At 37.9% G+C, this 121,896-nt stretch overlaps 4 protein-coding genes across 12 annotated transcripts in view; 2 read left to right on the top strand and 2 right to left on the bottom strand.

Annotated features, from left to right (window-relative positions):
- The first annotated feature begins 341 nt into the window (after positions 1 to 341).
- Positions 342 to 6,079, top strand: ATOH7 (atonal bHLH transcription factor 7). The gene is made up of 2 exons (XM_015866275.2): positions 342 to 825; positions 4,199 to 6,079. The coding sequence occupies exon 2, from the start codon at positions 4,829 to 4,831 to the stop codon at positions 5,282 to 5,284; it is 456 nt and encodes a 151-aa protein (XP_015721761.1). The 5' UTR covers positions 342 to 825; positions 4,199 to 4,828; the 3' UTR covers positions 5,285 to 6,079.
- Positions 6,080 to 10,201: 4,122 nt separating this feature from the next.
- MYPN (myopalladin) lies at positions 10,202 to 75,279 on the bottom strand. 4 transcript variants are annotated; one of them, XM_015866466.2, is made up of 21 exons: positions 75,063 to 75,279; positions 52,094 to 53,008; positions 43,398 to 43,573; positions 42,786 to 42,812; positions 41,729 to 41,780; positions 39,968 to 40,115; positions 38,502 to 38,573; positions 37,847 to 37,988; positions 36,915 to 36,938; positions 34,691 to 34,807; positions 33,570 to 33,939; positions 30,964 to 31,548; positions 28,898 to 29,045; positions 23,649 to 23,870; positions 23,010 to 23,159; positions 21,737 to 21,816; positions 20,817 to 20,946; positions 19,165 to 19,372; positions 18,315 to 18,480; positions 16,325 to 16,458; positions 10,202 to 14,814 (listed from the first exon to the last, which is right to left on the bottom strand). In XM_015866466.2, the coding sequence occupies exons 2-21, from the start codon at positions 53,005 to 53,007 to the stop codon at positions 14,645 to 14,647; spliced, it is 4,035 nt and encodes a 1,344-aa protein (XP_015721952.1). In that variant the 5' UTR covers position 53,008; positions 75,063 to 75,279; the 3' UTR covers positions 10,202 to 14,644. The 4 variants fall into 4 exon arrangements, with proteins under 4 accessions (XP_015721952.1, XP_015721951.1, XP_015721953.1 ...); XM_015866465.2 differs by lacking the exon at positions 75,063 to 75,279 and adding an exon at positions 63,205 to 63,447; XM_015866467.2 differs by lacking the exon at positions 75,063 to 75,279 and adding an exon at positions 62,221 to 62,506.
- Positions 75,280 to 79,016: 3,737 nt separating this feature from the next.
- On the top strand, positions 79,017 to 107,621 carry HERC4 (HECT and RLD domain containing E3 ubiquitin protein ligase 4). Of its 5 annotated transcripts, none has more exons than XM_015866403.2 (26): positions 79,017 to 79,129; positions 79,913 to 80,018; positions 81,187 to 81,473; positions 83,828 to 83,987; positions 84,998 to 85,074; positions 86,842 to 87,063; positions 88,386 to 88,477; positions 90,806 to 90,936; positions 91,855 to 92,015; positions 92,423 to 92,499; positions 93,965 to 94,089; positions 94,619 to 94,678; positions 95,195 to 95,306; positions 95,639 to 95,828; positions 96,386 to 96,558; positions 97,935 to 98,051; positions 100,458 to 100,481; positions 100,952 to 101,050; positions 101,609 to 101,776; positions 101,901 to 102,044; positions 102,845 to 103,011; positions 103,804 to 103,870; positions 104,107 to 104,189; positions 105,277 to 105,460; positions 106,055 to 106,157; positions 106,974 to 107,621. In XM_015866403.2, the coding sequence occupies exons 3-26, from the start codon at positions 81,248 to 81,250 to the stop codon at positions 107,180 to 107,182; spliced, it is 3,171 nt and encodes a 1,056-aa protein (XP_015721889.1). In that variant the 5' UTR covers positions 79,017 to 79,129; positions 79,913 to 80,018; positions 81,187 to 81,247; the 3' UTR covers positions 107,183 to 107,621. The 5 variants fall into 5 exon arrangements, with proteins under 5 accessions (XP_015721889.1, XP_015721887.1, XP_015721891.1 ...); XM_015866401.2 differs by having other exon boundaries at positions 79,913 to 80,068; XM_015866402.2 differs by lacking the exon at positions 79,017 to 79,129 and adding an exon at positions 79,455 to 79,846 and having other exon boundaries at positions 79,913 to 80,068.
- A 5,432-nt stretch (positions 107,622 to 113,053) lies between these two features.
- SIRT1 (sirtuin 1) overlaps positions 113,054 to 121,896 on the bottom strand; it is a 19,459-nt gene continuing 10,616 nt past the window's right edge. For both annotated transcript variants that reach the window (XM_015866377.2, XM_015866378.2), the window contains exons 7-9: positions 118,171 to 118,357; positions 116,397 to 116,957; positions 113,054 to 115,144 (exon numbers count right to left, since the gene is read on the bottom strand). In XM_015866377.2, coding sequence (XP_015721863.1) covers positions 114,825 to 115,144; positions 116,397 to 116,957; positions 118,171 to 118,357 — 1,068 coding nt within the window. In that variant the 3' untranslated portion in view covers positions 113,054 to 114,824. The remainder of the gene's footprint in view (positions 115,145 to 116,396; positions 116,958 to 118,170; positions 118,358 to 121,896) is intronic.

Below are 121,896 nucleotides of genomic sequence, written 5' to 3'. Positions count from 1 at the left end.
CTTTTTTGATGTTTGATTATTTTTAGTCTGTTTTAGTCCCCCTGCTCTAGAAGCATGCTTTAAAACAAAGTTACACTGAAAGGCTTCTCTATAGGTTCCCTAGGAAAGTTGGGCTTTTTAAGTCCCACATCTCACCTGAGGGGAAGCTGCTCAGAAAGCGTGGCATCGAAAAGGACTAATGGCAAAGAGAAACAAATAAACTGTCAAGAAACAGTAGTGCTGGGGTAGTATGGCAATTGACCTTTAAATGTTGCTGGAAGATTTTCTTATTGAACTATTGAAGGAAATGATCACCTCAGAGAGTGGTTAGAATAAAATGAACTGTTGTAAGAACATACTGCAAAGCGTGCAGTATGGCACTGGGAAGTGCTAGGGAAAATTACTGCAAATCCATCTCACTGCTGTATTTATGAACAGCAGATGGCTATTCAACTTCCCAATCAGAATAGGTGTCTAAATTTCTCTTGCAGACACAGCATTCGCTTGAGAGTTGGTTTTTTTACTGATAGACCTATAGGGAAGTATTCCTATTGGAGTGATAGGGAAAACAGAGTAAATAACCAGGGAAGGAAAGTATATTATTCCTTGGCCCATGGATTGCTGGTCTGTCTTGAGAGCAAGCACTGTGAAAGACTGCACCCTTAACGATGGTCACATTTAGGTAGTTACTCACCTGCTATTAATTAAGCAGCATACTGCACTCTGTTTTTTTGGCTTGCTCAGTATAAACTACCTTTGAAGCTCCTATGGGATAAGAAGTCCTGATGTGGTTTTCAGAGGGGTTCTACCAGAAATGAAATAGTGCTTTCTGGCTAGAAGGGAAAGGTAAGGTTCTTGTTTTGACAAATCGCTTATATCTGTTATTTTTGGTGTATTTCGAGGAGTGGAGGAATTGTGGAAATACTTCTAACACAAAGTGTTACTCTTGCTTCCTTTTAAAATTAGTGCTCTAAAACAGAAATCAGATTATGTTCTCCATAGTAATGCACATGGAAGATACGATGTTCTTTTTAAAGGTTCCTGTGATGATTATCTGAGTTACTATGTTGGGTAATTAGCAGAAAATTTTTAATGTATTTCTGTATTCAGTCGTAAATCCTGAACCTAGTTCGTTTTGCAGTGGACTGAAAGTATCTGTTGCTTTGCTAATATCACAGGTGACTTGTAGTTGGTAAAATAATTTGTTTTATGAGTGAAAAAAGTGTGCTTAACCATTGGGGTTTGTTTGTTTGTTTTTTCCTTCTCTGAGTAGGACACAATATTTTGAACAAAAACACCATTTTAGAATTAAAATGCAAGTCAGGAATAATGCTCCTGGGGCTATGGAGTAGCACTGAATGTGTACCTGCTTATAGATTCAAAGACTGAAATGTGAGCAAATAGGCACAGAACATTCCAGCGTTTCTTCTGGCTGCAAATTATATTCTGACACAGAAAATAAGAGCAGAAGGGAAATTCTTGAGAAATCACTGAGATAAAATGAAGATGAAACTCATAGTAGCTGGAATCTAGATCTGTTTTTAGCAGAACAGCAGTATATTGTGCTGGGATACGTGATCAGTTTTTTGAAAGCTTCTATCATAAATATTCCGAGAACCGTTGGATGAATAATTTCAACGAATAATGTCTCTGAGCAGTAAGTTAAAATAAATGGAGGAGAGAGAAGAGTTACATAGGCTGTGCTTAGGGAAAGCTGGAAAAATGAGAAAATCATGCCCAGGTGAAGGAAACTTGGGAAAATGTCACTGATATCCTTTTTGTTATTATCTGAGCAATAAAGCAGTTTGTTTTCTAGCCTGAGGTGGCATGTTTTCCATATGGCTAATGGGCTATGCAAATAATTAATTTGTGTGGATAAGGCACTGATACTCATTTTTCTGTGGGTAAAAAAATAGCCTTTTTAGATGAGCAGACGTGGTTTTGTTATCATTGAAGACAAACATTGTGATCAAATAATATATTTTTTCTCTATCAAAAAGCAGAAACTAAGAAAAAAAAAGTGACATGGAAAGCAAGCATTTTGACTTTGCAAGGCACAGTTTTTAACCTTACCTGTAAGCCCAAAGGTTCATCAACCAGATGGACTGATGCCCTGATTCTGTGCTTTTGTAGTAAATCATACAAAATGAAGTTAGTTGTTCATTAAGAGAGAGAAAACTCAGCTCCTCTCCTGAGATGGTATCAGTGTGCTACTCATAGAATGGAATCAATTAGAAAGGAGGAAAATTAATGGTACTGTCATTTGCTGTCTTACTGTTCATTAGTGGAGAATAATATAAGGTTTTCCTGAATTGTGATTTTTGTATTTGAAGTCTCTGTAATTCATGTTTGCAGGACGTGAAGTTAGAAATGCTTTTCATACTTAAGGCATGAAGTTAGCAGCACTATTTTCATAGTAAGAGTGATTAATAATTTGAACTGAGTAGCGAATGTCTCATGAGAATGCACAATACTTACTAACATACAAAATGCCTTAATATTATTGTTTTCTTATACATCCTCGAGATTCATTTTAAGTGACAAAGGATTCAGCTAAAATCATTTGAGCATACTGAGTTGCAGCACTACAGTATGCTATAGAAATGGAATGAAGATTTAAAGGCACGGGTTGTTTTTTTTATTGCTGCCCATGAAATGTCTTCAAAAAAAGAAGTATCTCAGATGTTCTAATTGCTGATCCTTCTGTGGAAGACATATGGTGATGCGGTTTTTGGAAATGTGCTGTGTTCAGCTCTCTCACACTCCCAAGTATTCAGGAATTGTCATTCAGAAAGGAGCACATTAATGTGAAGTAGTGCGCTTTTTTTTAATGTATTTGGGAGATCAGGTCAGCGCACACAAATAGGAATGTTGAACATTATAATGAAATGTGAAGAAGTTGTACTTCTTTAAATATTGAAGATGCATCGTACATTTTGATAATGGAATAATGGAGACTCCCTACCCCAACCATCATCTCTGTTCAAGACCATTAGGATTCAGAATATTAAGAGCAGACCAACTGGGCGTAACAGCCTACGTTCAACATCTGTCATGCTCGAGTCCATTAGTGTTCAATTGCATCCTATTGTTTTTGGATTATTCAACCTCATTTCATTGTCATTGCTTCTGCTAGAGATTAATCAGCTGTTTACAACTACTTCAAGTTTTAGAGTCATAATGAAAACAATTGAGTCATAGTTCTAAATAAATATACAGTATTCATTCTCTAATGAAAAAACTTAGTAATTTATGAATGCTGGTAACAGTTTAATTAAGTCTGAAATCAATACAGATAATAAATCATTGTGCAGCAGTTTTTTTTCCCCTAATCTTTTGTTAACGTGTTCATATGATTTTTCCTTGTACTTTATGTAGATAGTGGTTTTAATAAGTTCTGTAAAACCAAGATAATATTCTGTGTGTCCGAATGGTGACTTCTCTGTCACTAGAGTTAGTAGCACAAACGAGCTCTTACAGTCAGAAAGCAGATTCATCTTTTCCACACCTTCTTTTATTCTCCTTATCTATTTGGGGATATTCCAGAGAGAGCACATTCTATATTTACATTCTCATAAATATGCATATAAACATTATGCAGAGCATATTAAAAAGGATATTTTTTGGACTGTTTGTACTGGTATCACAACCTCTCCAAATATTTTAAAAATTATTAGATAAGTCCATAGCTACATTTTAACTGTTTAAACCTGTTCTGAATTGTTTTCGTAACACTTCTGACATGCAGATATATAATCTCAGTTTTTCTCGAGATACTGTTCTCTTCTCAGTGTTCTGTACTTGAGTCCTACAAGATTCCCGATAATTTGAGTCTGTTTGCTTCAAGACTGTATAGTGAAGCACAGTACTATTCTCTGCCACACACCACCAAGCTATTTCTCCTCTGTTTTGTTGGAACAATTATTTCTTACCCCAAATACTACCTACCAGATAGTTTAGATATTTTGAAGTGCAAATGCTAAAATGCACAGTGAGAGTTATATAATTTTTTTTCCTCCTGAGTTGCAACAGATTATCAATTGAAAGGATCTTTTGCTTAACTGCCCAGGGTCTTGTGGGGCCAGCCAGACACGGCTCCAGATGGCAAGTTGTTAGGGCTGGACAGAATGGCTTTGGAAGACTTCTCAACAGATGAAGGCTGTAATGTTCGGGTTTTACTGTTGCTTTTTTTTTTTTTTTTTCCCCCTGTGGTTCCCAGGCTGGGAAGGTACTGGGATGGAAGCTGAGTGCCGCCCGCCCACCTGCTACCACCTGTTTAGCTTTAGCAATTTCTATAAAGCCTCCCCGAGTCTGTAGGGCACAATCATTGCTTACCGGCGGCGGTCAAGAAGGGAGAGATTTCTGTTGTGAAGTTATGTCTTCAGATCGCAACAGTTCATTGTATCAAGGCGTCCTCCTAAACTGAATCAGAACTCCTTCCAAGTGAAATGGCCATTGGAATGGATGTCATCTTAATCCATTAATATTCTTTCTGGCTTAAAAGGACCATTTTCTTCACTAACTTATGTTTTGAGAATGGAGATTTCGTTGTTTTCTTTCTATATCATTGTGTTTACAGAAATGAGAAGAATGAAAGCATAAGGCACTGAGAACTCTTTATTCTTTCATTATACAATAAGAAACTTTCAGACACCTCCAGAAGAGCCAGAAGTATTTTTTATTTTTTTTATTTTTATGTCAAGATAAATATCTCATCAACAATATCTGGGAAAAGATTCAAGAGATACACAGGCTACTTATAGGAGTGCTTTCTCTACGACTGTTTAGACACTTCATTTTTAAAGTGTAATTTTTTCTGTATGCGTGTGAAGCTGCAGCTGCAATAAATATGAAAACCTGCAAATCCAGTCATTTGGATTCAGGAGTAGAATCGGAGATCCAGTGCAGAAGTGGACCAGGCTGCATCGTGAAGTGCAGCACGGAAAGAATGGAGAGCGCTGCCAAGAGAAGACTGGCTGCCAATGCCAGGGAGAGAAGACGGATGCAAGGACTGAACACAGCCTTTGATCGTTTGAGGAAGGTGGTTCCACAGTGGGGTCAGGATAAGAAGCTCTCCAAATATGAGACCCTTCAGATGGCTTTGAGTTATATCATGGCTCTAACACGAATACTTGCTGAAGCAGAGAGATACAGTTCTGAAAGAGAATGGATTAACCTTCACTGTGAACACTTTCATCCAGAGAGCTACCACCATTATACGGGACAAAAAGTGGCAACAGACAGTGATCCTTATGCACAGCGAATATTCAGCTATCACCCTGAACACTTTCAAATAGCTAATTAGAACTTATTACGAGCTAAAAATATGCAGCAGGCCAGATGTGTAATTTAATAATTAGCAAGAGTTAATCTGCTTGAATAAGGTAATATTGACATTACAATAGCTTTATTTGTGTTTGTGTCTTACACTAATTAGACAAAATAAATTTGCCTTTAGAACTTAAATCAATATACATTTAAGAAGTATGCATTTCTTTACTGTTGATAGAAAGTTCTTTGAAATTGTACAGACTATTACTTCCTAGTTAATTTGGCTCCTTTAATTAAATAAGTCTTTTTATTTAATTATCATTCATTACAGTATTTCCTACTAGTATTGGGCCAAACTGACCCTTGCTATAACTGAATGGAGTAGCACTACTGATGAATTTCATTCTATGTTTTTATTTTCATTTCAGCTTTAAAGTATTTCTTTGTCTTGTTTTCCCTTGAATGACTCCTCTGGAAGAAGTTTTATATTGTATTGGAGTTCTAGTCCTTGGAGAACTAACTGTCTTAAACTTTGTAAGTTTGATATATGGGTTCCAAAACGGTGTAGGTTTGCTTTAATCCAACTTACGGTGTCTCTTGTATGCTCGAAAAAGAGCTGGCTTCAAGTTATGAAAATGTTTTTATTTTTAGTGGCTGTAAAAGCACGTGTGGTTACATACTGTGAATGAGATGCTTGTGTGAAAACAATCTGAACATCTGGGTTCTTGTAGTTTGTTTGCATTTTATTTTTTAATTTTATGTTATCTAGAGACAGTAACAGATTTTGTAAATCAAAAATAAAGTGTTTTCTATGATATGTCCTCATATACTACCTTAAATTCCAACTCTAGAATTGCTTACTAGTAACTTTGTTTTCCTTAGTATTTCACTGCTTCCTCAGCCCTGACAGCTTAATGTGCAGGAAAACTGGCAAATGATGTTTGGCACTCAGTAACAGGAGGAAGTGTGTTTAGTGAACCCTACAAGAAGCAGCAGTTTTGTTGTAAGATTTGCTTCATTTCAGCCCTGCTGATGCCCTGAATTGTCTTTTATTTATTGTCTGCTTGTGCTTGTGGGAGGTAGAGAGATCTTGTTGGAAAAGGCAGAAGAGTTAAGGAAAGGAGACTGAGAAGGTAAAAAACAAACAAACAAAGAGTAGGAGCAGAACAGCAGATGTGTCCATAAAGGTCTGACTGCAGATGCCTGTAATGCTGGCAGCAGTCTGTGAAGATGAAGGATACTTCTGCTGGTGCTGCTGCTGGGAGTTTCCAGAAACAAGCCCTTTGCTTGTGTTAGCCATCTGGGTGAAGGAGAAAAGGAGCTGCTGTCCCAAAACAACTGGTGGTAGATTTCCAGCAGGGAAGGTTCCCTGCTGTCATATCTTGTCATTCTGAAAGAGTCTTAAAATAAAAATGGAAGTTTTGATAGGAGCTGTTTGCAACAATTAAGTAGCTTTCAATGGGGGAAATAGAAGAAGCAATTGGAACAAAGTTCTGGTTTGGGGGGAAGGGACTCCACTATAGGAACTGTTATATAGAGAGACCTGACATTATCTGACATCTCCCTTTGTTGATATTTTGCCTTTGATCAGTGTCTTGTGGAACAGTGCACTTCCAAAGCCACAAGTTAGACTGTGGAGTAAAAGTTGCTGGGACAGACTTTCAGGTCTGAGGTTAAATGAATATAGAATAGAAAACAAATATATTCTGAGCAAATTTCTCCCTTTATCACTGGTATTCAGGAATGTTTTTTAATGTATACTTCAGCTTCCTTAAGTTCAGTAGTGATTAGGTTTACTATTAAAATATGGGCTTTGCTTATGAATTACAGTATATCTTTATGTAGTTTCAGCCTTTTGGGAATACAGCATCATGTTATCTGCTGATTTCTTTACAGAAGTTTATATGGAGAAGGCAGAAAAAGCTGTTGTTTATCACACACTTGAATTAATACTGTTGGAAAATTTGTTACTGTTAAGTGACCAATTTCTCTGTATCATGGAATTGTAGAGGTTAGAAGAGACCTTTGGAGACTGCAGAGCTAAAGCAGATTCCCAACAGTAGATTACACAAGTAGGCATCCAGGCAGGTTTTGAATAACTCCAGAGGAGAAGACTCCACAGCCTCTGTGGGCAGACTGTTCCAGTGCTTTGTTACCCTCACATCAAATAAATTCTTTCTCGTGTTCAGGTATACACAATCCTCAAACAATTAAATGATGTGCCATCCTACACTAATTTATTAGTGTAAACTTTGGGCAGAAATTGTGTTAACTGCACTGCTTGCTCAGCAATTGATTTCCCATCCTGAAACAGGAAAATAATGCAAATAGACTGCAATTCTGTGACATAGATATCTTGGCTTAGTGAGAGCTTGATGTGTTCTTATATGCAGATTTTTTTTCTCTGTCCCACTGAGAAGTGCAAGCAAGAGATATTTCTTTTTACAGTATTAGTACATAGTAGCTGTAGAGACACATTGTGATTGCACAGAGGATAAATTTTTTCTTCATTAAACACTTGTTGCTTGCTAAACACATGCATTTCACTATTGAAATTCAGTAATGAACTATCTGTGGGAAATTAACCCCTATTCTTCTAAGAGGTTCAAACTGCATCCTGGTGTTTTCTCTGTGAACTAGCACAGATGGTCTTATTCTTATGATTCTTTGAATCATTTCACCTTTTTTTTTGGGTAGTGTGTTCCATAAAAGTATGTTAGCAGCTAAAAGGCAGTGATTTCTTCCTGTCTGCCTATGGCAGCTCCCAGTGGATATGTATTAGTATGTCTTACCACTTCAGTTAATTCCAGCATTTTAGGTTTATCTTTTCTACTGCATCATTTCTAAGGCACAGACCATTTGGTACCATACACACATAAAGAACAAAGCTCAGTTCTTGAGTGGAATACCTAAATGGTGCTGCAGTACATGCATTATGAAAAATAAAAATGTTGCTAGCTTTTGTTATAGCCTTGTAAGGTGAGTGACATTGCAATATTTTTGCATGGGGAAGCATGGATATCACTAGGGTGTTTTTTTTTTAAAGTTATTTTTTAGCTGTACCCTGTTAAGTAGAATTTCTGTAGTGAAATCCTCAGTGAAGTCACTGTTGTGATGTGATTTGCTAGGCTGAAATTAAAAAGAATGTGATTTCCTGCCATATTCTTAATGTTCCAAAATACACTTTTGCCTTAAGATAATAAGTACCATTGCACTTTGGTTTCAGTCTATTTTGGCTGGACAATACAGCTGCAATTCTCAGTTCTATTTTAGGAATGGCTTTATCTAGACTTCTAAAAACTCACCAAGAATTTGCAAAACAGCTTCTTTTTGCTGAGTTGTTGTGTCTCTATAAAATACCCAGGAAATGAAGCAAGTGCACTGAGAACAAAAACACATTTATTTACTGAAGAACCAGTCCAATGCTTCCTCTACGTAGATATTAAAGACATTTGATTTCACTTAAAAAAAGAAAGCTTAATGTTTGTAACTTTAAGTTTCAAGAAAACATAGTTTTAAAAAACCCAAAGCAAAACCCACATGTATAATATTTAAATATTTTCTACCAAATAATACCTTTTAGTACTATGTATACTAGTAGTATTTTTCTTCCAATTTGTTGTTCACTTTTCATTTGTACAGAAATTAACATGCAAAGTAAATCTTAACTTACAGAGAATTTGCTTAAGGTGTCTGCATATGTAGCTCCAAATAATAAAAAGAAGTCTGTGTTAGAATGGCTTCCTGCAGTCTGAAATCCACAGTCAGTTTTTCAGAATTTCAAAATATCTTTATCTATTTCTTTATTTAAAAAAGAAAAAAATGGTAATCACTTTCTGTTAGAAGATGATGTATCACCATAGTGTCTGAACTGTATAATCTTAGTGAATGGTCTGTTTCTGAACGGAATTTCACATTGAAATAAATGGAGACCTCCTCTTAAATCTGTAGCATGTATGGCCCAAGGATTATTTGTATGATGTTAGTTCTTCACAACTATAATGGACTTAAAGTATAAGGGTATTATTAAAAGCAGCTTTTACTGCTCAGAGTAAGTGAAATTACATGCTTTTGCTCGTGGAGCCATAGCAGGGCTAAAATGTTCTTATGAACATTGTCTCTGACCTAGCATTTATCAGTCTGTGCAGGAATGGAGAAATGTGGTTAAATGGGACAGTAAATGAAGACTAGCAAATGTAATAGAATATGGTTTTTTTGTTTGTTTGTTTGTTTTCCACCTGTTGTCTTCTATATCAAGACTATAAAATCCATTTTCTTTGTAGTATTAGTGTTGCTTCTGCAGCTTGAGTTCTCGCTTATTGAAGAAGTGGACACAGAGCTAAGGGCTGAAAAAATAAGCCTTCTGTAACACTCTCCAGTTCACTACTTACTGCACAAATGAGCTTTGGTCCTAGATCCAATAACTAGGGATTTCTGTGGGTGTTGTGTGGGTGCTGGCAGAACATGATGCAACATGGTACAAGAATTTATGAGACACAATAGAGTTCATCTCTGCCTGTCTGTATAATAGAAGGATGTGCCCAAACACAGGTGGAGGGGATGAATTCTACAAGATGCTGATAATCTGACAGCTACAGATCTTTTGAACATTCAGAGTGTCCTAAAGACTCCTTACCTTCTGCTCTGGTTCCCCTGAGAAAATTGCTCTTTTGAAATTTGATTGAGGAGAGTGGTTATTGGATGAAAAAAAGTATAATTTAAAACAAGAGCAAACTGATATTTAGAGAAAAATAATAGCAACTGTATGTCACAGCTTTATGCTAGCATCATGTCTGCTATACCCTCGCCTTGACAGTACTTTATTATTTTCTTTTAAATAATGTAAAGTCTAAATGCATTAATTTCATTAGCTGTCACAGCTGAGTTCTGTAGAAACATCTGGTTTTGCTCCGTGGTTTCACCATTACTTAAACACATCAAGGACACACTCTTGTATGCAACTCCGAAGCATTTATTTGAGGTGAGATAAAAGGAGATACATTCCTGAACTTCTAGGCATTTGTTTCTTCCTTTTATGTGCACTTGTAGTACTTAAAAACTGCTGATAGCACTGTTTTTTCATAGAGAATGACTTTGGATCAAAACATAAAAAAATATCTACTTTAACCAAGAAAAAAATATAAAATAGAATTTTAAGGCTCAAAGCGAACATATTTGTACTGGAAATAGTAAGGTAACTAACAGTGAATTGCTCATTCAATATTTAACAATTAAAATTTTTCATTAGGTCTCACTAATCATTTTATATGAAGACATTGTCTTGAAAGTAATGTTTTTTAACCTTGTAGCAGTAAGAGCACCGTTCTTTCAGAAACTCTTATTTCAGATTTGTTTCCTTGCAATATCTGCTGTTACTGTAAACAGCTGGCAACTGCTTTGATATTATGAAAGAGGCTGTAGACTAAATTATTATAATTTAGATTTTGTGCTCTCCTCTTCACTCCAGCGTGTGGGAATCATTCAGAAGGTATGTTCCACTGTCTGCATGCAAGCAAATGATCTCAATCCAGCTGTTTTAAGGCAAGAAATCTATTGTTATTAATGCAAACTGTTATATCATGCTGCTGAGGACTGTGCCTGTATTAAGATGAGCAAAAAATTTTAAAGCAAAGATAATACTTTTGCTTTCTAGAATTGCAGAATAGAAGTTATTTCTGCCATTCTTTGAAATATATTGTGCATCTGGTCACACGCGGAAACAGGACTGGGAGGGAACAAGAAACTAAGTAAACCTACAAGAATCTGAATCAGAAAAATGATCTGTTACTGAGAGTTTACAAAAATGAGTATTTCTGTATCTCATTGATACAATGTTATGTTTCGTGCAGTGGTTATTTAATGGACTTTGTGAAGATAATAGCTAACACCGATTCCAGTAAATGTTCTAACATTGATTTTTATTGTTGCAAAAGCCTGACCTAAATAAGAGAATGAAATATCATGTTAGTGTGAAATCAAATCAGCTATTCAATTGAACAAAAACAATGAAAAGTCAAGCTGTTCAGGAAGAGAGCACAATTGCATAGTGCGTAGTGTATCTTGACAAAGTATGATATCCTCATGGCACATGAACTCAAACAACATCAAGTTTTGTGACAGCTCAGTGTTGTCTCTACTGTTTACGCAAGAGCTTTTTCCCATTGGCTTTTCCATCAGTCAACAACATAACCATCATTTTTGCATCTTCTTTATGATGAACACATTAGTTCTGCTAATTAACAGCATTTACATCCATTCACTAAGCTCTGTTTACACACTCATTGTCTGGGCTCAGCATATGCAAAGAACAAATGTTCTGCAGCAATTATTAAGCAAAAGTTAATGACTACAGACTATTTGTTCGGGATCAGATTCTAATTTTGTTTATGTCGGATGCACTGAATGTAATTTTTCTGGCTTATGCATTTTGTAGTGAAGTGTGATGGATAAAAATTTGATCCTTCTGCAAATAAATACTGTCAAAGAGAGAATATTTACAGTTCAGGTGACAGATTTTGGTGGTGCACTCTGTAGCCTAGTTTGCTGTGAATCCTCAGGGGGCTCTTGTTTAATGACTTAAAATTAATCCTTCTTATGCATATTTTTGGGAGAAGCAGTGGCTTTTGTCTGCCTCAACAACAAGAACAAAAAGTACATTTAAAAGAAAAATGTACCACTTATCCTTCAGCTTGTCTGCTCAAATTATAATTATGTAAGTCAAGACAGATTTCACTGAAAAACATGATCGAGAGATGTGGTTTACATCTTTTATCTGAGCTCCTTGTCTTTTTGTTTGTGCCAAGTTATTGGACATGATGTCTGATGTTATCAAATATGAGAAACAGTAATATTCACAGGTATCGTTCTAGAACTGGCAACCAAGTATTTGCAAGTAATAGGTACTATTTTTCTTTTAAATGATTAAAAAAAAAAATTAAAAAAATCAGATACCATGCTTACTCTTGCTAGAATTGTGTAGTGGGATATATCACAGCTAAAAGGAGAAGCTTGTGCCTGCTTGATTTCTTAGTTCCTACTCAGTCAGTAGGAAACTTCATTCACATAGGATATTCAGCCAGGCAGAGGAAAGTAAAATAATGTAGAACATATAGGATGATTCAGGTTGGAAGGAACCTCAGGAAATCATCTGTTCCAATCCCTAAAACCTAGGCAAGGGGCCCACCACTGTGTTCCACAGGGGAAAAGAACTTGACTAACCCTTTGCTAGGTACAAAGCCTGATGAATGATATCCAGTTTTGAATAGCTTGGATCCAAATCCACTTTTCACTTCTGGCATGAAGTAATGAGAAGACTGGAATTAGGTCTTCTGTGTTTTAATACTTTCTCATCCTTCTTCCCACAGCACTGAGTTAAATAAAATCCAATAACTTTATTTGGAGTATTTTCTCAAGACTAGTTACAAATATGAGAATCTTTTAATTTAATTTATTATTTATTTGTTTTACCAGCTTAGACTCACTAAGCCATCCTAAAAATAAGTGAAGATCAGAGGAACAAGGGCTGCACTATTTTGGGGGCTCACGCTTTGCCTTAAACTGAGCATTTCATAATTGAAGTCATTTGAATTAATGTATTGTTCTTCATAGTGATTAGTTTTATCTTATTTGCTGGAGAGGAGATACAAAATGAACATCAACTGGCATTTCTGCTTTCTCACTGAAGTGACTGAATCTTGTATTGCCTGTCAGGGTATGAATATATTTTAGCTTCCTGATCTGCTCAGTCTGGGGTGAATCATACATGAGATTTCTAACAAAAGCAGGGAAGTTGTAATGGTGAGTTTATGTTACAGTGTTTTTGTGAGATGTGTTATAGTACTCAATAGGAAATGGAACGATACAATACATTCACTTCCCATGAATCTTTAAGGAACCAACAGTTAGTGAAATCATAAGTTGCTTTTGTAGGAAATCCAGGGATGAAAGGCTTTCTTTTTCTCAAGTCTCTGTCATATCCAGTACCCTTCTGCTCTTAAGGTAATTCCTCATTGTTTTATTTGCATTTGTAATTTTTTAAGTAAGTTACACTTTTAACTTTGAAAAAAATCTAATTACAATCTAAACCAATAGCATCTGTTAATTTTTCTTTTAATTTTTCTTGTCTGAAGAGGGATAGCAATAACTTAAAGAGGCAAGAAATAACCAGATAGTCACAGATTTTAAATGCTGTACAACTGTGCAGATGCTAAATGTATTTAAATCAGTTAAGTTTTCTTAACACCTTCTGTTGCATCTTCATTAGGTTCTTATTTCTATAATAGTCCTATTAGTTATAGTAGAATTTTTTAGCTCCTTGCACATTCCTGTTGTTTAAGTGTATAGATTTCTGTGTATTAATGGAATTTGCTGTCTTAATATTAGACACCATACTGGTCATTGTTTCCTAAATGATGATGAAATCATTGATTTCCAGCAGATCATAATTTCTTTTCAGTTAGAGGGAAAAATGAGGTATACGGTAAAGACTTTTCTTTTAGTCACATTGAAAACAGGAAGAAAGACATTGATATTTGAAAGCCCTGAAGTTACAACCTTGGTATGAATTTATGTTTAAAAGCAGAGAATCACTACCAATGCAAGGAAAAAAAAATATAAAGCATATCTGGAAAATAGTTTCAGCTATGAGTTCTACAGAACATGCTTCGGACTACAGGAAGATTAGTCTCCTATGTTAGAGCCCTGGGCATATATCCTGTACCTTACTTTATGAATCATTATGCCATGAGTACACAGTTCATGGAGTATACACACGCACACAAATAGAAATATATAAGGTATACAGCTGTACCTACATGGAATTCTACACTTATCTAGACTTGAGTTCAACAATTATAAGATTATCTGGCTTAAATGTATATAAAAATGAGATACATCTTTGTCCTTGTACTTGTGCTTTGTGATTATCTGGCTTTTTTTTTTTTTTAATTTTAATTTTTATTTTTAGAATTACATTCAAAGTCATGTTGTTTACCCTCATTCAGGATTGTTGTCGTTGTAATATCAGTGTTTTCACTGGGCAGTGTTCCAGCAAAACATCATCAATCCTTAGGGTGGCTTGCTACAGGAGAGTAGCTTTAATTCTAGCAGTAGAAGTGGTATTGACTTTTAAGTGCTGAAAACTATGTTCACTATGTAATTCTTAGCAAACTACACAGTATTGAATTTATTGCACAACACTCCATACCACAATTATCCTGCAGAAAAATACTATGCAAGAGTCTTGTATATGTTACTTGCAAAATTTGCAGCAGCAGTACACTGAATTACAAACAAGTTGCTTGTAAACCTTGAGCATCTTGACTTGTACCTCTTTATTTTTTTCAGTTCTAGTATTTCTGCAAGTGTAACTGGAACCATTGTTCATTTGCGTGCTTCAAAGTTCATCACTTTCCACCATCCTTTGAGTTGGGGACGAAAACAACACAGGGCTTTCAGTAGTTGGGAAGCCAGAATAAATGTCGAGTCCTTGGCCAGTAAGGTTTGCATACCGGCTACTCCCAGGTCGAAGCTTTATTTGTTGTGGAATTTGGTGATGCCACTGAGCTGAAGTAACAAAAACAGAATAGGCTTCATGAACCTCTGAATAAGTTAGCAATGAAACAACAGAAGTCAATGCGCACAACTGCTAATTAGTTACCTGTCTTAGAGAATGCTCTTTCAGATATTACCATCTGCATAATTTACATAGATTATTTTTATTACAATACTAATGGACAAATTTCCACGCCTTTTCAGTTCAATAGGAATATTTACATGAATTTCAGTAAGTCCAAAAATGAATCATTTAATCTGTGAAGCTTTCTCCAAGAACTTGGAAGCAAAACAAAAGACATATTACAGCATGAGCAAAGATAAGCAAACAGGACATAACTCTCAGTTTGTACTATTCTATCCCTTGGAGGACTTTTTTTTTCTGGCTTTTCTTTTGATGGTATTTATTTTTGAAATCAATATGTTCCCTGTTTCTTTGCAAATAGGACTTAAATACTAGACCAGATCTTCACTGGCAATAGCATGAGGAAAAGTGATTTCTGTCACTCTGGCACACAAGACATGTAGACTCTTTAGAAAATACAGCTGTTATCAGGACACATTTCTTAGTTCCCCTCTTATTTATTTATTTATATTTTCTACTTTTAGTGTCCATTCTTCATATAAAAACTTCATTTCTGCCTGCCTGCAGAACAGACAGCTGAGGAATTACTTTTCATTTTGGGAGTTTGTTTTTCAATCAATCTCTGCTCAGCCCTCTCTTGAATTACTGTTGTTTGTATCACCACAAGATGGCAGAAAACTTACAGAGATGCACTGATGACCTACAGTTATCCCTGATAAAGTTTTCTTCTTCTTCTATTTTTTTTTTTTTTAAATAAGAAAACAAGATTGAAAAGCATTTTTGAGGATGCGGATATAACCCCATGCTTTGTGGCACGTGTCTTATTTTTATTGCCAAGTAATCAAAGCTGGTTTTTTGTTCATTTTGGTTTTTTTTTTGTTTCACTGATGCGTACAAATAACCTTAACTATGCATTGCGCATAGATACCAAGAAGTTAAATGTTGTACAATAGTTCTTGAACTAGGCTTGCACCTTTGAGTCTTGGATCAGCACATTATTATCTTAGCTAGCTTTCAGTACTTAGGCATAGTTTGTAGCATACATGCTCCCAGGTCTACTTTTAAATGTGCAATTTATTATTCTTTCTTAGGTCAGTGCAATAGCACTGCTATGTGTCTCTAAAGGAACAGAGGTAAGGTTTAAGCAGAATATGCATTTATTGTACTTTTATGTGTGTGTGGAAGGTGGAAAGCAGAAGTAAAAAATACTGTACAACATTTCTCCTTGTCTCCCCGCATCAGTTTAATGGCAAGTAATCTCATAATTTAACTGCATTGTTCTATCTCCTCCTGGTGGCCATGTTAAAATGGAGTCTGCAGTGATACCATAATTTTCTAATCCATGGCAAAACTGGCAATGTAAGAACAAAGAATTAGATAAGAGATAGGATTGTCAAAGAAAATAAATTCTGATTTTATTTACTAGCCATTACTTACCGTATATGTCAAGTCTAGCAGTACAAGAGACAATACCAGCTTCGTTTTTTGCAGACAAGGTATACCAGCCAGCATCTGCTTTCCTGGCAGGCTGAATCAGAAGGCAGACATACCCTGTTGTATCTTGGTGCATGCTGGGAAAATGAGTTTTTTAGGGTTAGAATTTGTCAAGAGCATGTTGTGTCTGAGATTTTGCAATACGTATGTCAGCTATGAAATAAAACAATCACAACTTCTGTTTCCAAAGAAGTATCAGACTATGACCTTTGCACTTGATAGACTTACTATCAGGATAGCCACAGACAATAATCTGAGCAGCTGAAATCTATTCTTGTTCCTTTCAGCTGTGAAAAGCCATGGTGTTTTTATTCTGTATGTGCTAATATTGGAATTGCTTATTGAATTCCAATGAAATAAGGCCCTGAAAAGCTGCTGGTGAGTCATACTATATATATTTTTTTCAAGCATCAAAGCTAAAAGAAACACATTTGTACAAAGTTGTGGTATTTTCGCAACAGTAATCAGAGCTAGGCAAACTTTCTCATGGCGTCCTTTTCCACAGAGAAATGCCTGAATGGCAAAATCTTGAACATTAATTTGGATGACATTCAGAGTGAAATTTGTTTCATTATTTTCTCCTTTGCATTTACTCTTTAGCAGTCTGTGACTTTTTGGCCACAGTTCTCAGGAAAAAAATTATTTGGTAGTATATCAGAGAAATGAGGTCTCTTGAATCCATACATTCATTAAGGCTGGAAAACTCCTCTGAAATATCTAGTCCATGTCCCAAAGCATTACATCTATGAGTTTTTGAACACCTCCAGGGATAGTGACTCTACCACTTCCCTGGGCAGCTTGTTCCAGTACTTGACCACTCTTGTGAAGAATTTTTTTCTAATATCCAACCTAAACCTCCCCTGCTGTGATTTGAAGCCATTTCCTCTCATCCTATTGCTGTTACCTGGGAGAAGAAACCAACTTCCACCTTGTCGCGACCTCCTTTCAGGGAGATGTATAGAGTGATAAGGTCTCGCCTGAGCCTTCTCCTCTCCAGACTGAACAATCCCAGTTCCTTTAGCCATTCCCTATAAGACATATGCTCCACATCCTTCATCACCCTTCTCTGGACACACTCCAGCATCTCAATGTCTTTCTTGTAGTGAGGGGCCCCAAACCCACTGAAAGATTGTATCAAGTAAACTTTCCTGCCACAATAAATGCTGCTGCCGAGTCAGTTTTCTTTGCAGAGAGACTGCAGGCTACACATGTGAAAATGTAGCGCTTTTTGCAGTTGATAGTAAAGGGCCAATGTTTGCATAAAATCAGTAGCTGGAGCCGACTAAAATCACATTTATGCTGTGACATCAGCCTTTTTAAACCAACAAACAATTATTTTAATTACAGCTACAAACAGCAATAAGGTTTTTTTTGTTTTTTTTTTTTAAAGTTAAAAAATAGCAATATATTTGAATGGAAGAGCTAAACCTGGTCCCTGCTGCATTTTTTTAAGAGAGGATCAAAGTCGTTGTCTGTGTTTGTGACCAAGCTTTGTTATCAGCTTCCATATCTGATGTGCTAAGCTCTCTGTTATTCCATGCTGTGTAGCATTCATGACCACATTCTAACTGTTCTGAGTTTGAATTCATTTATATTTAGAGCTTAACTGGGGAAAAATAGTTTAGAGAGCAAAGAAGCTGCTAAAACCCATGAAAAATACCATGATGTATTCAATAGCTAGATATTTATCATGCCTGTGGCCCGAAAGGCTTATCGCTACCCTCTGAGGCATTGGCACATTATGCTTCATGCCTTTTTCTGTACCAAGGACATAGCTCTTCATGTCACACAGTGAAGCCACCATTTTAAAACTTTATGTGGGAGAAAGACATAGTTTTAAGAAGAGCACCACCTGTTACAGAGAAAAGCTGTGTGATAAAAACAGTTGATCTGGCTACAAGAAACTCTAATCTTAAGTATGATGTTACAGTACCTCATTCTCTCTCTGTTTGATGGGATGCTTTCATTATCCTTCTTCCAGTAAAACACAGGAGGCGGCATTCCCACAACCCTGCACTCTAATCTGACTGGGCACCCTTCAGGAACACCACAGTTCTGAAGCTTCTCCAAAAACATGGGAGCTTTTTTTACTTCCTTTGCTGAAAAAAGAAACAGAACTAGTGAACAATGGATACTGTATTCCTTGATTGTCACTGAACAGTGTAGAAGAATACAACAAAAACTGTGATACTGATATAGGCTGCAAGTTTTTAATGGGATAGTGGAAAGTGAAAAGCCGTGATTGTAGCTTCTGTAAAAGAACATAAAACAGGTAACATGCAGAGCTGTTGCTCATTAAAGGATACGTGCATGTATGTAGTCATGGGTCTAAACCTACTACCATAGCAGGAAATTAATGCCTGATCCATGGATTTCAGTAGCTCACACCTTGCAAGGCTTTATTATAGAAAAACATTCAAATTTGAATTTCTTTTATTCAAATGTACTTTTAAAATCAGTGAAACCAGGATAGGCATCTAGAAAACCTCTACATATTTTATGAATTCAGACCTCTAGGAATTTCCTGGAGAGAAAATTAAGAATGTCATTTTTCCAAGACAAGAGAAGTAAAGTAATGAAGATTGAGAATTCTTACAGCCCTCTGCTAGTAATAGAAACGCACCTACCAGGTCCATTTGTCTCCTGCAGCTGTAATACTGCTGTTCAACAGCTCTACTATCAGTTAATTAACTATTTTTTTTATAGTTGTCTGTAAGAAGATTAGGTAGGGGGTTATCTGAAAATAACAGCCGTACCATGAGTAGTTTTCCAGTGATTCTTACCTACAACAGTCAGCTCCAGACTAAATGAATTTTGTCCTGTTTTATTAGTGGCAAGGCAAGTATAAGTTCCAGCATCGTTTTGTGAGAGAGGATCAATAAGCAAAGAGTGAACTCCAGTCTCTCTGACCAGCATCTTGTGGGTACCATCTGGTAACACAGGTTTGCCATTCAGAAGCCATGTCAGGTCCGGTGTTGGTAATCCACTCACCTATCAGACAATGAAATAGTTAGAGGTAAATGTCAAACTGACAAACATATTTTATTAAGTTAATGGGTGAGCTTTAATTCAGATACAATCTGAATAATCTCAGCTTCTGCTTTTTGCTGATTAGTTCCAAAAAGGATAAAAGCAAAAAAGAGATAAAACCCAGGAAGAAACATATACGTTGAAATGGCCATACTTTTCTTAGTCAGAAGGGACAAAACTTGATTATAGATCAGGTTCCCTCTTAAGTATGTGCTACTTCATTTGTTGTAGTTGATGATGACTATAAATTGAACCCACTAGATTTAACAGACATTAAAATGTATTTTATACAAGTGTCTTTGCATTTCATATTTTTTTGGTGAAGAATATATGTTCTTTGTAGCTGTTGAGCTGCATGTTCTGTTAGAAGACAAATGGAGCATTTCAGAAAGAAGTCTGAATTATACTTTTTAAGATCTTTCCAACAGATAAAAGTACTTACATCTAAAGCATTCCTTTCCATACAATATTCTACAAACTAGGAAAAGAAGGAAGTGGAACTGCCTGAATGAGGACTGCTTTCTTCCAGGTCTGTGCAATACCAGACATGCTTTAAGGCTTCACAATCTCTGCCTGGATAGCAGAGCTAAGAATAGCCAAATTCTTTGGCATGTTCCCTAGCAAACTTTACATTATAAATTAAGTAGTAATTGACCTTATTCATCTTCAGGGAAGCATTAACATCTGTTCCATAGCTTCTACTCTCTTCAGAGTAGGAGACATTTTGGAGAATCAAAGCGGCAGGGTCAGCTCTACCACCTTTCTGTTTGTGCTACTGGGATACAGAGGAACTACCAATCTCTGTTGGAGCAGACAAATTTCTTAATACTGTTGAATAACTGGATGCTCATTATGTGTACTGTAATTTGTGACAACTCTATTATGTGGGGATTTCAATATGTAAATTGGGATGTTTCAAGCTAGGGAAGCAAAAAATGAACTGGGTTTTGTTCCCTCTTTTTCAGGAGTGTTAATCTTCAGTCTAATACAATGGGAGCACTATTTTGAACAGAAAACAACATGCTGAATACTCTTTTCTTGTGACTTTATGCTATTATGGATTAAGTTCAAGAATCTGTAAATACAGTCAAAAGGCCCAGCATTTCTAATTGAACTTCTGCTGTTTAGACTGTTAAAGGACATGGTGAACGAATCTAGCAGGTTGAACAACCCCGTAACTGAACCTTTGTTTTTTGGGATTGTGTTCTTTGCATTCTTCATACCATATAGCATGTGCTGAAAAGAAATGGCCTGAATCAGTTCAGAGAGAATGACAATAAGCAATAATTTTAAAAACGGAAGTATTAAAACCTTAACAGAAAGCGTTTGTGCTAGCAATATAAACACCTACTAATACATATATAGAAGCAGGGATAATAAAAAAGAAGAACAGGGGAAAGAGTACCTTACAATCCAGCCTGCAAAGTCGCCCTTCATGTGCCACCATGTCACCTGGTGCCTGTAGAAAGTACGGCCTGAAAAAGCGTTCTTGAACTGCTTCTTTTTCCCCTCCTTCTGGAACCCGGGAGCGTACTCTACAAGACAAAAACTGTATGTATATGTTTGGAAGCGAAATCCTTTTTTAGAGCTGAATAAAGAAGAAAATTGTAGAAAAGTATGAAAATAGCTCAAGCTAAATTAAAGGGGAGAAAGAAATTCATCGATTGTAACTCAAAATTACATTATGATTTAATACTGTATATTTTCTATTTAGAGTGATTATCAAATGAACTATATCATACAGTATCATTGGGTTTTCAAGCTGCCCTTTGTTTCTTTTTGCCTTTTTTTGGCTGAATTTCATTTTACTAATCCAATCCTATCCTCTAAATCCAGTGCAACAAGTGAAATAATAATTTGCTTAAGCATTTGAAGGTGACCTAGTGTATGGGAAATTGGTAATCACAGCCTGAACCTCTGATTAATCAGCTGAGGCAAATGTTGGGTCAGCTGTGGGAGCACAGGTGAGAGTAATTTAGCTTTGCTTCTGGAAGGGGTGAAGCTTGATTCCACCTCCTCTAGACCTCATTTAAGGGCTGACCACCACTAAGGCAGCATCTCTTGAAGGTCGCTCCTTGGTGGAGTCTGCCTCAGTGTTTCTCAGCAGACCAACAGCTTCCATAAGGGTGTGTTTTTCCTGTAAATAACCTTTTGGATGTTTACTACTATCTTTTCATTATTGTCACTGTACGCCTTCAAAAACGTTACATTCTAGAAGCAAGATATTGGGAGGGAAATACTACCATTATTTCCCTTTTTTTTTTTTTTTTAAACTGAAATAAGATGTGTTGAGATATAGCTGCCACTCATTTTGTATGCTTTTACCTGTGAGGTTGAAGTGTTGATACTCGGCCCCGAACAGGGATACTCTGAACCATCAAGTGGCCTGAACAACTTACTCTACCCTGTAAGTTGCAATAGAAAAAGAATTAATAGCTTGTTAATAGCTCATTCAGTTGTAAAGTATAAATATTTAATATTTACAGTGCATTAGAATTCATTTGTATTATATAAGTGAATCAAGTATCATTGCTTTTTAAAAGCAAGTGCTATCAGTGTGTGGTGGACTGCACTAGGCAGGGGCATCTTTGCCTGCTTAGAGTGATGCATTCCTCCAACTCTTCAAGGATGTGACGATACATTTAGCAACAACTCTATGTAAACCAGCTGTAGTGGAAATGCTAAGTCATGGCTTGAACCAGTGATTGACCACCTGGTGGGAAGGTAGGGTCAACTCAGGGGAGCTGAGGTGCATGCTGCGCACCTTACTAGCCAGAAGAGATGGAGCCAGGACCCACCCCTTCCCAGACCTCATTTAAGGGTTGGCAGTGGAGGTGAGGGTATCTTGATAGAGATCCCTATGTACCTGAGGTCTTCCAAGGGTAAGCAGCTTCTTTATTTCTGTACCTACAGCTGCTGCATTTGAGCATATACTTACTTGCTGTAGCTTGGGACCTTGCTACTGTGCTCTCAGTGCTGTGCTTTCCATTGCATTATGGCATTTCACCAGCTTAAGTAGCATCAGTCCCTACTCCGTCTTTCTTTCTGCTTTATCTCCACAGGTACTGTATGCTATTGACTTCATGCTAGCATAATTTTTATCCGTGCAGCTACATGGAAGCTGAGGAATAGTTGGGTGGAAATATAATTCAGAATTGAGGGGAAAACTTCAACTGGAAGTTGTCTGATGTAGTTGTCTGTACTACCAAATAACAAGCTGAATTAGCACAGAGTGAAAGCATAGAGTCAGAGCACAAGACTATTTGCAGATCCGTATTTTTGCAGCCTAGGTAAAGGATAATTGTTTAGTAATGATTTCAGATCTGATGTACCTATTTATTTTCCTTTGCACTGCTTTTTCTGCCTGAAACATCTGCCTTGTGACCATATCTCAAAAGATATCTGACCCCAATGGCAAGGGGAGGGTGACAGAAGTAGGATTGGAGTTACTAACATGAGAAAATGTCCATAGCGATTGATGAATCTGAATTTTGATATGACCATGACTGAAACTCAAACTAGATGGCCTGATCTATGTTCGTAACGTATATATTAGAAAAAGCAAGTGTTTTTAATGGAGGAAAATAAAATGCGTTACTTGTGGGTTTGCAGCCATAATAGTATAGTTGCCGTCATCATCATTAGTAGAAGCTTCAATATGTAAAGAACATGTTCCATCTTCTTCTCTGCTCATCTTGAAATGCGTGTTTTTCTTTGAAATCTGCTTGCCGTCCTTGAACCAGTATATCTGATGAAGGGAAAAAACAGCGGCTTAAACTTGCTCTGAAGTCACATGGTGACTGTAGCAGTGTAGATTAAAAGCATGATGGGATCTGGCCAGTTGCTTGTACAAATTTTACAATCTTAAAAAACTTACAGAAGGGTAACAATGTGAAATAGAATGATTCCAGGCTGAACTGCGGAAGTTGAATGGCTCCTTTATACAGATGGGATTGTCAGGTTCTTTTGGTTACCTCAGATCAGCTCTCGTCTTTCTGAGAAGTTATATTTTTGTTTTTATGGCATTTTCTTGAAGCCAAGTGGTTGTGATGCAGCCCATACAGTGCATCCAGGCTCAGGAGCGGGTATTGCTACTTCAGCAGTTTGGGGGAAATAGTTTGTATTGGAGCTCTCTCCAACGAAATAAGTTCTTCTGAATGCAACTATCCAGAAATGTGCAGGAAACGGCAGGTAGTTGATTTTTATTTCTTTATTGCTAACGTTGAGAATGACTTACCTTGGGAACAGGTATCCCGACAATTTTGCAAGTGAATGTGACTGGAGATCCTTCCATGACCCGGAAATGCTTGAGTCTCTTGTCAAAGATGGGTGCTATGTATTTGCCTGTAGGGATTTCCTCATGTTGAATTTCATCGTCCGATTCATCCACAGGGGTACGTTCAAGGCGAAATTCTATTTCATTCATCAGCCTCTGCTCAAAGCTTGAAATCCTGTATTCCTGCAGAGTGAGAGAGACATAGCATCTGAACAAGATGAGTTATGTTATGTGATATTTTCAGTCACTTTTGGATTAATGATAAATGAGTGAAAGTGAAAAAAGCCTATACAAACTAAGACTTCTGAAACAGTCTGAATTTAGTCTGCAGACATGGACCTGAAGTTTGAGAAATTTAACTAATGAAACTAAGTATTTTCAAAGGCAGTAAAAAAAAAAAAAAAAATCAGTTCTCAAAATTCCCAGTGAAAGTCTATATAGTTTTATATCATTGACCCCAAAAAGAGAACTTTGGAACATAGAATTTTTAAGGAACTCAAAGATTAGTCACCTGCTACTTATTTAGATGAATACTGCTAAATATTTCAATTGAGAACTAAATAGGGAGTAGTATACCTACTGAAAGAGAAAGCTGGCAAAAAAAGTTAAATGTTTTCAGAGTACTTTACCTTCAGGATATAACCTGACCAGGTTTCTAACTGCTGTAGCGGTGAAAGAGGATGTAAGCACATAAACCCTTAAAGCACTGAATAGATAGGAAACTAATATACTTCTGTTTGAATGACCACTTCCAGATAGTTTTTTGTAATTATGAGCATCTTCCATAATCCCTTGATGTCAACTAGTCATCTCTCACCCTTATCAGCACTGTTCTGCATGAGGTCTCACGTCAAGACCAAGAAACATTTGATTAAATGCATTGCTATGACATGAATCTTCACATGAACTTCCAGGTTCAGTTTTTAATACCATGCCTGTATTTATCCAGGGCATTGTGTGGCAAAACATGTGAATGGACTTATGTGGGAGCAGATGCTTCCTAGCTACACTAATACATACAGCTGCAAGAATATCTAACTTAAGTCATAAAGAAACCCATTCAGCCTGACCTGAGGTGTCTGCAGGGATCCACTACCTCTCTGGGCAACCTGTCCCAGGGCCTCACCGTCCTTATAGCAAAAATAAATAAATAAATAAAATATTCCTTATATCCAAATAACCTTTTCAAATATACCACTGCCAGTACAGCTTTGGTAAACAGGAATTTTTGAGCTTGCAGACCTATCTAACTGTGTGAGACGTTCACCACAGAGAGGAAGTCAGCCACTAGGTGGTACCATCTACTTTCTTGGTAGGCTGTTTGCTCTGTGGGCAGGTCAGCTGCTGGTGGTCAGCAAACAGTCTTATGAAGTTTCAAATTGTTGAGCTTTTTAAGTTATTATTCCATTTTGTTTCACACAGCATGTCTCAACAAACCACTTCAATAGATCAAATTTTAATTCCACTTAAGACTGCAAAAATAAGAGATGCTCTGATTTCTGATCAACCAATACTATAATTTTTCCCTTTAGATGAAAAGAGCCAGTTACAGTTTTCCAAGGGGAATGTTACGTGATTGGCCCTTTAGCCTAAGAAAAGGTCCGCATGTTTTCAGAAAGGAAAAATCAAGTAAGAATCTGGGAGTGCCTACTATGTTTTATGAAATGGCTGTCATCAAAAGGTACTGCAGTCATATTTAGATCCTAGTCTCCCATAAACTAAGTAACTTAGATGTAAATTCTGTGGTGGCCAGCATACAGAAAAATAAATTTGGAGGTTTTTCTTTCCCTTCCACTACTTTGAGAACTTTTTAATACAACCCTTCACATTGCTCATGCCTTAACAGCAGAGAGCAAAATCCGTGGTAAAAAAAAATTTCTACTGAGAAAGGATTTCTTTGCCTGGGTCAGCCAATAGGACCTATTGACTCTATGCATCATTTTAAGAATGAAATTATTTTTGGTGCGTTCAGGTACCGTGTGGCCTTTGGAAATGTGTATGCTAATTAGGGACTAATGAAGCTAGATGTAATCTCTCTCTCTTTCCCTTCAACTAGTGATCTGTCACATGATTAAAATATAGCAGATGTGGTAGTTTACCCATTTAAATGTGTTAATTCTTTTTATGTGAAGAATCTTTAAAAGTTGTATAACTATTTCTGGATATTGCTGATACAATAAGATAATTATAAAGTTAAATACAGCATTTTTGTTATGTTCCTCACTAGTTGTGGCTAGAACTTTGGTACTGTTAAGTACTTTTCAAGGTCAGTAGGGCTGATGAACAGAGGAGGTGAGGTAACCCATTAATTTGTTACCTCAGAAACTAGACATGGTATACCAATGGTGACTTTATACTCTTGGAAGGCAACTCCGAGCTCAGATTAGAAAAAAATGCGTGAGGATGATGAATATTTGACATGAAGAAGAAATTATTTACTAAGAGTATGATGAGGTATTGGAACAGGTCATCTCCATCAACACTGGGCTCTTATAACTGGCTCCTGTTTTTCTGTCTATGGAAGCCACAAGAGTGATTTTCTTTTCATGCTGATGAACCTGCCTCTTAGGCCAGAAACTGTATGAGTTGATTGCATGTATCTGGATTGCCTGTTTTAAGGAGTTATAGTCAAGGAAATGTATTTTAAACTAAAAAAAAAAAAATAATATTAGGATTCTTACAGTGTGTTGTGTTTATATTTGAAATGCTAAGACTGAAGTGTGCTGATATTGCCTGTATATACATTTGTATGCTTACACAGAAACCAACAAGGCTAAATTAACATTGATGTTAACACCAGAGTATGTAGGTCAAAGTTACATGAAACTTCTTTTAAAGAACAGAAATCCCTGAAATAAGGAGAAATACATAATCACAAAGCGAATATAATCTTTGCTATTTTTTGCTTAGTTGATAGATTTCCTCCTAAGATTATCAAGGACAGGAAATGGCTGTTAGTATGGCTGTTTTCGTCACATAAGCCGTAAAACTATTTCTGAATATGATTACGTAAGTGTAGTAGGGCAAAGTGTTTGTTGATTTGGTTCACACAAGTATTCTGTCAAATGAACAAGAACAAAGAACAAATCAATTTGGTCATTGTTAAGACTGGGCTGGAGTTCAGCATACTGGAGAGACCAAGGGGATGAGTACAAAGGTTCCAGCTCTTCTTCTGGGTCAAAAATCATTTATCATTATCACTAAAGCAATTTATTACTTGCAAATGAATTATTTTGGCCCTTTCACATGGCACAAATGTCACAGCATCCATGTGTAAATATGAACACTAGAAGAATCTAGCTATTCTGTGGTACACAGACAGCTGTCAACATACAGATCAACTCAAAGTGATTGAACAAGATGAAAAAAGAAGTGTCTGTTTCTTTTTCCTTTAGTTTGTGCTGGAGAAGTATTCCAGCAGCTTCCTCAGACAACCCTAACTGTAAAGCTGAAATGTCCCTCTGAATGAGGGCCTGTTCCACACTGTCTGAAACTCTTATTTTTTTGTTTTTTTTTGGTTTACTATGCTGGAAAGGGTGAGAGAGGAACTTAGGTGTCATTGTCGTGAAGCTGTTCTGAAAGGTGGAATTTCTAGATTTCTATCCTGCTGGTAAAGAATTGTCTGGACTACAACCTGGAATAATACAGTAAGCTATACCTGCTGGCTGTCCTTCTGGGAGTTAAAAACTGTGAACTTGATTATCCTCAGATTGAGGAAGAAACTGAGTTAAGTCTCCTGTGTCTTGGGATTTGTTCTAACCTCTTGCTGCAATTGGATAAAACTGATACTCATCCAGCGTATCTTCTGTTTGAAAGAACTGAGCAAATCTGATTTCAGATGTTTGGAATAAATGAACCACTTTTTTTTTTTAATGCTCCCAATTGTAAGATTGCCACCTGGCAACATAACATACATAATAATTATATAATAATAAGTTACATAAGTTACAAGTATGGTGTTTCTTATTTTTACTAGAAAAAAAAAAAGACAGCTTGTTATTGCATGTGCTTGATCAATACTGCAGGTAGAACTGTGGCAAATTCATACTCGTATTTCTTTCTGACTAACATAGCTGTATGAATCTGGAGACTAATCTGCTCTGTTTTACACAATGTCAGCAAGATTATCAACTACTATTCTGGATTACTTTGGTGGTGGTGATGAATGATGTATTGAATGAAACAGAAGGAGTGCGTCTGGATTATTAGATACCATGCTGAGTGCATAATGCTGACATATAGGAAAATCTTGACTTGTAAGCTAAACACTTCATATGGAAGTCAATGATAGATAATAAATAGAGCATCAGGATGTAAATCACTCATTGTTTTCTGCAATTTATACAGTAATACAAAAAAATAAATAAATAAAAAATACCCGTACTTTAAGACACAGATGGTCATCTACATTTTTATTCTGGATGACCTATACATGTTCTGCAGATACTGTCAATGAGGTCAAATGCTACTATTGAAATTTGGGGTTATAATAAGGATAATGCCATAGGATGCTTTCTATAAAAGGGATATAATGAAATTGCATGTAGAAAATGCAAGGAAGCCAACAGTTGAGGATTCTTGCTGGATGTTTAACTCCATCTCTTACACAGAGAAGAGTTGTGCTTTTATTTAATTTCTCTTAAATACAGTTCTTTTTCTCACATTATAGCAATCAATTTAATGCAAATGTGCAACATACGGGATGAGAATGTCTCACTTTAAAATGTTTTAACTACAAGAAGTAAAAACAGGACAAAATCTGAGTGTGATTCCAGCTCTATAAAATATGATTCTCATATTGTTGTCTTATAAATGGCAAAGCAATAGGAATTTTGAACAATTCTACCCAAGTAGTCTCTTTAATCACTAATAATTACTTTAATCACCTTGAGCTTTAAACAACTTGTAAAGTGGAAAAATGAAGTCCAATGTGCATTAGCTTCTACAAGAAGGTTTAGCATTTATATCCTTCTGATAGAGATTATGAGAAATGAAACTACAGTGTCACAAACTAAAACCTCTAGAGCTGCATCCCCTCATATTTCCCTTTTAAAGCTTTACTTTGCTATTCCAAAACAGTACTTACCACAAAAGCTTACTTTGCAAAGTAGTATAGCAGCTTAACTACATAAACATCATTTCTGCCACAAGTTGTATTACATACTTTGTTCACAAGAAAAAGATGCCTTAGTAATATTTGATTTTCTTACCTGCTGGCTACTTTGTTGATTAATATCTTCTCTGTAATGTAGTTTCCTCTCCAGGTCCTTTACAAGAGCAGCTTTATTTTCCCGAATAGATTCATCTGTTGGTAACTGCAGAGGCTTTGGATTTTTCTTTGTTACTCCCTGGGTTGAGCTATTAAAAGAAAATTTTTATATGCATACTAATACACATATATGCACCTGTCTGATAAAATTTATTAAGAGTCAGTTGTCTGGAAAACCTATTTACACATAAACCAAAGCACAATTTGGGATTTTTTTGTGTGTGTGGTGTTTCTTGTTCTGATTAATGCTATTAAGAATGAAATACATTTTAAAGAGAGTAAACATTATAGTATTATAATAAAATTATAGGTTCCATTTGTATGAGTCCTGGATAGATGATGTTGCAATGAATTATTGCCATGATTATGCAATTAGCAGGTTTTACTGTATCATGCAATAATTTAGAAAGTACACTTTCATATTGATCTTTATCTCACATATTCAGTGATTTCTCACTCTATCACCTTCCTTTATTTTTCCCACCCTTTTATGGCACATATATAGATCAGTTCTTTTAATTTTAATTTTGTTTTGTAGATGTAGCATGCTTTCTTTTAGTGAGGTCTGAAAATAGTAATCTCCTGACTGTCATTTAAGAACTGAAAAATACCAGCCACACAATATTAGAGTGCAATGTTCTAGTAGATTTCCAGTGGCTAAGATCTTAATAACAGGAGGTCTAGGTAAAAGGCATGACATACTTTGCTGTGTGAAGTATCTTCCTTGTGGATTGTTCTGCAGGCATGGTAACCTCTGAGATTGCAATCATGGTGTAAGGAGCTCTGGTTATATAAGCATTCAGCACACATGAGAAAGGTGAAATGTAGCAAATTTAAACTATCTGGTAGGCATATTGTAAGGATTTACTTGGTAATGCCTTTGTAATGGTTTATTTGGTATGACAGGCAAAGGAAACAACCTTGTGTTATTAATGCAAATATAATAGTACTTGAGCACTTGTACACCAGTTATGAATGGGAGGAAGGATAATGGATTAGTAATTGGATTTCAGTTTTGCTTGCTGCTGCAAAGTTATAATAGCAGAACCAAAGACCAGAGTTGGGCATAGTTAAAACCTGCTAGCTTTATTGTGTATGCCTTCCCAGAATGGTGGGGCCATGAAAGATTCCATGCTTTAATGGTGGCTATCACTAATTTGAAGTGTACTGTTGTCGAAGGCGGGAAATATTGCTCGCTTTGTGCAGGATTTGAAGTTATAAGAATAGAATTGTATAGATCTGAGATGCTAATCATGCTAACAAAGAATTCAGTATCTGCAAAAAAGGATATTAATTTTAACTCTGCAACTCTGAAAAAGGACCTGCAAAGGCCACAATCTTTCTAGAACATCAGCACCCTGATTTGCTTGTATGGTGTTAGCCACTTTGTCAAGAAATCCTGCTGGCTGTCAGTTCAAATATATTTGTGCAAACCATTAATTCTTTGAGATTTTCTTGGAGGCTTTCAATTCAGAAAGCGTTGCAACCAGAAAAACATTTTTCCATAAATTATTTCTTTCAATCTACCATGTGTAGGAAATAGCACATTGCAAGGTAACTTTTAAAAGCTGTGCTTACAATAGTGCTAACACGAAGTGCTTACAACGTGTAAGAATGCTTTCGTAGCTGATGTAGGCAAATGGTCTTAGAGTGACTTAACTTGCAAGCTCATTAAATCTTATTTTTTTCCCAGTAGAATAGTCCTATTAATTTCTGACTGAATCCCAATACTCTTGTAGGCATCTGTTTGAAAACTCTCTATAGCTTGAATTTATCTTGCCCTTGAGAGAGAAGTTAAATAAGATAAATAAGCTTATTTTTATTGAGACTTCTCTCTTCTTAACTGAATGTGAAGGTTAGAAGAAATTGGGAGAATATATGTCACTCACTCTTCTATTTTATGAATGACCTGCATTTCAGGAAACTCTTCAATGAACCTTCAGACAGAGATATATCTTAGTTTCCCTTAATGTCTCTGCTTCCGCATGTACAGTTTATACTACTTACGTGACTGGTGTGCTTCTAGGCAGCCCCATAGCATTCGTTGATGGTGGAGATGGAAGTGAAGGAAGAACAGCGCTGAGGAAAGCTGCTGGATTCTGAATCCAGCCAGTTGGGGAGACAGGAGCAGGAGTCACACTTTGTGGCTGAAATTGTTTTACACTGGATGTAGACAGTGTTAATGGGACCGTGGTTTCTTTAGGGCTTGGTGAAGACTGTTCACTTTTGCATGTAAATCCTCCTGATGACCTTGATTGTATGGATGGAGGATTTCCTGTGACATTTTCCCTGCTATTTGTTCTTTGAATTCCTTGAGAGACACTGCTGAATATTGTCACCGAGGAGCTAGAAGAGGAAATGATAGGTGGTGTGGTCTGTGATGGTAGGAACTGCTTAGGTCGGGTATAGCTGAATGCTTGCGAAACAGAGGCTTTGCTTTGCTTGTATGTGGTTGAGGTGGACTGTTGATTGAGTGAAGTAGCAGAACTCAGTAAAGCAGTGTTGAATGACGAGTCTCTTGTAGATGTCTGATGCAGTTGCTGTTGCTCAAGCAAGACCTGGTTGTGAAGCTGTTTTAACTGGGTGAGGTCACTGCATATGAAACAAAGATGAGCAAGATTAGTCATGACCCTGGGTGGAAACCTGAACATACTGGCTATGTTTCTGTATGTGAATTGCAAGAGAAAAGACCTATGTCCTATGATAGAATAACAGTTAGAAAAAGTTGCTAAATGACATTCTCTAACAGTATGAGAAGAGCCTTATTGCAAGGTGGCTACTAAACTTTCCTTCCTCCCTGATCATTATCCTAATAAGGAACAAAGTGCTTTGAAAATTTCTTGGCTGAAGATGGTTCTTGCACTTCAACATGTAAAATATAACTTAAGACCTTACCTGAAAATATTTAAGAGCTAGCATTGTTCAGTTCTGCTGTGTATTACTTTAGTATAGCTTTGCTTCTGCTTAAAAAGTAGGACTGGGTTTGTTGGAATGAGAATTTGCAGGCCTGAATGCAGTTATTCACCTCTTGCTCAAGTGAGTTCTGAGAACAGCTTTTTGGCTAATAAGGCTTTGTGATAATCCGCACTGACATTTGATGACAGTTAGTAGTGATCAATTTGAGAGTACTCATGCAGTTGTTATTTCTTAGGTGCTATTTACTGTCTATTGTATTCAAGGCTTTTTTACTTTGCAATTAAGAAAAGAATACTTAACGAAATAATCCACTTGACAATGTAAAATGTATATGGAAATACAGCATATGAAAAATACTCTAGCCTTTCCACTTCCAAACAAAGTCAGAAAGAACTTAAAAGAAAATGATCATGAAATGTGTTGTCCGGTATTGAATAAATACTGTCAAAAAGTGAAAAATATAGATGTAGAAACTAAATGGCACTGCTAAAGTAAGTACATGAAGTTAAATAAACTTCTTTTTATTTAAAGAAATTATTGTTTCTATAATTTACAAAGCAAAAAATAGTGTTAAATTCTGTTTAAGTTTGGAATTTCAAGTTTCCAAAACTAGAAAGAGAACAGAAGTTGTGCAATGCTGACTTTTTGTTTCTTTCTCATGCGTCTAACAAAGGAATGCGTTATGCAGTTTCTGTTTGGTTGGTTGTTTTTTTTTTTCCTGAGAGAAATCATGGTTTATGGAAGCAGTGATGGAAGTTGTGGCCAACATAAACACCGCTTCTTAATCACACTGTATCTCTGCAAGTAAATAGGCTTCAATAATAATGATAATAAAGCTCTGCTCCAGGTTCTTCCTCTACCACATCTTAAGTTATTTTCTCACTTGTAATGTTTCAGTCTATGGAATTACATCCCTGCTTAAAAGCATCAGTGAGTTACTTTATAAAGTCCTTCCCTAGCCTTTAGTTAAAGCTGCTCTCTGTGTAAGAAGTGTGCTCTTTGTGAAGCTAGATTTTGGAGGTTCTTAAAATGCTGAAATGATTCTTAATACACTGCAGTGTACATTCCTGAGATTTTTCTGTAAGAAAATTACACAAATGCTTAGAACTTTCCCTTGGACTCAGTGCACTAATCACGCAGGTGCTTTTTAGTTCAATTGATTTCACATTACCAAACACTAAGTATTTTATCTGTGTTTTGTTTTAATTTTTTTTTTTTAGAAGTTACATTTGTAAGAGATAATCATGAGGCATGGCCTTTAGGACTATGGTTGCTGGATAGTTGCTTGCCCATACTGTGGGCAAGACTGAAAATGAATTCTCTTGGCAAAACTGCATACTTAAAATTGAGTGAGATATATCTGAAAAGCCAGCTTCTATCTTGCCTGCACAGAAGCAATATTGTTATCTGTTGTTTGCAGATAAAAGCAGTGTAGAATTAAATCTTAAAGGGGTGAGTATTTTCTTTAAACTTGGGGAATGCTTTTCTCAAGAGGGATGTACAGAAAAGTCTACCTATTTAGATCATGTTTTCTGAGAGTACAGTTAATTAGACTAGTATTGTGTGATATTGCTTGTTCCATGTTTGAGTCTTGCGCCTTAGTGCAGCAGTCTCTTAGACTATGAATAAACATATGATAATGCAGATACTAAATAACATTAGTGATGCTGCTGAGGCTTAGAATACCTTTTACTTACAGCTTTGGTTTAGCTAGTACTGGAGGGGGTTCCTTGGATGGTGATGTTGGCTCTGGTATTTTCGCTGGCTGTCCATTTATCTTGTCATGAAAATAGCTGGGTCTGGTTTTGTTTGTAGAGCCAAGTCCATCTTCTGGTGGCGATTCACTTCCTTTATCATCTTCAGGCAGCTTGAAGTGCACACGGAGGCCTATCTTGGAACTCGACCTGGGTTCGTTGTGGTTCACAAGAACACCTTCAAGTTTAGGTTTGGGGTTTTCATTTCCTACACGCTGGGAAGGATTATGTGGGGGTGACTGATTTTCAACAGCAACTGAGTTGATTGAGCTCATTGTGTGAAGGGCAGCAGCATTATTACTGTCTTCAGATGCTGAAATAACAAACATCAAACTTGAAGATAAATACAATAAATTATGGTGAAATGAAATTAGAGAATTTGCAATTGGAAAAAGTCACTCTAATGTCTTTGCCAGCTGTTGGAAGGAGTAATTTGACCTTATTCCTTTAACAATGGGCTCCCTTAACAAAGAAATACTGGAAAGGGGGAAGAAGCAGGAGGAGCTGCCAGAGCCCTTGTTTGGAGGATCCAGTAGAGTTCTACAGCCACATTCCTGTGATTTCCACCAGTGTATGATAAAATATAAACTTTATTTTCAACAGGATTCTCTAACTCATTAGTTGTGAGGATTATTTTCACAGGCCTTGAGCTGAATTAGAGTCAAGTGTGCTGTGTTTATTTTGTGCTGGTTCTTTGCTTGCCTATCTGCTTAGTGCCTTGACAGCATGAATCCTGTTGGCAGTATAAAAGAATCTGTTTGGAAATTTTCTCGTTTGGCTCAGGGTTAAAGGACATTTGAAACAGCCAATTAGACAGCCCTTCAGATTCCAGAAATGGCTGTTGCACAGATCTTAATGTAAGCAAGAGCCCTGTTGTGGGAAGGGTGGTGGGGAATTCATTCCCCAACAATCCTATTTCCTCACATTTCTAACTGGGGAAAGACTTCGAAAAAAAGACGTAGCATTCTGTATTTCTGACACAGATATGCTCCTTGGATCACACAGTGCAACAGTGTGCCCTGCTTGTATTTAATAGCAAGCAAAGGACTAAAGCAATCTCTTACCTTTGACAGTTAGCTGAGCTATACTAGATACTGTGCCATACTTATTGCTTGCAGTACAGGTGAAACTGCCAGAATCTTCTGAAAATACTTCAGCAATAACCAGAGTACAAATTTCCTCTGCAAAACATTGGAGCAGTATTATTACTTGTAGTAAGCATACATTGAACAAACACAAGGCTTTGACTACCACAGGGGACACTGTAATAAGGTTTTTCACCTTGTTCAGTTTAATTTTTTTTAATCTTTATTATCAGTTTTGGCAGCCCTTGTGTGCAGCAGCTGTTATCAGCATTGTCTGCAGCAACTGGTACACTCTGTGCTCCAGCATGCCCAATAAAAGTGGAGAACAGGTGGCAGCAGTGTTTGGGAAACATTGGAGAATGTCCTCCTAATCATGTGAAGTAGACTTTCTTCTTCTCTGAGAAGAACTTAAAACTGAATTTGGAGAAATATCACGCACTCTGTTCACAAGTCACTTATATATATTTATATTATATATATATATATTTATTACTTATATTTATACTTGCAAAATGAAAGATTAACTGGGAAAATTCAAGTAGAGTCACTCTGAGATGAAGAAAGGCAAGACATGCTTTATGGCCAGCATTTTTCAGAAGTACTAGTGAAGACTTGCAGGTAGAGGCGATTGTGCTAATTGTGCTTTTAGAAAGTTGCTTTCCTCTTTTCTGTGAAGAAATCTCTTGTGGGTGTGAAAAATGTGAGTGCAAAATTTTGTTGCAAAAATCAAATTACATTCTGAATACTCAATTGGGGATTACTGCCTGAGCAGTATCTGACATCTGGGCAGCAGTACCAGCTGCTAAATACTGGTGATTTAGCACGGTGATATAAATGAAATATAAATGAACTGGATGATCTCCAGAGGCCTCTTTCAAGACCTGATTCTCTGATTTTACGTCTTCAGATAGCTGGAAAGAGGAGGGAGAGTAGCATCTAAAGGGTGCCAAAACATGGGCTGATAGCATTTTGTCTTTAATTGGTGACTACTTTGTTACAATTTTGCAATAAATGTTCCTTAAGCTTCACAGGATTAATATTTTTGAGTATTTCATTGAAGACTGTACCACACTTAAATGTGATTTTCATGTTATTCCCTAAGGAGAATCTAGTAGCAGAAAAGAGGTTATCTGCTAACAACTATAGAGGAATAATAGTTCATTCTAGTAGTAGGATTATAAGAACTAGTTTAAGGCATTACAGTATCTAGTTTATAGTACTTGGATTTGCCAACCACTGCATGCATGGAAATCCAGATTCCTTCTGAATGAGCAGCAGGTGATGAGGCAGTGACAACTGCACCCAACTGGTTACCCACTAAAAACTGCTTCACATTACTCAGCAGTGATGCCAATGGACGGTAAAGGAATGGCATTGGTAGGTTCTGGTAGAAGCTCAATTTATTCGTTCCTAAATTCAAGAGGCACAGACATTGCAGAGAGAGGGATAATCCCATAAATTTCACAAGAGTCTATTTCAAGACATTTCTGGGGGTAAGAAAGTCTTCTAATATGGCAAGGGGGAAAGTTACTCAAGTCTGTATTCCATGATTGGTAATTTTCTTTGTCTCAAGAGGGGGCTACTTTATTTTTAATAGTGAAAAACATAACAGAGAAGGTGACTATTTTATAGATCAGTAACCAAAATCTATAAGACTCTTTTGCTCAAATGAAGCAGAGTATTTTGTTCTGCTCTGACCCTTAAAGTGAGCAAATCCAGTCACTTTTTTAGGATTTGCTGATATCAGGGGTGGAACACCTGATGTGATACTCTCGTATTACAGTGGTAGGGAGAAAAGGGAATGGCTGACATGGCTAAACATCTGATGCAATATCCCCAACTGGTGAAGCAGATAAAAATAGCTCAGTCCTACATCATTTGGTGTACTTCTGAACCTCAGATGTAGGGGAACCTCATACATTAATGTTGGTAATCCTCAGCATGTAAATGTGTAATGGTTAGGTCCTAAGACAGAAAACCGGGTCAAACCAGAATGGAAACATTATTTTCTTCAAAAGTGGTGTAATTAATTCGAGTTGTATGCTTATAGAATATTCTATAGTTAAATATATCTCACTAATAGCTGTAGGAAGTGAGTAAATTAAGAAACTGCTTTAAATTATATAGTTTAAATAATTACTATTTTGTGAGGTTAAATCACTGTAGTGGTTTAATAAAGTGTAAGCTTTTTGGTGATACTCACCTGGTTCGGCCATAGATCGTGGCTCTAAAGGGAAGAGAAACAGAATTAGTGCATCAAATATATTTACTTTGTCCAATATATTCTTTTTCTTGAACACTAACTATACAGCCTGATCTTCTCAGTATGATACAGTATTCCTTTTGGAGCAATGTTCTGTTTAGAGGGTGGCAGAGACAGTTAAGCCTTGTACTCAATGGTGTGTCAAATCCATGGAACCTTATGAGCACCTACGAACAGAAAGTAAATTCTGCTAGAAGGAGATTTTTGCAGTCTTAGTTTTACTTCAGTGTGTGTTCTGAAGATGATTTCTGAAGCTATTACACACATGAAATCACGTTATTATAAGAAAGCCTTTTATTTAAGTTTGATTTAGTGTGATATTTATAGATTTTTCTACTGAGCTTTAGCAATTTCAACATTCTAATGATGCATGTGAAAACCAGAGACATTTCAGCTGTATTAGAAAAGGGAAATAGAAATGTATGTTCACAACCTATCATGTATTATGTGCAAGCATGTTTGTGTGAGAATGCTAATGTGTACATCACATTACTGCTCTGGAGAAGTAACCAATCCCCTGTCTGCAAGCACTAGTGTAGTGGCACTTAAGTAAAAGATGAGGCACTTCATAGGCAATAGAACTCTATATAAACTGTGCAGAAAAAAGAAGAAACAGCGGAATTAAGGCTGAGTTAGAAAAGGACACTGAAGTATAAAGGAGATTAAAGCAGAAGGCAAAACAATGCAGTAGTTTAGGGAACCTGAGACAAATGCTACCTGTCAGTGAGCTGTTCAATTCATCCACAGTTTTGGCTTCTGGGACACATATTTATTGCTTTAAGTATGGCTTATGTGGCTCTTAACATTGTAATAAGAAACCCAGTGTTACTAACTATGTTAGTAGTTTTGTTGCTTGCCTGGAAGAAACCTACTTTTCTGTAAGATCCGAAAATCTGGAGAATCTTCTATCAGTGTTCCTTCTCTGTACCATTCAACCTTTGTGGAAGGCGATCCTTTCACCCGACATTCAAAAACTACAAGCTGCCCCTCAGAAGCTGAAATATCCTGTAGCATCTGACAAAGAAAATGAATACACACAGTCAGTAAATGTTTCATTGGACTGGAAGTGCAGTGTTTGAGGCACAGACTCAGATATAAATGATCCAAATAGTTGATTATTAGTTCTCACATCCCTTCTATACCTTCACAAGTTTTTGTTTTCTAACTTTCCCATCCGCCCTTACAACTTTCCCAACCACCTTTACATGTCAACAAAGCATTCTACAAACACTTTTCAACTGTCCATGCAGGCACATATCAAATCAGAACTGTGAGTCCCTTCTTCTCCTTCCAGTGGTGTCCTTGGTTCTCACGCTGTTTATCTTGCTCCACAGCTGCAGCTCTGAACAGCTTTTCTCGTATTCCCACATAGAAGTAATACTGATTTTAGTAAGGTTTTGTAAAGTTACTTGAGTGCTTGAATGGCTTAAGAAATGCATAATTCCCGTATTTCCTTTTGCAGCTGGAAAGTTTTCTCTCTATACAATTAATTTATCTCTTAATGAAATATGTCATGAAACAAGTTACCTTTGTAAATACAGGAGCAGCAACTATAGGTCTTCCATCCAATCCTTGCAAATAGTTAGTGGGGCTTTCAGCCTGTAGATTGCAAAAAATCACACAATGTTCAGGTAAAAAGAGGATATTTTTCCATGTGTAGGAGAGATGTGATACATCCTTTGCAATCTAATTAAATAATTTGAAAACTGAAAGGCTTGGGCACCTCCCACCCTGCCCTTGAATTTTAAATGAGGAGGGCTTCCTGTAAAAAAATTTATTATAGTTTAAATAACTTCTGGTGCTGAATAGTGAAAAATACATCAATTTTAAAAAGCATAGCTATTATAACGTCCTAGGTGAGAGAATTATTCACAGAAAATATAGGTTCTGAAAGGAAGAGGATACTTAAGTGAGTGTCAGTTTGCAAGGCAGATATTGTATGGTCACTGAGGAGTATAAAATGTGCTTTATGATCATGGAATGATACAAAATTGATTCTGGTGAATAAAGTTCACAGCAAAATATACAATGCAGTGAATAAATGTTTCTCCGTTGTTGACTATTGGAAAACTTAGTTATATAACTTGATTAGTAGAATTGCTCTTATTAATTGAAATAGGAGTTGCCCTAGAACACTGGAATTAGGGATTCAGCATCTCAAGGGAACACAGCCAAATTTTAAGCGTGGTGTCTTAAAGGTCAGGCATCTTGAATGTGATAGTAAGTAAAAAATTATCATCTCTAAAACTTAGGATATCTCTGTCAAAATGCATTACAAAGGTTTAGTTCTGTTTGCTCTGTAGTCGAAAGTAAAACCACACTGCTTCATTTGTTCCATCTCTTTTTACTGGTTGCCACCTATTCCTAGGCTGCAAACATTGCAAAGGCAGCGCAGAGGGAAATTCTCATTAACTTTTCAACAACTTCCAAATAAGTTTCATTTTAAATAAATATCACCGTTCTTTCCTATTAAGGAAGAAATCAGTTATGATTATTCTGATAGCTTGGAATGAAAAGGTCCAGAACTGTATGCGAACATTAATGAGAAACTGCTGTAGGAGAGGGAGAGGAAAAAGTTATAGGTTGCTGGTATTGAATGTGATCAAGTCAGTCTGCAATGTGAAGATGCCAGTGAGCTGACTTGTGCTTCCAAGTGCCCTTCATGGCACGCAGTTTCTGACCTGCTGGAGTGCACACAGGCTTTTGCCGCTGGCTGAGCCAGCAGCAGCTGCTCCTTCTGCTCACTGCTGCAGAGATGCCTGTACCCAGGCATGAAAGGTTCCCTTCCATTTGCCAGGTGGTAAAGGTTAGCTGGCAGCCTGGATATCTCATCTGCATATGCAATTACTGTATGACTGTAAGGTTCGAAGCTGAAGTACAACAGCAAAGTAAAAACTAGAAAATGTTGGGGTTCTGAGTCTCTGGCTGTGGATTAAACACCATTTTAAGAGTTTGCTTTTGATTCTTGAAACAAAACATATTGTCTCCCCTACCTGTTTAACTGGCGTAGACACGGACTGGACAGGTACAGACACAGGCTGAACCACAGTTGATGGTGCACTGGAAGTTTCTTGAGGCTTGGTTGCAGCTTTGGTAGCAGGAGCTGCTACTTTCAAGGAGGTGTCAGCTGGCTTTAGGTTGCTGCGTAATATTAACCAGAAAGAAATTCTTTAACTGGAAGCTAGAGCTACATGTATTTCCTTTGGTTATGTCTGTACCAGCTACATGTCAACCCTGATATCTCTTGTAAGGTTGATTTCTGGTATGTACAACCAGGTAAACTTAAATTTGTAAGAATCAGCCTGTGTATCTTGACACTTTAATCACTCATCTTGCTCAGATACCCCCACGTGTAATAAAATGGCCTGGGTTAACCCAGCTGTAGCTTTAAAACTGCTATTATCAGCTCTGAGTAGCATGAAAGGGTGATGGCAGTTGCTCTTGCAGTTTTCACTGAGCTTGTCTGCAGATCTGGGCTCATCTGGTAATGGAAATTCTGTGGTCCACTTAGATACAGTTTCAGTAATTCCCTGGTGAAAAGTTTAAAAACAAAAAACAAACAAAGAAGAGAGAGGTGTGTTTTCTGACCAATGTATCATTCAGGGTCACTGCACATGTTGACAACTATTCGTTTCTTCTGTTTGTTCCTATATGGAAGTAAAAATTTTGACTTTTTGTTTTTCCCTGGAAGTAAAATGATGCAGAGAAATAGGAGATATAAAAAAAGACCCTCCTAGTGAGACATGTGCCAGCTAGTCTGGAATGTATCCCAAATCCCTCCAGGAAAGCCAGTCTTCAAATCTCAGGAGATAGTCTGAAATATTGTAGGCATTCAAATACATCTGATAAGAGCTGGAAACTAAGGAAAACATAAAAAGGACACATTGATTATACCTATGCCTAATCTTTCAGAATTCTACTGTTTGAGGACATCCAGCTACAGTGTCAGAACAGCACTCTTGTTTTTCCCTGAGGAATAAAGAATGCGATACATTACTTCAAAATGTAGTGATGTTAGCAGACTTGAGATGCTGTCAAGTAATCAGGATAATGATCAGAATTAGGATAAGGATCGGTACTACATGAATCACTAATGAGTTGACTGAGGAAAAACTGCTTTTCTTGAGACACTTGGAAAGTTCTGAGCTAGAACAGCAGAAAAAGTGCTTGATCCTGTGAGATATTCTTCTTGATTGCAAGTTTTGTATGAAATCTTTAAACTTATCACAGTCCATAAATCCATCCAATCTGGTACATTTTGACTTTGAGGTAAAAATCACCTAAGACAAGATTTGCTTTAAGTCAGCCTGAAGTAATTCAGTCATACTGCAACATTTTGTATTTGTGATGTAAAGAAAACAGTGTATTCTTGACAAATTATGGGGAAAAAACGAGTGTATAAGTGTATCCAATTAAGGTTTGCTTTTTAGAAAACACTGGTTGCATTTCATATTGAATTAGTGTATAGACAGGTGTTGAAATTAGTGACTATTTTGGCTTTTGACCTTTCTGATTCCATTTCCAGTTAACAGAAAAACTTTGTTTGAAAGACTAATGGCACCAGATCAGATTCTAAATACACAGGGAATGGATTTTGTTTAGGAAAAATAAAACAGTTTCCCAGATTTTAGATTACATCTGACACCAAACAAAGCCCAAGGAAAAGCCTGGAAGTTGCAAAGCATGAATGGAAATATCTACACTTGTGGGTTTTTTAGCTGTAAAAAATTAAGTATAACTAATTTTAAACTTACTGATCCATTTCGTCTTTAATAGTTTCACCTTCAGAGTCAGAAGAAGAGGCTCCTATGAAAGGACAAAATAAAGATAAAACATTTAGTTATGTGGTATTTAGATAAAGTTCTCCAAGAATTATACAAACCAGTATTAAGAATTCCTCTAGAGCATTTAAAGAATGCTGTATCAGTACTTATTATGAGGGTATGCCAAAATACAAGATCATGTTGCAGTGAAAGTGAACCATGCTGTTCATTACATACTGTGCAAGCTGCAGAACTGCTGTTGACATAAGACAGATTTAGAATAAGGATCAATTGAAATAGGCAAGGCAGCATCTGTGTGTGAATGCATACCTGAGTATTCCTCAGGTTCTATTTAAAAAGCCACTGCTATGATTGGTCTTTTTATTTGATCCACAATGGCAATTGGAGTTTCCTTTCTCAAGCACCTGTTAGAAGGAGGGGGGAAAAAAGGACACCTGGGATCATAGCTATTATTCATTCACTGGTGCCTTGTAATGCTGTTTAGAGAAGACATCAGCATGGTTTACTAACAGTCTGGAGACATTTTACACTTAAATTTAGCCTTCACTGTCTTTGGAATTGTTATTTTCTCTGTGGCTTCTGCTAATGAGCACCTCCATCTGCCACGTCTTCCACCCAGCATCCACTGAGTTAGGTAAAAGCAGGCCTTGGCACCAGTGTTAAGGACTGAGAAGTGCCTGCCAAGCACAGACATCTCTCTTTAATGTCAGGGGCAGTGCTGATACTAAAAAAGGATTCGTCCTTTCACTGTCAGATTAGAGAGGTGAAGGAAGAATAGTGATAGAGCCAAAGTACTCTTGTATTAAGTGGGGTAGGTGCTTTAAGTTATGAATGTTCACACTGTTGTCAGTGATGTTACTCATACTAATTGATTTCTGTCTGAGAAACACAAACACACACAAAAAAAAAAAGAAGGAAAAAGGAAAATTTTACATGCTTATTTTAGATATGTAATCCTCTTAATGTGGTGATGGATACAGTCGAAAACCTTACCAAAAAAAGTGTTATTAAGAACTAACATACAGACCTTTCTTAGGAAAAGTAGGAGAAAATGCTAGGTAGAAAAAGGAGGGGAGAAAAAAAAAACTTAAATCTACAGATACATGTTTTGTTTAAGCATCTATTGTGCAAGTAAAAGGTCCAGTTGCTGCTATGTGCTTTTCATTTTGGTTACAACATCCCAATAGTGGGTTAGAATTGAGCTACTTGAAAACTTTTCTTGTGGAAAAAGACCAGTTCTGACAAGAGCTACCCTATATTCAATTTACAATAACGACTCCAGGGAAAAGGGGCTGATAAGAATTAGACGCAAAATTGAGCGTCTAATTCTTTAGAATTTAGAGAGTAACCACATGCAAAAATCCTCTGTTGGTTTTGGAATTTCTCTGTTTTTGAATTTTGATCTTGCAATGAAATACGTAAAATCTCTGGGAACAAACATAATAAAATTATAGGTAAAGAGCTATCAATTATATGAAAAAATGTTTTACAGAGACATTATGTTAGTGGTGACTGAAATGATTTCTATGTATTTTTGTGAAAAATCTCATAAGTGCATAACATACAAAATGTATAATTGCATCTTAATCCTGTGTTACTTATTTCAGCAACCAATTTCTGCAACAGTCTATAATGTTACCTTCTATGTAAATCTCTGCAGATGTGGAGTCTGTTCCATAGATGTTTGAAGCAAAGCACGAGTAACGTCCTGTATCCTCCTCAAAAGCTTCAACAATAACCAGTGAGTGTCGATCACCAGTCTGGGTAATCTGAATGTCTGGTGAATTTTCAAGCTCCTTGCCCTCACAGTACCACCTGCGAGGTAAAAAATATTTGGTTTTATAGGTAAAAGCTACTTGACAACATTGGAAGTCTTCCTGATGATAAAATGGGTGGTTTTTAGCCTGATGGTTACAGCAGAATGCTGCAGGCAAGCTGAATCAACAGTCATAGGAATAAAATATTAATGGTTTTCACAAAATTCAGGTACAGCAAATAATAGAGCTGCTTTCTTTGCAGTATTTTAAACATAGTAACAAAAAACATAGTTTATATAGGGTAAGCATAGTTTATATAGGGTATGAATTTTTCCTAATTTATAGAATTCAGTAGTAGGGTAGAAGAAAAGGAAGCTATGAGGTTGGAATGCTATCAGTATAGCTATTAATTATCTTGATATGGATTCAGATCTGTGTTGTAGCTTAAAGTATAGCGAAAACCAAACCAATCTTTAAAGAAACAAATTTCCTTCAAATTTGTGATTCCAAAGTTCATGTTGATTCAGAACTTGACTTTACTGAAAATTTCATATTATTCTTCATTATGACAGATAGCTAAGAAAATATGCTTTTAATACAAAAGCACACAAATATGGAAAGTGATCTATTAAAATATGGAGGTACCTCCTTACAGGGCAACAGCCAGTAAGAAATCTGGATCCTGAATTTTTTTCTGCGTGATATTTTTGCATTTCTCTTTGAAACCCAGTTAGGTATTCCCAAGTGTTTTGACTCCTTTAGAGACTTCATGTTTTCATTTAAGACTTTCCTAAGTGCTCTTAACTCCCTCAGTTTTCAGGAGGGTTGTGTCAGCAAATGCAGGAATCCAAGGAAAAGGAAAAGCAGCACCTGAACAGGCATCTCATTGAGATGTGTTAATGACAGAAACCATCAGCTGAACTGTTAACAACTAGTAGCAGGGGAGAACAGTCCTGATTTATTATTGCTTGATAAAATGGAAAATACACAACAAAAGGAGAAAAAGCATGTGGGTTTGCAGAAACAGACTCAAATTTTAAAGGACAACCTAGGTTTTATAGAAAAGGTGTAGTATTACATACAGAAATCCAAAGTTAAAAGGTTGGGATAACATTCAGAAATCCCCTGTTTTAGAATAACTGGCTAAATTTAAAAAGCCTCACTGAGTTGCTATCAAAGCAGTGAGAAATGCATTTACTAAATAGGATTTGTTGAGGAAAGACTAAGGACAGAATTTTGATTACTATATTCAAGCTCATACTGTAAATTGTTTTGGTACGGTTTCCCCTTAGATTTGTGTTTTTTATATATATATGTTTAACCAGTTAGTTGCATCCATCTCTTGGAAACAACTTTTTACAATAGTTTGTGATGCAAATTCTGCATGAAGAAAATCCCAAATGAATATGCTGGGGATAAAAGAAGGTGGCTATAAGGAAGTCCATACTGTGGAAAACCAGAACTTATTAGAAACATGTTTTACAATTGGAAAAAGGAGCCTCGAAAGGACTGTGAGGTATAAAGGAGTACAGAGATGGAACTTAAATACTTAATACTGTACGATCCATGCACCATCAATATCAGCTGCTAAACATGGCTTTCTTAAAGCAGGCAGGGTATTCCCCAGTCCACCTCAAGTTGCATGTTACTGTAATCTGTAGCTGTACAGTTCACTGACAGCCTGGAAACTGTACACGTCTGCCTGTTATGATGGGAATCTCCCACACTGTAGAATGAATTGAATTGCTTAACATAATTTCCCCTTTTAGAAAGACAATCTGCTATAGATAGAGCTAAAACTTAAAAAACTTGTTTTGTCTACATTCACTTGTTCATCTTCTTTTACAAGCTTCCACTGTAATGAGAAATGAAAGTTCTTCTGATAAAACAACTTTTGTGAAATTGGTGTTTCTGATGGCAGCAGACAAACATGTAGTAAATATCATCACGTTAAAAGCAAATGCAAGTTGTCTGTGAAACGCCCTATCTCTCTTTCATGACATTTCACAGCTGAAGTACCAATTTGCTACAATAAAATAGTCTACATCCTACTTGCAGGGTTTTACCAAAGCAAAAACGGTGCTGCTTTATAGAGAACTTCAGCCAAGGTTACCCAGTTCTCTTCCATTTGAGCATTAGAGCTCTGATAGACAAGATCTTGCAAATACTGACAGCACTACTTTAAAATGTTACTATCTTAATGTTCACTATTTTCTTGTAAGCCTCTTAGTGCAGAAAGGATGACAAGTTCAAATGTGTTTGTGAGCCCATCGACCCCTGGTCTGGCCTGATGAAAATAGGTTTGCACAAGAGTACCGGATGTGCAGATTTAGGGTAACTGAACTATACAGATTTTCTTCTTTGTCACTTCCGATACCTACAAGTAACCATAAAAGAAGGGATAGGACAGCCAGATGGCTACAGCAGCAGTCTTCGTCCAATGAGTAATTAGATTAAGCTTCTTGACTGGCTCCTCAGGAGTATTACCTTTGCTTATCTGTTCAGTGAAGTCCTTACAAACTTGTAGATACAGACATAACAGCTCACAGTGGAGATGAAATGCAGGGCCTTTTGTATTCAGAACAAACTTCTAATGCCTGGGATAAAATAGTAACTCTGGTAGCTGTGAGTAAGCAGAGGAAATTTGCAGCAGTCCCTAGGGAGAAATGCAGTAATGTGCACCAGGGAGCTGATTAACCAGATCATTTGAAATTGATTAGTGCCATTTTTAGATTCCAGACTAGGAAGTTATATAGGATTCCTGTGAATCTGGAAAGTTTTTTGTTTTTTTTTTTAAATTCTATATATAGCATGATTTATTTTTCTGTTCTTTTTAAGATTCATAATTGGTGACAATTGGCAGTGTTTGTTTTCAGAAGAGAAAACTCAGTGCTCATATTCAGTTGAGTTACTGCAAGCACATATTGTGTGCTTGGATGTAAAAGCAGACTTTTAGAAGGGTTATTCATGTAGGCAATTGTATATGCTTGGGAGCTGAGTCATGGCACTTACTCATGTCTTTTTATATACCTACCTCATACCTCTTCCCTACAATGTAGTCTTGTTTTAGCATGTTAATTTTAGCAGATACGAAAAACTATCGAATACCCACATTATAGAATTTGATTTCATTTTAGCACATCTTTTCAGAACATTAAAATAACTTACATAGTACAATAATATTTGTGTCCACCTAAATGTGGTACCTCAGTCAAGTGACTGATAATGTAAAATACATGCAATGCTGTGATACAATCATCAGCAAGGAATAAGAACTTTGTGTCCTTTCTAATGAGCTTTTCCAGCTGTGTTAGTGGAGAGAGAAGTGTGTAGTGCTTAACTTTGTGAGACAAATTCTAAATTCCTTTAGGCAAATTTAATTGTAAGCTATTTCCTGCAGCTATGTGAGTAGTGTATAAGTAGTATATTCCTTCAGTAGACTCACGCAGATGATGAAGAATGAGTTATGTTTTTAAATTTAATTATTTTTTCCCTTTGATTCCAAAATTTGCAACAGAACACTTCAAGATTTAATTTCTGTTTCAAATCTGGATTTAGTTCTCCTGTGCAGTGTGTTCTTTTAGACCCTATTTTCACTGCAGTGTGAAATTATTTTTATTTTGATTGTGTGCTAACTATGCTATTTGTTTTCAGTTCTTAGGGTTGAATAACAGTTCTCTCTTGTAAAATTAGGCCTTTGGTGTGGCCATATATATATTCCTTGTTTATCAATGTTTTATTTTATACTTACGATTAAAAAGTTGCACGTGGTAGCAATTAAATGTCAGTTACAAAGGGAGTTCTGACATTGAGATACGTGGCATGACTGAAGTAGCAATATTCTCTGTCACTGACATTTCATTCCTGCCACAAATTGTAGTGATAGCTTCATCATACAATGCAGATTCACATGGAGCAACGGCAGTGACATCTGCTGTGCCAAAGTCATCCTAAGTATTAGTCTGTCTACTTGATTGCAGTTCTGTGTAAGAGAAGTTTGGCTCTCTAGGTTTTGAGCATTAGAATAGATAAATGGTTTCATTTGGCAGCCAGGAAAAAATATATTAGTCAATCTGATGTGATTCCAGAATCTTAAAAATCTGCAATTGGTTACAGATCGGGTCTCAAACAAAGTGGCACTGAAATACTCTTTTTAAGCTTTGTATGCCTATGTTAAAGAATGCTTTCATGGAAACCTTATGACATACAGCCTGTTTTTAGAACTTTAAATCCTCATGACACTTCCAGGATGGCCGTGTATGCCATGTAGTGTGATTCATAAATAAAATTAACCTAAGAGTGATGTGCCAAACAGTTTGGAAAAATGTAGGCACCTCTGAACTTGAGAAAATAAGGAGTGCTTGCCTCATGGAAAGAAGCCACTATCATACCTAGCATTACTCATAAAGAAACAGAGCTAAACAAGGAAGCATGGGAAGGACCAAATATGCTACACATGACTCTTAAATACTTATTCCTTACCTGCATTACAGTCAGTAATCTAACAGTAATTGAAGTAGTGCACTTGAGATGTGAGTTAATGTTTACACTATCTGCAGTCCCTTGTACCACAGTATCAGTCTTTATTAGTCTCTTGTGTCACTGCATTCAACTGATGATACTGAAAAAGGCTAACATTTAATTGAAACTTCCTTCTGGATAGATGGACTCAACAGGTGTCCTCTACCGTAACAGCTCCTTAGATTAAGCTGAGTTATTTTAAAAGCAACTGGATGGGTCTATCTGGATTAATTCAGGAAGGTTTTAGCTTTCTATGTAGTGACACTTTTATCAGTTTCCTGTTTTTCCTCTTTCTCCTCCATCAAATTTTCTGCTCCCTTGTGAGCTCTCATGAACTAGACAGCTACCCACCAAGTCTGTAAGTTATACTACCCCATTGCTGCCAATGATATTTTGACCCTCATACATCATGAAAGGAATTTACAGTTTTTATGTTATCCATTTGGTTTTGTACTGTCATGTTTTCAAATGCAGTATCTGAATGTACATCATACTTTCAAGTCCTATCCATTCTTGTGATTAGCTTCTCTCTGAATCTCTGCTTTGTGATTTCCTTCCTTATATCTACTATTACATCAGTTTAACTACCTGATTTCTGCAAGTGGTGACTGAGAAATGACATTATAGAACTTGCTGGATTCCTACAGTACCACTGCAACATTGTACGTGTAAATTGTAGAACTTGGGATTCATTTTTGTGATTTGGAAGCCTGGTGTAAGTCCTGGGTCACAAGTAAATATGAATTAGCACAAGTGTCCAAAGAATGCTTGTTTATTTGTAGACCTTCAGCTAGATGGAGGAAAGAAGTCATGCTTCCAAACCAGCCACCGGTAAGCTTTCTCTCATCACTTTGCCACCTTGCTAACTACTGAATTCCTGGGTCTACTGATTTTTGTATCCGTCTTTCTAATCTGTTTGAATTCTTATCTTCTTGTGCAGCGTCACGCATACAAAACTAATTCACCACAAACCTCAGAAAACTGTAATTCCAAAAGCAGGGCAGTTGCCAGCTGTGAGAACAGCTCCACAGCTTCCAGAGCTATGGCCAGCAAGATGCTTTCATCACTGTTCTGGAAGCTCTGCACAGCAGATTAAAGATGAGCACTATTTTTAGTAAAGAAACACTCACTCAGTCTTGGTGATCAATGGAACACGTAACCCAGAATTTGTTACATTTTCTGTTTTCCTCTTGTTGCATAGCAGTGATTAAAAAGGCCATGATGACTGAAAGCACATAAATATGGATTACTCATGCAAATGACTTTTTTACACTCTTTCTTAGTGTTACTCCTACACATGGGTGGAGTTGAAAGAATCTTGGATGAACAGGACAAATCTTGATAACAAATGATTATGATCTGCTAACGTTCCCAGCTTTCTCCTATCTGACAACGTGTACATACACATGAATACATGCACACAAAAAAAGGGAGCGTTGCACCCTTGTGGTTAATATTTCATTTGTTATTTTGAATTGTGCAACTGTGAAGTGAATCCTGATGTTTTTCTTGAGCTTAACTGCTTGGGACTTGCTTTCTCTATGGGATTTTTTTCTCCATGTCTCTATTTACCTTGGCCTTGGGACTTCATATGTGAGTGGGTATTTCTGAAATAACCTCTCTTTTTTTGTCACGCACTTAAACCCTCATGCCCTAACATGCTGCACTGAAAGCAAGGTGCTTTACCTTCTGTCACTTACTTCACAGTAGGAGCACTCAGTGGAGCAGTTAATGCAACTGGTAGATAAATACTTTGTATTCTCTAGTAACTTGTCTGTGTGTCCATGTCGCTAGAAAGGTATTCCTTCCCTTCTGGTATTCTCTGTTCTTCAAAAACCCTACTCTTCTTAGAAGCAAGAGCCAGTAAACCATGTACACTGGATATAAGTATGTACTTACAATGGAAAAGTACAGTGCCTGACAGCAGTGTATTATCATTGGACAACTTTGACAGTTATCTGTTTTATGAAAGTGTAACAGTTCCTGTATTGACTATCATGTACTTACACAGATTATTATTATTTAAAATGAAATCAAACATTGAAACACATTTCAATGTAAAACCTTAAGTTTTGATGGGACAAAAATAGACCAAGTTCCAAGAAAAGTCATTGTCCAATTCCATTGAATTGAATGGTCCCTGAATTAGATGGGTAGGCATTCTGCATGTCTGTGGATACTCCATAGGATGAGTCATTGTCCTTGGGCTCTCTGATTTGCCCTTGTGAGTTTTCAGTAACTTTGTAGTGTCAGATTCTAATTCAGATACTTGTTTAACACCCAAACTTAGATGGCATTAATATCATCTTTTCATTTTTACGTGTCATGGGTATAATATCCTTTTGAAAGGATGACTTTGTGGCCTTCTAGAGAAATACTTATTATTAATACTGTGCACCAAAGTATGTGCCTATATGCAAGCAAATTAGTGTTCACCTTTTTTAAATACAAAGAAAGCTGGATTGGGTTTATGTACAGGTTTATATACACACAAGAAAATTTTCTTTATTCTCTTTGAATGAGAGAAGAAGTAATGGTTGCTCATGTCCATGGATCCTAGTGGTGTTTTTAATATGAAGATTTATCAAGGCAAGCGCTCATACAGATAAGTCTCAAAGCCTTTATAAGTAATGTATTCAGAGAGGCATGCTGGTATCTGGAGGATGATATTTCCTGTCTGTTTTCTGGTGCTGTTTTCTTCTTTGGTCAGACTCCTCTATGTATTTAAGGGCCAAATGCATAAGCTCCACAGTAAGCATGTCTCAAAAGTTCATTTTAGCAGTGATTTTGGACAGAAAGTGTATTCTTCCCAAACATGGTATTTTTCTAGCTTCAGCTCTGATACCTTTTCTTAAAACCAAACCATTGGGTCCTTCCTGTTACTGTCATGGACGAGAGAAACTACATTATTCTAATGAAGGCACTAGTGGGGCAGAATGATCTGACAGTCACAGTTTGGGGATCCTACAGGTATCGTAATTTTTCTTCGTGACAAGATTGTCCATAACTAAAGAGAGGTGAATACAAGAGGATTCATTTATAGATCTTTGTTCCTATATACCCGATAATGTGTTGTAAAGTCTTCCTTCTGAAAAATAGTATCTGAGTGGTATATTTGGCTAATTATCTCTACAAGAACAGATTTAGGTTTAGAAACACTGATGAGATAGAGAATTTTCAATGTCAACTTAAAATGCATAATAATCTATTTCTCATTTCAGTTAAGATATTGATGAATAAAATGTAGCTCTTTCACACTTCCTTTCACCTTCAGTGATCTTTGTAAATGTTACCTACTTTATTTACCTTTAAAATCCTCATAAAGGTGAAAACTAAGTGGTCAGATTTAGCAGGCTAGTCATGTGCTATGGATAAGCGTAAATTAGTGTGTTGTACTCTTGATAGAACTGTATAATAACTCAGTTGAACTCCTTTTCTGTTTGTTTATGGAGGGCTTTGACCTATAGGAAACTGTTCACTCAGAGAATCATAGAATGATTTGGGTTGGAAGGGACCTCTGAGATCACATAGTTCCTCCACTAGTCCTCCACTAGACCAGGTTGCTCCCAGCCTGGCCTTGAATGCCTCCAGAGAGGCAGCCCCCACAACCCCTCTGGGCAACTGTTCCAGTGTCTCACTACCCTCATGGTAAAGAATTTCTTCCTAATGTCCCATCTGAATCTACACTTTTCTAGTCTAAAGCCATTAATCTCAAATCAGTTATCGTTGATTTTATTAGCCAATTTACACAGTCAGTCTTGTTTTTCATTAACTTCTCATTAGTATTCCTTTTTATTGTGGAAATACAATATTTACAAACAGTTCTCTAAAACTCAAAATAATGTGCCTCAGAATGTGTTGTCTTAAAATATAACTACCCTTTGTTATGATTTAAGGAAAGCATTTCTTCTTTGTAATCAATTTCAATAATGAAGATAAAGGAAATTCTGCTACAGATTAATGAAATATATTAACTAAAATATCTGGAAAGAGTAAGGCACGCATGCACCATTACAGATACACAAAATGACGATATGTTTATGCAGAACATGTTTACCTGACTTCAGGTGCGGGGATTCCTACTACAATGCAGTCCAATTGCACTTTGGTTCCTTCAGGAACTTCCCTGCTCTTCAGTTTTTGAGTGAAGCGTGGTGGCTGTCCGATAGGCTCATCAGAATATGCAGATTCTGACTCTGTTTTTAGTTCTGCGCTTGTCAGTTGGTTGATAGATTCCAGGTTTTCTGATAGTTGATCATCTGCTTTTTCAAATGTTTCCTCTGCTTTGTTTTCCAAGTCTAGAGGTAGCGGAATGGAAAGCCTCTCTCTGTTTTCTGATGTATTAGAGAGACTAGAGCTAGCTTTTTGTGCAGACTTGCTCTTAGAATCAATTTTGCTCCTGTAATTTTTGCATGTTCGGGGTCTTATTCTTTCAGAGTTGTGTGCTTTGAAAAGTGAAGAGAGTTCCTCAATAAAATCTGCTGCTTTGTTTAGGAATTCCTTTTTAGATTCCGATTCCGAGGGAAGGTGTTTCTTTAGATCTTGAGGGCTCCCTTTGGAACCTTTTGTATCTGTAGCACGGTCCTGGCAAAAGTTTGCAGGCAGGCCATTGTCTGATGTTTTTAAAGCTGCAGAATGGGCCATTTGCTTGTTTTTTCCAGTGTTTTTCAGTTGATCTGGGGGATGAAGCTCATCCTGTTTAGCTTCCAATGGATTCTGATCAATAGCTTGTCTTGCTAGGTTTACACTTTCATTTAACTCTTCTTGGCTCAAAAATGCAGAGAGATCTGGAAGGTCATCTTGGGCAACTACCTCATCTGAATCACCAGAACTGTTGCCGTAAAGAAAGTTATGTGAAGTTGGTTCTGATCTGCTTCTTTCACTGTTCCCTTGGCGTTTAGTTTCAGCTAAATAACTTTCTCTCAGAAGCTGAGATATTGAAGTTGAGGATTCTAAACTGTCGTCTTGCATGCTGCCAATAAAAAGGACAAATAGGACCACCTTATCAATAGCAAATATGTTGATTGCATGGAATCTGAAAAGCAGAACATATTTTCAAAGTGCATCTATTTGCTAGAAATTAACCGGACTTGTTTTAAAGGCCTGTTTCTGTATGTTCTGCCAGATACTATCACCTTTCAACAGAGAAATCTATCATCTATAACTTTCTACCGTTGGTAACCTTGAATTGCTATAGTATCACTTGATAATTTATACACTGTTTCAGGCAAAACTTCAACTATAGAGCTATTAACTAAGTTTCAGTGTCAAATCTTTCACATTGTTGATGTGTGAGCTTAGAAACAACCTCATCAGATAGATTAAATGCTGAGTGTTTCAAGGACTGAGAGTTGCAGAGGAACAACAGTACTTTTAAATTAAGTAATTCTAGCTTTAAAGACACTGAAGTAGTCAGTAAATGAACCCTCAAAAACATTTGAGGGATGAGGGGAAGGAAGACGAAGGAGAGAGAACAAATATATTCTATAATGACAATTTTTCATTTAAAATTCTAAAGATATTGCATTATAGGAAACAATAATGATGTTAAATGTACTATGCCTTCTTAAATTAAACATTATTTCTAATAAGCTATCTATTTAAAGTAAAGTAGAGAACTCTGTCATTATTCAATATGAACATAATTTGTACTATGGGTTTTTAAAATCATTATCTTAAGTCATCCAGATTTTGAAAAAAAAAGTACCACAGATGAGAAGACGAAGTCCATTTATAACCTGCATCCCTGATAAGTGAAGCTCAGTCATTCCTTTTAATAGCTAATTCAGTCCTTCTGTATATTATTCTTTTTATTTATGTAAGAGCCATTTTAAATAGAGTAATTCAGATATCCTATTAATGTGCTAATCTTAAGGTGGCTTAAATATGGAGACAAATAAATATGTTCAAACAAGACAATATAAAACAAGACAAAATAAATATGTTCACAACATATCAGCTGACACCTCACAAATGCTGAACCAAATGCATGAGTTTTTACAGAATCTGACTCTCAGAACATGGGCAGCACATGGTATCTCTTTCAGGATCTCTTCATTTATGGCCTGGCAGGCCTTGCTGTGGAGGTTTCAAATACTACTACTCCAAGCTATCTGCTTTGTCACGCTGCAGGTTCTGTTCCTGTAGTGGCATCAAAAAAAGGAAATGTGTATGTTCTTCCTCAGCCATTTCCATTCATAGCCTTATGTGACAGCCTAAGTTGCCAGTGAAGGAGAAGTAAAAAAGGTATCTCTGTTGTGAAGGGTTTTCTGTTCTGCTAGGGGAACAGTTGTCCCTGGAAAAGGGATGGTAAACAGCAAATGAGATTGTAACAGCTTGTACTGCTATAGTATCTGTTCCAGGACAATGAAGGACTTCTTCCTTATTTATAGAAAGGGAAGCTTCTATTTAAACTTATATTCTTCAGTGAATGATCATAAAGCTATCATATTCTGATGTGCGTTTTGAGACCTAAATCCCTGTGGCTGATGCACAAATTGTTGTGATGAAGTTCTATTTCCCATGTAAATACTGAACATTTTAGTTGTATTGATTTCATTGTTTTGATAATATGAAACAATCAAACTCAGTAAGACAATAAAGGCACCTGACCATATTGATAAGTTTGTGCCTACCAGAAAAACTACAATTCAAATACCGTATAAATCATATACTTCTAAACAACCCATCTAGTCCCCAGTGCAAATTCCAGATGTAAAGCAACGCCTGCCTCACTCTTGCAACTGAGCCAGGGTCTGCAATACTGATCAAACGCTTGGTGTTAGATTATCTGGCTCAGTGTTGAAGTGAAGCTGTGGTGCATAAGAGAAAACTGATTTGGGAAGCCCACATGAGGTAATGCTATAAGCTGTTTCATTACTGGATAGAGTATGTAATATAACCTCATCGGAGAACAAAAAGGTCTCCCTAAGGCATACAGTTCCAGCTCTATGAGCACCACTTTTGCTGGCTCAGCTTTTACTTCTTAAAAAGCTGTGCAACCTTACTGTAGCTGAATGTTTTTAAAGGGCTATATTATCTTGTTTATGTGCTGATTGCACGTTTTGTACTGTAAAGGTCAAAGCTAAATCTATGGTTTCAGCTCTGAAGGGTTTAAATACTTTCTAATACAAGGAGTACACAGCATGGGAAGCAAACCTTTCTTGCACATGAATGAACGGCAGACCTGGGGTTTAGCTGTAATGGAGGAGCAAATTGGCTTTGGATCTTCTTTCCATGTGCCGCCTTCTACTCAAAAACAGAAGGAAAGAAGCAGAGCACCATGCAGCTGTTTTAGCCTGAAAAAGTTCAGTGTGTGCTTTTAGTGGGATATCATGGGAAGTACAGTTTCTCTACATTCCTCTGGAAGGGCACAGCTCCACATAAACCTCTATGTGTGGCAATGTCTGAATGGTAACATCTAGCTGTAGGTATCTTTGTGTACTTTTAGATGCTGCAGCTGAAGGTTGTATTTTACAAGGCTGGTGTACTGAGAATACAAAATTTAGCTTGCTAGTTTTCTTGGCTACTCTTTCTGAAACATTTCAGAATGGCATGTTGTAATTTGATACCAGACTCTGCAAATGTCATCAGAGCTGATGAAGGGCTGTGCAGTTTCTTAGAGAACAGCGGAAAGCCTACAGAGAAAATGCAAATGTGTGATCAAAACCTGCTGAAATCAAGTGAAGAACTGCTTTAATGTTGCTGATCGAGTTTATAAAAATCATCTGACTGGCTACTTGGGGTTTCGTTTGCCTCTTCTGTAAAGGTATTGCTTGAATTTCTCATGTAGGGATTATGTTTATTTCAACAGAGATTGTTAAGCACAGTGCAGCTTTTCTGCACATAGCCTTAGCAAGGCAACTGTTTGCTCCATACAGTTAAGACTTTGTTTTGGGTCTCATATGTCTCCTATTCATCTTTTGAACAAAGCATTGAAACATGAAATAATTGCTGCTGATTTTCTTAAGGGCTGTTATTGCAATATGGGGAGACACTCTCCAAGAATGTGTATTTAGTTGGGAAAAATAGTTTTATATTTCAAGAATATAAAAAAGTGTAGCGAATAACAAGTCTGATAGCCAAAGGAGGGAAAACAGATGCAAATTACTGCAAAATAACAATCAGGAGTACTTGTAGCTGATGAAAATGTAAAATTATATAGGAAATGAAAGTGATCAAATCAAAACTTCCTTACACTGATGGTTCATTTTGACTAGTTGTAATACAATTGGACAAAGCATCTTCTGTTCACATGACCAGGATAGACAGAGCAGCCATATGTGGCGGAGCAAAAACCATTGGTCTGTCACAGTTCTGAGTGGACACGTAGGTTGCAAATGAACAAATCACTGTTTCAACCTTGTCTCTGCCCATCTGAGGACAGCTGAGCAGGTATGGGTGGGAGAAAACAAACAAACAGTTCCCCAGGAAATCAGGGTCAGAATATAACCAACTCTTCTCTATTTTCTGCTTGTGTAGAAGACAATTTTACATTTTATTTTTAGTAAGGGAGAAGGTGGGTACTAGTCCAGTGCAGCCCTCTGAAGCACTGCTTTGCTTCTAAAGTTTTAAGACGTTTTGAATGACGTGATATTTCTAATGTTGCTGTGAGACTGACAGTCCACAGTCCAGTTACAAACATGCCTTACAAGATGCCCAGTTTCTTTCTTCTGCGCTCACTCCCCCCCACAAGGAGTTATTCTCTTCAAGCAGAACAGAAGACTGAGGGTGGAAAGAAGCACTGAGTAGGCTGAGACCATTCAGATTTCTCAACTAATTGTTTTAGTTGAGAAGGCTTTGTTTGAAATGTACCAAGTGTACAGCCTGACAAGTTCTGGAGGCTGGATAGCAATAAAACCAAATTCAATACATTTTCTAAAATACCTATGTAGACTTTCTTTCCAGTGAGCAAAAATATATAACAAAAAGGAAAACTACATGATCACAGATTTAATTAATACTTTTTAATAATAACTCAGCCTTTATATAGTCAGAATAGGTATTGAAACTTCAAAATTAAGACCTGGGCTTGAATCCAGTCTTTTTCTTTGCTGGACTGTTTGTATTGTTTAGGTTTTGATGTGGAACTGGCCTCGATATGCCTTGAGGCTTCCCTTTAATTTTTCCTAATTGGGACTTTGAGACAAAAGTGTCTTTGTGGCTACATAAAAATCATCCCATACTCCCCCAGCAGTGGCACAAATTGCTGGGAACTAGTAAGTGCATGGCATGTCTGCAGTATCATGGGGCAAGCAGCAAGCACACCATAACTGCAGGCATCTATCTTGAGCTGTAAAAAATAATCAGTAGGGAGGACAGACATTAGTGCAAATAGAGTAATCAGTAATCTGTAGTGCCAGTGAAAGCACTCAGAATTTTGCAAACTGGAAAAATGCCTCTATTTATAAACTGGTATCAAGGGTAGGAATTGCAGTGTTAGTTATGAATAATAGCAATAAACTGGTGCTGCTTAGGATTAAAAATGGGATGACTGACTCCAGCAGTCAGCAGTTCTCCAGTCTTGAGTGGTTCATTACCTATAGCAGAAAACAAATACACTGGAGGCAGCTTCTTTCGCTTTTCCAGGACACTAACAGCAGTGACACTGGGCACCCATTAGCTTGAAAGGCCTCGGAAAATGTCAAGAAGAAAACTGACTGCATAAACTGGCTGCGTCTATTTCTGCAGTTCACTAAATCAGATTCCATGAGAAAATGAACTGCATAAGCTTTCAGATTTTCTATGAGCCAACATTTACAGCAATGTTCTTTTATTAGCCAAGCGGTCTTTAAGATAAAATACGCACACAGGTAGAATTAGATTCCAAAGATTGTTTAGGCAATAGTTCAGCTTGAAAATCATTTTATGGAAGGCAGGAAAATCACCCCAGGGAGCTTGTGCAGTGGGATGCTGTACCCTTTCATTTCCTATTGCTGAGTCATCACTAAAAGAACCGAAGCTTTATCCTAAGAAAATAGTGGTAGTGATATCTCAGCAAAGCTGAAAGAAATCACAGGTATATTGGAGTGCTGGTCCTATATTCTGTTTGGCTAGAAATGGTGTTGAATGCTTAATGCCCTAAGGATGTCCTTTTCAAATACTCCTTCACTTATCATAGTATCATAGAGCCACAGAATGGTTGGAAGGGACCTCAAATCCCACCCAGCCCCAACCCCTGCCAGGGGCTGGCTGCCTCCCAGCATCTCAGGCTGCCCAGGGTCCCTTCCATGGCACTGGGCACCTCCAGAGATGGGGCACACGTAAATCTGGACAGCAGTAACAGCACCTCACTGCCCCCTGAATGGAGAATTTCCTTCTAATATCAAACCTAAATCTCCCTTCTTTTAGCTTAAAGCCATTCCCGCTTGTCCTGTCACTATCTGCCCATGTATAAATCCTGTTTCCCTCATGCTTGTAAGCTTCCTTTAAGTACTGGAAGGCTGTTATGTCTGAACCATAATGAAAAAATAGGTTATCCACAAATAGAAAATTCAATGCAAAAAAAAAAAATTAAACTTTTTCTCTGGCCTTTGGTTGTAGTTAAAAACAAATAGCTTTAGTCAGAATATTTTGCTTCTCTCTGGTTTTTCAAGTTATCCTTACTTTGTGGCTGCTTTTGTATGAAACCTCAGGATCAGAACACTCACCAAAATGTTCTTTCTTTGCATAGTGGTGCTTCTGTGGGCTTTACATGTCAAGATTCTGGACCAGCATGTCCAGCGCTGCCATTCAGACGCTGGAAAGTTTAGCAGCTCTTATAGCCTATATCCTTTTTCATTTATTTTAATTTCAAATAAATTGCATTTCCACATCCACTGTTGAACACTAACAGTTCTATGGGTGTTTTAGCTGCAGGAGTGCACAACGCAAAGCAAGCTAAGGGACGACACAAGCTGTCTGTCTCCCACAGGTTTAAAGATCAGAATCACATTCTTATGTGCTTCCAGGAATTCTCACTTGGCTGTTGCCATTGTCACTGTTTCCGGTTGCTGTCTGTTGATGTGCGATAGCTGCTGGAGGACAGATAGAGACTCTGGAATATTAAAGGTCAGGCTGGAACTGAGGACTGAGGTTAGCAGTTGTGTGTGTTTGGGGGTGTGAGAATAAGGTACTTTTAATCATTGCATTTAGAAAGCTGTGTACAAGAAGGTGATTTACCTTTCTGTTTTAGACACATTAGTTGTTTTGGATTCCATTCCTTGTAATGAATAATGTTAAATAATGGAAAATGAGGAGAGCTTCTCCATACCAAGAACATAACAGCTTTTGACGGAAATAAAGAATACCTAAAAACAAGCATGCTACAGGTCTATGTTTAGGAAATATTCTACTTCATGTGTGTTTTTGAACAGCTTGTTAATATTCCAAGAATATTTTTTCTTCCATTTAATAACTTCCACATTGTAAAGCTTCATTTGATTGCAAGCTGAAAGAGGCTGGTGGCTTTATACTGCTCGCTGTAACATTAATTTATTAACGGGTGTGGTGTTAACAAATATCTTCAAATATAGCTGCACTTGGCTTTCATGCGAATATTGATAGTTTAAAGAATGTTTAATTGCAGTTATAACTGATGAATTGATACTACTGATTCTGCTCACTAAAGGAGTAGCTTCTCCCTTGGATACGTTGCAGCACAAATCTTGAGTAACTTCACTTAAACTGCCCAGGATTTACCTGAAGCAGCTTTGAAGTAATAACTAATTAAATGTAAATATAGTCACATGTAATGCAGTGTGATTTTTTATGAACTTGACATAAATAATATGAAAGCAAATGCAAGTGATTTGTAGCTTGAACTATTTAAGATTCCAGATTACCTTAGCAGGGAATCTACCTTGATGTTTTTTGTAGTCACGTTGCTCTCATTTAACACAGCTCTTTTTGTCTCGTTTGGAGAAGTTCAATATTTAATTCATGGACATCTGAATGCAACTCAAAATGTTCAGATGTTGGAGCTTTACAAGCATCTATTTTGCTTTAGGAAACTTCTGATAAGACTTGTGAGCAGCTTTTTTGCAGGCAAATAGCACTAGAAATGTGACAGGTGAAATGTGTTCTTCATTACCATTGTATTTTGTCCCTAATTTCTCTTCCTTTTCCTACCAATAGCATAACTGCACAGCCCACAAAAGAAAAAAAAAAAAAAAAGGAATTTATCAACTTGAATCCCACCTCCAAATAATTCTGCAGAAGACACACCAATAGGCCTACATGCACTTGAACTCATGCCCTTGAATATATTTTCACCTGGCCCATGACCTCAGTGGTGCAGTAGTGGGCACTCTGAAGAGTCTAAAATAATCACCTCTTCACGTAAAAAGCACTTGCACAGATTTTTAACTTTGTCAACATTTCCTTCATACTATCATAATGAAAAGACCATTGTTTTTTTACTCTGATCACAGAGATGTCTTTATATGTTCACAGAATCATCCTACAGTAGTTCTCATAATGAGAACATAGACCCGTTCTTAAGCCATGCCTCAAATTCTCTTTGCTCCTTAGTGAATCTGCCTGAACTACAAGGTTAGACAATATCTTTATTAAACTCTATGCAAAGTCAAGTTGAAACTGAAAGGAACTTTATCTGATTTTTAAATTAGAAAGTTAAAAAGGAAAAGAGCTGAGGATAGTCTTTGAGGACTGCCTAGGATCCTCCCCTCCCACTGACCTGTGAAGGCAGAGCCACAGCTGTTAGGAAGAGCTCTGGTACACAATGGTACTTAAAATTCTGGTAATACAGGACAAGTTTTTATTAAGTATGCAACCCAGATTCCTTTGGAGATTACCTATGGGAGAAACTGTCTATACAAAAGGCCTAAAAAGATAGAGCAGGAGTTCACAGTTTGGTGCTGAATGTGCATACAAAAGTCCACAATGGAAAATACAACAAACAGGCGACAGTATTCTTTTATCTGTGTCCAGACACAGTCACACTGCACTGCGAGCCTTTCATGGATAAAACTGCAAATCCACTTTCACGGACAGTGACCCCAGTGATTTAAAGTAGGTCATTTCTATTATTCCTGCTATCAATATGTGTGAGCAGTGCAAAAATCCAGAAACGTGTAAGGCTGAGGACTACTGCAAAGTTTTATTTTGGCTCTGTTAGTTAATAAGTGATTTGAGTACTGCATAGCCTCACTCTAGTCTGACAAATTACAGCACTCCATAAGATGCTCGTAATGAGAATTTGCACAACCTCAATGCTGAGCAGATTTCCCTATTCTACCCATGCGTGTAAACAGCACTGATGTCAAAGGAATTGTGCACATGTATCTGAAGACAAATGATTGCTTGTGTAGCCAGCCTGAATAAGCACAGACTGGACAAAGAAAGGCCCTGAAAAGCAATGGTATGCAAACAAAATAGATGTGCCTTTGCACTTCTATTTGTCTGGTAATTTCAATCTATTGGCTGCTTTGTTTTTAGGTGACATTCAGTTTTCATATTAATATTGGCTCCTAGTGAAAAAAGGATCTAAAGCCTTAAATGAAGCACAAAAGAAATCCAGTTGTAGTTTTTCTAACAAGGACCAGTTGTGCCTTTCTGTTTTTTCAAACTCTTGTTTTATTTTATATCTGCTGTTCTGTCCTTTTATGTTTTTTTCGCCAATTAGATTGTTGTAACATAAAAACTTTCACTTTTCAATTGTAATTATAAACTACTGTGCTTTAAATGAGACTTAAGTGGAACAGTGTGCCCATGCTCATAGAATATTATTGCTTATGAAAATAAGTATGGCAAAATAAACTTTTTTTGGCCAGTTAATTTGATGGCAATTTAGGGTGTGCTGTCCAACTGCTCTCAGTTCCATGTACATTTTCAACAGGTACTCTTAATATTCTACTTATTTACTAACATGTAGAGATATCTAATTCTCAGTAGCCGTCGATAAGAAGCATTTCTTCAGTAGCACAGCAAGACATATTGTAAAATCTCCAGAGGATGCATAGGAATAGCAAAACAGCATAGAATGCATTTCTTTCTCCATGATAGTCCTTCAAATTTAAAATCTCCTCAATTGACTATAAATACAGTCAAATATAACACTGCTATTGTACTGCTCAGCTATGGGAACTTACATGCTTCCTATTGTTGTTTAATTTCATAGCCTTTTCTGGAAAAAAAAAGCACACAAAAAAACCCCCAGCAAAATGAAGAAGGAAATATTCTGACCTTAGAAACCTTCAGGAGGTGTAGGAGTGGGAGAAGAGCGGTGTTGAAGTTTGTGAAATTGTTCCATTAACACTTGCTGATTTTGTTTCCGCTCTTAGACCCTAAAGCGTCTTCACAAATGTAAACTTCATGACCAAAACAAAACTGCTGATAAAGCAATCAGTGTCTTTAACATGATCTGTAAAATGTTCTGTTGACGTAAACTGGAGCTATTCTGTTGTCTTCTCCATTGTTGGCATATTATTTTATAAAACTTAAGATGGGCTTCTGATTACTGCTTAATGTTGCAATATATTGAGCCAAACATTTGCTACTGACAGTCAAATACTCTCTCTGAGAGAGAGAAAGAGTGCAGGAGAGATAGTCAGAGCTCAAGGGGGAGAGCTATGCCCTTCTAGCAGGACTGTTTCTGCAGCTGTTGTGTACATTAATCCAGAGAGCAGATCTCCCAGCACTAAATATAGACAGAGGGGTCATTTTACATGACAAAATAAATAAATAAATAGAGAAATAAATAAATAAATAGAAAGTATTTAACTATGGGGGTCATGCTAAATTAGGTTTGATTTTGTTTAGGAAGGAAACCCACATTATGGCATCTCAGTTTAAGGCTGAACAACAGTTTGAGAACATTTCAGAAAGTGGAGGGGAAAAAAAAGGCTGAAAGAAGAATACTGTCCCGGCAATGAACTTTTCAGGTCACTATTATCTTCCGTTGACTCTGGAGGAGTCAGACTGGCTCCAAGGGATTTTGAGAACCCCACCAATGCTATTCAAGCCCTTTATAACGCTGCAGAACATTGTTTCTCTTTCACTGTAATGCACGCGTCTCAGCGTAATTTAAGTCCGTCAGTTTAAAAATGATTTGTTCCCTGTATATGTCTTATCAGTAATAATTAGCATTTAAAGATACATGCTCATCAAACCCCTCCACACCTGAGCTGCAGAATCAAAATGAAGACCAATCTAAAGTTGAAGCATTACCTTTTGAAATTCCTCCAGGTGTTGCTGCCCAATGCTGGCAGTTAGTAGCGATGCCAGTTATCCAGGAGTGTGAGATTAAAAGATAAGTAAACAAGGGAATTCTTCCAGTCCTCGGGAACACAGACAGCTAGGAGTCCATACAGTGAAAGAAGTTAACCTTCGTTGTTATGAGGATGGCTGTAAGAAGCTGGACAACCTGTCACCACCGGAGCAATAGCATTTGTCAGTTCGCAGGTCCCAAGTTATTTTGAGCAGCGTAAACCATGTGCCTGCAGAGCATTCCACCTCATTGGACAGGAGAATATCGAGCACAGGGAATCCACTGCTCCGACAGCACCTATGGGCACTGAGTGCCTTCTCCTCACCCACGAAACAGACCTTACAGATGCTTATTAGGTTTTGCAGGTGCATCCAAGAGGCACTGTTGTGGCATCTTGTCGTTTGGTTTATATTTCAGCCTTTTAGGTTTATTTATTACTGCTGTTGTCTTTACAATTTGATCAGAACTTGAAGATTATAGTCACTGGGAAAACACGTTAGTGAGTAACAATGTGAAAGTTCTGTGACTCCAAATGCAAACTCGGCAAATGTGATTTAAAAGTGGAATATTTCTGACCCCTACAAGTGTTTAGTTTAATAAACACATAGAACAACTATGCAGAATTCCTTCAGGATGGCCTATAACTACAAATCCTAAAAATACTCTTTCTAAACTTGTTACTGAGTGCACAGGAATAAACTCCTGAGAGAAAAGTAATTAAAGGAGACACAAAACTTGGTTTTAAATGAAACTGAGATGCGGAAGAATTTCAAAATGCCTTAAGCAGTACAAAGAATGTAGCTTACAAAGCTGAGCTACCAGTTAAAACCATGAGGGACTAAACCTGACACATCACATGGAAAATGCAGAGTAGTTTTTCTTGTTTACTCATCATCTTAGACAGCAGCAGCAGCAGCAATAACAGAATCTGAAATTTCACATCATTCAGCTTACAAAAAATGCTGCTTCATTGTCAGTATAATATTAGAAAATCTCATTACAAGGCTTGTTTTAAACTATTAATAAAATGATGTGCATATATTATGAAGAGTAGAATTATAGCCATTTTGACAACTAATGATGTAACTAATGGGCTGTCCGACCTTCTCTCATTCTCCCGAGTGAGTGTTACCAAGTGAGCACTTTTGCCAGAAAACAGGTTCTCCTGTGGTTCTTCATAGAGATGTTTTATGAGGTGTAGCAATACGAAAAATCAGAGGTAAAGGCAGTTCTCTTCTGACAATTTTCCTTGGTGTGCTGCAGGTGGTTATCTGTTGTTTCTCTCTTGTTGTAAATACCATTGTTAGAACAGCTTGTGAACATCATCTTGTGATGTGGTTTCTTCAGAGATATGGAAGAATTGCATAGTTGAAGTCAGACCTTCTTTTGGGGACAGGATAGGCATTTTATGTGTTCAGTGATGTCTAATGTAAATTTATACCTGAGTCAGAGATCTAATGTACTCTTTTATAAAGTATGTAACAGTAGATGTGATCTATAGAGTGCTGACGGGAACAGCACATGGATACAGTACTGCATACAACTGTGGCTTGAACATTAAAGTATCTGTACGTGAAACCTATGAAGTCTGAAGCCCCAAAATAAAGTTTGGCATTCCTGTTAAAATAAATATAAATCCATGCAGACCTGGGCTGAAACAGAATTAATACAAAATGTGCAGGGAGTCTTGTGGAGCTGTGAGCTGGTGTTTGTGTGATACACAGAATCAGGCAATTCAAAGTAGCTATTCAATCCGATAAAAAACAAAACAAAACAACCCCCCCACAAACATATTCCACTTTGAGAGAATTTGATGTAAGGTGCTAGAATTTCAAAAGCATTTAACAGTCTATACAAGAAATTAACTGAGGGTTATACAAGAAAGTACAGCATTGAGAAGCCTTGAAATTGAGGAACTAGCAGACTGACCATCTTAACAGCAGGAGGTACAGGGGTAAAACTTGCTGGAAGCAGAAGAAATCAGGGCGTATACTAAATGTGCAGGTCGCTACGGGGCCATCATCTTCAGAGAGTAATGTAAGCAAATTTCAGTTTACAAATAGCAGCATAGAGTCCATGAAAATACTGCTGTACCCTACAGACTGCTTTTAGAGGACAGTCAGCTCCGGCCTTTGACTACTGAGTATTAAAAGTCGTATTGTGGCACTTGAAGCTTTATGTTGTTTTGTCTTTGCTGGCTGGTGGAAGGGAACATCTGTCTCTCTCTACCATTAGGCTTAGTGTTCTAGAATAAAATACGTGAGCAATACTTCTCACCAGATCTTGTCTGTCAAAGCCCAAAGTACCTTTACAAGCACAAGGAGTGAGTCTTACAATGGAACTTGATATGTATCTGGCTGGCTGTTATTCCACAGTAGGATTATCAGACAGTAATTGTAAACCTTCAACATTTATCATTATTAGAAAAGACTTGATCTTCTAAATATTGTGATGGAGTTACTACAATCCTAATAATAGCACGTGCTGAACCATTCATTGAGAAAAGAGATGGGTTACGCATTATTCAGCTGAAGATATTTGGTAGATATTCGTGTGGACTGCCCAAAATTACAGCTTGCACTACCTTTTGGTGGCCATTTGAAAACATCCCTTAATACCACACATCCTGTCTGGTCTGACAGTAAGCCCGCAAATGCGGCTGTGACTGGGTAGTACCCCCTGAAACATGGTGTATAAGAGAATGTTAGTGCTTTGGGAAGTTTAAAAAAAAAGAAGCATCTGAAGAGGTCATTGTTCTTTGCAACAGTAATCATTTTTTGAAACAGCTCAGAGAAGTAGCAGGGCTTAGTTTGCTGTTCCAGATTAACAGAAGCGCACAAGCACTTCTTTGGGGCATAAGGTTGCAATAATTCCAAAGTCACCATTAACCTCACAGATAAAAAATCATAATCTACCTAGTATATAGCATACACATACCAAATTAGTTTGTAATAAGAAATTATCTGCCTTCAAGCTACCTCAATTTCACAGTTACACATATACAAAGCTTTATTTTGGCTTTTGGGGTTAGTGCTGGAAGTAGTGCTGACAGCTGCAGGTTGGCAGTAAGCTTTGGGACATACATTAATGGACATCCCTGATTAGTTTGATAATTCTCACAGAAGCTAGTGATGAAAAACTGCTGGACAAACTTCAAAGTCACAAGGAGACCTCAAAGCCACAATAATAGAGTGTGCTACAATTACTCTTCCTTCTAGAGCTGATCAATCACTGTGAGCAACCTCTGCCTAACACTCCCCTGCATACATAGAACTGTGCTGGTCCTCACAGACTGTCCAGTGTTAAACACCTATCATCATCAAAGGCCTGGATATACTCCAGTATCTTTGCTTACAGGAGTAGCTTGCGACTGCCTCACATAGCCACGTGTCTCTGGTAATGACAGCTCATTCTAATATCCTCTCACCTTTGTTCTGTTATTATTTCAGAAGAACATATTCTTTATCGAGAAAAGGTTGTATCATATATGTCATAAAAACTTCTTACCATGCTGTCACAAGTCCACAGAAGTATGCATTTTAACACTGATTCTTGCCATTAAGCAGATAAAGGTGGTATACAACACAACATCAACTTGCTGTTGATTTAGAGGAACAAAATATATGCTTTTTAAAATAAAATACTTACTGCCTGTAGATACAATTTAGGTTTTAAATGCACTTTATTAAAGCTCAGTCTACAAAAGTAAAGACATTCAAAAGAAACTATGATATTGTACTTTTGTTTTCCATTTTCATACATAAGAAAATGTTCTGAGAAAAGACCAAAAAAAAAACCCACATTTAACCCACAGCTTTATTGTGTATTTTTCTGATCGAAGCATGGTAAATACTCAGTATTTGATACAGCAACAGACTGTGCAGACAACTGCCCACGAACGTGTGACACTCATTTATACAGAGCAGGAAGACAGTGCTTATACAGCTATCTTACAAATTAAATACTTTACCTATTTCTGTTTTTTATTCCTATAAAGATTATATCAGATCTACCTAAAATTGTATAAACTCTTCCACGTCGAGCATGTGAACTAATGGTGGTTTGATAAGATTTCTCACAATTCCTTTAAAGTAAACCAGAAACAATCTACTTTCCCCAGCCAGACACTAATGAAACAGCATTGAATTAGTTTCAAGAATCCTGTTTCCACAGAGGTTTTAAAATGCATTTTTTTTGGTACAAAAACAACCAAGGGAATGTTGTGGGTACATTTTAGAAGTTAAAAGACAAACAGCATTGAGTATTTGTGCGTGAAGTGTGCTACTATGCCATTTGGTGTATCTGATAGTGGATAATAAGACACTTGCTAAGCACAGAAAGCACAATGAATTGAAATATGAAAGGGCAGAATCTTTTCTCGTGCTATGTGCTGTGTATGTTTTTACGTTTGCCCAGTAATACGTTATTATTGCTGTGAATAGTACAATAATCAACCATGGCTACTGAAAGGGTGCATAAAGGTACCTAGAGAAAGAAAACTCATCAGTGACTAGCAAACCTTGTGTCAAACAATATCGGTTGGATATTTCCTTTTCATATAATTATGCAGTGCATATCTTAGCATAAGCCTGCCAGGTATTGTGTGATTCCAACTCAGATTCTAATTTTAGAAGTGGAGACATATCGGAATGATGAAAGAAATGGTAGTTCCTTTGTGCAGAAGGCTCAAATAATAACAATGAAACATTCCTTCATCTCTTTCTCTTCAGAATGAGTACATATATAAAAAATAATTTGCTTTGATACAGTAGAAATGGTACAGTTGAAAGATGTTATCAGTATTTCCAGAAAATAATAGAGGTAGTCCTCAGAACAATAAAGAAAATGATAGAGATAATCCCCAGCAAGAAATAATTTACATTATGGGTGACTATTGTAAAAGGGGTTTGTAATGTACCTTTTTCATAGAAAACAACACTTGCACACAATTTTGCAACTGTCTCTTTAACTTGGATTCTCTGCCTCAAAAACAAAAGGGCACCAAGTCTATAGTTCAAACTATTTTTTCTTGTTCTCTACTGTCTTTTGTACAATACTCCCTTTTATAATATTAGACTTTAAAATAACTTATACAAAAAAGTTGAGATAAACTGTTCATATTTTCCTACTTCCTGTGTAGTTAATATTTTCCTGAGCTCTCCCACATTCTTCTTTTTGTAAGGGAATTTCCATCTTTAAGTCAGGATATCTCAACAATATTCTATGAGCACTTGTGTTCCTTAATCTGAAAGATGAGAACTCTTGTCTACAAAATGCAGTGACTTAGGGGAAACTGTGCCTAGTAATCAATAGAAAAACACATCAGTCAGTGGATTAAAATTTAAAATCCAGAAACTGGATTTAATTGCTGAAAATGTGATCAAAAAATATCAAAGGGGTATGCAGTGCAATTCATGACTTTCTTTGGGCAAGCAAAACATCAGGAAGCTTGATTTGACATAGATGCCAAAAAAACACCAGCTTGACTGAAAGGTGTGAGATTTACAGCCAGTGTGATACTCCCAGCACCTTCATAGACTACAGGATTTATTCTGACACTATAAAGTTTCACTGTCCTGATTGCAAGACATGTCTAGTCCAAAACAAACAAGAGAAGGGTATCTGACAATAGCTGTCTGCTGTCTTCAGCTAACTTGGGGCAATAATGTGCTTTGTAAGATTTGCATTCCTACTGTGACTCTCTCCTAGCTCAAGTCTGGTGCAAGTGCAGGTTTGCCAGATCTTGTGTATCTGATACAACAATGGTCTGGACTTGTCTTCTTCACATTGTATGTAAGGGAAGGCACTAAGCCAAACGCTGTTTTCACTTTTGCTGTTCTTTTCTGAGTTTTGTCTCCCCTTTTTGTGGCTTGTCTAATCTGATCTTCAGATAAAACACGTTTAGACCCTAGTAGCTACAGATCTATCTGTTTCCATTAGCTTCTTTACCTTTATCTATAACATAAATATCCAAAAGTCCAAATAAGGTTGTTTGTACCTATGTTAAATGCCAACTGAACAGATTGTCACTAGATAAAAACAGTGGAGACATTTTATTATCTGAGTCTGAAGGAAAAGGAAATATGGGATGGTTAACTAAAGCGAAGGATGTATTGCAAACTTCATATTTTGGCGATTTGATCTTTTTCTCCTTTTGTGCTGTGAATAATTTTAAATAATTTCCATTGCAGCTATTTCTATGGTTGAAATTAAGCAGACGTGACATCTACAGTGTCTGCCTTTGTTAACTGTGTAATGTTGTCTGGTGGCAGGGTCACACACATGAATGCCTTTTGACTTTGGGTTAAGATTAGCACAACAATGCATTACGGACTGTATTTTTAAAATAGGATTAAGAGTCAGTCTACTGAGGTGTATTTGTAACCACATTTCCAATAATGCATTTGTCAAATAACAGTTTACAGTGCAGTCTTTATTCTCATCACTTAAATGGCATAGCACAGAATTTCATCCAGGGCTCTTACAAACAAATTCCAAAATCCTTAAAGAACTGAGAGGCTTCACTAAGAGTCTGACTATAAATGCTTCTAACAGAACAGAGCCAAATAAGTGCTGCTATTATTTATGGAAACCTATTAATGTGAGTTGCGTGGTAATAAGAAAAAAACACTCAGGTTTTTGCCTTTTGTCTGCACCTGTAATATATATTTATGATTTATATAAAATACAAGTACCTTCTGTACCTTTTTTCTTAAGTAGGTAGAGTGGCTTTCCAATGTATTTCTTTGTTTTATGTTAGAGGCCCTGTGGCCTAAAGCAAATTATCTACAAAAGGGACATGTAGGAAGTAGAGGCAGTTCAGCCTAATGGTAGGTACAGATCAAGTCCGTCAGAATTTTATAGGAACTCAATCCAGAATTTATGTCTGGTGAACACTGGAGGCTTTGGCACCTGTGACAGACAGCAGACCTACAGATAAAATAGCACTAGGCAAACGCTTAGGATGAAGCATTCAGTAACTTGGTATGCTAGCTAAATGCTCATTGCTAGAAGAGATTAAGGAGAGGGTGCTCTAGATGGTCTACATCTTAAAAGTAATTTCCAGAGACACCTTATTTCCCAAGCACACTCAGATGAGAGTTTCAGTAATTTATCAGCGATGTTTATGGCAGTGTATGGCAGCGAGGTAGGTCAGAGTTGATCAGTTTGGAGGACCCGACTGACCAGTGATGTGGCTAGAGGAACTAACTGAAGCAGAGAGCTTGATAAGCAGAAATCAGATAGCAGAAGACTCTTTTTTAAATGACATTTTGCTAAAATATTTCTGAAACAAACTCAATGGAAAGACTTTGTATAGTGTATTAGAATGGTGTGACAGAATGAACTGCCAAACACTCCTGTCTAAAGTCCTATAGCTGGGGAGAGATACTATAACCACATTTCGCATGGAAGCTGCGATCTAGACACATGGTGGCAGTAGAAAAGCATGGCAGTACTGGTGTGTGGGGTTATGGGCATGGTATTGCCTTGCTGTAGCTACTGGGATGAATGCTATTACTTGATCCCTTGTGTACCATTTACAGGCTGTGACACTGCCCTGCAGTCTGATTGCATAGACAAGGGAAAGAAACAACTTCTGTAGAAGTTCTAAGGCTTTTCCTCTTTCCTATTAAAGCAGTGTATTTTTTAATGAAAACATACCTAGGTTAGAATTCCCAAGCTCTGAATCTCATTGGGTGACTGCTAGCCGAAATAGTTAATATTTTACCAGCACTTTGGTGTGTCACCTTATTATACTCACTTGAGATCAATTTACCTGCCCCTCCCAGTTATTCTGGCACTCTTGCCCTTATGCTGCCTCATCTGTCTGGAACTCTTTTCCCCAGGCCACTGAGTCATCTTCCCACTTTAAATGTTGCTTTCTTCATTGTAATTTTAAACTCACTGCCATTATGATATAATTTGTGACCATTTGTATGAAGATACATTGCAAAAATTACATCTACAGATGCTAGTGAAACTTCAAGAAGTTTTTCCTTAGGATTTGTTATTACTGACAGAATTAATTTTAGAAACTGTTGATTTTTTTTAATTTTTTTTTTTTCCAAATCACAAACAAACTTTCAGAATGGGAGAACTCCTTTGACAGTCATTTGATAGGACCAGCATATTGAACACCAGCAGGATCTGAATCACTCTGTCTAGCTAAAGAACGAGTGATACTCAGGTAATGTAAGCTCACTTGCCAAAGTAAGGATCATGACCCAGGAAATTACTAAAGTAAAACAACAGCATGAGGTGCTGACTGTTCGGTCCATACAGAGTGACTGTGAAAACTGTTACCTGTGCCAGCTGTGATCTTTTCATAAGACATTGTCTGAAGAGCAAATGAAAGCTTGAGTGAAAGAGCAAGAGGAAAAAAAAAAAAAAGGAAAATACCTTTCCTATTTGTTGTGCTAGTTTCTAGAACTCTGAATAGTCCAAATAACAATTTACCCAGTAGAAGGAGTCAAAAGACATACCACAGGATTGAAAATACATGTTAGTCTAATAAGCCATGTGTATTACAAGCCAGGTTTTGGCCAACCAGTACCTCTGTGACATGTAGCAATGCCATGTGCTGTCACACAGGTTATTAAAAGGAATTTTCTTTCTATCATGGACTTGAATATGCTTTCTTAACAATGCCTTATTTCCTTTTCTTTCAGAAAAGGAAGGATGTTGGAGAACTCCAAACTGACAATGAGAAAGAAAATGCAAATATTATGGTGAGTGTTTTTCGTTTAATCTAATTAGTAAAAACCTTTTAAAGCACAAAAAAACTTGTATGGTATATTTAATTAATGGTGTGGGACCGTGGAAATTTGGTGTTTGAACAAAATTTTAGACACAGTGCTCTTAAAGTATGTGCTTAATGTTACGTCAGGAAAACACAGATTTTGTGGAGAAATATGCACTATTCCAAACTAAGCATCAGCCATCAGTTTGCCCTGAACATGAGCAGATACTGCAATCTTGAACAATAGATCTTTGCTGTTATAACTCACTGGAAATTATGACTAGTTGTACTGGTCATAAACAAAATACTTCTAGGTTCATGTCTATTATAATTCTGCAGTGGGGATTATTAGAGTTATAAACATACTATTTTAATACTTATGGTTATTATAAACTCAGAAGATAACCCAAGCAGATTTATAATGGTGAAGAGCTATTTAGGGGCTCAAGCTTGAACAAGAGGCTGGGAAAAATATAAAGATCATATGTCATTTGCTTCTTAGGAAAAGTGATTTCTTTATACCATTTATTACAAAGCAACCACTTATCTACCTTGCCAAATAAGCATTAGGTTAATTAAGGAAAAGTGAAAAGGAAAAAAATATATATATTGTTATATTGAGAGGAATTTAATTTGTAAATTTATGTTGTTTGTTGAGGAGTGTTTTCCTGGCTGAAATTGCTGCAAGCTTATCAACATGCATTATTCTTTGTGCTGAATTGCTTGTATTTGCAGAAGTTTTGTCACATTAGTCACAATATTTTGTACATGTTTGCAAGCTAAAAGCTTTGTAAGTCTAGAAGCTAAAAGCTTTACAAATTTACAAGATAAAAAATATTATGGAAGTGTTTTGTGATGAAACTGGAGTTTCATGCTGGCAGTCTGTATGGTTTTGGATGTCTCCACTGGGTCATGGGGTGTACAGAAGCTGTTGTGTCTCAGTTTGATGGTGTGGAAATGCTGGGCCTTTTCCTAAGGGAGTCTCAGAAACAATTTCTCTTGAATCTACAGTGATTACTCTCAGAGTAATATCTGTGTGTGTTTAAAGGTCATCTTGCTGCTCTAGAGCCCTGCCTAGGAGATGGAAATAGCTGTGTATCATTCTTTTATGGAAATAAGTAAATATGTCTGTGTAAAGCGGGGATAATGCAGTACCCCTCAACTAACCAGTTCTCTTTGGGATCAGTGATCATAATTAGTGGTGCCCTAGTAGCATGCTGACATCAATAACAAGAAAGCCTTCGTCAGTCAGACAAGGGTGATGAGTCACTGATACCACCCTCCTTATCCAAGAAAAAAATGCCAGCTAAATGCAATGGAGGTTTGGCACAGGTGGCTGCTCTACTATTTCTGCTTGAAAATGATATATAGCTGCTTTGGCCTCCTCTTACAAGCTTGAAGTTTTAAACTGAAGCCACTTTTTCCTGTGCTGGCATACCAAACAAACAAAGAAACAGTCTTCTAAAAACATTATCCCATGATTTTCTGGCGATAAGTCTCTAAATCGCTCATTAAAAAATCAACTGCAAAATTGTCAGCATCTTGCACAACTCCTGTGTTGTTAAATAGAAACAAAACATTGTGGCAATTTTCCTTTTCTAAATGGTAGCTTGTTAATTATTGGGATGCAAGATCTCCAGTAACATGAGGAGTCATTAAATTTTTCTGCATGTGAATTGTGCACTGGGAAGCAGTAATAATTCCATTTTTCCACATAGTTATAAGTTATTGATTGCTGATCTTGTGCAGCTTACTGTGCTTCTCTCTCCTAAATCATATCAACATTTTTTTGGAATCTTTTATTCCAATGCTAATATTGAAACATATTATAGGAAATAAAGAGTTATGTTCTTCCAAGCACTCCAGTCTCAGTCTGCTCACATATCATTTCTCTGGAGGCCCTTAATAACCTGTGCAAGAAAAATCTAATTTTCCACCTATCCAAGAGTCTTCATCCACAGTGAATATTTAATACATTTTTGAACAGAAATCTATACTGAAGTTGATACCAATGGCACAGTCCATGCTGTACCAAATATCGTTTGCTAACTGCACCAAAATAGATCTTCAAGTATCATGTCCCTCTGGGTTTCAGTAATACCCATGAAATCATTAGTCTCATCCTAAATTAAACTATGAAAGCTGCAAACAGTGCTATCTAACCATCTTTACCAAACAGAAATACCTCTGTCACAGAACAGTCCCATATTTGTGAGAGAGAGCTCCAAGCAGAAATAGGTCTGGTCACATTTTATGCCTCAGAGTCAATTATTTCATTCCCATCTACTTTTCCACAATGTCCTACCATAGCAATAGAGAAAAAAGCAGGTCCTGACACTCATGTAGGCACAGAGCCACACAGACTATCGCACAGAACTGGTGGCTGAGTCCCTTGCTTCCTAGGGAATCATGCTGTCTTTCTTCTCTCCCAGCAATCAGCCCTAACATTCATTAGTTATTTTGCTTATTGTGCCCTCTGGTATTCAAATGTTTCCTTACAGTTTATTTTTTCCCCCTTATTTGCAAATTTCATGTTGTTCCAGGACCTTTTCCTTTACTCTTGTACCCAAAAACATCCATGCCTACCTTCCCATTGCCATATAGTTTATTTCTCTCAAATCTTACTCTTTGCAAAGCCCAAGAAATGGGATGGAAAGAGAACTGAATGTCTTTTAACTATCAGTCTGGCTCAGCAGAGATGGGGGGCTTTATCATGATATTTCTGGATCCCAGAACAGTACTATTTTTTCTTTTATTCTCAGTTCAATTCGATGAACAACAACCTTAATTCTGTGAATTACATGCCAGTTCTGCACCTCCCAACACCTCCCCACCTCCTCCTTGACCCCCCCCCACCCAAAAAAAAAAAGGAAAAAAGAAAGAAAATAGATCATCACTGTTGTTTTCACCAGTAGTTTTCCTCTCTACTGTTTCCCAAGCCCACTGAGAGAACAAATCCCCACCACCACTTGCATAATCGCCTTTCTTCTTTCACACTAAGGTCACCCTGTGCTCAGGATAAGAAATTACACTAAGCAGAGCAAGATGGAAATTTGCAAAGAAGCCAAGAGTTCTCACCATGAAGTAGTGGGACCTGTCTGTGCGTGAGCCTCAGTTCTTGTCCTCTCCCATGCCTCTTTGTTCTCCTCAGTGCAGCCTGCTACCTTTCTGCTTGCTCTTTACGAAATAGTAAGACGGCTAATTTTAGGGTGCTTCATCATCCTGCCATGCAAAGACACAGTGTCATGTCAGAATCAGCTACATGTGGCACCACTTGGAGCTGCTATTTTGTAAGCTGAGGTTCAGTGTGTCTTCAAATTGGTCTCTGCAGGGCTGAACTGGCTCAAATATTATCTTGTACTTTTGGAGGAGTTCACCTTAAAAATCAAAGTTCAGTATTTCAGCCTGACCAAAAGCACAGTTTAATGACGTGGGAATTGGTGTGTCAGCATCCAACTTCAGCAAATGAACAAGCAAAAAACCAAACAAAAGGTGAAATGGAAATTTCCTGGTGTTTATTCAGCATGTAGCCTGTTCCACTGTTGTTACATGCTAGAAAACTTAATGTAATAGTACGAAACATCACAGCAATAGGAGGAGAACATGTCACATGCAGGAGGGGCTGCAATCCTAACCCTCTCTGTGTGGGATGCTTGAAAATAGCCAGCATCTTCAGCCCCAGCCTGCAGATGATCAGGCACTTCTGTGGCTTTTGCCACACTGCCAAGGAAACTGAGTAGTTGCTCCGAGTCTCAGCTGTTCTTTGTGTGGGCTCGGGGATATTGGATACACTCAGAAGTTTGTGAGCACAAGAACTGCATACCTCGTGCAAAGGTCAGGTTCCCTTCATTGTGGTCTTACTGTCCAGCATCCATGGTTGTCCTTCACTGCTTTTCCATTTTCTGTACATCTGTCATCCTGTGAGTAGCATTCTTTTTGTTATTTTAGCTTCATTTTGTAGCCTGGAGGCATGAAGGATAGGCCTTTTGTTCTTATCTACTTGGAGGTATGACTCCCTTGCTTCTCATTAACAGCTCCCTTAATTACATGCCTCAGGTTAGACAAAGAGCTTGCAATCTTTTAGACTTAGCATCTATGTGGTGACTTAACATTCAAAAACGTGTCAGAAAATTCTTTTTTCTTTCCCCCCACTATTTTGCCATCAGTTACCAAATAATTGGTCTCACTGATAAGCACATTTACATATGAGCTGGCAAGAATCACTACAATGTGCAGGGTGTGCAGGCTGAGAACCACCATGTGCTCAGCCTGTAAAGCAGCGGAGCATAGGAACAGCCATTAATTCACTAACATCCAATATTGACATTGTGAAAAATGTAAGGATAAAACAGAGAAACTGAAATACCATAAAGAGGTTTGTCACTGCCTTGTTTGTAATGCCATTTGCTTTCTAAAGCCTTTCCTTTGTCTTAATCAAGAAGACACTACTAAACAAAGGCTTGTCACAAAGGTTAGCAATTTCTCACTGCAAAAAGCTGACACCTCTAATTTCATGTTATCAGCTGTTCTGGACACACACTTCTATTTTCTGTTGTCTGTAACACATCAAAGGATTAAAAAAAAAGGGGGAAGAGGGTTGAAATGAGGAATTAATGTTTACAAAGTACGTACTGACTGCTGCTGGGAGAAAATGGAGGCAGAGGGAAGAGAATTCATCCCTGCAGTCACTATTCAGAGAGTTTTACTCCATAACACAGCAGCATCAGAAACATGTGTGCTACCTGAACCACATTTTTCAGTATTAGAGCCCAAAGTATGCTCTACTGAATGCACACTGAATGTGCTAACAATGAAAGTAGGCGGCATTCTGTATGATTTTGTTTCACTTTTGTGCTGTCTAAATAGGCGTTTAACTGGAATACAAATTGAAAAACCAATTGTGCTGACAGCAATCACCAGGCAGTAACCAGGCACCACTACTATTTTAATAATAGCAGAGTGGCCAACTTGTTATGACCATCAGTAAGACTGCAACACAGCCAGCCTGCTGTGATGAAGCATTTATGAGAAGTAAATCACTTTCCTGAAGTCAAAGGTATTCACATTTCTTTATTCATTGGATTTTGCCTCACTGCAAAATACTGGTTTTTACAAGTACTGGAAAGGATCTTGAGAACACTGAGATGCAAGCATGGTCACCCATGGGAACACATGGTTCTCTGTGCTGCTGCAGCAGAACAACATGATGGCCATTTGATGCTGCACTCCCTTCCACCCACTGCTTCTGTGTCTTTAGTCCCACAAAAGAAGGAGCTTTCTCAGGGCACTAAGGTAGGAAGGATGAGGGTCGTGTGACAGAGAAGTTCTCAAGGTAGGTACTAAGTGGAGTCAAAATGCATTTGTACTTTATTTCAAGGCACACTTTATTTACTGATTTTGCAGTAATACAAAACTAAAGTAATTCTTTTAAATAAAATAACTACGTCTATTACGCAAGGGAGGTGAGATTTGCTGGATAACATCCTACGCTGCTTCATGCTTTATACGTTTCTGATTTGTTAGGCCAGTTGAACAAAAATACTTTTCTATGTCAAAATTGCACAGGGAATATCGCTGTTACCTTCAAGCACGTGGACACATCCCCACATGCTGGTCAGAGGGCACACTGCACAATGACTGCTAACATTTCAAGTCTACTCCACACTGCAATTACTCAGTCACTGTCCTGCTGGTCTCCTGTGTAAAAGAGGAGGAAGCATAGAAGGTAATGAATAAAACGTCCTCCTCTACTTGCTATGTATGGCAGCTGCTGCTAACTTTAGATTTCTGTATGCAGAATGGACAGAGGCAAATCACTTGCATCCCTCCTTCAAGCAAGACAGCGTGTGTTGTGTTTGCCATGCTGCAAAGCGCTGCATCACTTTGCTGCGGAGCTGACGTTCCTATCTTGTTTTCTCCGTGTAAGAATAGAACCTTTCTGCTTTGGATCTTCAGTGACACAATTAGAGCCACACGTCCTCAGCAGTCCTGCGGATCCTTGCTTGTTCAGATAAACAAGGTGATACGTAATTGGGCCAAGACATCCCGTTCGCTTAGTTTTACTAATAATTTATTATAGAGAGCAAAGCAACACAAACATGCCGCCGTCCTGACCCATCCTTTGGGAAACCTATCGCTGTGGAGCACCTCGTGCCGGTAACTTTGCGGCCTGCGTGCACTCGGGAAAACAAATAGGCTGAGCGAGCTGCCTCTGTGCTAACTGCTATTTATTGCTTTACCGGAGATACGCGTTCAGTGCAAACAAGTGTTTTAACGTGAGGCCGAGAGGAGCTCGGAGATTGAACTCACAGCTCTGAGAGAGCCGCGTTCGTGTCTATTGGTGAAACGCAGCTCCCGTCACAGGGTCATTGGGATGTTCGGATCCACACACGCCGATCCACGGGCTCGCCGGGACCCGCCGGGAGCACCCTACGGCAACAACGGGAGCGCGCCGAGCAGCCCGCCCCTACGGCGCCGCAGCATCATCCCGCCGCCCATCTATCCGCACGGCCTCCTGCTGCCGGGAAGCGGAACGGACCGGACGAGGCCACGAGCTCCTCGCTCAGACAGACAGCAGCCGAACGCGCCGCTCCATTCCCGGTGGCGGCACCACCCGGTACCACACAGCACCACACGGTACCACACAGCACCACACGGTACCGCACATCACCACACGGTACCACACAGCACCACACGGTACCACACAGCACCGCACGGTACCGCACAGCACCACACGGTACCGCACAGCACCACACGGTACCGCACATCACCACACGGTACTACACGGTACCGCACAGCACCGCACGGTACCGCACATCACCGCACGGTACCACACGGTACCGCCCGGTACCGCGGCGCTGCCGGGAGCGGCCGTTGAACGCGGCTCCGCTCGTCGGCCCGCTGACATCACGCAGCGCCGCCGCCCCTGAGCGCGGCCGGGCGGAGGGGGCGGTGGAGCGGCCCCGCCCGCGAGTCCCGCGCTTGCGCAGCAGCGCCGGTCGGGCCCTGTCAGCGCTCCGCGCCGGGGCCGCTCACAGCCTCGCGGTGGTCGGTGGGAGCCCGAGGCGGCCGGGCCGGGAGTCGCGGAACGGGGCCGCGCGAACAACGGGGAGCTGGAGCTCGGAGCCCCGTCCGGCGGGTGGTCGGTGAGTTCCGCCGCGTTGTGACGCGCCGCCGCCCGGAGCCGGGGCTGCCGCTCTGAGGAGCCGCCCTGCAGCCGCGGGGAGAAGCGGCCGGGGCCGGTGGGCGGGAGGCGGCTGCGGGGCCGGGCCGGGGCGGGGCGGCTGCACGACGCCTGGGGCCGGTAGGGGCTGCAAGGGGCTGCAAGGGGAGCCGGGCGAGGCCCCGCCGCAGCGGGCGGAGGCCCCGTTCCGCCGCCTTCTCTCCCGCGGTGCGGTCGCTGTCGGAGGCCGCTGCCGGGCGGGCTGCCCCGCCGTGCTCGGGAGCGGAGCCGTTGGGGCCGTTTCCCTCGCGGGGCGGACGGGCGGACGGGAGCGCGCTACCGCCCTCGAGGCGGCCGAACGCCGGTGTCCGCGTCCGGCCGAGCTGCGTGCGGAGCCCGAGCGTGCGGGAAACATCCAGAGCGTTGTGCGCCCCGCTGCTCGGCGGCTGCCGGCGGAGAACGAGCCGAGCCTTTCACTCGCTGTCTGTTCGGTGGCAGCGTGTGTCGGGCTTTGACGTCACGCGTAGTAGAACCCTGCGGCTGACAACACGCGCCGCAGCCAGGGAAGCAGCGCTGCCGGAGTGAGGTTAAAGTACAGCGCTGCTGCGGTTCTGGCTCTAACAGTAAACAAACGAGTCATCTGTGGATGGACGTAGCTGCTCGAATAGAGAGCAGGAATGTTATTTTTTCCCGACTGAAGGTAAATGTTTCCTGTGGAAGCCTTGAAGCGTTGCAGTCGTGCATCTTTTCTTCACTTCTGTTGCAGGTTGAAGCTTGTGCTGCAGTCGCTCTTACGGACATGTGAAAGTTGCTGTTGCATGGCTATATCTTAACCGAAGACTTGTCCCACTCGGTGTCCCCTTCTGAACGTGGTAGGATATAGCTAGGGAAATATTTGATCATGCGTCACCTCCTGAGATAGGTAAAAGCACAATGTATTTTAAGCTGTTTGGTTGGGTTTTGTTTGCTTGTTTGTTTTTGTTTCCATGAGATTGTAAAACGAAGCATTTTGCTTATTCTGTGTTATGCTGCCAGGAGTTGTGCCATTGCTTTACTTAATGCTCTGGTGTAAGCTGATGGCTGGCTTCTCTAAGCAGGTTTACATTGAAGCAATACATACATGACCCTGCAGCACGTATGATTGAGTGCATTGGTTGTGCGTTGTATTCTGGGTCATGCTGCTGGTACCTTTTTCCTACTTATGATGAAGACTTCAAGTGATTTTCCACTGTGTTGCACTGACTCCTAAATTGCTCTGAAAACAGGGGAAACTGATGTTGTGGAAGTATAGCAATAGTGAAAAAGGCCTTCTGAGGTCTTCATCTATAGGCACAAAACCTGTCAGCACAAAGACAGGTACTTGCAACCTATTCATGCTGGCGATGGGAGCTGGCGTGAATGAGTTTGTATGTGTGGCCTCCTGCTGCTGCAGAAGTAACCATGAAGCTGTGGCCTGTGTTAATTTTAGTGCGTAACTGGGACTTCTGTTTGAGCTGTATATTCCTTAGAACTGTAAGTTCAGTTGACTCACAGTTGTTTAAATACGATTGACGTGTTTTATTCTTTCCATTGTGTAACTGGATTGATCAGAGCTGACCAGTTTTGTTGTGTTTTCTTTTTTCAAGCTGTGAGTCAAGTGTTGTTTTGGGTATCTTTTGAAGGCCATGCACACAGCTTTCTGGAACCAGGCAGCTCCCTATGTTAATAAACCAGCCTGTACTTAGAAGTACCTTGGAAGATGTTTGAGGTCACCTCCACTGCCTGGAAGGAAGTGGCAGTGACTGTAGTTTGAATAGTTTAGTATAAGGAATTATAGAAGTTCCATAGAGGATAATATTTATATTTTGAAATAAACTTCGATAAGTCCCAGAACCTGCTTATTTTGAAACTGAAATTTGAAGTGGGCGGTAAAGGGTCTTACTGCAGTTAATACAAATATTGTGTATTGCTTGTGTGTACTTGTGGATTACGTGCTATCTAGGCAGTGACTAATTTAAGGGACCGTATTGAAAAGCTGCCCATTTTCCTTTTCTTGAACAGCTACACATAAAGAAAATTCTAGAAAAGTGAAGCTGGAAGATCAGCAATCAAGAACATAAAAATGTTGTGCTGGGGAAATGCATCATTTGGACAACTTGGATTGGGTGGAATTGATGAAGAGATTGTTTTAGAACCCAGAAAAAGTGACTTTTTCTTAAATAAAAGGATCAGAGATGTGGGGTGTGGACTAAGACACACTGTTTTTGTCCTGGATGATGGGACTGTGTATACGTGTGGATGCAATGACCTGGGACAACTGGGGCATGAGAAAGCCAGGAAAAGACCCGGTAAGTTGAGAAGAAATGAATTGCAGAGCATACCTGTGAGTGAATGTGGTTTTTTCTCTTGGCAATGCTACATCAAACCCAAGGCTGTCAGTGCCTGTGTGTGCTGAATTGTATGCACAACAGTTTTTCCAAGATTGGTTGTATCTTTAACCAAAAAAAGCATCCCTTTGCTTGGATCACGTGGCTGTGCCTCCATATTTCTACCTGCTGTTCAGCTAGACAGAGCAACTATTTGTTTGCAGTGTGGAATGGCTCTACCTAAGGCTGTGGAAGGCTCACTGACTGATTGTAGTCCCAAGGGGAGATGACCTTCTTCAAAACATGGATTAGCGTTGTCCCATATGGATGGGTTTGGCTACCGGAACATGCTGGAAATGAATATTTGGCATACCGCAGTTGAGAAGCACGTTGTGTGTTTTTAATACTGCAGTGTGCTGTGTCGTGCATGTCTGACTAAAGCAGTGTCATTTAATTCTTCTATTTTTAAAAACTAAAAACAGATGAAAAAACTTGTGTGCACGTAAATTTTTAGAGGAATAGAATTTGGAAGAACCTAAAGGATGCAATGTAAGACTTGGAGGGGCTTTTTCCTTTTTTTCTATGGTCTTATGTGTTTCTGGTTCTCACCATGCGGTTCTGTAGCAGAACTGAATAAACATCTTGTAGGGACTGCAGAGGAGTGTGCACATGGGCTCCCTCAGAGCTGTGTGTGTGAGTCATATCTGCATGCTACACAGAGATGGAACAGTGCATCTGACAGGGCTTCTGTAATAAGCATCTCGTAAGCAAACTGAAAAGCCTTAGTAAGAATTTATTCCAATAGCTGTGATAGCACTTTTGCAAGTTACTTGGCACAATAACTGATACAAACTGTTCATATGGAAACAAAAAAGTTAGTACTTCTCTATTATGCAATATTTTAGTAATTCGTTGTTCAGAGTTTTGAATTTGATGCCAAATAAAGATTTTTCATGTAGTTGATGTGTAACTTAGGTCTAATTTGGACTTCAATTGGGAAACAGTAAACAAGCGTTAAAACTGACAAACTCAAACTCTGTTTTGCGAATAGGAATAGAAACTCAACTTGTCAGAATCGTTCTCAGTACTTGTTACGCTTTGAAAGCGATGCTGGAATTGTCTTAATCCTTAAAAATATTATGGGATAACAGCATTCTATAGAGGCTCAGTATCTTTACAAATGGGTACGTGCACTTCTAGGTGTGTGTCTGCTGGACAGAGATACTTTTGTCACTGACTGCTTGTCTTTGCTACTACTGTCACCAGTGGTGCCATTTAGCTCTCTTACCTCGTTCCTTCCCTCAGAGCTCTGCTTGTCACCAAGATTCTATGAGTGATTCTTAAACCATGTTAGGCAAAGTCAGGCTGGCCAAGTTAGCAGCTAGTAGGGGTGGTCTGCCCTAATGGAACATGGTGTTGCCTGAACTAGAAAGCGTGAATGTTACCTGTTGTACTAGCAGAGCTGTAGAGACCCTGATGAACTAAACTGGGCTGGCAGCCTCTTTAATAACACCAGCTGTTAGCAGTAGGAATGATTGTTTGTTGCCTTTTTGAATTTTATTTTGTAAGCTGAGTGTCTGTCATGTTGCAGATACCATTAACTACCACTTCGGAACCGAATTAGACTACACTAGACTGTTTATGTATTACACTGATAATACACGGGTGTTTTTATTGTGATTCTTAATCAGTAGCAGAATTCACACGTCTGAAGTCTAGGCCTAAGAATTTCAAGGAGGGAACAGCATACTGAAAAAAATCACAGGGACTTTAGTGTTTGCTTTTCATAGGTGTGCATCGTGTGTCTAGAAAAGTTAAACTTTAGGATCTGTTTCTACAGTATTTTGCTTTATGAAGAGAACATTGTGCAGCGAGTTGCAAAATCAGTAGCTTCAGTCTTTAATTGGCACTGCCTAGTTTGGCAGCATCTTTTTGTTAATAATGAATAGGTGAATTTCACTCACTGTGATGAGGTGTTTTTCCCCTTACATAAAGTCTACACGTGTAGTCATTTGACATTGGATTTTGTTACTCGTTCTCAGATAGCAAGGTTAAAAGAAGACATTGCACAAATGCTGCAGATTTTGTTTTTTAGTTTTGTATGTGACTGTGCCAGGTTGATTCCGAGAGCCCTTGTTTGAGTGACAAATTCAACTTCTCCTAGAATAACATGTTTGTAATTCTAAGGTAAGGATATTTTGGCAGAATTCTAGGCTTACTTTGGAGTCATTTCAATGGACATCTAGGAGAGAATGACTCTAACTGTTGTAGATAGCATTAACTTGATAATTGCTTTTCTTTTATTTTGTTACTGACTTCTTTTCTTGTTTTCTTAGAGCATGTTGGTGCCTTGGATGCCCAAAATATTGTAGCTGTATCATGTGGAGAAGCCCACACTCTTGCATTAAATGACAAAGGTCAGGTATATGCTTGGGGTCTGGCTACTGATGGACAACTTGGCTTGCCTGGAACAGAGGAATGCATCAGAGTGCCCAGGTTAAAAACAATAAGTACATAGTAAAGTTATCTTCTTTGAAAAAGTGTGCTTAAATCACATTGGTCAGGCTGCTCTGTTATAATTCAAAGCACTCATTACAGAGTGTATTTTAGCTGTGCGTGCCTCAGTCTGTTTATTTCCTTTTTCAAAAGGTCAGTTTAGGTGAGAAGCACGCAGTGGGTTTGCTTAGGTAGTTTATAAATTGTCATCTGTTAAGTGTGGAAGTTGCACTGGAAAAGTAGTGTGTGATTTTTTCAACCTAGGTGAAAACCCAAGTAACAGTTCTTTAGAACACGAGTAATTCTTAACTTGGCTGTGGCTGTTTGTGACTTGTGTTAAGTGTGAAAGATAGGAATAACTAATTTAAAGGTTCTTTATTTCTGTATCAGATTTACAAGTCCTCAGGCATTCCAGGAGTTCCCATTTCTCTCACCGAAATGGAAGCACACTGGATTTACTGTAGCTTAATGTATGTGCTTGCTGCTTCTTGATAATAGCGTGATGCCTTCTAGCTCTGTAAGCAGTGTTGAAGTTAATGTTAGAGATTAAAAAAAAAAGTATTCAAATTTTAGAACGTTGCTCAGCTTTTACAGTTAATATTGATTTAAATAAGAGTAATATATTGTAAAACTTATTTTATTTTGAAAACGAAGAAGGGAGAGTCTCTCCTTGCTTCTCTTACTCATTGCCTCCATTCAGCTATGACATCTTCCTAGCATCTCTGAAGTACGTACGCCTCCCTAATCTTTCATTTGGTTTTTTATTGAATTGATTAACTTGAAAATAAGACAGTACCAATCACTGAAGGTGTTGGCAATGGAGAGGCTTTGACTGAAAGGTGTTACTGAATAGCTTCTGGATTATCTAAGTTGGCTTCATGTATGAAGTGAATTGCATGTATTGCAGTGAGTAGGATGCACTTGATTATTTTATCCTTTGATAATGCGACTTGTTATTTCATACCACAGTCTAGTAGCTTAATTCCTTCTCTGTTTTTTTACCCCAATAGAAATATTAAAAGCTTATCAGAGATACAAATTGTGCAAGTTGCTTGTGGTTACTATCACTCGCTTGCACTCTCAAAAGGTAAGCAAGATTCTTCTGGAGTTTTATACAGTTTCTTACCTGGTAGCTCTAAGGTTTTCAATGTTCTGTTTCATTTAGACTTAAAATTTAACAAGTGTATAAACTGAGGTAGTGTTGATTATTGTTTCTTTTTTGTCTCGTGCTTTTTGATTTATCATCTTGCTTCCATGTTTTTCCTTTTTTAATTAATCATTTTTTCTTTCCTTTTTCTTTTCCCATTTCATTTTCACCTTGCTAGCATTTTTTATTGCTAGTCTTTTGTTTTAGCCTGCAAATTCCAGTTATTGAGGTTCAGAGGCACTTAATTCCTCATCTGCTGTTCTGTTGCAAAGTGTTGGTTTTGTTGGTGATTCCACAGTTATTATTTAATTTTCTGTGTTAACCCACATTTTGAATGGTTAAACATTTTCTCAACGCTTTTCTGGGCTTGTGAATATACTTAGTTGGCCTCACTTGTGTCACAGCACCACAAGTCTATTAAATATGTCTGTCAATAAATACAAACGTGAACTTAAATTTACTTCTTGTTTGGTTTTATTGTGGGAAATGAGAGTTGTGTCCAAAAACTCTGAAACAAGTGGCTACTGGGCGGAGTTAATTTTCAAAGTGGAAATGCATAGTGTAAGGGGGAGGGGAAGAGGACAGATTAGTAAAAGATGGTAGTATTTGACAGTGTTTCTGTTTCGTGGTTAAAATACCAACTGCATAAACTGAGGAGAGGAGGGGTATTAAAGGATCAGCATACATTAAAGCGTACATTAATTTATGTTGACATGTGCTTTGGTTCTGTGTGATTTTTCATGGCCTTGTATTGATTTCAGTGCCATTCTGGCTGCATTGCTCTGTATAATCTAGTGGCATTTCTTTGTTTTGAGGATATGTATTCTGAGATACAAACTCAGACAAAGGGTTAATTTTATATATATAAAATATGTTTAAAAATATATAAATATTTTTGTGCATGTCTTTATAATATCTTTAAAATTATACATATAAAAATTTATTTTAAATACAGTGTAAGTGACCAGCTTTTCAAGAGAGAGACCTGAATGTTTGGTATCTTGATAAACACTTTGTTGGAAAAAAATGGAGATAGAAGGGACATTGGTAGTGTTATTATTAGAAAATTAGACTGTTAGCTAAGGTGAACCATATCTTCATTATTAGGTGTTCATCCTAATGATAATGAACATTGTTAGTTAATTAAAATATTTTTGTTTGGAGATGATAGATGCATCAAGAGCTCTCTGATGTGTGTTTCTTGAAAATAAGTATTTTTAACTTTATAAGGCACCAAATTACTTTATTCTTCATCAGTTATGTATTTAACACAATACTTTAAAATCTTTGTATGTGGAAAGATAAGTTTGCTACCATATAAAACCTTAAATGAGGCATATAAATGGAAATTGGAAACCTCTGCATGTCTGGCTTGCAGCTTTGGTGAGTTCTCTGCATGCAAGTCTGCAGTGATGGAACTCTCCATGGAGGAGTATCTTGGTTCTTGATAACCAAGCACCGTTTATCTGACACCACTGAAACTGGAATGTTGAGAATAGCACTGAGGGTTGGAAATGTTATGTAAATATTTGGGTTGAACAAGAGAATGCTTTGCCTCAAAAGTATTCAGTGATTTTCATGTATTTTCAAACTGAAAAATATTTGAGAGTAACTGTCAGACTTAGCTTTTAGTTTTTCTTAAAGTAAATGAATCTTATATAATTAAATTGTATTGATTGTATTCCTTTTTTTTTTTTATTTGAACAGGAAGTGAAGTGTTTTCCTGGGGACAAAATAAATATGGCCAGCTGGGCTTAGGTTACGAGTATAAAAAACAGAACTCCCCACATGTGATTAAATCTCTGCTGGGAATCCCTTTTGCACAGATCGCAGCAGGAGGAGCTCACAGTTTTGTATTAACTCTTTCTGGAGCCATCTTTGGATGGGGACGCAACAAATTTGGACAGCTGGGTCTTAATGATGATAATGGTAAGTAGTCATTACTACTGTAAAGCATCATGATTAAAGTCCTGGTTTGTGAATGTGAAGATTCCAGTATTCCTAAAATAGAAGTGGACAAAACAAACCTTTGTTGAGTACGCTCTGATGGTGCCAATGTTGTGCAAGATTACATAAGGAAGACAGTTTTGCTTTTATTTTTCTTCCTCCAATGGCTATTTTGTAACTAAAATCCTGGCAGCATAATGTTGAAGTTCAGTCTGCTTGGATTGTGTTTTCTCCCTGTGAGTAGATTTTTCTGTCTTTGTTTACTACCTTTATGTGGATATTGTCCTTTCTCAGGCCACACGTGCTGAGTAGTTTTGATTTTTCAGCTAACCATTTCCAAAATTTCCTCTACGAGGGTGGTGATGCTCATTAACAACTTCAGAAAGCAGTTAGGTTAGACAGAAATTGGCTTCTGTCTCAGTTCTATTACGTGTGTACAGGTGTGTATGCTGTCAGGTTCCCTCAATACAGTTAGCTATAGAATTTATAGCTAGTTTTGTGATTTGATGTTCTCTCACTGGTCCCTTGTTTCCAATACCCTCTAAAATCAGAAAAATACATTGAAATTAAGTATTTGAATTCATGCTTTAAATGTGGCTACACTTGTATAATAAGAAATGTAATTTATGATGAAATCGAATTTCTTATGGGAAAGTTTGGTTGCTTCCACACACTCTGCAAAATTGATGACAGCTTTTTTTTTTTGTTTTGTTTTGTTTTTAATTCGTCAGTAAAATCTACTTTTGCCTATGTTTGGATGATAGGGTCTTTTTCCAGGCATCTCTGTGTACCTGACAACTTTATAGACATTACTATTAACATTTAGAAACATTACTTAATCACATATTAAGTTGATCTGTTGCCACCCTGGAAGGAAGTTAGTTGTACTTCCATGCTGTCAGTCATTTAATAGTATTGAACTACGACTGATGGATACGTAATGGAATGCTTCAAAAGAGTGAAACACATGAACTACTCAAAACATGTCATCTCTTTTTCTGTTGTCATGGTCAATGAAGGGCTTGATGCACTGCTCTGTATTTCATTGTTTACATATTAACATATGGTCAGCCATGCAAAAATGAGCATATTTGCTACAAAATAACTCAGTATAGTGATTCTCTGTTTTTTTTCTGTAGCGATGTTGCCTCCTCAAAGATGGCTCAGCCACAGTGATTGTATCCTGTCAACAAATTTAAAATGCTTGTTGGTTTGAAACAGAGTAAAAATGAATGGTTGAAATTATTTGTTTTCTGGTTTTTGTTTTCAAAATAAGCAACCCATTGCTGTATTAAACCTCTCAGACAGGTACGTTCCTACCCTGCTGAAGTCACTGAGAACTCAGAAGGTTGTTCATATATGTTGTGGAGAAGATCATACAGCTGCCCTTACAAAGGTACAACATTTAAAAATATACTTTTGCTTTCATTTTCAATATTTTAAAGAGAAAACGCTACTTGAGGTGGAAACAACTAAACTTCTTCACCACTTCTTGAGGAAGCACCGGAAGAATGGTTAAATAATTGGAGAAAAAAATGCACAAAATCTTTCTGTAGTTTTAAAATCTTGTCAGACATGGTAAAGGTGAGCATACAGAACAGAGCATTTTTGATTAGGCAGCATGTGTTGCGGGTATTTACATTAGTGTATGCTAAAGAGATTAGATGTTTTTGGAACGTAACACCTCTAGCATTGTTGCTTTGATTGCTGATCAGATCAGGTTAATATTGCGCTTAAACTCCACGCCCAGGTGGCTGGCAGTATGTGGTTTGAATTGCATTTTGCTACTGAAGTACTTAAGAAATTGGATACGTACATAATCCTCTAGAAAATGTTTTAGTGTGAGGGTCTATGGGAAATTGACCATTGATTTCAAGGGCAGTTTGGAGAGTGGTGATGAGGGAAGGGTGGGGGTCAAAAAAAAAAAAAAGACTTGTATTCTGTTCATGCAGAGCTGTAGGAATCAAAACAGCACTTAGATGTGCCAAGCTGCTGTATGCGTAACTTGGCTAAACTAAATTTGGAGTGTTGTGTGTTTGAAGTTTGGGAACTTTAAGGAGAGATATGAAACAACATTAGAGCTTTGTCTCATCTTAGTGATAGTTAATGCATTTCAAACATCAAGTGATAAGTAGCCTTATTTGTGGTGGGTAAAGTAGCACACACACATCTTCTAAGTGCATGACTCCTGTACCTTCCTGTCTGTGTTCTGATACTTGAATTCAATTTCAGCATTCAGATAAAGTGTACCAATTTATAAACGGAATATTTTGGACTGGCATCAGTAGAGAATTCTGACTGATGAAGATTTGGACAAGTGACAAAGCATTTATTTTCCAAGTCTGTATTCAGAGTGTTGCAAAAGGTGTTGGAAATTTTGAATTAACTATTTAAAATGTTTTATTTTTGAAGGAAAAGATCAGTATTTACATTTGGAGAATGTGTGCTTCTTGGTGTGTGTGTTTCAATTTTTGCACTGCAACAAATGAAGTTCAGAAGAAGGTGGTCTGCTTAAGTGTGGCCATACCGTATATGCTTCGCATATTTTCACATGCAGTGAAAGGAAAAATAAACTATTCACAAAGACATTTTATTATAAAATGTTCTCTTTTTCTGACTAGGGAAGATGTGGCAACTTTGCATTTCTAACATTGATATTTATATATCATATAAGGTTACGGAGATACAGAATGTAAAGAAAACAGTTTCTAAATTGCATTATAATTTTTTTTCCCTTTTTTATGTACAGAAGTTTACTTCAGACTTGCTTTAAGACTGATAGACTCAAAATATTGAATATGTCGTGAATTCTACAAATTTGTTACCTGTAGGAATCCTCTTCCCTTTACATGACAAGCCTTGCAGAGCCAGAGGTCTTGACTTTTGTAGGTGGTACTGTGTATGTATGTGACGTTTTCTCAAGCCCTTCTGAAATACAGAAAAACCTGTCACTGTTTGTTATTCTGATTCAGTTAATGAACCTGTTGGTTTTTCTTAGCGGACGCTGCCATTTTAATGATGATTTCCAGCAGAGGTCCAATCTGTTGCAGAGTAAGAAACAGCTTTACAATTTCAAAGCATGTCAAAATGGAAAATTTTAAAGTTGTTGTAAGGTAAGTTGTATAACTTAAGAAAATGTTTCTGATTTAATATTCATTCATTTCAGTTTTTGGTTAATTTCTTGATAAATTAATCAAAAACACTTCTAAAAACTGACTTGCCTTACAACAGCATTGAACATTTCTGTTTTGTCCTTTCAAATAACGAAGTTAACTATTTCAGTCACACTCTGCATCGTCTTTCTGAGGAGGGCAGCTCCATATTTAATAACTGTTTTTAAAATCCCATTCAGTGTTTAAAAGCCAAACTATACTTTTTGGTGATACCAAAAATGTGGTTTATATACACTATAGGTCACTATGAAATCTGGAAAGGAGGAAAGGACGAGGATTAGTGCCTGTCAGTAACGCAAATAACGTGAAATTACAAGGCTCAGATTTAACACAAATAGGGTAATAGCCATGACAGCAATGCTGCGTTTTCATGATACTATTAACCTTGTGATCTTTCTGTGTCTCAAGGGCCTCTTGCACAAATCTGTTTTTAGTCCTTTCCCCACAATTCCAAAATTATCAGACAAGGTGATTTATTAAACCCCTTTTTCTTACTATTTTCTTCTTCCAAGACATACTATTATTTTAATCCGCGTAATTTACTTGTTTAGGAAGGTGGGGTTTTTACATTTGGAGCTGGAGGCTATGGTCAGTTGGGTCATAACTCTACCAGCCATGAGATAAACCCAAGGAAAGTTTTTGAACTGATGGGAAGTCTTGTCACGCAGATAACTTGTGGAAGGTAAGGCCTGTTTCGTACTAGCACTGTGAATCTTAGAAACAGTTATTTTGTGTAAAACTTTGTATAAATTCTAATACAAAGTGTTTTGTTTTTTCTTTAACCTTTCTTTTGTGGAAGATAGTCTCTAGTGAAAGAGATGCTTTAGTGAGGTTTTAAAAACATTCACTAGAACTCATATGGAAGTCTCTGTATTTGAGAGCTCTCATTCTCTGAACTGAAAATGTTAATAATTGTGCACTTGCTTATTGCTGTCACTTAATTATTCCCTGTTAAAGAAAGAGGGTGTTTGGGGAGGTTGTCCAAAACAGTTAATTCTAACAATTTTTTCATGAGATAAGCATGTGTTGTTACTTGGATTTTAAAAAAAATGTGTATTATGCAATCATTTCTTCATAACAAATTGGACCTTTTTCATTTAGTGAACTCGATAGCAATTGTTCTTATGTGGATGTTAGGGGAGGGGGCAACTAGTGTTGGGATGAGGAACAGTAGAATCATTGGATCATTTGAGTTGGAAGGGACCCTTAAAGGCCGTCTGGCCCAACTCCTCTGCAATGAGCAGGAACACCTACAGCTCCAACAGGAGCTAAACCCCACCCTGTCCAGCCTGACCTGGGGTGTCTGCAGGAACAAGGTGGGATGCAGCCAATCTGGTAGAAACAAAACATTTTTGAATGTCTAGAGAGATGCTCAAAGGATCAAACATTGTGCCGGGTTCAAGGCAAAACCTGGCATCTCTGTTCCTGGAACATTTCCAGGAAAATGTTTTGACAATGTTGTCAGTGACGGTGCTTTTCCAATAGAGATGTGGAGTGTTAACAGGACCTTTCACATACTGTTCAACAAAATTCTTAGGTTGGCCTGTGCAAAGCATGTTGTGATGCTGAGGGTTTTGTTACTGAATTCTATTTCCCTTAGGCAGCACACTACTGCATTTGTTCCCTCTTCTGGAAGAATTTACTCTTTTGGACTTGGAGGTAATGGGCAATTAGGTACAGGAACAACCAGTAATAGGAAAAGTCCCTTCACAGTAAAAGGAAACTGGCTTCCTTACAGTACTCAGTGCCTGGTACCTGCAGGTAAGCAACACCTAGCGTATTTACTTATTAGATTTGTGTTCCTTAGGAAGTGTTTTGCAGATCTTGAGACAGGATTATAATTGTTTCCTTACCAACAGTTTGTTTTCACTGTGCTCTATTAAAGTCCTTTTAAAGTCCTTTAAAGTCCATTGCTTTTGTGAGAAGTACTTGCAAAAACTGCTTAGATGTGCTGTTGGGTTAGGTGCCTTGTTAGCGCTAGAGCATTAGCTTAGAGCTCTTATTGCTTAGTCTGTCAAAGATGGCTTTACTGATTGCACTGTGAAGAATTACTGACACCAAGGGTATGTAACAGATGATCTGTTTCCCAACTGAATGTGTTTATTGCAGCATCTTGAGTATTTCTCAAATTCACTTTTTCAGTTGCCTCTATGTTATTGTTCTTGCAGACAGCGAGCAGTATTATTGCGTAAAAAGAATTTTCTCTGGTGGGGACCAAAGTTTTGCACACTACTTTTATCCACAGGTAACAAATTAAATGTATTTTGGAATGAAAATATATTTAAAACTCAGCTTCTTTTTTTCTGATGCTCTTCAAGAGACTTTGATATTAAGGTGCAGAACTACACTGTAATATTTTAGAGTATGGAAGCACAAGGCATTGCATCAGTTTAGCAGTGAGTTCTCAGATAGAGTTTGAGTGTTAGCTGTTGGTGAAGCTTTTGGGCAGAAGATTTTTGCTGAGTGATGAATGTGTGCCTTTCCTCCCTCTTAATGGAATCACATTTTAATGAAATTTCCCTTTTAATGGAATCACAGAAAAAAAAACAATTAGGCAGCGAAGGGAAACAGTAAGGTTTTAGGGGAAGACGTGTTTGTCAAGCAAAACTGAGTACAGGTCAGGCTTACAGTGACCTTTTATTCCTACAGCCTGTTCTGATTATGGGGAAGTAACAGTGTTTCTCCTGTTTTCCAATTCTGATTGTTGGTAACTGTTACTGTATGTGATAGAATTTGTTTAACAGGTGTAGAACAGAAAAATCATTGGTAGCAGAGGCTCAAAACTTCTCTATTAAAATTCTTCTACTAAAAAAAGATTCTACTGTACAAGTTTCATAATAGCTGAAGTAGATTCTGAATGACTAATTGAGGTGAACTCTATGAATGCAGTTATTGTGGTTTGTTCTGTACAAAAAGCGTTAGCCATAGATGGACTTTGGTGCTGCAGAAATATCCCTTTTAATACTTGTTAGTTTGTCAGTTTGCATCGACTTCTTTCAAAGTTATGTGAGTACTGTACTGCTGAGACCTGCGTGCCCTTGCCAGCTAAGGGGTCTCAGCCAGGCCTGCTTGACTTTTTTTCAAGTTAATTTTTGGACAGGTCAGTTCCCCAAGTTGTTTCACCATGTGTCTAAGTGATATTTCTGCTGGACCCAAGGAAAACATTAAGATCCTGGAGGATGGGATCAGGGTACTGAATTTGGCAACAGCTAGTCACCATTAAACTGAGTCAGCTCTGTTTGCCAGCCTGCATCCTCAAGAGAAATGTCTTTTACTAGTTTTATTTTAGTTTTGGTGCTGCTTGCCACCTCCTTCTGGACCAGGTCTCCTACTCAAAATGATTTTCTTGTTTCTTTCCCTTTTCTATTAGAAATCTCTGTAATTCATTTAAGATGAGAAGCGTATCAGATTGCAAGTTCTGTGTTGATGCAGTAATATTCAACAGAGAGACGTGATTCATTCTCAGAGTTGTCTGATGGATGTGGGGTGGGAGGGCAGCTACCCGAAGTGTGAATGGATCCTCTTCTGTATGCTCGTGGCCTGGCAGTGAACTAACTAGTAGAATACAGTAATTTTATCTGTTAGCTTATTTCACAGTAATACTTTGGGTAGGCAAATGGTCAATCAATGAAGAAGAGAGCTTAACCACAGGACTGATTTCATGGAAATCAGCCTTATGTGCCTGATTCGTTGTGTTCTTTAAACTTTAGAACATGGTGCCACCAGATGACTTCAGGTATCCTGACATTTTGAAGCAGATCTGGACTGTGAATGAAACATTCATTCAAAGATTGCTGACTTTCCCATCTGGAAGGCTTCCTGTAGAGATAGCTAAGTAAGCTTTGTTGAGGAAAAAAGTTGTCTTTCATGATTTTATTTGATTTGGATGTAAATGTGGGTCTGAACAAACACAGCAAAGGTATTTTTAATTACTGACTTTTATTATGAGCAGATTATTTGCTGTGCTTTTGTTGTCATGAAGTAATTTAGCTCTTTTAGTCTGTGTCTCAGCCAGCACAATTTAGTCACCTGAGCTTAATACAAGATTTAATTATTTAGTTGTGCATTGAAAAATGACAGTGTGTGTAAAGAATTTTGAGCGTAACTCAAAGATTGTTCCCACTACTATTCAAGAGGAGTGTGCAAAGAAAAATGAACTGGAAAATTCTTCCTTTGTTGGCATTATTTAAGCATCCAGTCTTGAATGGAGATTTTTATGACTTAAAACCTCAGACTGAACTCAGAATAAGATCATACGTACAATGTGTCACTCATTAGAAATTAAATACAGTTTCTAATAGAAAATGCTGATTTGTAGAAAAGAACACAAAAGAAATTAACTTCTTTCATATGAAAACTTTCAGTGAGATTGATGGAACGTTCTCCTCAGCTGGGTGCCTGAATGGGAGCTTTTTGGCTTTGAGGTAAGAGTACCTTTTGAACAGGTATTCCTATGAACAGAAGAGTCTGTGACCAACTTCCTAGTGTCTGTTGTTTCAACAGTAACACCTTCATTCAATTTTTTTGTCTTAATGTTACTCAGATGCTTTTGCTTTAACTTTCTAGCTCCTTTATTACATATAAGTTATCAGCTGGATCAAATACAGTATGTCTCCTAGCAGTTCTTGGAAGTGCATGCCTCCTGGCTGCTGCCCTATTAACCAGCAAAACTCGTTACTTGACAGCTGCAAGTTGTATATGATTCAAGAAGAATTTGTTGTGCAGCCTGTTTTAGATCTTGGTGTTTTTTTTACTTGATTGCCTGGCAGTTGGAATTTTTTATTAATTGCTTTGAATGTTGCATGATGGAAGTCTGATACTGTGATCGATGACACTTAAGTTCCACAGTAGATAAGGCTAAAAAATCATGGTGGAAAACTTGCAGAGTGCTGAAAATACAGGATTCAGTCTTTTTCTGTATTTTTTTCTCCTTGCTATAGCAATGATGATCATTACAAAACCAGCGTTAGATTCTCAGGGGTTGATATGAATGCTGCTAGACTACTATTTCACAAACTTATACAGCCTGACCACGCTCATATATCACAACAGGTTTGTGCTGCATATTTTCTTTATGTTTCGAAACATCTTTATACCTATATAGAAATGCTTTTGTTATGCTTGCTTGGAAACATTTAGTTGCATTCTTTACTCAATAATATTTCAACTACAGATATGTAAAAACTGTATTGTGTTGTGCTAGATGGTAACACCAGCATATTGCATGTCTGTATTTTAAAATCCAGAACCAAAACAGTAAATTAAATATTATAATGTAGCTTAACTTAAACTCTTGATTATTATTTTCTAGTTTACTTTTTATCTAGATCAGATTTTGTTGAAATATACAAATGTATTAAAGTGAATTTTATTACGCTCTGTAGGTGGCAGCTAGTTTGGAAAAGAACCTTATTCCAAAATTGAGCAGCTCTTTACCAGATGTTGAAGCTTTAAGGCTGTATCTCACTCTACCAGAGTGCCCGCTGATGAGTGATGCAAACAATTTCACAACATTAGCTATTCCGTTTGGTACAGCAATTCTGAAACTAGAAAAAGCTCCTTTGAAAGTTCTTGGTAAGAAATTGAATTTATTTATTTATTTATTTATTTTACTCTTAAAAGGATGTAGGAATGAAAATATTAAGAATTTAATCAGTGAAGACGTGGTCTCAACAACATGCTGGTTATTTACAGTTCTGTTGGATTTTTCAATCAGAAAGTTAAGGGTTAATGTTGCATAATATTAAAGAAAACACCTATCCTAGCTTCTGCACTCAAAAGTTTGTTGAAAGTCTCTTTCTGTTCTTCAGAGCCTTCCCCATTTTAGTAGTGCTTATGTGTGCTCAGCTACTAATAGCCCAGAACAGGGTGGGCAGAGAAGGTAACACCATGGAGTAGTACACCAGGACCATTTTAAAGTTGGAAGACTGTTTCGCTAAATCTTGCTCTGTAAAGAGCTGAATGTGTAATAATGCATCCAAACTATGTTGTTCTATCTCTGCTCACCTCTTCTTACAGTTTTTGGTAACTGACAAGTACATTTTCAAATAAAAAATGTTCTTTTGATTTAAAAAACAATATAATGTTATAGTGGCAAGTACTATATTTGTATGGTTGTTGTTTGTTGACAGAAAATTGGTGGTCTGTACTTGAACCTCCATTATTCCTCAAAATAGTGGAACTCTACAAGGATGTTGTAGTTCACCTCTTGAAGCTCTATAAGATTGGCATTCCTCCATCCGAACGAAGAATATTTACAAACTTTCTACACACAGCTTTCAGAGTTCTAGAAATACTGCACAGGGTATGTTTACATCAATTTGAGCTGACTACTTTATCTGTTTGTTTTTTTGTGTGCTGTGTAGTTGTTGAAAGAAGTTAAATAACTGAACAGTTTTAAATATTTAGACTTGACATCTACAGGAGAATCTGTAGTTGTTTGTTTTGGGCCTAAAAAATGTTAGAATTCTGGACTCTCATCTGAGATGGTGATGGAATTATCTATTTTCTTGTGACTGACCCAAGTAATTGCATCTGTGAGGGCATGTTGGAAAGAAATAGTTTAGAAATGACAGTGAATAAGGTCAATATTGGAAGGTAAGAGCAGGTTGTGTTTTGAGGTAGGTTTGAGCAGTTTTACCAGGACAGGAATTTCTCCTGTCATGTGTTTACTCAGGGTTTTAGTGTCTTAATTTAATACATGAAAATCAATGAATTTTTGAGCTTTGAACAAAAATAGCCCAAATGATTCATAGTAACCTGACTAAACATCACAAGCCTGAGAAGCTGTTGTGTGTAACAGTTGCTGAGGTTCCCCCTCCTGATCTCCTCTTCCAAATTCATGTGTTTGTTTTTTTTTTTTTTTTAAACCCAGCAGTAATAACAATGTAGAAATAGATTTAGGAACAGTTGGGTGGCGAGGTAGGTTTATCGACAAATTCTTAATAATTACCAGATGTGAACTAAGGTAAGAGGAAGAAAATAAGAAAAAAACATTTCTAGGATATTTCATGGATTTACTATTCGTTTTTTTTATTGCTATTTCCCTTTTTTGTGTGTGTGTGTGTGTGTGTGGTTTTTGTTTTTTTTTTTGTTTGTTTGTTTGTTTGTGATTGTTTAAGAAAATAAATTCAGATTACCCATTTATAAAGATGAAATCCTGTCTTTCTGTTTTGATAGTGACTGGTGCTTATCTGTCATTTGGAAAGCAAATTTAGTGCATTTTCTGGGAGGGTCTGGGATTAGAATTACGCTTTGTAAAAGGGTCTTTCTGTCTCTTACCTTTCTAAGCTCAGTATTTTTAAATGGAAATTGTTCCTCACATACCATGTAACTGAAGTAGTATTCATCGTGTCAGAAAGGCCAACGTTCTTGAATTGTTGCTCTTAAACTTGTACATAAGCAAATGTTGTTCCTGTGTGATCTCATGATGTGTCAGGGTGGCAGCACTGCGTTGTGCAGTATTATACACTTAGTTATTTTTCTTTGTACCTTGGATGGAATTATGATTAATCCATCTTTCCTTATCTTTACCACTGTTCTTGTTTGCTTGTAGGCATTGTTGTTTTCCTAGAACTTTTTAGTGGCTGGGTATCTGTGGCTGACATAATGAATGCTTGAAAAATAAAAAAGAATCCATTATGAAAAGATGATACAAAGTGATGAACTTAATTTCTTTAGGTAAATGAAAGAGGACAAGTTATCCAGTATGACAGATTTTATATTCATGAAATACAAGATTTGATAGATATCAGAAATGACTATGTCAACTGGGTCCAGCAGCAGGTATTTGGAATGGTAAGGCTTCTTTTGCTTAAATTTAATCTTCCCCTTCCACCTTATGTTTGGTTTTGTCTTTTTATGGAAGCTCCTAGATTCTCTAAATAGGTACACTTTGTTTTCATACAAGTATGATGACAGACAATGATAATGAATGACTCAACTTATGTCAGGTGCTAGTTATGGAAGACGTGTTAAATAGATGTATTTCTTGTAGGGTATCATTCTTAGGACTGACACCATTTAGCATTTTAATGGATTAACTAAAAGGTGACTCAGAATGCTACCTGTTAAGGTTTGCTGTATCAAAAGTTAGGGAAGTGATAACTCTTGGTAGGGCAGCATCTCAAATAACCTAAGTCACCATGTGAACTACGTTTGGTCGGAGTAATCAAGACTTAAAGAAAGCTGAATGTGTCCTGCAAAACTAAGTCAGGAAACAGAGTAGGGATTTACAGGGAACAGATTATTAATATTATATTGTGCTTATCACTGTGTAGTGATGAGAAGTGAAGTAATTGTTTATTGGATCTGTAAATAGAGTGGGAGTGGGAGTAAATGACCACGCATGGAAACAATCACTTGGATAAGATATTGTCAAACAGTTGACTTTAGTCTTGAAAGAATAGAGTAGGTTAATATACTTGCTTTGTCTACATAAACATAACTCTTCTGCAGTGGTATCCAGAAGGTCCTGAAAAAGGAAAGCCTGCTTTTGCTCTGTATTTGATGAATACAAAGCAAATGGTGGTTTGTCTACTAAAGAATATAAAACTGCAAAGTAAAATAGCAACAGCAGGAACACTGGGGGGGGGGGGGGGGTGTGAGGAAAGGAAATAATGAGCTGATATTTATAGCCATCAGAGCTTTGAGTCAGCCAGGCTTTTCAGAAAAATAATCAGTGCTTGAGGTAGGTTGGTGGCTGACAGATAATATAGTAAATGAGATACAGAAGGTGTAGGTAAATATTGCAACGTCTTGGAAATAGAGGCAGGTTGTACATTTGGAATAGAGTATGCTGGTGGAGGATAGAGAGAATTAGAAAGATAGTGACCTTCACAGCCAAGCTTTATGTGGATGCAAACAAATCAGAATTGCATTTGTCATGATCAGGGAAAAGAATTCTGAGATACAGGAAAATGAGAGCTGGAAAATGGATTTATTTTAAAGTTTAAAGCTGCATTTGTTAGTCAAATCAGAAGAGTTGAGCAGGATCTTTACAACAGTCAGAAAATACTAGATACTGACTTCCCTTTAATCATTTATTATTTCATCATGTATGTGTCTTTAAGTCCAATTACTATGATTTATTATAGATCTGAAAGAAGTTCCATGGCACTAGTCTTCTCTCTTGTATCAGTGTTTTGGATGGCCTTTTCTTGCCTTCATATCCACTAGTTTCTTGTGCTTTTGATTATACAACAATAAGAAGCCCTACTTGCCTATTGAACCACTAGTAATGAATCAGAATTTCTTTTGCCACTGTCATATTTTTATTGCCATATCTTGAGACAAAGCTGTTTATTCAGTTCCTTGAGTAAAGTGTGGAGAGGAAAATAACAGAAAAAAAAAGTAAAAGAAGAGTACTTTTAAGAACTGAAGAAAAAGAAATGCTGTGCTTTTAAAAAAAGAGGAGTTGGGGAATATTAAAGTTACTGAATAACATCCTTAAAGGTGTTGATGGAAGAAGTGTTTTAGAAATAAACGCAGCAACAAGAGTACAGCATTGCGTAAATCTACCTGTGGGAAAAGGACTGCTGAAAGTGTTTCCTTTAGGAATTAGAGATACGTAGAGAGCACGTTTTACAGATGATGTTATTTTGGCCATCACTTTGTCTGAGCTGTAGTTGTCTACATGTTGCAATTCAGAGCCTCATGTATTTTCACATTTCACGTTTATTTATTTATCCACTGGGTGCATGACTTAGTTTCTTAGCAGTTACCTGACTTGTTCTGAATGTCTCCACACAGGGATCGCAATATGTATTGGCCTGTCTCAAATCGCAAAACTCGGTTGCTTTTCTCATATGCAGTGTCATCGGTCTAAATGATTGAAATTTAATGACCAATTTTTCTGTTAACTTAAAATTTTTGCTCATTTCAAATGTTTTGAATTCAATGTGACATGCTGTAATCACTTTAGATTGAAAATATCTGTGAAAGCAAATGTCATTTATTAATGTGTGGGAATAGTCATTTAAGAGGTGTTCTGATGCTCCCTTTTAAGGGTATATATAGGGTATCGAAAGGCATAGTTGTATTTTGTAGATTAATTACAATGCTTATCAGTTTTTCAGTAAAACTTTTTTTTTGGGGGGGAAGATATAGCTAAATAATTCTACATCAGAGATGAATAATTAATGCAGACACTAATGCTGCTTTTTCATCTTAATTATTGCTGCCTTTGTGCAAATGCTGTCATAGGATGTCAACCATGGATTAACTGAGGTAAGATGGGCTGCAATCTGGTTTCTTTTCTGGAATGTAAGGAAATCAGAAACAGGAGTGCCAAGGACTGTGTGATGTGTTCCATTAGGAGTAAAGCTTTTAACTCTTTAGGACTGTAAACTGAGAAGGTTTTTATGGGGCAGTAGTATGTAATTTTGTTGCAAATTCAGAGCAGAGTTTGAAAACAAAGACTTGTTTGGTGGTATCTACTAGTTGTAACAAAAGGAGTGAACTTAACACATTCTAATTTCACTTCTTTTAAGTGGGGGTGGGTTTTTTCCTAGCTGAAATACTGAACATGTCCTTCACTTCTGAGGTATTTCAGGTCCTCTGTTAACAGTGAGTGAAGATTTATTTCTCTTTTCAGTAAAATAGATGTATTAAATGAATATAAATGTAATTGTTTCTTTAATTGTGGTTGTGGGTTTTCTTCAATAAACAGAATGATGACATGGTTCTTCTCATTCTAGCTAACAGACATGCCTGTTACCATTTGCACGTACCCATTTGTTTTTGATGCCCAGGCGAAGACAACTCTTCTGCAAACAGATGCAGTCATGCAGATGCAGGTATGAGTCAGTTCTTTTAAAGATTTAACTTATTTTGAGTTTAGTTGGAGGCTTTGGAGGGTTGGTGTGCCTTTTTTGGTGGTCTCAGTTATTTCCCACTCTGCCAACTCAATCCTCTTCTCCATGAGAGTAAGGGATCTGGTTTTTTCCTCTAAGTTTGTATATGGCAGAAGCTGGTAGGAATCTCGCTGAAATAAAATTATTATTTATATAAACATCCATTGAACTTTTTCCCCTTTTGTTAACTGGGTGCATTCTTTCACATTAGCCCTGAGTAATAAGGATACTTTTTAATAGCTTTGTCATGCCGAATAGGCTTCATTTTCCTGTTAGATAAAATGCATTTTTTTTTTTTTTTAGTGGGAGGAGGGAGGTGTTATGTACATATTTTTTCCTTTTTGCTTCCTTTTCTAACCCAGAGTATTTTACTTGGAATGTCAGAAGCTGTATTCTGTGTCTTCCCTACGTGTATTAGTGTTGATGAGACCAATTAGTGTTGATAGGAATCTTAAGTCACCTACTGACAATTACATTTTGCTTCTTTTTTTCCCCTCCCAGATGGCTGTTGATCAGGCTCACAGGCAGAATTTGTCATCTCTTTTTCTGCCAGTATTTGAGTCTGTTAACCCATGCCTGATACTGATGGTGAGGAGAGACAATATTGTAGGAGATGCTGTGGAAGTCCTAAGGAAAACAAAGAATGTAGACTACAAGAAGCCTCTGAAGGTACTGCCAGTACATACTGACCTGAGTGTCTTTCACTGATGCGATAGTAATTGAGAGTATGTTTTAGACAAAAGTTGTTTCATGTTCCTTCTCAATTCTGCACTAATTGAAGTGTGTGTTTCAGGTTATTTTTGTAGGGGAAGAAGCTGTTGATGTTGGTGGTGTTCGCAAAGAATTTTTTTTGCTCATAATGAGGGAGTTGCTAGATCCCAAATATGGAATGTTCAGGTATTACGAAGAGTCCAGGCTGATCTGGTTCTCTGACAAGGTAGGGTGCAATTGGCAGTCATAATTTTTCTTTCAGTTAAAATATTTTGTTAATTATGTATGAACATAAGAGTTTGTGGTAGTTTTATTTTGAGAGGAGAAGCTGAAAGAAGTAATCTTGAAAAACTGTAATTTTTGTCATTGCTAGATCAAAACTTTCCCCTTTTTTTCCTTTTTCCTTTTTCTTTTTTTCCCCTGACCCTTCTCCTTACTTTACTCCTTACCATTTGTCCCCAGCTGAGATGACTTGGGTAGGCAGATGGGCCAATTGACTCCAAAAGTAGAATTGGAGTGGAGGAGAAAATGGATGTGGCATGTCAAACCTCTATTTTCTGCATTCATTTGCATTTTTTGGCCCACTTTTTGGTAGTCACCTGGTTGTACTTGCTTGGAAGTTTTGATCATGGACTTTTTAGTCCTCTTTCAGTGGAACACGCTAACTAACTCTAGTTAGCACTCGCTTATATCACTGATATCTAGATATTAATGTTTTCACAGTTGTGTTCTAAGCCTTAAAGTCTTAGAACTTGTTTAGTCCCCGGAAGTCAACAGCAAGCTCCTCACCTCTCCTTCCCAATTAATTTAAATAAAAATATATTTAAGTATTGTAATATATATGAGTGTTGTAATAATAACTCACAAAAATGGAATCTTTATACGGTAGTTTCAGCAGCATGCATCTCTTGGAATACAAAACATGTTGTATCTCAGCTGTTGTTTTAATATGCATACCTTTTTTTCTGGATTATAAATGATTAAAATAACTTGTTTTAAAATATTTTGTTTGTTTTCTGTTCTTAGACCTTTGAAGACAGTGACTTGTTTCATTTGATTGGTGTTGTCTGTGGGCTAGCAATATATAATTTTACTATTGTAGACCTTCACTTCCCTTTGGCTTTGTATAAAAAGCTGTTGAATAAGAAGCCATCCCTGGATGATTTAAAAGAGTTAATGCCAGATGTTGGCAGGTAAGCAAGAGGAAAATGAGTGGGATTAGGAATTAGTTTTGAATTCAACACTTTCCTTAGAAGGGTTAAAGAAAATGCATGCCGTTCACACAGGATAAACATCTCAGAGTAACTTGTAGTTATTGTGCCATTTCAGATGTGTGCTATTGTTAAAGAGCTGCTTCTCTAAGTGTTTGCTTTTGATATTCATCTCTTCTGTGCTTTTATTGTCCTACAAGAACCTTTGGAACTTGAAAGCTTTGAGATTCTACTATTAATTTTATAAAACAAGTGTGAACATAGTTTTAGTTCTGTATATTTTGATTAATCCGAGGAGGAAGCATTTTCACTTATTTCAGAAGCAAGTGCATGCTAAATAACTGCCTTTGTAGGGATATGAATGGAAACAGCAGGTAGGATTTTCAGGTGGAGTTAGATTGCCTCAGTGTTATGAATGCAAAAGCTTTTTGTAGGTAAAGGAGAAACTGAACAAGATAATTGGAAACACCATCAATGGTTAATAAGAAATTAGCACCTCTGTCTTGGGAATCCTTCCCTGAGCTGAAGCTAGATATTGGGGTATTAATCTTCTCTCTTCTCTCCTGGAGAGAATCAAAAGGAAGCAACAGTACAAATAATAGGAAAACCAAGCCATTTTTTCTTTAAAGCTTTGCGTTCTGTACTTTTGAAAGCAAAGTGATTTGCTTGAAATTTCCCAGCACTGCAATTCAGCAAACTATTAACTGGAATATCATAGTAGAACTTTTTTGTACTCCTCTCACTGGTACATGTACTTTGTAATTTGTTTTTCAGGGGAATGCAGCAACTACTAGACTATCCAGAGGATGACATAGAAGAGGCATTTTGTCTTAATTTTACTGTAAGTTTTTCTTGACTTTGGAAGCGTTGTTTTTTACTAGTAGAGTTTGTACTGTGTATTACAGCTTCATTTGATGGATTGCTTGGGCAGATATATTGGCTGCTGATTGTCCTCAATTTATTTTTCTGTGCTTAACATGTTAAGTTCTATCTGCCATTCACTATACTGTTAACTAAAAGGTGGGAAGAAGTCCTCTACACAGTAAATAAAATTCATACTATTTTTGTTTTAAATAGATCACTGTGGAAAATTTTGGTACAACAGAAATTAAAGAACTTGTTCCTAATGGTGCTGACATTCCTGTAGTCAAACAAAATAGGTGAGTGTTCTGGATCACCAAGTAGTTCAGTGTTACTGTCTGCTGTGGGAATGTAACTTGGCTGCTAAAGAGATAATTTGTTAAGTTGCTTCACTAGTTGCTACTGTTGTTTTCCAAGCTGTTCTCTTATGTATGATGTAAGTAGCTGTTGTAGTTAGACATCTAAGGTTGCTTAGTATGCAAAATCTTTTTTTCACTTTGGCCTCAGAAGTATTTTGAAACTCTTTAGTGCCCATTTGAATACGTGATTTCAGAAGGTCAGAAATGGTTCTGCAGAAAGTTACTGAGTCACAGTGAAAACATCAACTTAGATGCTGTTATGTATGTGGTATGTGAAATACTATTTCAGAGAAGAGTTCACTTTGTAGAACAGGTACATTAGTCTGTTATCTAGTGTCACTGTCTAATGAATACATGGGGTGTGGTTTTCTCCTTCTTTCATGGGTTCTGTTAAATCTGTTTTATAAAAGCAGCTTCTCCTACCCTTTGTTCCCCTTCTGCTCTTGGAGGATAGGTAGAATATTTCTGGTACTCACGTCTATTTGTGCAGAATATTACTTTCTTATCCCTTATTGGTCATTCCCTTAATGTATTTCTAACTTCATGTATCCTAACTTTTTTCCCTGATTTTTTTAAAATGTGTAGGACTCAAATGGCTACTTGAAATTGATTTTCATCTTCTGTGCACATATGGTAATGCTTTATAATAAAATCAGAGCAAAGCCAAAATACACCAATTTTGGCACCAGCTGGCTTCAGGATACTGTGTACAACTCCAGGCCTATGAGTGTGTTGCTGTTCAGTCCAGTTCACTGTGATGGGTGCAGTGATGCCTGAAAATCAGTAACACAAAACACTCTTGGTTTTGTCTTGTACATTACTGTCTCTGTCTTGGAATAAATGTATGTTTGTGTGCTGTTTTCATTCAGGTTATCTTCACTGTGGCTGTAACATGGAGCACATAATAGCCTAGGACCCTTTTTGCTCAACTTCCCGTGAAGTTTTCTGTACTGAAATGGCTACTTGTTTATGGACACATACTTTTGTTTTCTTCTCCTCTCAACATAATTGTTTTGTCTTTGTACAGGCAAGATTTTGTAGATGCGTATGTGGATTACATCTTCAACAAATCAGTAGCTTCCTTATTCAATGCATTCCATGCAGGCTTCCACAAAGTATGTGGAGGGAAAGTTCTTCAGCTCTTCCAGCCCAGCGAGTTGCAGTCAATGGTAATCGGGAACACAAATTACGATTGGAAAGAACTGGAGAAGGTAAAAAAAAAAAATAAAATGAACAAACAACGTAGTTGGCGCTTTGTTTTGTATATATTTTTTAAATTTCAGGATGCAAAAATAATCTCAAGGTATTATTTTAAGCTCTGTTTTCTCTATTAGCATGTGGTATGTGAGTGCAGCCTTTATTGGATAACTGCATAACTGAGAATCTTCTTGTTTTAAGTTGTCAGTAAATAAGGACACTAAAATATTTTCCTGTTTAAAGTTTTCTCATCTAATTTTTGAAGGAAATCAGAGTTGGGGGGAATAAAGAGGAAGAAAAGGCAGTTGTAAAGTTAAGTTAGAAGGGGAAAAGTGAACAAAATGCATACAGCCCATATAAGTAGGTAGTTCTGGTTACTGAAACTCACTGTGAGACTTTATTACAACTTCTCTGGAATTGAGACTGCTTTGAGGTACATCCATTTGTCCATATAGTTAAAATCAGACTGAAGAGCTGCAGAAATTTGAGCCAAGAAGATGGCAGTGTGTCACTTTCAGTGCAAGTATCCCTTGTCATGAACCATGTTATTTATACTTTATTGCAGCATTATCCTACTGAGAAGTAACATAATTTCCTTCTCGTTTTAGAATACAGAATACAAAGGAGAATACTGGGCAGACCATCCTACTATTAAAATATTCTGGGAGGTTTTTCATCAGTTGCCTTTGGAGAAGAAAAAACAGTTTTTGTGTAAGTATTCAACAGTACTTTGCAGAAATTTCTAACTGAACAGGATCACTGATTTCAGGTTCTTGCAATAAGAATGGTAAAGGTGTGATTAACTTCATATGGAGGGGGAAAAAAAAAACAGAGTAGAAGCAGTTGATTATAAGCTTTTCTGTGACCTTCATGGAGTTGTCCTGAACAGTTTTGGGTGGTGGAGGTTTATAAGGCCGCAGAAGGCCAAAGCAGCATTTCAAATAAAAGAATTGCCCAACAGTGTGAGCTACTGGTGGCATCTGTCTGCTGATTACAATTTTTTCCCTGTTATTTGAATTAAGGTTCACGTTCTCTAGTTTTTTCACTGTAAATAGGTGGAATAGCCAAGTTATAACTGGTGGTCAGTACCTAAAGATACTGATGTGAGGGAAATTGTCTTAGCCTGTACAAGTTAGGGAAACTTCTTGTGAATGAGCTGATGTTGAGAACCACTTTCTTACTGAACAAACTGATTCAGGATGCTCAGAAGTACACTAAAGGTAAAGCTAGTGATTTTTAGGTAACCAATTCTGATCTTGACTGTCAAGGGCACTGGTTTTGTATGAGAGAATGAAATGTTTTCCTTTGTATATAACGTTAGGTTACAGGGGAGGTTTCACTTATGCAGGCTGGAGATCAGGCTAAGTCATTTCTTGTTTTCAAGTTTATCTGAACAGTTTCAGCATGAAAAGCTAAGTACAGCTGGAATAATGGATAAATATAAATAAGAACTAGAACAGCCTATGTGGAATACACGGTGTTTTAACTTAAACTGCTTTCAGGACTTTGTTTGTTTTTTCTTGGCAGTGTTTCTGACAGGCAGTGATCGTATTCCAATCCTTGGAATGAAGTGTCTTAAACTAGTCATCCAGCCAACTGGAGGTGGAGAAGGTTATCTTCCGGTAGCTCACACTTGCTTTAATCTTCTTGATCTTCCAAAATACACAGATAAAGAAACCCTAAAATCTAAGCTGATCCAGGCTATAGATCACTACGAAGGTTTCAGTTTAGTATAACTTCAGGAATGAGAGATCTGTGTAAAGTGGGATCATTAAACTAACTTCTTGTGTCTTTTTTGTGGTGGTAAATTCAGTGGATTAAATGATGGAGATGATAATATAATTGATTATTTGCAAAATGTTAAGTGGTATGGATATTCATTGGAGCCAAAAGAGGGGGGAGGGGGAACAAAAATGAGGTACTGTCTTAATAAATCTTGTACAAAACCATGTTGATTTTGCCATCTTGCAATAAAATGAGAGTATTGTGAGTGGGAGTCAAGTTTCACTAACATGAATTAACATTTCATCTTATGCAGACAATTTGGCGTGTGAGTGCATGAGAGACTTGCTTAAGTTTTTCAGATCACTTAGTAAGAATATTTAGGTCTTTCCCTGATAAAATTCACTTGGTAACTTTTCATTTTGTAAATAATAAAATTTTGTGATAAAATAATTATGTTCCGATAGCAGTATGGTTTCTATGGCTTGTAATTGAATATGAGCTTATTTTATGGCTTTTAACAAAAAAAAGTGACTACTCTGATTTCTGAAGATATATTTTTCTGGTTTGTTTTAAGAACCTTAATAATGAAAATTATTGTTTGAAAGACATTCATCTTCACAGTGTACAATCCAACAAGTTCCATGAAGCAGTCACTTAATGCTGGTTAGAAAAAAAACAACAAAAAAACCTGACAACAAAAACGCCTGCATACAATGGCATTTTTAATACATGGATGGACGAGCTGACTTAATACGTTGCTTTATTTTTAAGGACTGATTCTGTAAGTGGACACAGTTATAAAAGAGGTTAATTTATCACTGGGAACCTCTGCAGCCATGTGTCAAGAATACAGCTTAAAAGAAAAAAGATGCTCCCGACAGTTGTTGCTGTCAAGAGGTTAAACGTTTATTTTTAAATGCTGAAAGTGTAGTTTATGGTTTCTAATAGAATTTTCACTTTTTTCCAGATAAATGCATTTGAAAAAACTCTTGAACACCCTTTTCCCCTTTTCTTAAGATTTTATTTTTAGTATAAATGCCATGAGACAATTGTGCTTAGCTGGACACTTTTGGAGTTGACTTTCCTTCTCTGGTTAAATTCCAGATTGTGTGGTGTTAATGCATATGATGTGACTTGCAGCTGTGAAACAAATATTTATTTTTTTTAGATTTTTAAATGCAGTGACAAAAAAAAATTCAAGCTATAATAAAAGTCTTGAATGAAAACCTTTGTTGACTGATGTGTATGGATGCTTGCATCATGCGTCAGTGATGCATTCAATCAAAGGGTAACTTCTGCGTGCAGTAAATCAAGCGTGCTCACTTCCAAAGTAGGGAAATTCATTCATTAGAATAAATTGTTGAACTTTTCAATAGATGTAGATATACAGAGCAGTCAGTGCTGTTAAGAGCATTCTTTCCTAACTGTTTTTACAGCATTCTGATGCAATGTAACCTCTGATAATTTCTTTACGTGCAGCCTTTATATCTCATCTTTTCCAACATGTGTTACCTGGCTGGCAAGTTCTCCCTGATGTGAAATACAAGAATCTGACAAATGCTGCAGCAGCTTAATCTTACTGTGTGGGAGAAAGGAGGGGAAAAAAAAAAGTACATTATGCCTTCATTTTACCAGGTAATATTAAAACTTCTGAGACTATGGAACACCAAACTTGTGAAGGCAAGTACTTGGAAATTAGGAAGTGAAAAAAAAAACATCAAGCTGTCTCTTTTTCCATTGTGTATCATTACCTGAGTAAATGCTGTTTCTTCCCCTGCTGTCCATGGGGCCCTTCCTTCACTCAGTGCACCCAGTTGATAGGTGTGTTATTTTTCTGTTCAGTTGTGCAGGTTTGATTATAATGCATAGCTTGTGAGCCCAGCACTGTTTGTTTTTTATTTCCCTATAGGCCACTCTGCCATATTGAATTCTTCATCTTATTGATCTGAGATAAGCAACAGCCTTATTCTGTAGATGAGATAGTTGGAGACAGAATTCAGTGCAGTTATTGAACATTTATTTATTGAACATTATTGACCATTTGCTCAATTTAGGATGTGCTAGAAAACTTCAGATGCCTTTTATCTTGGAGTTGTAGTTAATGTTTATTGCATATTTCTCCAGCATCAGAAAGACAGACATGCTCTCTTGGAACTTTAGTGGAATTGGTAAGCCTTGTGGGGTTGGGTGATAGATTAAATTTCACACTGTGTGAAGCCCACTGACAAAGCAGGGTGAGAGACATGTTCCTTGGGGCTGCGCTAACCTGAAACACTTTTGCACTTTCAGCCTTGATTCTATCCACCTCTGCAAGAAATGGAGTTGCATCCTACAGAGCAGGATAATAGCTGCTAAACAGTCCTGATTACGGTGCAGGTGTTAGCTCATTCAGTGCAGTGAAACAGGTGCTCTGTTACCAAACATTACACAAGGTAAAAGACTTCTATGCAGTACCAGAACAGTGACTAGTCCTTATGTTACTTCTGCCACACAGGTGTTAATACTTACCTTGTTGTTAGGTCTGCTAATGGTCATAAGAGCTGTGTGAAGGACTTAAGCAAGCATTTAGCTTTGGCTTGTTTCCTCTGGTTGGAGAAAGTGGGTGGCTGAAGTGTTTTCCCCCCTACTTGGATTAAGTGGCATTTTGTGTCCAGTATTCAATGCTGTGCATCATGTGAGGAAGGAGAAAAAATTAACTTCCTGCTTAGGTAAAGTTGCCTTGGTGTTAATGAAGAAAGACGCTTTCCTCCTCGTCCCATCTCCAATTAAGCAAGGAAAACCTGTAGGCTTTCAAAAGGATTATGTGAACAACTGGGGGAAAGTAGTATTTTGGGTTCCAGTGGGAATGTTTTACAATAACTAAAAATCTCTAAAGTGGTGTAAGGGAAACTGTTGATCATAGCCTGAAGCTCTGATTAACCACCTGAGGCAAGCAATGAGTCAGCTGTGGGAGCACAGGTGAAGGTAATTCTCCCGGAAGAGTTGGAGCTTGACTCCACCTCTCCTAGATCCCATTTAAGGGCTGACCACCACTAAGGTAGCATCTCTTTCTGGATTTTGCTCCTTTGTGGAGTTTTTATGGTGAGCCTCAACATTGGTGAGCATCCATCTCAACTGAAAGCCTCAGCACTGGTGAGTCTTTTCTTAGATACCCTCTGGTTATCCATTTACTCTGTAATTACAACTATATACTTGTATTATTCCACATATACTAGCAGTTTTGAAAAGAGGATTAGCATTCTGATAAGCATTCAGAATTTCTGTTGGAGGATGGTTAGTTGTATCCATCTGCATTGTGTTTACTGAAGGAAGGTTTGTTTTTGTCCTAGCAGTAGATGTACTGCAGCTGTATGACAGGACTACACGGACTGTTTTACTTGCCTCTATCACAGAAACTTGCCCGTTGTTTTCCAGGGGAAAATCGAAGGGCTGTTGCTCTGGGCCAGTGTGGAAATATTAAAACCGAGCCCTGCTTAAGCACTTTATAGGAGTTGCTACTATTAAGATTAGTAATAATGTATATAATTCATCAAGGTGCAGAATTGCCCTTGAAGGTTTACATTCCTATGAAGGATTCCAGTTCATTGCACTGCTCTGCCTTGCAATGAGCTTGGTTTATCCAGGAATTGAATGCAGTGTGGTACCATCAGATACAAATAGCTGTAAAACAAAGCTTAATAATTAAAGGCATATGAACTTTTGCAGTTAAGATGAATACAGAGTGAAAGCTTTCCTTTAATAACATGGTTCTCATCGTGCTGAAGTAGTGTATGGTGAGCACCACGTGAGTGGCTCTGACTTTCTTTTTGTGTAACCCCTGTACTATAGAGCTGTCATTTCTCATTTGTTGGTGGAAGAACAGAATATCTGTGTCTCCTGGCAAGGGATGGTTTCCACTGCTTACCAGTGGGTGTTTCTCAGTTGGTGGCTCAGTCTGGAGTGGGTGAACTAATCATCAGGCTGCTGTCTTGTCTTTGAAAGCGCTGTTCAGTTTTGTGTTAGTCAGGTTTGAAGAAAAAAGCTTTAAGAACTTTCCCTAAGGCTCTAATGGCCTAAAACCAGATTGACTGGTTAGCAGTGACCTGCAGTGCTACACACTGGAGCCTCCAAGAAATCCACCTGTGTTTTCCTGAACTACATACACTCTTATGGATCGATAAAGTAGCACCAGCAGCCATAATTGCTATACATGGCCTGTCTTTTGTCTTGAGTGTACTATATGGGTCTTCTGCAAATGTGCATGATAGTGTGTTGCTGATGCTGGCAATGTGAGCTGGGGTAAAAGAAAATGCTGTCTGAGGCAGAAGGATTTGACTTCGGAGGCTTTTGCAGAGGCTGGAAGTGATTTTTCCTTCTCTCTTGAGCAGATAGCCCAGCCTTGCTGTTATAGAGCAGAGGTGGTGGGCTGTACTCCCAGCCTCCTACAGAAACGATTAGCCAGATGGTAGAGCTGAAACTCATCTGTTTGTGCCTTAATTCGGTATAGAGGCTGCCTAGGTGTGCTTCCTAACCTGTGCTTAGTGCTCTGGGGGTGCATGTACCGCGGGGCTTCAGCTGCCCCAGGTACGGGGAGTGGGCGAGGCCGCACCTGTGCCTGAGGGAGGAGCCGGGTCTGCCGCTGCCCGCGGAGCCTTGGAACGCCTTGCTGGCAGGTAGCTCGTGCCCCCGGCCTGCCCTGGATGCTTCCCTTTCTGGGGCCTGTATTTAAATGCAGCACAGCTGGGCGTGTTGGGGGCGGCTCTCAGGGCCGCTTCTCGTCTCTCGGCGCTGGGCTGTCCGTCCTGCTGGATCCCGCTGTGTTGGCGGTAAGTGGAGCGCTGCTGTCGGTCACTGGGGGCCTCTACCTCAGCCGCCCGCCAAGTGTGGGAGAGCCGCTTTCCTTCCGTCGCAGTTTGTGCTTGCTGCTCTGCTGCCTCCAGGCGTTAGGAGTGGTAGACACGGGTAAAACAACAGCGAGAGTTGTCTTTGTGTTGTTTCAGAGCTCTTCAGTTGTGGGTTAAGGGCAGTTTGTCGTTACTTAGTGCTGCGCGGCGCTGGGCGAGTGAAGGAACCGAGGGTGCGTTGTCACAGAGCGCTGCTCTGTGTCTGCTGAGAAACTGAGTCGTTGAAAGCTGTGTGGTGGTGTGGAGCCGAGAGAGCCGTGCTCAGGGTGTGCCCTGCGGAGCTGGCTGTCAGCACTCGGTTCTGTGCAGCGCTGGGAGCTGCTGCTGGGTTCCCCTGGTGTGAAAGCTGTCTCCATGTGTAGTGGTCCGGGTGCTTCGGGGAGAGCATCAAGGAACATGAGCTCTGTCTGGGAACCCCCCCATCCCATCAACCTGCATTGCTCCCTTTCCTCTTTCAGGGCACTTATAGCTCCTACAGTGTCCTGTGGCAGTAAGTTGCACAGTTTCAGTGTGTGCAGTGGTTTGCTTTATTTTATCTGCTTTCCCGTGTGTTCCCTCACTGCTCCTTGGGCCTTGAGTCTCAACAGTGAACATTGTGTATGCTGTTATACATCACTTTTCCTGGGAAGTCCTAGCAGCTCAAGTGTCACCTTAAAAACACTAACTAGAGAGTGACTGTTTTAAGGGTACTGTTCTGACTCTGATGTTACTGTAGCTAATTCAGAACCCCTTGCTATGTAGGAGCAAGCAGGACTGCTCAGTGAATACATCTAAATGCAGCACAGGGCTTGGAAGAAGATAAGTAGTTTTCTGAAGGACAAACTGCGTTGTGGTTCCAGATGTTGCTGTACCAGTGCAGCTTTACTGGGGCTTTGCTCCCACAGGGGGCAGGCATAAAAGGCAATTTACTGTAGAGTACCCAGGACCTCACTTAAAGCTTTGTAGGGCATCTTTAGTTAAGTTCTTAGGAGCTAACTAGAAATTAACGGAAACCAAAAATCAAATGATGATTTTAATAGACTTTAGAACAGAGTGTACGAGTATAAAACACTGGTTTTGTATTTCAAAAGTTGCAGGAAGATAGCCGGTCATTTTAAACAGTCTTCTACAAAACATATGCCAGTAGATTACATAAAAGACACTATATACAATATAAAAGAGCAGAAAACAATCCTCACTGTAAAAATAATTTAAAACAAAGTATTTCAATTTAAAATATCTCCTATAGCACAAACTAATACATTGTAACATGCAAGTGAAAACTAAACATATTGCATTCTTTAGTGTAGCCAAATAAGAGCTGTATTAAATTTGGACAATGAGACAACATGCCAACATTTTTAGATGAATACAGAAAGCTGTTCTTAAATATTTCTTAAGTGATGTATCTTATGTTCAAAGAACAGCTACTATACATCTCCAAAATGTAATAAATATTAAAGCAAAGTATATGAATAATCTACATCGTAGAGTTCATTCGGGCCAATGTTGAAAAAGTGGTTTATATAAAAAATGCTGATTCACTTACTACTGCACTGTGCAATTGTACAAAATAATTCTAAAGGCTTGGAAACAATCCGCACTTGAAAATTTGCAACATCCAGTTGTAAGGCAGCTTAGCACTTTAATACGCAATGTGGTAATTGGAGTAGCTGCTTTGATTCTAAGATGCACGTTGGAGCTAACAGGCGGAAAGTCGCGTTCCCCATCTGGGACATCACTGGAAGCAGCACGTCTCCAGGTGAGGCGATTAATCTGTATTTCACTCACACAGCAGTAGCAGCAGAGCCTGTTGCTCTCCGAGCAAGTTTCTTCCAATTCTGTTACTTCTGTAGGTATTACAGGAAGAGATTTGGTTTCCACGCCTTCCCACATGCTGGTAGGAACATTATTGTTTACTCAGCCAAGCCTCCACGTTACAGCCTTGGCAATTATCAAATACTATTGTTAATGCAAGCTGCGCTATATTTGAATTTTGTATACAACATGAGAAACTTCTACCATTGGGAATCCATTTTGTTTAAAATACTGGTGTTCCAGTATTATAATTGCTAAGGAGCCAATGTCAACACTGCTTCATGTCCACAGGAAGTGTTAAGCTCAGTAACTGAAGCATTTTCACAGCACTTCTTATCAGTCTAACGAAGATCAGGAGTTTTCAAGTGCTTACTGTCTTGTTTCCATTTTTAACTATCTACTCACATTTAAGTATGTCTCAAACATACAAACTAACTGTTAAAGCAAAAAAATTAGCTGCCACAGTAGGTCTTAGAAAATGCCAGTGTTTAATGATAGGCTATGCGAGAACGAAAGGTTTAGCAGAAGCGTCAGAAGTTTTAAATAAACCAAACTGTTACAAAGCAAGAATTGTGATAATACCATTCTTTGGTCTAAATTAGCTGTTCCCTTTATATTAGTTTAACATTCCAATGGCTTTTTCAAAACTGTTTAAAAATAATATAAGCTGAAATTTATTATGCAAAATAGGTATTATATACATGGATGCCTGATCGGACAGATGACTTAAAAGTGAACATAGTAATAATTGCTTAGATATTCCTAGTACCTTAAAAAAAAAAGTTAGTGTTGAGTGTGCAGTAAGAGAATTTTATTGAAAAAGGTAAAAAACTAAGCATGAAAATCTGTTTCAGTTGTTTATAAACACCACATCCTTATGGTTTCCTTGCTCTAAATCCAGACGTAAACATTCATCCTGACATGCCAAAGCTCCTAATGCTGGTGGAAAATTCCTGTAACCAGTGATCGCACTTTACAACTTGGTGCTTGTTGGATGATCGTTCCCTGCAGCTTCATTTGTGTAAGCTGATTCATCAGCTGCATCTTGCTCAACTCCATCTTCCCCAAATGCAGCATCCTCTTCCCTTTCTGGAGCATCCTCATCCTCTATGCCATTGTAAAACTCTTCGATCTCGCTCTCATCCTCCACATCTAAGCTCTGACTGCGACACGAGCCGCTTTCGCTACTGCTCCCACAGGAGCTGGAAGATATCATATCATCTTCAGAATCTGAGTATACCTCAGCTCCGTGGAAAATATAGCGATTGGGTGGTAAAAATAGATACTGAGTACCTGAAACAGAATTTAACAAGTCAGTATCACAGAACGGTTGAGATAGGAAGGGAGCTCTGGAGATCATCTGATCCAATGGCCCTACTCAAGCAGGGGCAACTAGAGTGGGCTGCCCAGCAGAAACAAAAAGCTGAAATTATTCAGACAAGATCTTGCAGACTTCTGCTTAAAAAATACCTGTGTAGGTGTATTTTCAAAAGTTAAGCTAATATGACAAATAAGATTACATTAGAAATTTGTACTTCAGTGTTAGAAACAGCATTTAATGCGTGCTTTTCTGAGAAGCTGTTTCCTCTCCTCCCTCCCTTTGATGTAAAAGCGGTGTTTAAACTAATGTTTGAGAGCTTTTTATTGGTACTTGTATTCACAGCTAGAATGCAACTGGTTGTACCATAGAATTGGTACCCAGCACACAGAGTGCTTGACAAAATTCAGACAGACTTTGCTTTAGGAAAACTGCAACTTAATCCTTGGTTCTCCATCCTCACTGACTTTGTAGCTCAATTACTTGTTACATCAGTTAACAGACTGCACAACGGAGGGCTTCTTTGGAAAGGCTGATGTTTCCTTTGGAATGTGCCTGGCTCCAGCTGTGTGATTTGCTTTTTGAATCTTGTGGTGACTTTGGTCCCTCACTGCTACAGAACAGAGTTGGGACATAGTGTTTAAAATGCCAAGATTGATACGGTTTTTCTGGAAACGCATTAGAAAATGTAAGACAGGTGTGTTTATTTTTGATACTTAGCTTCTGCCTCTTGGACTCTGATCTTTCTAGGGAGTTTGTAGTCACAGAATCACAGAATGGCCTGGGTTGAAAAGGACCACAAAGATCATCCAGTTCCAACTCCCTGCTGTGTGCAGGGTCTCCAGCCACCAGACCAGGCTGCCCAGAGCCACATCCAGCCTGGCCTTGAATGCCTCCAGGGATGGGGCATCCACAACCTCCTTGGGCAACCTGTTCCAGTGCACCACCACCCTCTGGGTGAAAAACATCCTCCCCTGTCTCAGTTTAAAACCATTCAGTAATCACTGATTATAAAATCAATTCTCAATTAGAGTTTTCCTGTTAGCTCCTCTGAAAGAAATAAACTCTGCATTGACAATAAAAAAAGTAGATACTTTTCTGAGCAGAAATAACCACAAAAAAAACCCACTGATTCCCTCAAGGGCAACTTATTTATTGCTTTAAAGGAAGTCTAGAATAAACACGTAAGTCAAAATCTGCAAGAGAATGAAGTAAGTTAACACTTACCATCCAGCCTTTTGCTAATCTGTTCTTTTGCAGCTCTGTTTGCCCAGCACTTCTTCACTATTTCATTTTTGTCTTTGCTTTCTCCATTGTTGGTTCCATTTTCCTTCATTGTTTCAGAGTTCATTAATTCACTAGAAGTATTTTCAGGGTTTTCAGAGGATGCCTGTGTGTCTTGAAGCTTTTCCTCCGTGCAGATCCCTTTAGTTTCAGAGGCAGGATCACAGTTTTCTACCTTACATTCAGCTGCGTGTTCTGAGGGTGCCACCGAAGTATCCGGTGGAGTCATTTGTTCTGGTGATCCAGAGTCTTCTGAAATGTTTAAGGGTGTAGGCGGCAGCTCAGCTGAGTGCATTTCCAGCTCTCTGTGCATTCGTGGAGGCTTTTCTGTTATTTCTGAAAGTTTTACTGAGTTGTAGCAAAGTTTTGTATATTCACTACCTAACCTTTGACATAATTCATTAATAATAACATCACAGTCTCCAAGAAGCTCCACGTCAAAGTGTAGATGAGGCAGAGGTTCCCTATTAATTAAGATCTGAGGCACTTCATGAGGGATGGAACCTAAAACACAGAGAAGACAGTTTGAGGACAGGCATTTTGGTTTTACTTTCTACCAAAGGTCTTCCAAAAAGACTTCATTTCTCAGAGATGTCTTCGAGGTCTGTCCGAAGACAAGCAAATCTTGAATGTAACAAAGCTGAGCGGCAGTGTGAGGTGCTGTGCCTGTGTAGTCTATCTAGATTTCCCCGTTTCTTGCAGTATAAGGTGTTCTTCTATTTCACCACTAAGAAACCCGTGCGCAAAAATGTTGACTACGGCAATGTTTGGTCACGTGTTATTACAAGATTATTACAGTACTGTAATTTCTTTGAAGGACTGCAGTGATCTTGTACATTCATTTGATGCACTTCAGTGCGCACAAAGAAGGTACTGTTGTTAACTGACTTTCTCTTAATTAGGTCAGAATATCTGCAGGTACAGTCTGTGATGTAAGGGTTTGCTTAACACATCTGGGGCTCCAAAACCCCACAATCTGATAGCCTGGTATTGACTGGTTCTTCAGATAACCAACTAATGAAATTCAGTTTGTGGATGGAGCAGTGATTTGTGGATCCTAACTTTCCCATCAGCCTGAACACAAGGCTCTACCTCTTGTATAAAGAAAAGAGGGTGTTACTACAGAAGTGCTGGATGTGGCTCTGTCCCCACTGAGCAGCAGATGGTTGGTGCAGGCCCTTCTCAGGCTTGAGTGTTAAAAGTGCAAGTTAAGTTGTGTGTTTAATAGGCAAATAATTAACCTGCAATCATATTTTCTCAGACCTCCTGAAGGACTTATTTTGTAGTAGCACGGATAGTTTTCCTTATCACCTTTAAGAAGTAAGGACCCAAGTGGCTGTACACTATGTACTGCCTACTATGTATTGTTTAGCACATTGACTTTAATTACTGCTTAAACACCTGATGTACCTGTTCCATTTTCTTTTTTCTTTTCTTTTTTTTTTTTTTTGACACTACATTTATCTTTTAAAAGACAATTACTCTCTAAATCTCACAATTCCAGAAGCATATTATGAACAGGGAGAGAAATACATTCGTCTCAGAACAAAGACATTTAACTTTTAGCGCAGTGGTTCTCTGGCTTATAGATTTATTACTTTGAGATCTCTCCTCTGGCTTAAGTGTAGAAAAAACACTCAGAACTGGAACTCTTAACTGAGAATTTTAATTTCATCCCATTTTTTGAAAGAAGAAATTTCCAATGTGAGTCACTTACTTGGAATCAATGCTACTGGTCTTACTTTCAGTGAAGACCCAATGACAATAAGGAGATCGACTTCATTTTTGTCGTACTTCATGGCACGATGGAACTGCTCAGGTAAATTCTCTCCGAAGAACACTATGTCAGGCTTCATGATAGCAAGTGGCTCATCAGGCGGACAGCGAGGACATCTAGGAACAACCTGCAATAGAGCAGCTTGTATCACTATTGAGGCTTTTAAGGTGCCACAGATTTTAGCAATGCACAGTGACTTATTCTGGTGTAAGACAGAAGCTTCAGTGATATTTCCTCATTTATTTTTTTCCTGTGAATGAATGCATTTCTTACTCTACTCTGCACACAGAACTACATTGGGAATGAAGGAGTCTTTTTATGTCAAAATGGAGAAACAAAGAAAGTCTACACCTCTGTTCTTAGCAAACAACTAAGCCAAAATCTACGTGTCATACTCAGCACTAATGTGTAATCACCTCCTAGTGGAAAGGAAGATAATTAATTGGTTTAATCAGAACAAAAGCTTTACTTTCACTATCAGTTTCCATTATACAATCTGTTATGCACCCCTTCCTAATCAAACAGCATGTTATAGAGCATTACCTCTCTGCTTTCTCTTCTCCAAAGAGAGAGGTTGCATGAAGTAATGTGGCGCTGTAGCAAGTGGCTAGCAAAAGCACACAGAACAAGAACAGGGGAGGAGCTTTTGTGTGGTCTCCCTTTTAAAATTTCCCAATTCTTCTAAGAGCAGAGCGATAGTAGATGCTGGTTATGCTCATGGAGAAGCAGAGTCCTTTTTCTCTTGAAACCACAGGGTTTTCTGACCTTTTTGACCTCTTTCAACTTAATACTTTTTCAAGGAGAAGAAAAGCAAACAGGTGAGCGATGCAAATATAGACAGACAGGGCTTTACTACTGAGCAAATTATTTTCTCAGCTGTAGTCTCTAAAGTAAAATACCCCAGAATAGACCTAAAGAGTTAAATACAGCTACAGTCCTACAAGCAAACTAGTGCTTTATAAAGACATAAAGAGATGGATGAAACCTGTTATCATAGGAAAATATTTTTTAAAAAAAGAAAAAAACAAACACACAACTGCTGGTTTTTTATGACTTTTGTGGGACCAAAGACAATGCTTTCCATCTGAGAAAGCATCACAAGTAAAAAGCTGCTTCTGTGGTGTGAAAGAACCTTTTCCAGAATTCAAGTCTTTGAATAATCTAATCTTTCTTTGAAGAAATCTCCCTAGTAGCAATGTGTAAGAAGCAATATAGCACAAGAACTAGAAAGTGGTACAGAGAAAATCTTCATCGTGTTACCCAAGGTAAGGACTAACAGCTCAACCATCTTAAATAATCCCCCAAAACAGAGTAGGGAAGAAAAAAAAACCCTTGACTTTTTTTCTTTGGATCTTTACATATTAGAAAGAAAGCAACAACACACCAACATCCGGAACTTCTCTGATGCTTTTTACCCTGCGACTTCTGCTGGAGGAAGCAATGTGTTTGCATTTTAAATCAGATTTGGAAAGTAAAATTGTTTGCTCTGTATTAGGAAGAAAAAAAGAGATCTCTAACTTCTGATTTAGTTTAAAAAGATGCTGATAGTAGTTGTTTCCATCATCTCCCACAGGAAGTCCGATAATGTTATTTATTGGATCTGTGAACAGCAACTGCTGTCCCTGCCCAAATCATGAGTTAATGTAAAGGGGCCCATAAATAGGTTTCAGCACTACTCTACTCACCAGCTCCTCCGCTAATCCTCAGAAAGGTCATCAGTAAGGGGGAGATCTATTCCAAGAGCTGAAATTGATACCGAGAAGTTAAGGCTCAATAGCTGGCCGCTCAGCTGCCTAGGATCCTCCCTCCCTCCAGGGGCAGCACAGCCCACAACCACACCACCTCTGCTGCTGAATTTGTCTAATGAAGGAAAAGTGGAATTCCTCATCAGCTGTGGATGCACCAAAAACAAAATCAGTAAAGATTGTGTTGGTTTGAGAACATCCACAAACAGGTGCATGTTTCTGTGGGCCTTTACATCCTAAATCTGAGATGCCTTTGCTGTTTCTTGAAACTGCTTGAAGTAGTCAAAGGCACAATTAGGCGTTTTTGAAAGTAATCTAAAACAGTTCAACTTAGGTGCGTTTTCTTCCTCTGGGATTTATAGATGCTGCCACATCTTGTGTAGCAGGATGGCTGTGTACAGCAACCTAGAAATGGAATTGTGCTGCAGGGACCAGTGTGCTACCTTGGGACTGGCAAAAAGAATAAAAAGCAGCGGTGAGGAACTGGTGGGTTTTTTTAAGTATCAATATCCAGTATGTTGAAAGGAAATCCTGCCAGGAAGATGCTAAATTGACTTATTTTGTTGTGAAGCACTTAAAACTGTCAAAGGAAGGACCAGAGCAAAGGAAAGCTAATCTTTCTTTTATGGAAAACAGGACCTGGGCTCACATATAACTGAACTTCTAAGCAGTGGAGGACAGCAGAGAATACAAACAGCGTCCTGTTGGGACTAACTCACCAAACTATTTCTAGAGAAAAGAGCTGTTGGAATTGGCAGTGCTTTGTTTCACAAGTACAAAACCAGTTCCTTTTGATAACTAAGGAATTAATTCATTCGAGAGAAGCAACAGAAAAACCAACTGCGTAGCACTGATTTGGGAAGCAGAGATAGTGATGGTAAATTGAACTATTTTTTTTTTTTTAAGGATACTCTTTTTCCGATGGTGCTATTTCTCATTATATACATTAAGATACACACACAACAATAACTGTGTTCAATTTCTGGAGTAACAGTAACTCAGTATAACAACTACAGTCTGTTCTGGAAAAATATACCTGTTTAACATATTGAAACTGTTGAGTCATGGCCTGAACCACTTGAGCATCTGGGGAAAGGACCCGGTCAGCCCCAGGAGCACAGGTGAAGGCAATTCAGCTGTGTGACTAGAATGGGTAGAGCCTGGCTGCACCTCTCTTACACCTCATTTAAGGGCTGACTGCCACTGAGGAAGATTTTCGTGGAGATCACTCCTTTGTGGAGTCTTCCTGTGAGCCTGGATCTTTAGATACAGGTGAGCATCCTTTTCTAACACCTTCTCATTATGTTTATCTAGGACTGCTGCTGCTGCCTTTACAGTACTGTAAGATTAGGACTGATGCATTGAATGTTTCTTCCTTGAGGAAAAAACCTCCTTGTTCAGAAGTACTGTTGTACAAGCTTCTCTTCCCATCTTTATTTTCCCACTACTGGCCATGAGCCGTTAGGGCACGAGTTCAGTTCAACGTATGAAAGTGCATTGATTGAAGTGTTGTTAGAAGGAATGCTTAAACTAACAATCAAAACAGAAAACTACACACCATACTTAGGAGCACTTGTTCAGAAGGGAAAGAAAAACAAAGCCCAAATCCCAACCAACTGGCTTTGAGATAAAGAAGCTGCAGACATCTCTAAGGTAAAATTCTCAAGAACAACATTAGTAGAGTAAAACGGACCTCACAGGTGTTCAGCATTACAAAGCCACAAAGCATCAGTCTTCTGATATTGACACTTCATAAAACTTGAAGTCAAACAGAATCCAGAGACAGCCTTTCATAAGACAGTTCAGACAGAATGCTTAAAATATGTTTTCTCATTTAAAACTGCAACTGTGGACTCGTATTTATTGAAAAACATGCAAATACCGAAGAAAAGTGCCTTTCCATTTATATAGACAATCTTTT

This window comes from Coturnix japonica, chromosome 6 (assembly GCF_001577835.2).
Source record: "Coturnix japonica isolate 7356 chromosome 6, Coturnix japonica 2.1, whole genome shotgun sequence".
NCBI lineage: Eukaryota > Metazoa > Chordata > Aves > Galliformes > Phasianidae > Coturnix > Coturnix japonica.
Note: the sequence above shows the minus strand (reverse complement) of the source record. Positions and strands in the feature narration are given on the sequence as shown.

What these genes read in the sequence shown, in the direction of transcription:
- ATOH7 (XM_015866275.2), top strand. Translation starts at nt 4,829, where the DNA reads ATGAAAACCTGCAAATCCAGTCATTTGGATTCAGGAGTAGAATCGGAG.
- MYPN (XM_015866466.2), bottom strand. Translation starts at nt 53,007, where the DNA reads ATGCAAGACGACAGTTTAGAATCCTCAACTTCAATATCTCAGCTTCTG. An exon ending in ATCCCCGCACCTGAAGTCAG is followed by an intron (nt 43,574 to 52,093) that starts GTAAACATGTTC and finishes TTTACCTCGCAG; the next exon opens with GTGGTACTGTGAGGGCAAGG. An exon ending in TCCTACTTTTCCTAAGAAAG is followed by an intron (nt 41,781 to 42,785) that starts GTCTGTATGTTA and finishes GTCCTTTCATAG; the next exon opens with GAGCCTCTTCTTCTGACTCT.
- HERC4 (XM_015866403.2), top strand. Translation starts at nt 81,248, where the DNA reads ATGTTGTGCTGGGGAAATGCATCATTTGGACAACTTGGATTGGGTGGA. An exon ending in GAATGCATCAGAGTGCCCAG is followed by an intron (nt 83,988 to 84,997) that starts GTTAAAAACAAT and finishes TTACCCCAATAG; the next exon opens with AAATATTAAAAGCTTATCAG. An exon ending in CTTCCTGTAGAGATAGCTAA is followed by an intron (nt 94,090 to 94,618) that starts GTAAGCTTTGTT and finishes GAAAACTTTCAG; the next exon opens with TGAGATTGATGGAACGTTCT.